Below are 144,179 nucleotides of genomic sequence, written 5' to 3' on the forward strand. Positions count from 1 at the left end.
GAGGGCATGATGTGATTACTCAACAGGGGACAGGAACGATGCAGTGATCACACACGGATCAAGCTGTCAAGATGCAGGGCTGCTGGGATTCACACAAAGTTGATATCAAGCACATAACACAGGTATTAGAACTATCGACACGCTGCGAAAGGCTGTTCAGTGTTTCCAAAGACATTTTAAACGTCAGGGGGACCAACTCTTCATTTTCAAACGATGGCAGAGCTCAGGCCCTTGCTTCCTAATATGGTCTGTATGTGTGTCCCCAAAGTGATATTAGGAGGTGGTGAGGAAATCTTAAGTGGCAGAGTCTATTGAGAGGTGAGTCGGTCACCAGGGACCTGCCCTGGGAAGTGATTGTGACCCCAGTTAGTTCCCTTGAGATGTTGTTATAAAAGAGCACTAGTCGCTCCCTGCTTCTTGGCTTCCTGTCTCACCCTGTGATCGCTCCCTCCACACACTCCCACCACGCTGCCAGCTACCATGAGGCCCTCACCAGAGACAGCCACCCACTTGGACCTTCAGCTTCCAAAACTCAAACCAGTAAACCTCTTCTTTATAAAGTATCCAGGCCTCAAGTATTTCCTTATAGAAACAGAAGACACTTATAAGGGCTTAGACTAAAATGGAGTCTCATTTCTATTTTTCAAGAGTCCCAAGTCCTGCTCTTCCTGAAGCCCAGCTTCCCTGATGTGTCCACAGAATCTTTCCCCCAGGCTAGTAGCAAGTTATTTGTGCAAGGTGTGAGGAGTTTTATCTGACCGCAAACCCAGAAAGAACTCTCTGTGAGGAATAGTTAGGAAGAAAATAAACACACGCGCAGACAACATGAACAATAATAATTATGATAATGGCTAGTAGAGGCGAAGGGCATGAGTTTAAGATGACTGTACAATTATTCTACTTATTTACATAGGACTCAGCTGGAACTAGACCCAGTCTGGAAGGAAGCTGTGAGGAAAGCCATCTCTAAATGACAAGAAGACGTGCACAGGGGCTGGGGATGTGGCTCAAGCGGTATCGCGCTCGCCTGGCAGGTGTGCGGCCCGGGTTCGATCCTCAGCACCACATACCAACAAAGATGTTGTGTCCGCCGAGAACTAAAAAATAAAAAAAAAAAAAATACTGAAATTCTCTCTCTCTCTCTCTCTCCCAAAAAAAAAAAAAAAAAAAAAAAAAAAGAAGAAGACGTGCACACTGATGGACGATGTGTCACCCAGGAGGAGACATTGCAGGCACCTAGGCTGTTTAGGATTTTAAAAAAACGATAGAACAGCAGTTAATTAGACTTTGGATCAGAGTGGAGGGAAACACTCAGGGGCCCAAGAAAAATATATTAATAAGATTATCTTGAATATGAAGATTCCTACAAATATATTCCTTATTAACATATTATTTATTCATAAGAAGATTATAGCCGGGAACTTTCTTTATGAATGTATTTTTCTTGAATATATTCTGAATGAATTAATTATATCCAATGAACAGATCGGCTTGGGGCCTCATCCCAGGGATACGTTCTTATGCATCCAGGCGTGTTTGCCACTCGCCCCTTCTCTTCCCCTGCGATTCTCCCTCTCCGCCTCGGCTTTGGCAACGAGGAGCCCGGGGAAAAGCCAGTTGAATATTCCTTATTTGTCCTATGCAGACAAAGGAAATCCAGTAAATGTAAACCACAGTTTTGTTTCATTTTGCCTTATTAGCAAGTGTACTGAGATGATGGCGGAGCATTCAGCAAATTTCTTTTCCTGTGAATTCTGGTGGCGAGGCTGTGGACAAGGCACAAAGACAAAGGCATGAGAGCTTTCGGTTGGCCTAGTCTAGTGCACTGTGAGAAGGAATAGGAAAGCTGATTCATATTCAGGCAACATTAGTAGCAATAATGATGAGTGACCTTGACCATGGTTCACAAAGTCAGCTGGCCCACGCAAGGCCAGTCAGAACACTTCCCTAACACTTTTCAAACTGATACTGGGAAAGAGAGTGAGGCTTCATCAAGATGGAAGCCTTGGGGCTGGAGATATAGCTCAGTTGGTAAAGTGCTTGCCTCGCATGCACAAGGCCCTGGGTCCAATCCCCAGGACAAAAAAAAAAAAAAAAAAAGATGGAAGCTTGGGAAGCGAGGCAGGAAAACAGAGGGCAGACTTGTTTCCCACCTGGTGGAGCAAGGTTCCACTGCAGGGACAGAATGGAGCTCACTGGCAAAAGACATGGAGCAGAGGAGAGGCTCAACAGTGTTGAGGCACCTGGATCCTGCTCTTCCTGCAGCCATGATGTGCCCACAGAAAGGGGTGGTGCAGCCCAACCTGAAGGCATGGGTCAGGTCATGTTTGGAGTGAATCTGACCAAATGGAAATGCAAAAGAAAGGGAATGCAGCCTAGGTCAGAAGGGCCAGTGGGCAGGAGCCTGAGCAGAGTTGGCAGTAAGGAGAGTCAGGTGAATGGGGACAATGGCGGGGGAGGAGGGCCCAGGTCTGGCAGGAACCTGTAACTGGGCTAGGGAGTTTGAGTTTCATTCTGTAAGAACCGGGACCCATTGGTGAGTCTCAAATAGTGTTGCTGAGGACAAATCGAAGCATGGAAAGGTCGGAGCTGGGCACACAGATGGAAGGTGTGCAAAGGTCCATGGAGAGGGCAGGAGGCTCAAATGGTCAGGAAAAGTGACAGGAGGGTGCTGTCAAGTCCCTGTACTACCCACTCCCAACCCTTCCCACCTCTGCATGGGCCAAACTTCTAGGTGGGGGGGGGGGTGGCAAAGCTAGACCCCTACCAGACATGGTGGTCTTAGGCACAGCAGACTCGTTCATATATTCCAAGACCTCGGCAGAGCCGACAGGAACACCTCGGCAGAGCCAACAGGAACACCTCAGGCCTGTGGCTCCCAGGTCAGGACTCTCCATTCTGGACAGGCACAAAACCTATTGGTCCCTGTCTGGACACATTCTTCATCTATAGCATAAGCCATCCCGAATTCCTGTCCCCAGGGAGTCCCCCCAAAGTGGAGGTGCTCACACCATATAGGGACCTGCCCCTAATTAGGGTTTGCTTTCTTGGTTTATCTCTATTTCGGAGCCATGGCGGGGAAACGAGGATCTGTTGCCAGGACAATGAAGAATGGCAGCCTTGAGCCGACCTGTTAACTCTGCACTTGGCCTGACTAACACCATGTTCGCGGCCACCAGCAGAATGCAAACCATTGCCTCTGTCTAGCAATGTGGGTCAGCTTTTCATCGATGTGACCAAAATACCTCACAAGAACAAGGAAAGATGAGGATTGTGGCTCCCAGTTTCAGAGGTCTGGGTCCTGATTGACGACTCCATCGCTGTGTGAGGTGGGGCAGAGCCTCAGGTGCAAGGGCACAGTGGAGGCAAGCTGTCTGCTCATGGCAGGAAGGAGGCAGAAGTAGAGCAAGGAGCCAAGGACTTATTCCCCCAGGAAACGCCCCCCACCTCCAGCCTTGCCCACCTGCCTACGATGACCACCCAGTGTCCATTCAGATTACTAATCCACCAAATGGATTAACCCACCGATTCGGTGACAGCTCTCGTAGTCCAATCATTTCACCTCTGTACATTCCTGTATCGCCTAACATGAGGTTTTCAGGGGACACCTCATATCCAAACCACAGCACCAGGCAGGTCCCCATGTGGTGTGCCTGAGACCACCATGTCTGGCTTCTTCCCCTTCATCTCATCCCCTCTCTCTGCTCCTCAAGGTCTCCCAGGTCAATATTTTTCTCCTGAATTTGCTCATTTAGCTTCTGGATCTCTAGCAAAATCCAGTGCACTCCTCCTCTTCCTCCTAAGCCTAAGACCAACATGCCCTGGACCTAAACCCTTCTGCCCAGATCTCCTACACGTCTGATGAGAGGCATTCTATGCTCTATGCCTGTCTAGAAAAGGAGTCAGATGTGATTATTATATGAAATATAATATTATATTAAAATATAATAGCTCTGCTAATGTGATTTTCTTTCTTTCTTACATTCTTTCTAATATTTTTTAGTTGTCAATGGCCCTTTATTTTATTTATTTATTTGGTATTTTATTTATTTTTATGTGGTGCTGAGAACTGAACTCAGTGCCTCATACATGCGAGGCAAGCGCTCTGCCACTGAGCCACGACCCCAGCCCCTGATCTTCTTTAAGATGCTATATAATCAACTCTGAGCCTCTTCTGAAGGGCAACCTCTCCTCTCCTCCAATTGCTTTAGTGCAGAAACTTCTTTCTTTTCCACCACTGCAGGGAGAGGGCTTTCACTGGCTTCTTTGTCCCTTTGATCCATGTAGCTCATAACATCTGCCATTTGCCATAATGGTTTTTAAAGTGCTGTGTTGTCCATTGTAACTGTCGGCTGCTTTCCAGATGAAAAAGCAAGTTCCTTTTTTCCCTTGCATTTTTGGAGCCTTCTGGGATGTGAAGAGTGCAGTGCTTGAAAGCTCCTGTTCTGAGGGACAGGAACAGATACAGCCGCTTCAGAACACTCTGTGACTGGTGGCACCCTGGACAAAACTCTCCATAGAGAAGCTCCTCCCTCACCCCTCCCTTAGTGACCTACCCTATGGTCACCCTGGGATGGGGCACATGTTCTCCAACATGTGACAAACAGGCCTCTGGACTAAGGGGTTTCCACACAGCATCTTGGGACAAGCCTGTTGGGCCTTTCCACAAGTGTCTTAGTTCTTCCCAGGGCCATTGCTTTAAGTCCCAGCTGAGAAGCGAGATGGGCTTTCATTTCCCTGCAGGGAAATGGGAAATGACCTTACTTCCTTTACTACTCTGTGCAGAACTGAGTGGGATCCAGCCCCACGCCTGCTTCTGGCCCAGCTCTGCTATAGCATCTCAGATGATTGGCGGGACCTCTGTGACCTGGTGACATTTTGCAATTGACACCAGCACTGCTCACCAATGAACTCACATGAGCCCCAGACACATTATTCAACGACCCTCCTCCTTTTACATGTTGTCCGCCCACAATGCAACATCCTGTTGAAAACAACCCACTGCCCCTGGAGTATGGTCCAGTAGTCTCCTAGGTAAACGAGCAGAACTCAGGGGTCACACCTTTCCAAGGACTTCCTTGCCTGTGGTGACTCTTGGCTCAGTTTGCTGAGGTTGACTTCAGAGTGTGCAGGGATAGCTGTGACTCACCCTTCCAGTGTCCCCTATCTGCAAAGAGACATCCAAATCTCTCCCTAGGGAAACACCAAAGGCCCTTGGTACAGAGCCCAGGGGACTTGGCAAAAGATAAAAATGAAAGGGAAGAGCTTAGGAGATTATCAGCTCCTGAAGTTTTGCTTAAAACTCCTCTAATTTCCCACTTTGGCTCCATATTTTAATGTTTTCTCTTCTTTAAATCTGTTTTTTGCTTTTACCAATCATTCCTTCCCATCCCTGTTTTGAGATCTAGTTTCCCCAAGGAACATGGAAATACCCATCCTACCTTAGTGTTCTTGGCCCATAATTCCTTAAATTCACCAAAATTTGGGGATAGCCCCCCCAAAAGGGAATCAAGGTAATATCCAAAGTCGTCTAAGAAATGTGCCATGGCCGAGACTGTCCTGTGCTGCCCAAACTCCATCTCCTTTTTTCTCCTGCACACAAACTGGACCATATTTCCCAGGCTTTTGTGCAGTTTGGTGAGACGTGTGAACAGGAATATGAGTGGAATAGTTGACCATGGCTTCCAAGTCTGCCCCTAAAATGCCTCTTTATGATCTTTCTTTTGCTATCTGCTGGCAGGGTGCAGATTACAAGAACACAAAAGTTGAAAGGCCTACTTCTTGGAGGAAGCCTGGATCCCTGAGTAACAGTATAGAGTCTGCTAAGCCCTGACCTCTACCTCCCAATGACCATTACTGACCCACATTGGCCTATGGCATGATCAATAAATAAAATTCCACCATACTAAGCCATGGCCACTTGGGAAATTTGTTACATCAATTAGTCGACCCCAAATGCCAGCCAAAATAATATTGAGTCCTCCACCCAGAAACTGTGCACAGAACAACCTCCATAGCTCGTATCTTCCACCTTATTGACTATGTCACATTCCTCAAGAATCAGCCCACAAAAGGCAAAGATACAATTCGATTTTGACATGTCAGTTTCAATTCCATAGTCACCTTACATTTAGATATTTCCCACTACCGTTGTAAATAATTACTATATTTTTATGCCACACTAAAAAATTAAATAAAAATTTAACATCACAATCACAGGAATTTTGGGTGCAAATATCTAAAAATTTGGCTGAATGAACATGTGCCAGGTTCACACCCGTGATGCACCATGGCTCAGAGGCCTCCTTGTGAGAGGCTCTTGGTGAAGACATTTCTGCACGCTGACTCAGTGCTTGTCTAAGCCCAGCCCTCCCCCATCTTCTCTGGCCCATAGAGACAGGGCTCCTCAGCACAGTTAGGTCCCCCATCACCGTGTGCACCACCCTCGCCCAGTGCCAATCTGTGGGCAACTGGTACCTTTCTCCCAGGGACTTCTTGCTTACACAGGCACAGTAAGAAAATGCACGTTTGGATATGACTTTCAGTTTGGTCTTGTCCTAAGTGACCACCTCAGCTGATGGCAGGTCCATGGTTGGCTCTTCACTGCTGGAGATTTCTCAGCGACTCCCACTCAAGAAATCCCTGAAACAAATGCATCCAGTTCAGATGCGTCTTGGGTCTAATACCCAGTTCTGACATTTTCCCGTCTCCCCTGGTTTTTGTTTCCTTTCCTCCTCCACTTCTTTATCTCCTCAAGTTCAAGCTGGAATGCTGCATTTCTTCTAATTTTGTCAATCAAGGAAACTGTCAACTAATGTTTGATGTCTTACCTACTGTCCTACTCATGGATACCCTGCTCGTCGACAGTTATCCTCATTCATGTTGAGAAAATAGGTTGTGTCAGAGAGGGACAGAAGAGGGACATCACCAGAGACCCAGCTAGAGGTAGTGCAGCCTTGTGCCCTCCCACACCTGGGCCTCCCTGGGCTTTGGCAAGATAGGTCAGGGAGACTGTTCTGACCAGCTTGCTCCCATAGTCATCTCAAGAACACAGTGGGAGCAGCTCTGGAAAGGCCGGGATCCATGCCAGAGCTGCTGGGACTTGCCCAACCTCCTTGGCCCTGCATTTTTTCTGATGCCCCCTAAAACTAGGAAGCCCCTCTCCAAGTTATCATAGAAGGATCCTTGAGCCAAAGAGAACTGGAAGTGGTTGTCACATCACCTGCCCTTCTCTGGGTCTAACTTTCTTCACAAGATGCTTCAAAAACTGCTGGTGCAGTGATAGCCTCACAGCAAATGCTCTGTGACATTAACTATTTTGATGTTGATGTGACAATGGCAATGTTAATTAGGGCCTTTGGACTGATCCATTTCCAAGGTCCATTCCTATCTTGTAGCTGAACATGTTTTTAGCAAGCCAGGCACTGTGGTCACATCATTTATTTCTCATTAAAATAATCTTATTAAAGTAGATAATATGAACGCTTATTTGGTATATTACACAATTGGGGCCGAGAGAGATAAAGGAATGTGCCAAGTTAATACACGGCAGAGCCCGAATTGGAACCAAATCTTTTCATTATGCCACAGAGGCCTCCTACATAAAAGGAGAGAAGCCCTGAAGCCCTGTCCCCAAGGTTAGCACATGACTCACACTGTAGCCAAATCAGAACATTCCATGGCCTGACCAACCAGCCTGCTTTGCTCACAGTACGGGGTTTCTGAAGTCAAGGGACTTTCAGCAACAAGACTGCATGGCCCTGGGCAGGCAGGAATGGTTGGCCACATCCCTCCTGAGAGGGCCACTTTCTTCACCGATTTTGGATACTTTCTGATTCCCCTGTGATTTCTTCTCTAACTGATGCATTATTGAAAACTGTTGCTTCATTTTCAAACATTTTCGGAGATCCTCTGGGTCTCTTATTTCAAGTGTAATTCCATTTGGATTAGGGGATGTACTTCATATGATTTTAACCTTTCAAAAGTGATTAAGCTTTGTTTTGTGGCCCAGCATTTGGTGTGTCTTGGCAAATATCCCATTTGCATGGAAAAAATGATAGTATGCTCTGTTGCCCCTAGCACAGGGCTCCCTGATGTCCGTGGGGTCAAGCTGGTTGCTAGCATGTGCACATCTTCCCACCACTTTTGTCTACCAAAGATCCTTCGCTCTATCAACTGCTAAGAGAAATTTCCTATGAGAGTACATTCATCTCTACAATGTTGTCGTTTTTTTGTTTGTTTCTTATTTCTCGGAGCTCTGTTATTAGGTGCATGCACAGTTACAAATAATATGTCTCTTGATGGATTGGCTTTTTAAAAAAAAATCATTATCAAGGGCCCCTCTATCTCTGCCAATATTCATTATTTTGAAGTCTAGGTTAAATAATTCATAGGCTTCCTTATGACTCCAAAGAGATAAAGAAAAGGAAGCTTGTTTGTCCTGACTCATTTGTTGTCAGTGTTCCCTTTCGGCAGGATTGATCAGGATGTTTAGAGCAACCTTTTGTGCAAAAACAAAGGGTCCATTGCTGAGGGCCATTGCCAAGTAGGAATGACGCATCGAAATTTCCTTGCCAGCGAAATTTCCTTGCCAGCGTACCCCATGTTAAATGGACTTGCCTTGGAAATTCGCTGTGACATTGCATGTGTGTTTGAGAAAGGTGACCCTGCTCAAGGACGAGGGTGGATCCAGGTTTAGGGTGTATCCTGCAGGTTTTAGGAAGTATCCCGGTTTAAGACAATTTGGGTTTAGGGCGTTCCCGGTTTAGGACAATCTGGGTTTAAGGCAGTTCCAGGTTTAAGGTTATTGCTGCTGGGCGTATCCTGCTGCCTGAGTTCCCGTTGAGTTCTCGTGGAATTGAGAAAGTATTTTGGGGCGTGAATTGTGCGGCAGAACTGGGATTTCCCCAGAACGTGTGTAGAGGCCGGTGTGAGTTCGGGAATAAAGAATTGCTGTTTGAATCTACAAGGTGTGTGGTGTCTCGTGATTCTGTGCCCAGCCAAGACTGCGGCAGTCCATGTGGTTACAACCGTCCAGATGTGACTCCAGCTCTGCTGCGGGAGAAGCAGCTGCCATTTCTGTCCCCAGGGCTGATGAGGCACTTTGTCTTGGGAGGAAGCAACAGCTTCTCAGACCTCTGAAGCCCAGATCCCAGGGCTCCTGGATGACCGCACTGGTAAGGCAGATGCTCATGCTGCCCCTTTGGAAGCCACAAGTGACCCTCTCGGGCAAAGCCCTCCTTCCTCTGGGCTTGTATCAATCACCTACTCACCGAGGATGCTCACTATGATGCTAGGAGTTCAGATGGGCCTCGGGATGTGAGTTGACAAAATAGAGATGGAACTCAGGGCCTCAGGCACACCAGGCAAATGCTCTACCACTGAGCCACACGACCAGCCCTGGTGTGAGCGATTTATTTCACTATGGTATACTTCATGAACCGTGCAATGGTAATAAGCACCTAGTAGATGCTTAATACATATTTTTGGGTGGTGCAATAAATGATGGAATGTAATTGCAGTCAGAGTGTGCTCTCAGAGAAAGGAAGAGGGGGAATAAATCAGAAGTCAAGGACTCCTCTCATTTAGGGATTATCCCAGTCATCGTGGGGTAAAGTCGGCCACAATGCACTGCCCACTGCAGGCCAAAGTGACGTGGTAAGTGACCGTGGGCTGACACCTCTAGGACAGTGAGCCACCATAAGCCTTATCTCAGGTATTTTTTCACAGCGATGGGGAACTAACAATCAAGGAGACTCAGGGAGACAGGTGCAGACACAGCCTCACAGAATTGGGAGAAACAACCATCCGGCTGTCCACATGAGTCCTCCAAAGCAGAGCCTTCATGGAGGGACACTTGACAAGTCCAGGGGAAGCATAAGCTGGTCCCTTATCCAAAATACTTGGGACCAGGAGGGTTTGGGAGTTGAACTTTTTCAGATTTGTGGATTTTTGTATATGTCTATATAAAAAGATATTGGTTTTTTGTTTGTTTGTTTTGTTTTGTTTTTTGGTGGTGCTGGACATTGAACCCCAGGGCCTTGTGCATGCAAGGCAAGCATTCTACCAACTGAGCTATATTCCCAGCAAGAGATATTGTGAGGATGGGACCCAAGTCTAAACACAAAATCCACATGTTGCATATACACCTTATGCACATAGCTTGAAAGTTATTTTACACAATATTTTAAATAATTTTGTGCATGAAACTGGATGCAGTAGTGCACGCCTGTAATCCCAGTGGCTCAGAAGGCTGAGGCAGGAGGTTAGAAAGTTCAAAGCCAACCTCAGCAACTTAGCAAGGCCCTAAGCAACTTAGTGAGGCTCTGCCTCAAAATGAAAAGGGCTGGGGATGTGGCCCAGTGGTTAAGCATCCCTAGGTTCAATCCTCAGTAGTAGTAGTAGTAATATTAATGATAATAATAATATTTTGTGAATGAAACAAAGTTTGTTGCAACTGAAAGGGGTCTGGAGGGATTTTCCCCTTGGGGATGCTGAATAAACCATGCTATAGTCTCTATTTTGACTGCAATCTATTGCAGGAGTACAGGTGTGGGATTTTTCACATTAGTGCTCAAAAACTTTCAGATTTGGAAGCATTTCAAATATTTGGCTTAAGGATGCTCCACCTGCATGTGTGTGTATATCCCCAGCCTGTATATCAACATAGATTTCAAAAAACAAGATTGAGGGTCTGGGCTAGTGGCTCAGTGATAGAGTGCTTACCTAGCATGCATGAGGCACTGGGTTTGATCCTCAGCACCACATATAAATAAATTAAATAAACATATATTTAAAAATGGGTGAAAAAAGCAAGATAATAGATGATACATATAGAATGATACCATTTGTGTCTTTTTTTCCCCCTGCAGTGCTGGGGATTGAACCAGTGCCTTGTGCATGTGAGGCATGCACTCTACCAACTGAGCTATATGCCCAGGCCCCTCCCTACTTGTGTCATTTTTAAAGCATGCACACAGACGTGAACCCTCCTCATGGACACCTTGCGTGTGTGTGCACGTGCGTGCGGGAGGCATGCTCAGTGCAGACGGGATGTGTCCATGACAACCTCCTGAGGTTAACTGGCTCAGGGGCATTAGGGAACAAATGGAACTGGGCAACACAGCCTAAAAGGACTTTATCCCCATGGATAATAATTTTTGTAAGCTTGTAGAAGAAAATAGGAATAAGATGTTAACAGCTATTAATTTAAGTGGCAACAATGATTATTGGTTAAATCCTTTTTTGCGCTTTTCTATGAAATTTGATTTCTCATGATTTTTTTTTTAAAGAAAAGAGGATGAGTGCTTTTTCTTAAGAAAAGAGGATGAAGTGGTTTTGCACAGTTAATGCAACTCAATGACCATCAGTTTCTTGCCGACACATTTGCATTTGCTGTTCAGTGGGGCCCGGCCCAGCAAACGCTGCTCTCCTGAGGTCTAGCAAATTGACACGGCTTCAGGCAGCTCATTCCGCAGACAGAGATGCAATTTTAAATCATCATGGCTCTGCTCTTGTGGAGGAGAGCAGGTGGCCAGACTTGGCAGTTGGGGCAGGTGGGTGGGCACCACCCTGGTCCCTCAAGCCCAGCTACACCTCCCTAGCAGAAGGGAGGGAGGATCAGTGTCCCCTGAACTTTACCCTCAGCCTGCAGACTCAGAAGGAAGTGAAAATGGATCCCTAAGGAAAGGTAGTTGTGATCTCCCAAGGAAGAGGTTAACCCAAGCAGGAGGTGGACAGTATCCACTAAGGACAGGCCTCAGCTCACTAGGGAATGCCCACCGCACTTTGGTTGCTTGTCCATGTTCATGAACGCTGCTCTCCTGGGCAGAAATGGAGAGAACCTGTTGCCTGGGTTCCCTCACATTCTGGGCTCTGAGTCAGGGTGTTATCCATGAGAAGGTTCCTCACTTTCCTGTCCCCCAACAAGCCTGTGGGTGACCTAGGACTCTTGGTTGCAAGTAAGAGAAACATCCCAGAGAATGTAAGCAAGAGGAGTCTAGCCAAAGGATACCAGGTAGCTCATGGAAGACAAGGTGGCAGGAGAAGTGCGATCAGAGGAGGCAGGAACTGGGCAGACCCCAGGCTCTGAAGAGCAGCCTCTCTAGAGTCTCAGCAGTGGGTGGCTGCCAGAATGAGGAGCCCTGATCATCCTAAGAGTGACTCTGGAATCACTCTGATGGGCCCAGTTTGGTTATGTGCCCACCTTGGCACCTGAGGGCAGGACACCTTGATTTCTACCCCTCAGGTTGTAAACAGTGAAGAAGGTGATTTCCCAAAAGATAATTAAGGAGCTGTTACCAAAAGAGGAGGAAAATATGTTGAACAGCCAATATCTTCCAAACATATAGGAATATAATCACACCCATTTTACAGATAAAGAAAACGAGTCACAGAGAGGTTAAATAATTTTCTTAGAGTCACAGAGTGCACAACTGAGATTCCAGCTCCATTTTGGATTCATCCCATTCACCATCCCCAAGTTTCATCAGCCTAGGGGTAGGGCTAAGGAAAGAAACATCACCGATGGGGTGAAGGCCCGCCTGAGTTTTGCTTCGGTACACGGGCCATCTGAAAGCTGTAGCTGCCCAAATGTCTGTGTTTTTTCAACCCAGATGGAAATCAAGGTGTGACCAAGCTCAGGACTTGCCACTGTGCTATGGGACACTGCTGGAATAATTGTCTTATTAGAGCAGGCCCAGAGACATTATTTCTCAAACTGTCTGAATGGGAAACGTGCCTGGGAAGGACAAATTAAGATGCCTTGGAGAGACTAATCAGATAATAAATGGCAGACACACTCCCAAGAGTCCTGGCTCCTGGGGAAGGAGCACTGGGTACAGTCAAGGACTCTGAGTCCTAGACACTGCCCTCAAGGCCACCCTTCACAGGAGAGAAACCTCAGGCCTGGGGGAGAGTATGGGGGTCAAGGGGGCAGGAAATTGGGTTCTAAATGGGAAGCTTTCAGCATAAATAAAATGAGCTTGTTTGTTTCTTTCCTGAAGAGCCCCATTGATCATACTTGGAATAAAACATTTTAGATACAAACCCCTGGTAATCTTGTCACCATGATAATAACTAATATTTAGGCTGCACTTTTCTCCCAGAAAGACTGGGAACAAGCAGGAAGGGTGGGCAGAGAGGGGGCAGTACTTGTAAAAACATCTCTGATTTGAGAATTACCTTGGGAACAGGAGGAGGCAGTTCAGAACTGGCCAGAATGTGTTTTGGGTGAAGTGGTGGCACCCACTACACATTAAGTGACAATCTCAAACTGAATTGCTCTGGGTTAAGAGTGCAGGGGTACATGTGCACACATTCTGTAAGGTACTGGACAATCTCAAACAGGCAGGAAGCACCCAGCCTGGCAGGGCAGAACTCCCCACCCTCAGCACCATTGACAGTCTGTGCTGATGGCTCTCTGTTGGGGCTATCCTATGCATTGGAGGATGTTTGGTGGCATATTTCTTGTTCCTTTATCCTTCTCAAGCCACAGTCTGCCCATCTCACCAGCAACCCCTGACAGCCTTGGTCCAAAACTGTGGGGCTATGTGCCAAATCAGACCTGTTTCTTCTGGTTTGCTAATATTTTAAATTATTTAATTAGCATCTGGCAGAATAATTCTGATGTCCGTCTCATCCTGATAATTCAGAAACTTGGAAGAAACTGAGCTGACTTCTCCTGTTGGGGCAGGTTGGAGCTTCCCAACACTGGTATCTGGTCACCATAGCAACCTCTCATCCTCCGCCCCACCCCCACACACCCATTCCCCTGACTGATGGGACCACCTCACCTCTTTGTCAATGCTGGACCTGAAACCTCAAGCCCTGAGCCCCTCTGGAAGCCCCCCTCTAGACTAGATGTGATCCTGAGGGTTTCACATGCTCCATAGCATTGTCTCCAACTCCCCTTTCTCCTATGGGGCCACTCTGGGCAGGGCACCTCACAACTTATGAAACTATTTCTTCATCTTTCTCATCTTCATAATGGCCCTAGAAGGTGGCATGATCCTTCCTAGAGTACAGAAGGGGAAATGGAAGACCTCAAAGAAGTCATATCACTTTACCCAAATGACTCAACTTATCAATGAAGGAGCTGGCAAGAGCCAGGGTCCTGGTGCAGGACTTGCTTCTGTTATGGGGTAAATTCACACGTTCAGACTCTAACTTCTAATATGGCCACGTTAGGAATGGAGTCCTCTAAGGAAGTAAAGCAAATGAGGGCCTAAAGGTGGAGCCCTGGTGCAATAGGATTAGTGTCTTTACAAGAAGGTACAACAGAGAGCTGGAAATGTCCCTGTAAAGGGTCCGGCGAAGCGTCGGAGAAGGAGAGACCACACGAGACTAGCTTCATGCAATGGCAAGGGGGATTTATTAGGGATCCGTTCCAGCGTGCTGGGGCTCTGTGCTCACTCAAGAAGGGAGAGCAGCCCAGAGCCCAAAGCAGAGGTCAAGCAGAGCTTAACTACACTTTTTGGAGAGGGCGGTGGGCTTTGCATACATCAGAACAAATCATCATGAGGCGCGGGAAAATTGAACAACAATTCTGAGACATGATTAGTCCATTCATTGGCGGGAACAGTTTGGGCAGGGGTGATTGGTCACTTCTAAGTGGGGTACACATTTAAACTGATTGGTTCTGGGGCCTATATGCTTACGTGCCATGCTACCTGGAACCCTTAGCTATTAAACAACCAGGGAATCAATGGAGATATTTACTGGGCAGTTCCCGCATTGTCCTAACAACTTTACAGAGATTACAGGTTCCCGGGATAGCAGAGGAATTGTAACAATAGACTTTTACAATTGTAACAATTGTCTTTTACTTTTTAGCCCAGGCCTTGTAATCTAGAAGCTTTACAATGCCCTAGTCTTTTACACTTTAACTCAAGCTTTTGCAGCTTAGAAATTTTACCTTTACATCCCTATCAGCACATGCACATGTGCACACCTCGCAGCAGGGATGGCCACATGAACACATAGTCAGAGGCAGTGTCTGCAAGCCTGGAAGAGAGCTTTCACCAGAATCCTCCATCTTGGATTTCCAGCCTCCCAAATTGTGCAAATGTTTATTGTTGAAGCCACCTGGTCTGTTGCAGGAAACTCTACAGGCTAAGCTGTCCCTGAACAACCCTTTATGGAACATGTCTCTGCGCTGCTTTATAGAACAAATGTGCTTGCTTGCTGTCTGCCTTGCCCATTAGAATGTAAGATGAGGGAAGTTGCCCATCTGGTTGATCCCTGCATCCACAACAGTGTCCAACACATAGTGGGTGCTTAAAGCTGACCTACTATGCTGTGTGGCTCATTAACTACAGAAATGTGTTTCTCACAGTCCTGGAGTCTAGGAAGTCCAAGGTCACCTGCAGATTCAGTGTCTGTGACAGCCTGCTTCCTCATCCTTATGTGTCCCCACATGGTGGAGGAGACAAGAGAGCTGTTTGGGGCCTCATGTATAAGGCTTCACCCCCCTGAGCTAATCACTTAATAAAAGCCTCACTTCCTAATGCCATCACTTCAGGGTTAGGCTGGTGTCTTCATGAGACGAGGCAGAGATATCAGAGGTCTCACTCCTCTTGCACAGAGAAAAGGCCACAAGGGCACAGCAGAAAGAGGCTTCTGCAAGCTAGGAGGGAGGGCACTGTGATGCTGGATGTCCAGCCTCCAGAACTGGGAGAAAATAAACATCTGCTGTTTAAGTGCCAGTCTGTGGGATTCTGTTACAGCAGCCTGAGTCGACTAAATCACACTCTATGCATTATTTTATATTATAAACTGGATTTTTACTCACTAATAGTATATGGCAGACATCCATTCCTATATGACTACATTTTCGTGTGTGTGTGTGTGTGTGTGTGTGTGTGTGTGTGTGTTAGTTACTGGGATTGTACCAGGGGCACTTTACCACTGAGCTACAACCCCAGCCCTTTTATATTTTATTTTGAGGCAAAGCCTTGCCAACTTAACTTGCCCAGTGGTCCTTCTGCCTCAGTCTCCCGCATAAGTGGAATGACGGGCGCGCCCAGCTGCACCTGGCTAGGGTGCCCACCTTTAGCCGAATGCTAAATGTTTCTGAAATTGGGGCTCTTTGTGTGTCCAAGTGGACCTGTTCCGCCCTCGAGCACACACTCCCCGAAGCGGGCCCATCCTGACAGCTACATGGGCTGGGAAGTGAAGGCACCGCCGGCTGGGGACAGGTCTGGCAGGCGACCGACCTGCGGTGCAAGCAGGCGCTGGCAGCGCCCTGGCCCCTCTGCGCTGGCGCTGCCGTGGGAGGTCGGCGCCTCCTCGGTGCAATCAGGGATAATGGCGCTGAGTCAGAGGAGGTTTGTTTTTCAGCTGTTTTTCAAATTAGGGTTGAGAAACCATTTCCACCCGCCCCCTCCCCGGGCTGGCTGCTAGCTGCCGCCGCCGCCTCTCAAAAATAGAGAACCCCAGCTCCAATTAGAGGGAGGGAGGCGCGACACCACCAGAGCCGCGGATGCCCGCTGGTGGCGAGACTGGCGTCCAAAGCCCTGCTCCAAGGATCTGAAGAAACCGTGATGCCAGCCACCTGCCACCCTGCTGGGCACCGCCTGCACCCCTGGCAGAGGTCCTCAGTCTTTGTCCTGTAGAATAGACAGAACTTCCCATGGAGACCGGCTCCCTGCCTGGGCTTCCTCCTCCCTGCAGTCTGGGGCCCTCGGACCTCCCCCCTTCCCCAGCACCATCCCTCCCCGCCCAGGGCGAGCGCCCCACCAAGCTCCTCCTCCTCTCCACTCTCAAAGGCAACGACTAAGACTGAACAGCTGTACCCCTCCCAAGCCTTGCAGACGCGTGGTCTCACTGAGGCTCAGCGTGTCTGGTTGCCTCGAGGCACCAGGCTGTGCTCCACAGAGCGGGGCAATGAGAAGCAGAGTCCCAGTAAACCACCCGCCAGGAAGTTGGAGCTGGGTTTGAGCCCAGATGGCCAGATCCTGAGCATGAGGCTAGTGTCTCATGGAGTGGTGCGGCCTGGACCATCCATCCCAGAGGGTGAAGGAGGAGCACCCCACCAGGGTGGGAGTGTGGTGCTCCAACCTCACCCTGTTGGACACTTGATTGGGTCAGTGGTTAGAACAGAGGGAGGTGCCCACACTCATCTGCTCTTGGGAGCCCAGCAGTGACACACATCTGCCATGGGTCTCTGTACATCCACTTTGAGGCCTCATGCCAAGACACTACCTACAGAAAAGCTGGGAGGCTGGGACTACTCCCCCAGCCTATGCCCCCTTAGGGTTCTGGGACCACAGTCTCATCATCACAAGCCTCCCCACCTAGGGAGCTGGGCTCTGTGGTGGGGGTAATGCCCAGTCCATGCCCTACAGCCTAGCAGTTGCCGCATTTCCCAAATTCCCAGCAGAAAGTTCCTGGTCATTTCCACTCTTAGCCCTCTCTCCTGCCTGTTCCTCATGTGGGGAGCAGGGGAGAGGAGGGTGCACAAGTGTCTTCACTAACTGATAGCACCAGGCCCCGTCCAGGAACTTGGGGAGGTGGGAAGGACACCTGGAGACAGTGGCCCAGCCCTAGCTCTCCAGCCCAATCATAAACCAGGCCAGTCTCCTCCTATAAAGCACTCACCTCCTGGGGCTGTTGCCTTCTCTCTGCAAGGACCATGAGTTCCTACCTGCCTGAAGGCAGAGGCCAGGACCAGATGACTTTCTGAATGTCCTGCCTGGGCTGGTTGCCGGGACAGAGGCCCACAGGTGCACAGAGAAGGCTGCAGTCAATCCCGCCTCCCCATTCCTGGACAGGGCCTGGTGCTATCAGTTAGTGAAGACACCTGTGCACCCTCTGCCCCCAGTTGCAGCAGGTCTGTGCCAGCTAAGAAAGCTTCCCCAGGATGGGGGGCAGCCCCGCCCACAGGATGGGTGCTGGTCCTCCCTGTGGTGCTCCTGGCTTCTCAATTGCTGCTTGCAGTGCTGCCGGGTGTTAGCATGGCTCAGGCTCAGTGGCCACTCACGGCTGCAGGCACATCGTCCGTCCCCTTTTGGAAACAGGGAAGCAGGGGAATGGCAGACTCTGGCGTCTGTTCTCTGGCCTCTGAAGCCCTTGATGGTCCAAGTTTAAGAATCACCCTTTTTTTGCCCCTGCCATGGAGGGAGATGGGGCTGGGGACCCCTTAGAGGAAGACAGGGTTGTGGGGATGAAAAGGGAATGAATCCCCTCTCAGTCGGGGCTGCTTCTGGACTGTCAGCCAAGTGATCCCTCCCTGAGGAAGGTGAGCCTTGGGCATCAGAGGTTGCTGAGCCAGGGACCTGGCTCTGCCCCTGAGTTACCACTGCAGGACATAAAGCATCTATCTGGGCTGATTGACTGGGCTGTGCAATCTTGGGCAAGTTGCTTAACTTCACTGAGCCTCCTGTTTCTTGAATGTCAAATGCAACATTTTGATAAAAAAAAAAATCCAGCTTTCAAACACTTCTCATTTCAAATCAATCAATGTAAAAGAGGCAGAGGCAGAGCCTGATGGGTTTGAGAGGTTCTGAGAGAGGTAGGGGCTCACCCAAAGAACTCCCTCTGTGGTCCTATTCCCTCAGCCCCCAAGCTGTGTGAGAGACTCCTCTATGGACTCCTTAAGCAGTACATCATCGAGAATCATTCTGTCAAGTACCAAATTATTCAGATGAACTGAAAAATCTTACATACAAATTTTCATGCAAATATCTTACGTGAAAAGCTAGCATAAAGTCTACGCTGGTGAGAAAGTGGATGAGGGCTCCTCCTGTCTCTGGGCGAGAAGTTCCATCTGACCTGCCCTGGGACCATCTGGCCCCACCGTCTGTGCCAGGTCAGTAGTGTGTCTTCAGTGAGGATTCTGGGCAGCTGTGAAGTGGCTTGGAGACTACCTGGGGTCTGCTGGCCAGAGGTCCTCCTCCTGGTCCCCTGCCCCACCTCCATAGAGTATCATCTCTCCTCCCTAGCTCTTGCTGTCCTCTGCTCTCACAAGCCAGTTGGGACCCTGAGTGCAGGCAGGGAGGAGAGCGCTGCATGGCAAGGCCCACCCCAAAAGGATCCCAAGAGCCTCACCAGGTTCTCAGGCCTCCCCTCCATGACCTCCTAGCCCTTGAGCCCTCTTAGCAGGACACCGCCCAGGCCAATGGTCCATGCCTGGTCCTTGTATAATTGAGAATCACTGCTTCTGGCATGCAAGGCCCCTGAGGATGAGCCCTGCCCTCCTGTCCGGCCCACTGGCCTGGAGTCAGTGGCCTGGGATGCCCAGTCACACCTAAGTGCCCACCTGAATCTGCTGTACTTCTTATCACAGTTTGGCTTCATGCTGAGGGACCAATAGAACCTTTAAAGTGACAACTCTCCTCAACCCACTTACCAGACTCACAGATTGCAAAATATAAGGGCAAAACCAGAGATCCTACCAAGCTGAGCCTCCCTCCTCTGGATAACAAATCAGGCCAGTCCTGGTTGCCAGAGTAACCATTCAAAAATCCATCCATCTGAGGAAATCAAGAATCTTCTTTATGCCCATTAATCTAAGCCCTCAACTGTAGAGGGCACTGGGTGGGGGGCCCCATTGCAAAGCACACAGCCCTTCATCAGCTAGCTGGACCCACCACCCTGACTGAGCCAAAAGGCAACAGGATCCCAGGGCTGAGCAGCATCCAGATATGGATGCTACCTGAGCTCTGCGCAGCTCACTGAGGGAGAAGAGGCAGCCCTGACCAGGACTGCCTTGGGATCCCTGTCAGAGCTGCTGACATGCTCAGGCAGAGGGACAGCATGGATTCTGGCAGGGACCTGCATGTCCTGCCCTCTGGATCCCTGTCCATAAGAGCACTCAGCTTCTCGTGGCTGCTGCCAAGGGACAGGGACCATTCTGTGTCCATATCAGCCAAGTCCTCCACCACGTGCTCAGAGCACAGTGTCAGATCTGAATCAAAAGGTCATCCAAATTAGGGTTCTAATTTTAGTCCAAGATCAGAAAACATGAAAGATAACTTAGGAATTAGCCTTCAACTACATGATATGGAAATTGGAATCTGAGATCTGATCCAGCCTACATGTCCCTTGCATGACAGGTGACTGGGACATGAGGCTGAATGTGTGTGTCTGGGTCCTGCTGTAGATCTGCACAATCAGAATCTCGGGAGAGGGATCAACAGGGCAGGAGAAACTGTTTTACTGACAAGCCCCCTTAGTGCCAGTCCTGCACTCTGGGACCCCTTTTCTTGCCAGAGAGGAAATGGGGTGGCCAGGTGGCTAAGACCCAGGCAGGTAATGCCAAGACCTGGGGCCCAGCTCTAGCAGATGCTGTTGGGCTGGTGGGTCCAGCCCTTGATTTGTTTAAGAGGTGACACAAGGCCCTGGATTTTAGCGACAGATAATCTGTTGTCCCTCAGGGGATCTGGGCTTCTGGCAGGAAGCTCTTTTAACTAGTGATGCAGTTGCCAGGCAGCAGAGCATCAGCAGGGTGGGGTCCTCAGGGAGAAACTTGGTCACTGTCTGGGGACTGGTTTCAGGTCCTGATTTGGATCTAGCCAACTCAACTCTGCTGCTGTGTGGGCCTGAGCACGTCCCTGAGCTCAGCTCCTTCTGTGAGGGCAGAGTAATCAGTGGTCTACTTCCCGAGGGATGGGCTGAGATGTGCAGGTTGCTGTTTGCCTCCCTCGTTCTCCCCAACTCTCTGGAGCTACATTCAAGGTCCCCACCCTCACCAGTCCCTTTCTGAGCAGATAAGGGAGAGGGGGGTGGAACTCGTCCTGCTCCACTCTCAGACCTGAGCATCGCACCCCATCCCGGGGACACAGCCCTCCCATCCCCTAGTTCACCAGCCTGACTCCTTGCTCTGGAAGTAGCAAGGTCAGGGGCTAACTTGTTCTCTGCTTTATTTGGCACATCTTTAACTGCCCACCGGGGCTACTTCAACCAGCATGAGACTCCCTGGGTTGCCACTTCCAGTGACCAGCACTTCAGCTCCAGTCAGAGGAAGCCACTGATTGGTAGCCTTTCCGGGTAAATATCTGTTCCTGTGAAGTGTCTTGAAGTGCTGGGGGCTGGGGTTCAGCCTTCTTCCCACTCTGACACTCTCTAGGTCTGTAATGGCCCAGGACCATGAGCACACAGCCTAGGAGGGTCAGACCCAAGTGGGATGCAGCTCTATCCCCTGGTAGTTGGGGTTACTGGCTTTCTCTGAATCACTCACCCAAATGTAAACCGGGATTGCAAATGTTAGCGGCTCCCAGTGAGACCATCTTGGCAATCAGATGCCAGGCGTCTGCAGGACGGTAGCGCACAGCCTGACAACGGATGCGCTCAATAATTGAAAGCTATTGCTTCCACCCAAGGGCATCCTTTCAGGGATGCAGCTTGGATACAGGCCTAGGTATGGATTTAATAAGATGTGGGTGCTTTGAATTACCATGGAGATCACTTAATACACGGAGGATGCTCAGTGGCTGTTGATTGAGTTTAAAGAAAACAAGAATCTAATTTTTGCCTCCAAAAGAGCAAGTTAAAAGACAACTTGAATAACGGGCTTTGGCTAGACAACATGTTAATAATTGCTGCTGTTTTTTCAATACTTACTGAGAACTGCTTTCCAGAAAACAGTCATTTCAACTCACTCTGCTTGTAGCTACCATCATTTTCCCCAGTGCTAGTCTAGCTGGGCTCCTAGTAGGATGTGTCCTCAGGGTGCTGTTGTAGTGGCAGAGCTTGGACACCTGTGCTCCTAAATAGCACCTGCACTGAATGCTAGGAACATGATCCAAGAGCCTCTGGCTCCCACCCGTCAGCTCACTGATGAAGGGGAACAGACCCTTTCAGCTCTATCCTCTGATAGTTGGCCTCTTTCTTTCAACACAGCCCCCCCCCTCCCCCGCAGGAGGTAGACTCCCATGGTGCCACCTGGGCCCAGATGTATGCAGGTGACAGCCCTGGGGAGCTGGGGGGAGGGACTGGAAATACATGTTGGGCCCCCAGTGCCACGGGTACCAGAAGCCTTGTTAGGACCCAACAGCAGAACCTTGTAGAAAATGGAGCCGAGGAGCAAAGCACCTAGTTCCATTGCTCTTCAGGGCAACAGTGTGAAAAGGGCCCAGCACAGAGCAAGGGCTGCCTTGATGGGGCCCCATGTGCAGAATCAATCTAGGCCTGCAGCTCAGTGTCTGCAGGACACTGAGGCTGCTGTGGCTCCCACCCGTCAAGGGCTCATTCCAGCATTCCATGCGTCTGGTGGCAAACAGGCCACCTCTGTCATCACTAGCCTGCTGTGGGGGCAAGTGAGGCCTGATGCCCACCTACTTCCTCCCGGGACTGGCCTGGCTCCTGCCCTCCCAGGACACTCAGGCCAGGCTTGGGAGCACCTGCTGCTGCCTGGAGATGGCAAATGCATTTTTCACCCCATGGGGCTCCAGGGCAAAGGCAATTTACAAATGGTCAGCGGAGGAGAGAGACAGCTGGAAGTGTTTGGCGGCTCATTAAACATCGAAGAGCAGGGCTTGAGACACCTGCCAAAACTGAGCAGAAGCATCCGCTCCCTCAGAGCCTGCTGGGAGGCTCAGCTTGGACTGGGTAAGGGCCCTAGTGATGCCACGGCAGGGGCTGGTGACAGGGCTCTTGGATTTCTCTGCCAGTGGCTGATTAAGGCTCACTCTCAGGGACAGTATTGCTGGGTTCTCCACCCTGGGAATCCTGGACTGGGGACTGTTACTGTCTCCATCAGAACCATGTTAGGGTTTAATTTCTCAGTGTGGCGGTGTTGGAAGACGGGCCCTTGAAAAGGTGATTAAGCCACATCATTACAGGGGATTGATGCCCCTCTCATTCTCTCATGGAAATGAATTAGTCCTTGTGAGTGGGTTGCTGTAGAGAGGCTATCCCCACTTGATTGGTCCCTTCTACTTCTCTGCCATGAGCCAGTGGGTGCTAACACCAGAAGCCAAGCAGATGCTTGGGCCCTGGTCTTGAACTTCCCTTTCTCTGTACCTATGGATTAACTAAACCTCTTTTCTTGATAACTTATGCATTCCCTGGTATTTTGTTGTAGCAACACAGAATGGACAAAACCAGAAATCAACCTAGATAGTCTCTTCTTTCTTTCCAGAAAGGAGTGCAGAGGAAGGAATAAACTGTCACTGTCTTAAATATATTCATCTGTTAATATCTAGTTTCAAAAATGCCCCAAAGTGGCTAACAAAAACCCCACTTACAGGAAAAGGGTTACATGGAAAGCAAGAGCCCCCAAGAGATTCTTGGGGAGGGTGGCGAGTTCTTAAGGCAAGTGGCCTGAAAGCAACAAACACTGACCCTCACCCCTTAAGGTGAAGAAGGAAAGGTTGTGGTTGGTGGAACAATGCAGAGCTAAAGCCTTTGGGAGGGCAGGCGTTAGGCAGAACCAGACCACAGCAGCAAGAGCCCCAGCAGCCTTGTGGAGTCTCTGCTCTTGGGAAGGTAGCTCCCACCTTCTGCAGACTGTGAGCTGCCTAGACACTTCCAGCTCCAGCAGAGGGCCTCATTGGCTTGGGTTACTCTCCACTGGTGGTGTGAAGCAGGATGCCTTCACCAGCAGTCTCCCTAAGACCATGTTGAACACAGGGACACTCTCCCAAGCAAAGTGAAGGAGGGCAAGTAAAGGTTAAGCAGATCCAAACACCATGGGCCAGTTCCTTTTATTAAAAGATAAGACTGGAGGTTAAGAGCAGCTCACTGACTTGCTTGGTAAATGAATGGCAGAACTCAAAGTCCCAGTGATCCAGATTCTAGAATTCTCCCTGCCACAGTGTTCAGCCACCCCCAAGTATATAGGACTTTGGCCTGCATCCCTCCCTCTGATCAGCAAACAATGGTGCTTTCTTGTCTCATTGGCAGGACAGTCACTGTAGCTTGGGGATCTCTGGCCCTTCCTCTCCATGTGCCCCAGAAATATGGTCTTGCTCCTCCCACATATTGGGGCACTTGGGCCATCTGTGGGCCTAAGTCTTAGGGCTCACTGTCCACTAAGGTGTGCTGCTGACATGGGGACAGCCACCAGAGCAAAGGGTCCGTCACTGCTGCCCCATGGTGCCAGCAGCTAAGCGGTTGTGAAGCACACTCTGATGAAGTGTGACGAATTGTGACAAGTGTGTACTTCCTGGCACCTGCTCTGTGCTGGGCCATTGTGGCTGCATCCTAAAGCCCGACACCAACCCTTGACAGCGTGAGACTGTTAAGGACCAGCTGCAGCTACAGTTGGGTGATCTCAGACAGGCCCCTTCACATCTGAGAGCTCTGGCTTTCACTGGAACGCAGGGCTGCTGTCAGGTTCACTGTGACAACAGGCAGAATGCTCTGCCAAGTTGCAGGGTATGCTGTGAGCAAACAGTAAGGGTGTAAATGGGACTAGGAGCAGTGGTGGTGGCAATTCTGACACATGAAGGATGAGCCACCAGAAGGCAGTAAGCACGAGTACTCTAGCTTTACAGTGGAGGAAAACTGGCATAGAAAGCTGAAGTGAGCTGCAGAGGGACCCATGCTGGACCAGGTGCCAGCTGGCCCCAAGACAGTTGAGTCTGAGGCTGGCATTTTTGCATTGCAGCGTGCTTCCACCCAGGAGTCCTGGTCAGCTAAACATGGCCAGGGCCTAATCTAACCCGCAGTCTGATCTCTTGAAATGCATTTACATCCAATCTTCCCCAGAGCACCTGTCCCTCATCCCTCCCAAGGACCTGTACTCTGACAGGCTGGGACCCCACAGGGGAAAGCCTTCCTGCTTTTCATGTCATTCCCTGCATTAGCAGACGGCTCCAGCACCTTTAATCTTCTCCTCGCCATTCTTGCAGTTTGGAAGCAATTCTTCACTTTCATGGCCACCAAGGATTAGCTTAATTGAGCATGGTTTTCAGTAGACTCAGGAACTTCATTTGTGAGGAGTGACTGTAACCAGGTCATTGTTGAAAAGTCTGAGCACAGAGTGTCCACTGCCAGAAGACAACATTTTCCACGCCCAGAGAAGACCCCCAGCTGCAGGAAATCAGCTGACAAGGACTTCAAATGACCCTCTTCCAAGCTTCACCTGAATGATTGTGAGGACATTTTGGCTGAAGCTATACTAATTCAGTTCAATTCTCCAGTCCCTAACTGGAAGCCAAAAATGTACTGTGAAAGTTGGCAAGATAACGCTGTAAATAAAACACAGCTGAGTTCCCACGCCAGGCTGAGTTCAACAGCTCAGACCCTTGATTTTAAGATAAACATTTAAATCTTCTCAAAACAAATGGCCCCATTCTCCTTCACAGTTACTAGTTTGGGGGTGTTCATGTATTCCAACTTCCCCAAATGGAAAGGGAACAGTAGTGGGTGTCTGGTTAGTTTCACTGCTCCTTGAGGGATGCTGGGCAAGAGTGGCCCTCTTCTTCAACTGGCCTGACAAATGTAGCAATTAGGTGAAGGCCCAGGAGGAAGAAGCAACACGAGGACCAAGACAGAAGCTGGCCAGGCGGAAAGCTGCAAGAAACATGTTTCCAATGACGCCAATAATCTGGAGTTGCCCAATCTTGGGACTTCCTCCTTATATTTTAAGTCAGCAGTCTCTGCAGTGAACAAGATGACCCACAAGAAGAAGAGTTACCTGTTTGAGTAAAGAAGCTTTACCAACACTGAATACCCTCTCAGTTCCCGTGCAGAGCAGCCAGGGGACACACACAGGTGAGGGATCCTCACAAGACTGGGAGAGCTCTGCGGGACACTGTTCTTTTGCAGAATGCTGCTATCCCTGTGTCCACTGGACTTACAGATGTCATCATCTTACCTAAGAGCATGTGGCAGTTCATGAGACAAGGATGTTTAAACCCCTGAAGAGGCAGGCTGCTTTGCTCACAGCAACATTCTTAAAAATACTGTCAACCTAAAGATGTTCTGTACAGGTTTTTATAGATTAAAAAACAAATAGGCTTTATCTGACCCTTCAAGATAAAGATAACAACTAAAAATAAGAAAAAAAATCTTGTTCCAAAACAAATTTGCCTTAGGAGCCCTGTGAAAGGTTGGTTAGATGTGTATTCAGCTTTATAAAAATATTTCGCCCCAAACTATCCCCCCAAAAAAGTACACTCTCTAACCTGGAAAATGAAATCTAAAAAACACTTCAGTAGGTTTTCAACCCATTGATACCAATAGTAAAAATGCAACTCTGCTAATTATTCACCAAGAACAGTTACTGACACTGGGTAAGATGAAACTCGAAAGATTTCTACATCTTTGTAAAACTGGCAGATGGAATAGAATAATTCTATTTAGAATTTAGAATACAAATATCAATGAAGTGGCCTTTTAAGTTACAATAGCCACTAAAATCAAGCAATAAAGTAAACCTACCTTAGGACCAACAAGAACTTGAGGTGTTCTCATACAGTGTTTAAACTAGGAATTTCAAAAACAGAGAATACTTTATAATCATGTGGCTTTAACAAAAGAAAAAACCTTTAAAAAGAAAATGCAGGTTTAAAAACAAAAATGCCACCAACAGTATTGTAAAACATTTTAAACTCATTTAAAAAATGTTCTATTTCTTCTGCGAATTAGTTAGAGCATATATTCCAATTTAAACATGAATTTTAAACACACGTGGCCAGTATACACACACACACACACACACACACACACACACACACACACACACGCACGCACGCACGTTGGGGCGAGTGCTCCATGGATTTCAAAGGCAGGTGACTGTTCACAGGGTTGGGTCTCAGGCCATTGTTTGAGTTCTTAGAACAAACTTCTCTAAGCCCAACAAAGAACTGTATTGTTTTCTATTTTTTATAATCCTTTAAAACTTAATTTTCTCCAGCAGTACCAGCACCTTTCATTGAATAATCCATCATGGTCAGAAAAATTTTTAAAAGATACCTTTAATGTACTCTAAATACTTCAAAGTAATTGAGTTCATTTCTATTTTTAAAACTGTTTTCCATTAACTTGCTGTTTATACCAGTGTAGCCATTTTAATTGCACCTATAAAGAATGGGATGTTTGGTTCAGCAAGTTCCTTCTATTTTTTTCTTCTTCCAAGGAAGAGTTTCCTATTTTCATGTTTATACTTCTATGTAAATTTTTAAATTACATTAAAAAATAGTCTTTTAGTCTTTGGTTTTGTACTGAATTTATATAGTAACTCAAGGGGAACTGACATGCTAATAGGGTCAAAAGGTTATTATCAAGTTCTCATGAGCTTCTGGGCTCCTCTCTGAACTCATTCCCTCTATCGCCCCTTCCCCTAAGGAAATCACGATTCTGAATGATGTTAGTCATTTTCTTAGTAAATTTACTATTTGTGAATGAGTCCCTTAGTGATATTCTGTTTTCTGATTTTGAACATTTGTATAAAGATGCCATGCTGGTTCTCCTTGGGCTTGCTTCCCTCACAGCTGTCTGATGCCCATCCTGCTCCACTGCACAAAGACCTCTTTACCCACTGTACGGCAGGTGGGCACTGGCTTCTTCCTTCCCTTCCTTCTTTTGTGGTGCTGGGGATGGGGCACAGGGCCCTGTGCATACCAGGCAAGCGCTTTACCACATATCTCTGGCCCCTGTGTAGCTCAGTTAACACTGATAGAGTTGCTCTTGCACATCTCCGGCACACATGTGCATGAGTTCTGAAGTGCAGAGGGGCTATCAGATGAACTGCAATTTCACCAGGCCACACTGTTCCTAAGTGGTGCTTCCAACTGTCACACCAATAGTAACAGAAGGTAGTCACTATTGCCAAAAATGTCTCTGAATGTTGGTATTTTCTGACGTTTTATAGTTTCTGCTAATTGGATGGCTGGAAAAATTTATGGTTTTAATGTGTTTCCTGAAGACTAAATAAGGCCAAACAGCTTTTCATGTTTATAAGCCACTTCTGCTTCTCCCTTGAAATTCCTGCCTGTTTGGTTCCATTTCTCCTGGGTGTTCTCAGTATGAATTTGCATCTAGGTGTTCTTTACCAGGGATGTATGTAAGTTTTTCACTCTATGGCCTGTTTGGAAAACTATTCACTATCAATGAAGCCAATTTTTTTCTATTGACTGAGGCTTGTACTATCTTGTGCAGGAGGATCCTTCCCCAACCCCAAGTCATTGTTTCAATCACTGCATTTTACACTAAGTTTTACATTCTTATAGTGCTAGTTTATATTCCCCTCACACATCATTCTTTCTTAGAAACGTCTTGAGCATCCTTGGCCCTTTGGTCTTTCATTAAAATTTAAAATCGGTTTGTCAAGTTTCACAATGAAGACCACTGGGATTTTTTATTGAACTCCACAGAATCTATTAGCCAATTTGGAGAAAGAATTGGGATCTTGGTTAAGGTTAAATCAAGTCTTCTCATCCACCACTTTTTATCCATTTATGTAGATCCATAAAATTTTGCATTTGTTTAAATTGTCCCCTCATTAACACCACATACTTAAGATTTATGCTTAGGTACGTAATATATTTGTTCCTCCTATGAATTGTACATAATTATGTCTTAAAAATTTTAAAACCATCCCTGTTTGTACCTGGTACCCGAAAATGAAACTGACACTTGCCTATTGATTTTGTCCCAGAAACCCTGATAAGCTTCAACAGGGGGGATCTACTTGCTTAGAAGCATTCACGTTTTCAATAAGAAAAGTTGTATTTACTTAGCACTCAGACTGTATTTTTTATAAAAAATTATATCTACTTAGAAGCAGTCAAGATTTTTAATTAAAAATAACTATAATCCTGATAAACTATTAACTGTTCTATTTGCCTTATAGATTTCTTTTCTTTTGGTTTTCTCTGGTTACTGGGGAAAGAACAGGAGCACTTTACCATTAAGCTATATTCCCCAGTCCTTTTTCTTTCTAATTTTGAGACAGAGTCTTGCTAAATTGCTGAGGCTACCCTTGAATCACAATCCCTCTACCTCAGACTTCCTGATTTGCTGGGATTACAGGTTTGCAACACCATGCCTGGCCGCCTTGTGCATTCTTTAGATTTTCATAAACAATCTGATCTCATAACTACTACAGAACTCAGGGGTGCTTTACCACTAAGCTACACCTCCAACCCTTTTTGAGACAAGATCTAAATTGCTGAGGCTGGACTTGAACCTTGTGATCCTCCTGTCTCAGTTCTTGAGTTGCTAGGACTACAGGCATGTGCCGTCCATGCCTGGCTTGATCATACTAGTAAATATCAACCACATTGATTTTCTAATATTAATCAAACTTGCATCCCTGAGATAAACCCAATTTGGTGACCAATTGCTGTACAGTTAGATGTGGTTTACAAACAGTGCTTCCAATTAAAGGGTGCAATGTGTTTTACACAAACCCCCCCCCCCCATAGGTCAAGTTTATTAGCTGTGCTATTTGGTTTTCTGTGTCCTTACGTAATCTTAGTCCCTGGGTCTTCTGCACCATCTGTTAGCTGCTGAGGGCAACGTACTGACACACCCACTGTGTTGGTAGCTTTGTCCACTTCCTATAGTTGCGTTCATTTTGAGGTATTTTATTAAAACATTTCAGTAACTAAGAAGTTTTAAATTGCTATACTCTCTAGGCTATCACTAGCAATTTGGGGAAGTGAAGACTTAATATAATATGGGGAAATGAAGATTCAAAATAATAACCCACCAGGAACACACAGAAGGGAGTGTTTAAATAGTTCCCTACTGGCTGCAAGGAAATCAAAGGTAGCTGTCAGGCAATTCCAATACAAAGAAAGAAAAAGTCAATGAAACCTGCTGTACCTGGTAACCAAAACGTAAGATACTATCACAACAGGGCTTACATTAAAAAAAAAAAGGAGTGGTGGTGGTGGTTTGGTGATGGTGAGAACTGGCATTCTTAGAACACTGCAGGAAAGGATACTTCTAAAGAAACAGCAAGAAAAACTACAATTGTGAAGTAAGGTTAAAAAACCTGCTACTAGAGGATTACTACTGATTTCACAGCACAAAAACATAAATCATTATACAGAAATCATGGTAGAACCCATGCAAAAATTCCCAAGCCAGAGAGCTCTAAGGTCTACAAAAGAAACTTTTTTTAAAAAAACATGCTAGATATATACCTCTACATGTGCTCCATATGTCTACAGAATCTCCCCACTCCCCCCCCCCAACATATTCACACAGAGTTTCCATCACTGGTGCAGGGAGAGTCAGGACTGACACCCTGCAGGCTGAGTAACTGTGGCAACAATGCGTGCAAAGTATGTGTCAGTCCTGATCTCTATACCAGAATTATTTTTTTGTAAGCAAAGATCAAATATCTATATTATAATAAAGTTCTAGTGACCCAGGTATCAAGGCTGGGGACCTCTGTACAAGATTTATAACATAACATAACAAGGCCAGGGACATCTATGCAAGATTTATTTCATTAACTACAATAGTATAGTATATACCCTAATACAGAAGGAGTGATTCAAAATCCACCAAGGGTTAAAGGTCAAAACCAAAGTCAATGACTTTGTATCAAGGTCAGTTAAGTATTTCACCCACTGTTTGGTTTTTCTTGGACTAATGAATGAGTTCATATGCACAGCACCTGCTCTGGCCTTGCCATGCCTTCTGACAACTAGCACCACCAGGGACAAGCCTTCATTGCCACATCCTTGTCCTGGCTGTCCTGGTAGGTGGCAAAGACCTTTTGCCTGCATTTCATCTCTAAATTACATAGACACATTTCTGTTTCTAGCCACAGCTCCCCCACAACTTCACCTGAATTGCATGGTTGTAATACTGACAAATAGGGCTCTTAAGTGAGTAAACTGCTGTCTTCTAAGTGACTATCCACAGACTTATTGCACTGGTACCCAGTCACAACACTGAAATGACATGTGAGATTCAATACAAAATATTTATTTTTTTCCAAACCACAGAATTCTCAGCCCTAAAGTCATCCTATAAATTTTCCAGATTTGTAATCCATTAACATTTTTCTGAACAATGCAGTCCAATCTGAAAGGAAGATAATTTCCAGCTAGCAGGGGTGCAATGTATACTGGAGTCCCATGAGAATAAATCTATGATTAGCATTTTCTTGACTTCTCCCCCAGCTGCCCCAGCAACACGAGCAGAAACAGCACCTATACTTGTGCCACTTGACTCTGGAGAGATGTTCAAAATAGGGTCTTGGAGAGTGGAGGAGGGAGGTGCCAGGGACTAGTTAATCAATACAGGGGAAGAAGAGGAATCATTTCCCTTGAGAAGAACAGAGCTCCTTTCATATATTCTGGTGGCCAGAAACTCAGGCAAATTTTGACAGAGTAATGAAAGTAATAGGAAAGCTATTTCTCCACCAACTCCTATGACTTCCATTTTAACTTCTGATAAAAATAAACTTCATCTTATACAAACTTATTGAAAACAGTAATCACACCCAAAAAGGTCCTCTAAATTTCATAAGTTTCAAAGGATTCACATTCTGACCTTGAATTTCAAAGTCCCCTTAAGAGGTCTAGAACTGGATTAAAGTAAACATAATATCCCAAGCTAAAAGTTCAATGACACACACACAAAAATCAACTCAAAACATCCAAACAATGGCTGGATAGCTAAAGAAAGCTTTTTTGTTTTATTTTTTTAAATTTTTTTTCTTTTTTTAAATTGGGCTTTTTTGTTTTACTTTTTAATTGTAAATTTTTTGTTATCTCAGATTAGTGTATATCCATAAAACAATGCTCAGTTAGTTTAATAATAGCTGCTTATTGAACAATTGAATTTTAGCTCAAGGGTGCCTCTTTCTTAATAACCACAGAAATAATTAACTGCTATAAGACGGGGTGGGGTGGGGGGGAGAAAACACAGGCTGCCTCAATAAGAAGACAAAATATGGAAGGGCTATTTACTGTATACAGGGAGATTCAAGAGGATTATTTAAATACTATGGTACAAATGCTCCTGCTTACTTTATAACTGCAGAAACCAACTGGGTTTGCCAGATCACCATTACCTTTGCCAATAGGTGTATAGACCACTCTGAAGTTACCCTTTTGTGCTGAAAACCTTCAAATTCCTTGTTTGGTCAGTACAGAATATTGCGAGGTGATGCACATGCAAACTCTTCCTGAGGAATTATTTATGTGTGCAAATTTGCAACCCAACAGAATGCCTGGGATACATACAGCAAGGGGAGTGGGGCTGCTGGGCAAGTCTGAGCATTGGAGACGTGTGCACTGTTCTTGGTCATGGGCATCCATTCCTTTGTAATCCCACCACCCACAAATTAGATTCCATTCTAATGAAAGGGAGGAAAACTGCTATAATTTTTTAACAGGAACAGGAAAAAATGTGACTTTGCCATGAAAGTTATAAAGCAGGAGTCATACAACAGTTTGGTGCTTCTTTTCACTGATTCTGCCTAGGAACTATTGGGCTAAGAGTCACGACATCAGGTTTTGCTTTCTACTCCCAAAGAAAATGAAGCAGTAATTCTTGTCGGGTTAGGGTGCAGCAGTGACAACAGAAGTCAAGAGATAGGACACTGTTACTGAGGCTTAAGGCTAACCTTTAAAATATGTACCATCTCTCTAATTATCATCCATTTACTTTTACATGTTATTAACTCAAGATGACTGACCCAGCTTTCTTGTTAAGGATCTAGTTTCAGGTTGTACACACATACTAGTCAGTTTTGCCAAATCAACTGCATGTGTTGTCTAACCAATCAACCAGCATGTACAATATTCTATCTTCAATGATTTGGGTTTTCAATGATTTGATACAAAAGCCAGTATTTAGCTGGCATGGAAAAACTATACACTGTGCTGGCAAGAAGAATACAAGGAAACACGAGAAGAACATACTTCCTGGCAAACCGTACACAGTCAATACAAAATGGAAGGGACCAAGTTGTATTTCTTCATGCTGCAAACTAAAAAAAAAAAAAAATGTCAAGAATTTCAATTAATAAGCAAGGTCACTTTCAACTTAAAGTAATTTTTTTTTTTTGGTTTTTTTTTTACACTGCAACATACTTCAAGGGGCTAAAGATGTGTTCACCACCAAGACACATGCCTTGGGGAATGTGCACAGCCTTCCTGTATGCCTTCCAATAATGGTTTTGTGGTACCAAACCTTAACCCACAGCTGGCTGCAGCCATTGTGCAAAAATTAGAAAAACTAAATTCTGCAGAAGTTCCTTCACCTACTTTTTTGTTAACACATACACAACAATAAAAGGAATTAAAGTATTTTCCATTAACTTACAATGCAAAAACATCGTGCATAAGATATTAATGCCAATTCCCATCAGTGCTGTCATAGGGAAAGTTCTGTTCTTGGCCAAAAATGAATGCTCTCTCCCAGAAAAAAGCACTTGGTTATATTATCAGGATACTGAAGAATTCACCCATGTATAAAGAAATGCTTCAATTTTATTCCTTTGAGAAATATCATTAAAGCCACTCAGGAGAGACTTCAGTTCCAGGTATAAATTTATAAGCCTACGGAAAGCACTCCATTGAGAAAAGTAAAATTTGGGCTTCATGATAAAATGGAATTCTTTCTTGACACTAGAATGTTACTGGTGTAGCAAATCAAGCTATACAGGTCATAGTGAAGGCCTGTATGTGTTCTTACAGTAATTCAGTGTTCATTACACAATCTAAGATGCAAACAGAGTGAAATGAGTCCAATTAAAGCCCTCCACAAAATCCACCCATTCTGGATGATAAGTACTTAAAAATATATCTGAGAACCTTCGCTTAATTTTACCCCTCTGCAGAATAATTTTTTACAAATCAAGGACTTTCTATTAGATAACATACCATGTGCCCAGTATCGCACTTCTAGCTCTTCCACCCATGACACTCCCCAAAAAAGGACATGCTGAACTGGCAGAGGCAGCTCTATGAAAAACTTGCAGATCAGGTGTGTCTTCTTTCCCTGCCAAGTTTTCTGGACAGATCAGGACCAGTGTGACTAGTCTGATAAGGCCCAGGAAAGTGAAGGCTATGTTTAATCTACATTTAAGAAAAACTGAGTAGAAAAATATTCTCCCCTTGCCACACTTTCTATTTTTATTTGACTTTCAAAGCCAAACAGAATTAGCTTCAGAGACTTTTATGAAGAACTAAACAGCCCTGCAGGTATTGTGAAACAGAAAACATGGCTTTGCTACAACTGGAAGGGGACCTTAAAAAAGAGCAGAACTTCTTCCCTACTGAGCTCAAATGTCAAATATAATATTTAAAAGATGCAGAGCACAGATTCTACCTTTTTAAAGTACTTATCACCCATTAAAATGAAATGGATCAGGAACTCCACACCATGGATTATATTTGGTTTTAATAACTATCACTTCCCAGAATGTCGTAGGAAGCAGCTCTTGCTGTTGGACAATCTCCATAATATTAAAAGGGGGCAGGGGCATTAGTACTGCAGGGCTGCCCACCCCTGAATTACGGCTGCCCATGCTAGAGCGGCTGGTGAATCAGGTAAGGTGATGGCAGGAATGCAAATGCTCTACAAGAGTTGGTCCCCACATGAACATGAACACGCCTGGTGCAGCAGGGGAAATCTGACCAATGTGCAACACGTTTCCATTCTCCCACTTAATTAGCATCCTATAAGTCACCCACCATCTTAGTGGGTTGGTTTGGAATACCATCATCTTCTCCAGGAAGTACTTGTGAGTTTGACAACACTGCCACACAGCTGCAAAGTGCACAAAGCTCAAGGCACAGAGTAGAAAGTTGAGAACTGATGAGGGAAAAGTTCTAATGAAAGTAGTTAGCATTCTCCTTGAACAAGACTTCCTAATACTAAACAAAGATCAACTCTTATTTTTAAAGGAGCTGTTTGGGTTATGGGTGAAAACACTGTATTGTAACCATTTGCTTGGTTTTAAAGCAAAAGATATCTTGACATGTGAAACCAATATGCTGTTAAGTCCCAAGTCCACAGATGAACAAAACAAGTGCTTAAAAAAAAAAAAAAAAAAAAAGATTCTTCTGCCCTTATATTTTTGGAGGAAGCTGCTGATTTTGGCTGTCAGATTTCACTCAGCAATAGTCAATTTCCCCGAAGCTTGTTCCTCATAGAATCTGTAGATAAACATTAAAATGATTGTCCCATTTCAAAATCACCCCCAAGTCTAGCAGCAACTGTTTTCATGTTTTGTTTCTTGTTAGTTTTTTGTTTTTTTAAAATTACAAACCAAAGTAAGAAGTCCAGCATTCTCTCCCAAGAACAGCCTTGTGACAGAGCTCCTGAGTGTCGAAGGCCCGCTGTGCTCAGAACACAGTCTCTGCAGCTCCAGTGTGTCCTCTCCTCGGGAGGAAAGTACATTCAACACATTCACTATCTGTATCCCCTGGAACTTGCACATGCAGATGAGCTGTCTGAAAAAAGGTCAGAACAGGATAATGCATGAGGAGCAGATAGCATATGAGGATGGCAGGAGTCTGTTTATCCAATTTGTATGTCTTAATCCTCTCCCCCAAGAGGACTTAAGAAAAAATCCCCACAAAATCATAGCGTTCTGAGGGCTGGGGATGTGGCTCAAGCGGTAGTGCGCTCGCCTGGCATGCGTGCGGCCCGGGTTCGATCCTCAGCACCACATACCAACAAAGATGTTGCGTCCGCCGAGAACTAAAAAATAAATATTGGGAATTCTCTCTCTCTCTCTCTCTCTCTCTCTCCTCTCTCTCTTTAAAAAAAAAAAAAAATCATAGCGTTCTGAGTAAAGTCAAAAGGGGGCCAAGAGCATCAGAAACTGACCCTGGGTCATTGCCCCATCCTTGCAGATATTAAGGAATCCAGTGGCCTCCTGACAGCTGCCTCAATAGCCTGACCCTGGTCACACATGGCACCTTAGCACCATTAAGAACACAAGGGACATGACACACTGTGTGGGTATCCTACTGGCTGCCCTAGCAAAAGACCACCCAAAAAGGGAAGGAACTTTGCCACTTACTGTAAGCCAACTCATCCCCAGCTCTCTTCCGGGACTGGTCACCTCTGGGGAAAGGAAAAAGAAGGCAGTTAGCAGACCTGACGGATTTCTTGACACACCACAAGAGAATAAACAAATCAGCACAATTCATAGTGAAGTACAGCAAATATTTCAATTCTAACCCAACTACCTGTTATAAATAGACATTAGGGGCTGAAGGCCATAGCTCAGTGGCAGAGAGCTTGCAAAGCACATGTGGAGCACTGGGTTCCATCCCCAGCAGCACCACATAATTAATACATAAATGTATTCTGTCCATCTACAACAAAAAATTATTTAAAAACAAAAACTAAAATAAAATAGACATTAAACATAAGCTGATTTGTACCCTGAATGTTCTTAACTAAGGGTATAGTCTTTTAAATATGAAGAATCATCTATAAGATGGTTTACACTGAGTTCTAAAAATAAGTTCATATTAAAATATATCTTTGAAGGCAAATCTGGGTTCTGCTATCAACCTCCCTAGTGACGTGCATATGCTAGGGCAAATTTCAAATATGAAATTTAAAATTTTAGCTATTCCCCATAGCACCTGTCAGAATTTATGAACCAGAGTTTAATCTTTATAGCAAGGCATAATAAAGTGTTAATTAATTTATTTTTTGGTACCAGGGATTGAATCCAGGGCTGCTTCACCACTGAGCTAAGTCCCCAGCCCTTTTTATCTTTTTATTATTTATTTTCAGACAGAGTCTCAGTTCTCAGGGCCTCACTAATTTACTGAGGCTGAACTTGTGATTCTCCTGCTTCAGTCTCCTGAATTACGGGGATCAGGGCCACCATACCCGCCTATAAAGTGTTAATTTAACTATAAATGGTCCAATTAAGTTTGTAAAATAAAACATTTTAATTTTATCACCTTTTGGAATATTGCCTAATGTTTAAATCTCAACCAGAAGGTGTACCAAAGAATTCCACTAAGAGTAATAAAAATTCTAATTTAACATCAAAATCCATGGCATTTCCCTGAACATGACCTGCTCGCATTGGCTGATTGGTGTCAAGTTCAAGTACTAAGGAGTCAGTTGCCCATCTCATTACAAGCAAATGTGATCTAAGAGCTACTACACACCAAGCATTCCTAACTCTATTCTCTTGTTCCAGATTCAAAATTACAATTGGGAAATGCTTCTGGATATGTTTAAACAGTTCTACATCATGTTCTGGAAGGTGAACTCAAGGTGCTCAGAATTCCAAAACAGCTATATTCCTTTACTGCTTCACAAATATCAGTTTTCAGGAGATTGATCTTTTGGAAGATATTAATAAACTCATCTCTAAATCTAAAAATACTCAAAATATTTATAAATAGATCTTATCTTGGACTAAGCACCAATTTATTTCCTTCAGAAAGAGCTCCTAGAAATCAAGAAGAAAAAAATAAGACTAACAAATAGAAAAATAAGCTAAGGACATAAACTGAAAAATGCAAACAAATATGCTTAGCTTTACTTATGAGAGAAAAACAAACTAAACCAATTCTGAGTAATTCTTTTTCATCTGCTAGACTGGCAAAAATTCAAAAGTCTAACAACAATACTGTACAATCTAGGTCTTGGAGAATAAGCACTTTCAAACTTTGATGGTGGTAGATAAGGGATAAGGCAACTGGCAATATTAACCAAATTTATAACTGCATTTACCCTTAACCCAGCTTTCCCACTTCCAAGAATTCACTCTCTAGATATATATATGTAACAGGTACAAAATTATACATGTACTAGGTTCTTCACTGTAGCATTGTCCCAAACTTCAAAAGACCAGAAATAATTCAAAGGCCAACTCCTAGGGACTGGTTAAATAAGCTATAGTATATTTAATACATCCACACAATGGAATGTATAAAGAAATTAATAAAAATAAAGACATATTTTATTTTTTCTTATATCTGTATATTAAAAAAAAAAAAAACTGGAAGGAATTACAAGAAACCACAGAGTAAGAGTTACTAAACTAGGTGAGGTTAGACATGGGGACAAATGGGAGCCAAACTTCCCATTGTATACTTTCTGTATCATTTTTATTTTTAAACCACATGAGTAAAATTAATATGTCATTTGACAGTCATGTTGTATATAAACAAATAAAACCACCCTATTTCTGCCAGAAATACAATTAGTCAAATAATTCCAGATCCTTCAACATCAAAGAGAAACATTACAGCAGTTCTCTCTGGTTCTTCCTTCCCCTAACTACAAGAAAGTCAGGTTTACCTGGCCAAGTCACACAGCTTCTCTGAGCCTCTATAGTGCAAGTGCCAGGGAAGAAGGTAGAGAACCAGTGGGTGACTCAGTGTCCCCATTACCACACAAATACACATGCCATCAGGATAAAAAAGGGGAATGTCAATTCATGGAATAACAAAGAGTAACAAAAAAATTACCTGCTTTCTTTCCTAACCTGGGTTGAAACAGATACTGTAATAACAGTGATCCTGGTCAAGGCCAGTTTCTCTGAAATTTAGTTTGACCTTAGAACCTATGAAAGAGAAATGTCCCTCTCCAGCCCTCAACAGACAAATGAGTCAACTCTCAATCTAATATCTGTGGACACAACTATGACTAAGGCATCCACAAGTTTCTTCTTTAGTGCCAGGAATTCAAATATAGGAAGATACAGGAAAGTGCTAAGACTAAGAATTATGAAAATACAAGGTATCACTATGCCCTTAAACAATTTAGTGATATAACTCGGTGTTTTTCCACAGGGAAACCACAAAAATTTTACATTTATGTTAGTTGAAAATGTACTTTCCAAGATTTTCTGAGGTATGGCCACGATAAAGACTTGCAAAAATTTAAGAAAAACAAGCACAGTGTAAATGCCAAAAGCAAGAGAGGTAACTCTTCTGGACATGTATAAGGAGATACTGTACTTTTTAATAATAAACAATCTTACTTTAGAGAAAAAAACAAAAATCTGAATTGTAGGATTTAAAGCTTCTTCTCTAGTTAGTCATAAAAGCATATTATAACCAATCAAATTTCTATAATGTCTTTCCGTATGTCAAAAGCTAATGAATAAATTGGGAAGAGAGCTTGGAAGCTGTCCATCCTAATTGGCTACCTAGTGAGAAATCCCTTCTTCAAAAATGCATGTAGTGAAGAGTAGTTTCCACAAGCTCAACATCTAACCTCAATAACTGTGCCAACAAGGAGCTAACTACTTCATCAGACAACAGTGCCTTGGCTCCTAGAAAGTAACTTTACCTTCTAAGTCCTTGGCATCCCTCCCCCACCACACCAGAGCAGTCTAAGGATATGGACATATTTTGTCACCAAATTAAAAAAACAACTTGCCTTGTGAAACCATTCTGTATAAGCTCTCTTTGAAGTTTCTGATCTTGAGCAGCATATTCAGAAAGTTCAGATTCCACTGCCGGAGGGAGAATGTTTGGAATAAATTTAGAAAATAGAGTTGGAGCCATCTGAACCCACTCTGTGAGGGAAGGAAAAGATTCATTAAGGAAATCACATAGATAAATGGAAAAGTGAAAATTTTCTTTCATTTAAAGAACAAAATATATATTAAACCAAATATGAAACATGGCAGGGTGGGGGGAACAATTCAATCCTGTTCTGGTAAAGAACATACACAGTGGTTAAATCTTTTTCCTAAAAAGAATGCACAGGGATGGGGTAGTAGTAGAGGATAGGAAAGGTAGCAGAATACAACAGTCACTAATATGGCAGTATGTAAAAATGTGGATGTGTAACCGATGTGATTCTGCAATCTGTATTTGGGGTAAAAGTGGGAGTTCATAACCCACTTGATTCTAATGTATGAAATATGATATGTCAAGAGCTTTGTAATGTTGTGAACAACCAATTTAAAAAAAAAAAAGAATGCACAGCACTGGGGTTGGGGCTCAGTGGTAGAGCACTTGCTTAGCATGTGTAGGCTCTGGGCTTGATTCTCAGCACCACATAAAAAAAGAATAATTAAATAAATAAGTTATTTTAAAAATAAAGAAAAGAGAATTTACAGTATGAAGAAAGCAGGCATTTTTACATTTTACTGATTTATCAGAATTTAATGAAAATCTCTAGGAAGTTTTTTTATGATCTTGTCAAAATTTCTAAATATGGAGAAAACACAAATGAGAATTCCAAACAATTCTGATTCAAAGGGGACTTGGAGACAAAGGACTGGGAAGATATACCAGCCCTGTTAGCCAAATAACTAATATTAAAATGATATACTGGCTGGAGAATAAAACACTAGAGAGAAAAATAGACATAAAAAAGGGGTGGAGAGAATGAAAATTTGATCAGTGGGCTAGAGATAACTGGTCACTACTTAGGAAAAAAATCGTTTTTGACTCAACATTAAATTGTAACAAACTTACAAACAATTATTGTGTGTATGTAAATATAAACAATAAAAGAAGTGGGTATCAAGTTATTAAGAAAAGGTCATGAGAATAATCTATAGGGGGGAAAAAAGGCAAATAGAAGCCACAGGAAAATATTTGCACTGGACATAACAAAAATGATTTTAGTATCTTTTATAAATATAAAGTATTTGTACAAATTAATAAGACCAGATAAAGGAATGAAAGATAGGAATGGTAATTCTTGGAGGTGGGGGCAGGGAGAACAGAATTAAAAAGTTAAAAAGAACCACTCTGTTCCCCATGTTCAGCCAACATTAAATAGAAATAATGCCCACCTGTCCCAAGGGCACCATGAAACCACTACTCTCTTCCCTGGTGGTGGTGCTCAGTGACAACTCTGTTAGCCCTTTCCAACTGTTTTAATCTAGCCCTTTCAAAATTTCCCCGTTGTAAAGCACTGTGGCTGTCTGCATCAAAAAACATTAAAATGTCAATGTTCATTAAACCAGCAAGCTCACTTTAAAAGTGCAACCTATGTAAATAATTCTAAATCTGAAAAAGCCACATCTGATGCTATGTGATGCTGGATCAACATAGTTTAAAAAAAAAAAAAGTGAAAGCAAACAACATCAACATAGTTAAAAAAAAAAAAAGTGAAAGTAAACAACAGTTAAGCTACAGATGGGAACTAAGCAAGCATTGTAAATGATACAAAGGCCAATCCATCAGCCCTTGCACAAACTTATGGCAAAATGTTCTCAATAGAGTCCCTACTGCCAGCCCAGCTCAAATCTGGCTTTAAAAAGAGCCTCACTGTCATGCTCTGAGGAAGTACTAACCAGTCAGAGAGGATGCAAGTCAAATCTCTGTGCCACTTATGGAACTTCAGGTAGTGATTTTTAAAAATAAAGATGAAGAAACAAACAAAGGTATTAAATGGAAAAAGGCAAGGTGAGACTGCCCAACTATTCCCAGACTGAGTTTCTGAAACGATGGAAACACAGCAACAAGGGTTAAGTCCTCACAACCTTCTACAATAGGTCTGTGGATCTAGTTAGAAACCTTCAGAGGTTATTCAGACACAGCAGCATAAAAGACCAGCATCTGAGAGACCTTACAACTGAAGAAACTTTTACCTTTAAAATTCAACTTTTAAAATATTCTAACCTTAATCTGTCAGTTGAATAAAATTGCTTTAATAAACTAGGAATATAACCAGGAACCAAGACCTGTAAATGTCAAAATATGCTTAAAAGGGACTCTGAAAATGCATAGGGCAGCAAAAGGTTGGTCTGTGATAAAATTCACCTTTTGAAAAGGACAATTCTCAAATGCAGAATCCTCCTCACAAGTAGTATAAATCCTATTACAAGAGCTCGAACCTGGATAAAATAGCATTTAGATAAACATGTATCTACAATATTTTCTACCCATAGTAATTAGCTTTATTATTGTGCAATTTTGTTACTTCTGACAAAAGCCAGAACTGATAGAGCTGCCTACTTGGGAGGCAGAATTTGTCATACTGCACTTGGAAGCCTTCCAAACATAAAAGAAAAAAATAAATTCATAAACTAGCACACAAAAACATTTCATGAGCCATTTTCACTGAGGTAAAATGAAATTCAAACGTCTGAAAAACTAGAAAATGAAAAATATCAGTTTACTGGATACATGCAATGGAATCTTTCTGCAGCTTTACACCAGTACTTCCTGTTAGAAGTTATAAATAGAGCTCAAGACCTGACCCAAATTTAAATCACAATAAATTTGAATATTCCAGATATCATTCAAGGTTTAAAGTAGCCTGAGAAAGAAGCTATTTTGGAATCAGTCTATTTCTGTGATTCCACGGTTTTCACCTGGTTTCCATTTCATCAAGCTAAATTCTGACATGTTTTAAAAATTAATTAACCAATCAAGTCATCAATTAAATAAAATGACAAGCTCAAATGAATAGTAGCAAAAGCAGTTTTTGCACGCCTATTATGTTATCAGGTACTGTGTCAAGCTCTTTACGTCATGCTTTATTTCATTTAATCCTCAAACAAAATAATTTCACAAAAAGGTAATTACTGTTAAAAAGGCACCCTTTATGCTTACAAATTAGGGAACAATATTCTACCCTGAGAAGTTCTGCAATCTCTCTCCCTTCAGTATTTTTAAATTGGCTAAAAAACTTTATGACAAATTTGACATTCTGATTTACAAACAAGAAGATGCATACAAAGGCTCCTTGGGATTTCTTCAAATCTATTGTTTTTATTCTAAAACACATTAGGATAATTTACAAATCAAGCTCTGAATGCCATGTACTTTGATTGTATATCTTCTCAAAACGTCCTTATGAATTGACTGTAACTGCACCAACTCTGGATTCCCTGCCAATTAGAACCCAGGCTTAAGAAGATGAGTTGTGAGTGTGTGTGGCAGGGCACATGTGCATCATGGGGTGGGAAGTAAAGGAGGAACTCTTTAAAATTAAGGCCAAACATGAGATTCAATTTTATTCAAAATGTATCCCACAATTATTTCTGTTTTTCCCCCTTACAGATACTACAAAAACCAAACTAGTTGGTTCTCACCACAAGAGAGTTCTAAGTGAGCTCTGAGTTTTATACTGCACATTGACAAACAGCTACTCAATTTTTTTGCTATAGGAAATCCAAATATCATTAGGCATCACAAAGTACATAAAGAACTACTGCCCTCTTGGATAAGGCTGTAATAAAACAAATAAACAGGTCCAATCCCAATGAAAATGACAGGTGTTTACCTGGTCTGAGAGTATACAGGCCTTTCACAATATTTGCCATAGTTGAAGGTGTGACCTGAAATGGTGTTGACTGGGCTTCTAAAAGTAAAGCTGAAATAAGAGAACAGGTTAAAAAACACATAATGCTGATTATCAAGGTTTCTATTTTATTTCTCTCAAAGCTGAAGTGTAAACAAGTACAAGAAAACAATAGCACAAGAGAACAAAATCAAGAGTTTATATACTAAGAAATTTTTTTAAAAAAATCCCTGTAGTAGCTCAATTGCACAGGTAATATGTGAAGGTCTGCTAGAGCACCAAAAGAAATGAACCAACTCAGACAAATTATGAAAAGAGGTAAGCCTTCTAAAAGCAACAGCATCATGGCCCTTGGTAAGTGAGCTGAAAGTACTCCCATTACATCTGGGGAGTAAAATGTAAGTTAAACTTCTTCAATCATTTCTTCTTCCCTTCAAAATACCATATTTAAAGCTCTTTACATGTAAAGGTTAAGCACCCCTTAACAGAAACACTTAGCAATCAGTGTTTCAGGTTTCAGAGTTGTTGTTTTTTTTTTTTTTTTGATTTTGGAATACTTGTATAGATTTTATTGGTTAAGCATCTCTGTAAAAATCTGAAATGCTCTAAAACTTATCATGCTTTAAAAAGTTTCAGATTTCAGAGAATTTTAGATTTTCCAATTGAGGATCCTCACCCTATAGTAATTTTAATAACTTGATTATAGGCAGAAACTTACTTTCCCCATGCCTAGCTCCATCTACTTTCTTCTTAGAAAAGCTAAGGTCAAGAGATGATGGATGATTCATTCATCTTTCTCATGTTTATGACTTTGGTTAACAACACAACCCTGACACTAAACATCACAACACAGTCAGTTTTCCCAGGGTCATTTACACTGTTCTATGACAGTTTATTAACATTTTTTTAAATAAATAGAAATAATTCCTCTAGATAAAACATCACTAACAGATTCAAACAAATTGCATTATTGAGTGGACAGAACAGATATTACTGACCTAAAGTTAAGTTATTTTTCTAATTTATCTCTCAAATACCTGTAATTTACTAACAACAAATAAACAATAATTTTAAAATCTGCATATTTTACTCTAAGCCAGGTTTGTAATCAACCATTTTTCCCTCTACATCTTTCTAAAAGTGGAAACAACATCTTACTTAGGTAACCTTATGAGAACTAAATAAATTAATATCTGTAAAGTATGTGGAGTAGGTCTTAACACACATAAGCAGTATGTGTGTATGAAATCTTTTTGATGATCACTCACAAAACACCGTTAAACATTTACAGAGTCCCTTGTTCTGGAGTCCAAACCAGTGTGACTAGTGTTCCCATTTTGTATATACCTCACTAAGTATAATCCCTAGTAATTTCTCGATAAATATGATAAATTATGTTTTATTCAATTTACAAAGGCTTAAGGGCCCTTTCAGTTTACTTGCGAAAAAAAAAAAAAAGGCATGTCTATCATTAAAGTGTGATTTTTATTGAAAACCAGAGTATACAAGAAACAAAAGAAGTAATCTGTTTATGTTTTCTCTCTCACCAAATCTGGTATATTTTCTTTTTTAAAAGTATTTTTTATATACCCCATTTGAAACAAATGTATGATATATGATATGTCACAATCAATGTAATGTTTTGAGCAACTAATAAATTTCTGATGTTTAAAAAATATTTTTTTATGTGTGTTTATTAGATGGATACAATACCTATATTTATTTATTTATCTTTATGTGGTGCTGAGGATTAAACCCAGGGCCTCACATGTGCTAGGCAAGCACTCTACTAACCAAGCTATATCCCTAGCCCTGTATTTTCTTTGGATTATCGTTTTCTTATATGTTCAATAAAATTGATTTCCAAAGTGCTAGTAAGTAGAAAAACATTTATAAAGGAAAGAGGACTTTCTACCAGATGGTAGCATTTCTCCATAGAATTTTAACAGAAAAAAAAATATTGTGCTAAATTTTGGAACAAAAGAAAACGTCAACATAGCTGAAAATATGTAAATGGCTATAATTAATAGCTGGAATTATCTCATGAGGTAATGTTCAAAGATGTTTGTAAACATCTATCCAGGCTTTTGTTTTGTTTTTAAAGCAAGTCATATGCTCAAGATTCTGGGCCTCCATTCTGGAATCTCTTGGGAATATAATAATAAAACATGTCTTATCATCATCTACACTATTATTTGAAAACCCTGTCTCTAAAATAAACTGGCCCTAAGTTTAGCAATTTCTCAATTAAAAAAAAAAAAATGAAAAACCGTTTGTGGTCAAATTTGGAAAAATTCTGGTAAAAGTTCAATTTGGTAGCAACTAATTATGACTAATGTGAAAGCAAAAAATATATACTGCAAATCCAAATATGTGTCAAATTCTTTAAAAATGACTTTATGTGTACTGCATAAAATATGAGCTTTTAAAGGATGCTGAGACATGAAGTGACAGGGGCTTCCTAACTCACTTGGAGAGGGATATTCTTTTAGGGAAGGCAGGATGAGATGCCACCTACTGTGAGCGGGCAGGCAACCTGGGAATGAGAAAAAGGCAAAACTCATTTGTTTATTTAATCAAGTGCATAGCCAAGTTAAATATTTTACAAGTCTTAATTCACAAACAGAAAATGCAGACCACAAGAGGCTAAGAAGCTTGCCTATCACATAGTCACAAAGTGACAGCCAGACTGAAGAAGGGTTTCTGCACCAAAGAGTAAAAACTAGAAAGGATTCTGTACTACCATTTCAAAGACACAACACAGCACTCCTTTTAGAGTCACTGGTAGGAAAGTCAGGGATGAAACTCCTAAAATCTCTCCCTTGTCACAAGAGAATTTAAAAAGGCACCAAGTATCAGGCAAAACACAAGACATGTTCAATGACCTGGCTAAGCTGTTCCCAGTTCAATGGCCAACCCAGAAATAACATCTGCACTCCTCAGCTTCTATCCCTATAGAACAGAGCAGGCTTCAACACTTCCTACTATCTGGTTCAGAAGATGTAAAGACTGAGTTTTTATAGGAAGGGAGGAAGGGAAAGAAAACATCATTGTTAGTAGTCCCTCACCCTCATAATAAATTTAATTACTTACGCATCAGGCTGTAAATGTGCTTTTCTGCAACATGTTCCGTAAACAGCTTTATAAGGTCATCTTTTAAGTCTCTATTAAGCTTGGTTTCGATGTAAAACTTATTCTGAAAAAGAAATTATTTTTCGTGTATCAACTGGGGGATATAATTAGTCTTGTGAACTGAAGCACTAAATAGTATTTTAGGAGACATGCATAAAGTCATCAATTAAAAAAAAATCAAATAAGAGCCCACCACTATGAGTTCCATGTCTTTCTGGCATGAGATTGAAAAGTAAGAAGATCAAGAACTATGTTTCCAAAGACCACTGGAAGATCTCAAACATCAACTCAACCGAAATGTAGAGACTTTACGGAATCACCGTGTGATATCCCCTTTAAAATCCTACATCATCATCTAAAGACAACATTGGGAAGCACTCATTAAAGGCACCTCATTTACTAATGAGATAGGCTAAGAGCAGGCACAGGTGACTCCCTAGCACACATTCCACTTCATCACTAGCCAGTCAGCTTCTGGATTCCATGGAGATCATCTTTGCTTAAGAGGTAGACACACCCAGAGTAGCCTAATCAGACTGTGAAAAAGTAGGCTTGAGTTGAGGGCAAGAGTCGTAGTCAGGACCACAAGAAGAACAAGATAAAACAGATGTGGTGGTCAGCAAAGAGACAAAAAAGAACTATGGATTCAAAACGCCTGGAGACTGCCTCCTTTCTACAGTTCTATTACAAGACACAAAGCTTTTCCTTATGTATTTAAAATTCACAGACCGAGGTTGAATCAAGTTTTCTGTTTCTTGCAGCTGAATGACTATAGTGACTGGCAAGTCAAAAAAGATCAAATTTGTTCATGCTTTAATATAAATGACCAAGAGTGGAAAAATTTTAAGAACTTGCTCACTGATTCTAAATTCTTAATGGTTTCTCTTCTTAAAAAAATTATAGGGCTGGGATTGTGGCTCAGCAGTAGAGCGCTCGCTTAGCACGGGTGGGACCCGGGTTCGATTCTCAGTACCAAATAAAAAATAAAGGCATTGTGTTGTGTCCATCTACAAAAAAAAAAAAAAAAAAAAAAAAGATTCGTATTCTCTCTCTCTTTAAAAAAATATAAAAATAAGATATATATGCTTAAAAAACAAAAGCATGCAAAAAGGTATGCAATAAAAATAAGTCTCCTATTGAAAACCTTCTGTCCTACTCACAAAGGTCCCTCTCTGTATTGGGGAAATTATTGTCCATGCTTTCTAAAATGTTCCTCATAAGTAGATATGTTCTCTTTTTCACCTAAATAGAAAACACTTGCTAACAAGGAAACATTACACACTGCTTTGTACCTTGCTTCTTCACACCAATGTTGTGTACTGCAAAATTTTTCCGGAAAAGAACATACAGACAACATTATCTTTACACATTTCCTACTTTCTTATTAAATAGTCCTCACTGATGATAATCAGGTTCCCCCCCCCCAATACTGCATAATTCTTACATATGTACAGTATTTTGCATATATTTATGAGTTTATTTATGATAAATTCCTAGAGATATAATTTCTGAGTTCCTCCAAAGAGATTTTTACAAATTTATATTTCTAACAAAAGTGTGAGCTTGTTTTCCTAAATATTCACCAGATGCACACTCTAAATATTTAAGATCTTAATGCACAGCATCTTAATGTTCTCTTCCTACTCCTTTTTTTTTTAATATTTATTTTTTAGTTATAAGTGAACACAATATTTTCATTTTTATGTGGTACTGAGGATCGAACCCAGTGCTTCACGCATTGTAGGCAAGCACTCTACCTCTGAGCCACAACCCCAGCCCTCTCCCCATTCTTTAGTAAGTAACCAGACTCATTCAACAGAAGTAGTATGAAAACTTCAGAAGTACTAAGAAACTCTTAAGTTATTTTACCTCTTTATTTAAATAACAAGCTATTTGACTTTTTTGTACAATACTGTTAAGTTTCAATATCCTAAACAAAAATACATAATATCTTTATTTGATTCTATGTCTTTCAACAAGAATCTTCACTATTAATAGTGACTTAGACACAACCCATTTTCTAATGACTTCATTTCTTAAAATAGTCATATAGAATTCTAAGATAATAGTGTTGACAAGTAACACTGTTATGATTATGTTTCTAACAGGTTAACATTTCAAACTATTATTTAAATAATATACTCTTTTCAACAAAGGAGTACCAAAGTTTAAAATTTTTAAAAACAAATTAAACAAATTTTCACAAATAACCAGAAAGCAAATTCAAATTCTTAAGCTAAATGAAAAGGTATAGTTAAGCTTTTTAATTTTACAATATCGTATTCTGTATTAGAATTTTGCTAGGTAGAAGAGTGTGAAGTTCATTTATTCTTTCTTGATACAATCTTCTTATATGCCAGGATCCTACCATAAAGTTTTAAGAAAGCAATAATGGCAGCATAGACAGACAAGTATACTACTTTCTTGCCTTTAAAAAAAAAAAAAAAAAAACAAATTAGCTATCAGTTTTGATTCGAAATCCAAGTTATGCTCATTTAGTTCTATTTTTATTTCTAACCCACCTAGCCAATATGCTTACTGGGAAATGCCGTGTAAATGGCAGACGTGGAGGTAAATAAACCTACTCATCTACCCTTATCTCCTCCCCTTTTCCACAACTAGGCCTGAGGCTCTATCCTTCATGCTCTGATTTCACTCATCATTTCTACTGAAAATTTTAGAACAGCAGAAATAAGGAATTTACTAGAATGGGAATGAAATATCTACTATACCTAACAAATATTCCTGATGAATAACCCTAGAGAATTTCACCAAAATGATATGTGGCTGTCTCCCAGGCTTTCTGACCCATCCCAAGAATTAACCCAGCCAACCCAGGTGACTAATACTATTAACTGTGTGTGTCTGTGTTTGTGGAGGAGGTACTAGGGATTGAACCCAGGGTATGATACATGCTAAGCAAGCACTCCCCACTGGGCTACATCGCCAGTTCTTTTCTGAAGTCTTACTTTGAGACAGGGTCTCACTAAAGTGTTGCCAAGCTGGCCTCAAACTTGTAGTCCTCTTGCCTTAGCCCTTTAAATAGCTGGAATTACAGGTATGTAACACTTCAGCCAGCTAATATTTTTGACTAGTATCATGATTCATAAAGAAAGTTCTGGCACTGAAACCAAAAGCAAAGCCTCTTTCTCACTTTCTCCTAAGATAAAGTCTTTGTAAAACAACAGGCAAATATAAGCTTCTTTTGCATTAACTATAAACCCTTATTAACTTTTACAATTGTTATCAGTACCAAAAGAATAATTTAATTCAAATGAAAATCTTGAAGTACAAGATCTTTTGGAAAATACCTTCTAAATCAGAAATAACTAGAGGTAGCTTTGTTTTCATTTTAAATAAAGTACATTTTATGAAGAATAAGTCACTTTTAAGACTAATATTCCATACACAGCAATATATATGCTACAGAATGCAGAAACAACCAAATATCCCATTCTCTAATCTAACAAAGAAGAGTTGGAATAATGATTTCTAGGGCTCTCCCCATTTAGGAACACTAACATTAAATGATTCTATATTTAAAAGAAGGAAGAAATTAATCAACAAGTTACAGTCTACAAATTATACTTCTGGCATAACTCTCCAAGCAAAAGAGAACATCAGATTGGAAGCATTTTATTTTTCCACTTTTTATGGATGACTTAACTTGGCATTTTTCATACATCATATTTTTAGATACATGTCTTAACTGCTTTCTAAGGACAAGAAATCTTATGTATCTTTTATTTTCCCAGGACCAAGCACAGTCCATTCCACATGACCAGAAATACAATGAATCATTGGATGACTGCTAATTACTAATGCCTAGGTGACTATTCAAGCAATTGTTACTTAGGGATTTCAAAACAGACAAAGGGAAAAATATATAATTCTTCTATGTTAACAACTATTAAACATTACTGAATTAATTTTCATTTTACAATATGAAAATTCCACAAAATAGTTTTTTTTTAAAAAGCTGGAACATGTTTAACTTTGCTTCTCCTTCTTTTGGAAAGGAGAAAACAACTCAAACTTACCATATATATGAAAAGAGGCACAATACTCTGCAATGCTCCCATATATTGTCCAAGAGCTATATTAAATCTTTCAATATAGAGATCTGGAGGGCTGGCCTGTGAGAAAGAACACAAACGTGATCATTCTAGCAAACCATTTTTAAGATCGATATTCCACACATAGTTATACAAATGCTACTGAATGCAGAAACAACCATAATCTGAAAAGCAAACAGGCTTCAAAGGAATCCAAAATTCATACTGAGATTCACAAGAAAGAAAAGGAGAGACACTTACTTACACTCTGAAATTTGGTTAAGACTTTGTTTCAAAGTCTGCTATGTAAAACTGAGCTTTGGCTTAGTTTATCTTTAAAAATCATATAACCCTAACACGTTAATTAAAAGGCCTGCTCTCATAAAAAGGTTCAATCAAAATGAAGCATGATTTGAAAAATTAACACTGAATTATTTAGACATTTTTCATATGAACCACTGGATGGGTGGACAAGATTCAAGAAAGTAGTAGAGGCTCAATACATTATTAGAAATAAATAGAGTAACATTTAAAGTTCTATGCCAGCTGGGTTCTAAACAGCTTCTGAAGCTAACCAGTTATAAAATTATTAGAGAAAGCAGGAACTAAATATTCCACATATATCTGCAGCTCTGGAAAGTAGTAAAATTATAATGCATGTCTCCTATCTAACCTCCTTGTTACAAAATATCAAGTCACAAAGCCATCAAGAGAGTACTTCCAACTTAATATATTGTGTTCAGGACTGAATGTGTTTCTCCTTCCAAAATTACATATTGAAGCCCTAGTCCCCCAGTGCAGCTGAATTTGGAATGAGGATATAATTAACGTTACATGAGGTCATAAGGTGGGGCCCTATTCCTATAGAATTAGTGTCCTTACAAGAAGAAACACCAAAGAGTTTGCTATTCCTTACCTTTGTTCCTTCAACATGGCTCAGAGGACTGGCTATGTGGGAGCTTGAGGGGACAGCCATCTCTCAGCCAAGAGGGGAATCCTCACAAGGCACTGAATCAACTAGCACTTTACAGTGGATGTCCCAGCCTCCAGAACAGTAAGAAAGAAACTTGGAGCTGGGTATGGTGGCACATGCCTGTGATCCCACTGGCTTGGAAGACTGAGGCAGGAGGATCATGAGTTCAAAGCCAGCCTCAGCAACTTAGTGAGGCCCTAACCAACTCAGTGAGACACTATCTCTAGATAAAATATAAAAAACGGCTGGGGATAGGACTCAGTGGTTAAGCGCCCCTGGGGTTCAATCCTCAGTACCAAAAGAAACAAACTTGGACTTGGTGAAATCATCCATCTGTGGCTTTTAAATATAAATCCCTGTTTCACTGTTTAACAAAGCTATCTGGCATTGCCAAATCATTTAGCCTCCTGAATTTCAATTTTCATTTTAAATAGAAAAAACACCAACTGTGCTACTTCCAAGATGTGCTTAGAATCAAAGAAAATAATGTGGAAGTGCTTAGAAAAATGTCAAGTACTTACTTGTACATGTATATATAACTAGGAAGAGTAAATAAAACTCATTTCCAATTAACTTCACACAGGCCCAATTCTTTAGAAAGATCCATTAACATTTTAAAAAGCATTAAAATGGTTCCATATTATAGGCAAACTTGAAACTACCATTAATAAAACAATCACAATATCATCTTTTAAACTGCTTAAAAGAACTCTGGAAATGATATTTTAGCATTCAAAGAAATAAATTTAGAAGTATTATGTGAGAAAAGAAAATCTTAAAAGCTATTACATTAAAATAATTTTCCCTTTTCATAAAAAGGACATTTTATCCAAAAGTTATAAGAGCACTGATCGAAAGGCACATTTAACAGCAGGCAGCACAAATAAAATTGAGTTCCTCAGTTATTTTTTTCAAGAATTCCCAAAGCCTCAAAGGTTCTGAGTATTAAAAAGTACTTTTTGTATTGAATCAATGTTAGAATACTTACTTTCTTTCCACATTTCATGCAGCACTTATTCAAAACCTTTTAAATGACAAGACTAAAAATTTTAAGTCTTCTAAAGTAAACGCAAACTTTTCCAGAAACCTAGAAATGAATGCCATTTTAAAAAGTCTATCCAAGTTGTTTTTCCTTCAAACTTAAGTTCAGCATACCTCAGGCCCCATTAACTGTTACCTAGTTGATTAACATTATTTCAACATAACAATATTTGGCTTGGACATTAAATTATTTTCTCAAATAAAACAAGAAAAAGCAAGCTGCCAGAAAAACTAATAATCATTATTCCAAAGTTGCCCCAACTTTTCATAATTTGCCTAGATTCTCTGAAATGAACAACATAGCTGAGTGGGAATGCTTTTTTCTTTCACGTGTGTTCATGCCTGAGGGCAGGGGTTATACATTCACTTGGTTCAACTGGGTTTAGAGTTTTACTTTTTTTTTTTAACATTCATAATTGGTTTTATTTTCTTTTCACATGACAGTATATTTTGAAATATGTATTTACATACATAGAGTAAGTATAACTTGTTCCAATTAGGAAACCATTAATTTCTGATAAGTAGAGTTTTACTTTTAACTCCTTTCTCCCTGAAGCAACTACCACTTAATTCTTTTGTAACCTTCCAGGAGAATCTCATGCCACATAAGAAAATCAGTGCTTCATTTATAGCTCCTGTGGCACAAATACAAGGTGTAACCACACTTATCCACACTTTTCCTAACAATGTATCTTGAAGTCAATGTTATTCTAGAATTCACAAACATTTTGTTCTTTGAAATCTTTTGCACTTTTAAAGATAACTCAAGGTCCAAAAAGCTTTTCTTGACATGTGAGTTCTATGGATGACTATGAGAAATTTAGCCAGGTATAGTGGTATGCACCTGTAGTCTGAGGTACTGGGGATGCTGAAGAAGGAAGATCATTTGAACCCAGCAGTGTGAGATCCCACCTCAAAAATAGATAAGACCTTAAAAATATGTATTGATTCTTTCTAACCTTTCAATAATAATGAGATTATTATTATATCTTAACATGTGTTACATCAGATCTTAAAATTTTAAAAATTTTTTTTAGTTGAACATGGACACTTTATCTTTGTTTTACTAATTTATTTATTTTATGTGGTGCTGAGGATCAAGCCCAGTGCCTCACGTGTTCAAGGCAAGCGCTCTACCCCTGAGCCACAACCCCAGCCCCACATCTTAACATTTTTATTAAAAATTACTTACACAAAACAAAAAGGAAATTCAATTAAAGTATCATTACTCTGACATTTTTGCAAGTCTTGTTAGAGCTAGTTTAAGAAGACTCCTGGATTTTCATATCTGCTTCAGTATTACATCAACTCCATGTGTCATCTTGAAGTAAATGAAGAAAATTTAGCCTCATACAGATATGTAGAGGGGAAGAAAAGGCTTATTTTAATAAATAGTCTTTCCAGATAATTATATTTTTCTCTGAAAGCTGGTTAGTGGTAGTTTCTTAAAGGTTAGTTGCCATATGAAATCTAAAACTGTTAAGAATTTTTTTATACTTTAATATTTTTTTTAACTTCCCATATTTTTATTAGTATAACTTGCACATAATGGTAGGATTCATTATATATTCATACATGCACACAATATAACAATGTCATTTAGCCAATACCATACCCCAATTTTTACCCTTTCCCCTCTCCCCGATCCCTTTCCTCTACTGTACTGATTGATCCCCCTTCAGTTTTTCTGAGACCCTACTCCAACCCAACACTTCTTTTCCTGTTTACTTTCTTGCTTCCATGTAACAGAAAAACAACCCTTGACTTTGAGTTTGGCTTATTTTACTTAATATAATGTTCTCAAGTTCCATCCATTTTCTTGCAAATGACATTAATTTCATTATTCTTTGTGGGTGAGTAAAACTTCTCTGTGTATATATACCACATTTTCTTTATCCCTTCATGCATCAATGGACACCGAGGCTGGTTCCATAGTTTGGCTATTGTGAATTGGGCTGCTATAAATACGGGTATGCCTGTATCATGATGACTTTAATTATTTAGGATAAATACAGAGGAATGATATAGCTGGGTCATATGGTAGATCCAACCCAAGTCTTTTGAGAAACCTCTGTATTGATTTTCATGGTGGCTGTACTAATTTACAATCCCACCAACAATGTAAAAGTATTCCTTTTTTTCCACATCCTTCCCATATATATTATTGTTCATATTCTTGATGGCTACCATTCTAACTAGAGTTGAAATTTCAGTATAGTTTTGATTTGCATTTCCCTAATTGTTGAAACCTTTTTTTTTTTCATGTATTTGTTGGCCATTTGTATTTCTTCTTTTGAAAAATATCTTTTTTAGTTCATTTGCCCATTTATTAACTGGGATTTCTGGTTTGTGAGTTTTTGTTTTGTTTTTTGCTGGGGGGGGTGTTTGGTGTTGAGTTTGAATTCTTTATATATTCTAGATGTTAACCCTCCGTCAGAAGAATAGCTGACAAAGAATTTCTCCCATTCTGCAAGATCTCTCTTCACATTCCTAATTGTTTCCTTTGAGGTGCAGAAGCTTTTTAACTTGATGCCAACTCATTTATTAACTCTTGGTGTTATTTACTGAGCTTCAGGGGTCCTATTGAGAAAACTGTTGCTCCAGTTTCTAATTCCTAGGTCTTTGATCCATTTTGAGTTGACTTTTGAGCAGGGTAAGAGAGAAGGATCTAATTTCATTCTTCTACATATGGATAGCCAGTTTTCCCAGCACTTGGTTAAAAAGGCTCTCTCTTCTCCAATGTATGTTTTTGTCACCTCTGTCCAGAATGAGATGATTGTCTCTGTGGGTCTGTTTGTCTTCTATTCTGTACCACTGATCTACTGTTCTCTGCTCTTATACTAGTACCATGCAGTTTTTGTTACTACAGCTCTGTAGTATAATTTGAATTCATATATTGTCATGCCTCCAGCACTGCTTTTTTGGCTTAGAATTGCTTTGGCTTCTCTGGGTCTTTTATTCTTCCAAATGAATTTTAGGACATCCCCAATTCTGTGAAAAATGTCACTGATATTTTGATAGGGATCACACTGTATATTGCTTTTGGCAAAATGGCTATTTTAACAATATTAATTCTGCTTATCTATGAACATGGGAGGTCTTTCCATCTTCCTTATTCTTCAATTTCTTTCTTCAATGTTCTATAGTTTTCATTGTAAAGGTCTTTCACCTCCTTGGTTAGATTTATTCCAAGGTATTTTATTTGGGATAGCGGTTATTGTGAATGGGATTATTTTCCTAATTTCTTTCTCAACAGGTTCATTTTTAGTGTTATGCTTAATTGCATTAAAACTGTGCTTTATTTTCTACTTTGAACAGTTTTTAACACACCTATTTTCTACCATTATGCAATGGTCATTTGAAGAAGACTTATTCACTGAGTTGTACAAATCTCGTAACTGAAGGCACATTTCATTATACAATATCAAAAAGAAGATACATTTTTAATATTACCACCATCTCATCAGCTAAGTCTTTTTTAAATACTCAGAAGTTATTAAGCTCACAGCAGTAGATAAACTAAAATTCTAATATTGGCCATAAATATTGTCCATTATTTTCCTTGAACAGACTTATTCCACCCATTTTTGAGAAAATGTTGGTCAAATACCTAAGTCTAAATAACCACAGTTTGTCAGTCATTCAAGTAAAAATGGTATTTCATGGGGCAGAGCAAGACGGGTGCTAGTTTACTCAAAACTCATATAACTATACAAGGGCTTCTTCTCAAAACCACCACTAGACATTGGTGGGTTTCCATTTCTTCACACTGATATACTTTAAAAAAATACTCTTAAGTCATAATTTTCACTGCTTCATCTAGGCACTCATATAAGTAAAACTGGCTTTTCCACACACATACACCCTTTCTGGCTAATACAAACACATGGAAGTAAAGATTTGTACTAAGGCCCCACAGTTTTATTCTCACTACTTCTGCACCATCAGTTTAAATGTCAACATAATAGAAAGCACAAATAATGTCCAAATAAAAGTAGAAAAAGAATTGATTCTTCTGATCCTCTGAAAGGGTTTCAGTATCTCAGAGGATCCCGAAGAACATATATTGTCTAATCATATGCATCATTATATAAAAAGATAATTTTAGTGTTTATTTTTAAGTAAGTCAATCTATTAAATACAATGAAAAATGTACACCTTCACAGTGTATCGGTAAGCATGAAAAATGCCTTAAAGCAAGAAAGGAAAGGTCTGACTTGATGCACACACCATACTGTCATAGGAAGGAAGGGAAAAGAAAGCTTATCACCTTTATTATCTAAAGCTAAATAAGGAAATTTGGGTGGCTAGTCCCTCTCACTGGATGTATATTAATCTTAAAAGAGGATAACTTAGTTAAGTAACATTACTAGCCAAGAACCTTAAATACACCAAGATCTAGGTCAGTACTACCCAATGAAACTCTATCTCTACTGTTCAATATGGTAACCACCACTACCATCTATGCCTATTAAGCATTTAAAATATGCTTAATGAAACCAATAAACCAAGTTTTTACTTCATTTTAATAAATTTTAACTTTTAACAGTGGCTAATTGAACACTATAGATATAAAATATAAAGAGGTTCCACAAGTTCATATTAATTTCCTTCTCCTATGCATATCCCTTCAGTTACGCTCCTAACCCACACCAAAATGAATCATTAAAAAAATATATATTTAAAGCTTTTTTTATCTGAACAAAAGCATTCTGGTTATCTTCAAATAAATAAAAGACATCTGTCTGTTCAAGTGAAGTAAAGGGGACCTAATAAACATAACAAGGTCACTAACATAAACCTTTGAAAAAGTAACATAGTTCACTGAAATTTTAAAAAGTTAAAAAAAAAAATAACTATAGCCAGATGCAGTGGTGCATGCCTGTAATCCCAGCAAGCTTGGGAGGCAGAGGCAGGAGGATCATGAGTTCAAAGCCAGCCTTAGCAAAATCGAGGTTTAAGCAACTCAGTGAGACCCTGTCTCTAAATAAAATAGAAAATAGGCTGGGGATGTGGCTCAGTGGTCTAGTAACCCTGAGTTCAATCCCTGGTACCTCCCGCCCAAATTTAACTACAGGAAAATAATCACTACCAACACTAGAGATAACTACCATTAACATTTGTGCATTTTCTGTTTTGTTGGGTGCCCATCTTTCAACAAATATGAATTATTCTGAAGCCTGCTTTAATTGCTTATCTAAGTCTCACCAACATCTCTCCCATATCTAAGTTCTTTCTGCAACAAAACTTTACCAACTGTCTGGACACATCATTGTCTTCTTCAGTCCCTCACCACTGGCTGCTGAGGCTGCTCCTTGCTGTTTATGGTATCCAGGTTTGTGCAGATTCTTCTAAACACAGACCAATACTGCAATGGTGCAAAGGTGTTGAGGGGCTTCAGCAACACCATCTTAGCAACACCAAACATTAAGATACTTTGCAATCCCTGCCTCAGAAAAAAAGAGACAAGGTTCAGGAACAAGATATATTTACAACAGAAAAGTGGACCTCAAAGACTGTCACTCTGCAAATCATCTGAAGTGTTTGGGCCATACTCTATAAAGTCTTGACTCTGAAACTTTCCAGAGGTTCCTGTTTTTAATGAGAGCATAAGGGATGGTGTAAACAGCTGGCCAAGCAGCTGTTTAGAAGCCTCTACCTAAGGCCTCTTAAGCCCTGTGGGAAGGAAGTCTGGAGATCCCAGGCAGGTGGGCAGGCCCTACCCATGCAGCAAGGTATCCAATGCACAATGAGAGGTCATCAAACGCAGACCACACAGTGACTAGAAAGACAGGGTCCAATAATGACATCCTAACACTCGTCATTACACTAAGGTGAATTTTCTTTTAAATTTAACAGCTTCTTAACCAATATCAAATTCAGGGATTATAAAGTTAGTAAAATGTACCATGAGGTTCTACCTCAGCTTAGAATGCAGAAATCTAAGAGAATATCATTGCCACCATTTTTTTAATTATTAAAAAAAGCTGATTCACCTAAATAATTATTTTTTTCCAGCTAATTAGACACCTAAGATGAAGATATTTATTTACTAAAATCTACCAATCCCTGTTCAGGACTCTCAACTGAGGAGAAAAAGTCATCTGCAACTATGATGGGGAGAAGGAAGGTGGGAGCACTTACACAGCACCCCCACCTAAGCCAAGCTCAGGGACACAGGTACTACCTACGACTGAGGCAGGAGCAAGAGAGTGAAAATTTCCACATAGACAGAACTTGCCCTGCCAGCCTAGCTCTTGCACCAAACAATAACTACCACCCATTGCAGAGGGAGGGACAATGATGCAACAAAAAACATCCCCAGCCCCCCCTCTCCCTGAAACAGGGCCTGCTAAGACTTGAGGGAAGAGCAGAGCACTGAAAAGAATCCTTCTGGATCACTTTGGAACAAGCTAGCCACAGCCCACCACTAAAGGAATCAGAAGATGTAGCAACAACTGAACTCAAACCCAACTCAACTACTGACAGTGAGATTTAACTCCCCACACTAGCAGCCTGCTAGAAGACAGGCATACCTATTTCTAGGCATACGTATCATGCAAGCAGGTCTATACTGGTTTTCCAAACACAATATCTAACATTCAATCAAATCCTAAGAAACACCAACAAACAAAATAAACCCTACAATCTGTTGTCAAGAATTAAACATTCAACAGTCCAGAAGCAAAGAGGCCCATGTAATGAAATTATCAGAGCCTTTTAAAATAACTGTGATTTATATACACAGTGACCCAGTGTTACAGTGTGAATCTGGAATGTCCCCAAAGCCTTATATGTAAAAGGCCTGGTCCTAGCTGGTGGAGCTCTTGGGAGACAGGGAACTTTAGGAGGCAGGGCCTAGTTAGAGGACATAAGTCAGTGAAGGGCAGCCTTGAAGGGTATATTGGGACCTGAATCCCATCCTCTCCCTCTTCTCCTCTCTTTGTGCCTTCTGGCCGCCATGCTGCTTTGCTCTACCATAATGTTCTGCTTCACAACAGACCCAGACTTACTGGAGCCAAGTGACCGTGAACTGAAACCTTTGAAACCATAAACCAAAATAAATCTTTTCTTCCTCTAAGTTGATATTCTCAGGTCCTGTTTTATCATCGTGACAGAAAGCTAACACACCTAATAAACAACACTCACAAAAAGATGACAGTTTTCAGCAGAGAAATCAAAACTATTTTGAAAAAATAAATAAAACAAAAAACTGAAATAGAAATGCTAAACATTCTCAAATCATTTCTTCACAATCTTTTAATATTGATATCTATATTACCAAGGACAACTTCAGCATTTTGTATACTGTACAAGTGGACCCAGATGCCATCTCACAGATTCTTCATATTTTCTGAATCAAACTAGGTATTCCTTTTTAAAAAAAAAAAATCTGCCCCTATATGACTAACTTTGGCAAAAACAACTTGTGTATAATATGGTTTTAGTCTAACTAGCTTATCCCATCACTTTGAGAATAAGATACTGCCATGGGCAGACCTGTCAGGGCTCTAAAAGTAACACCCAGTGTAATGAAGCTTACAGATATGCTATATAAAAATGGAATTTCTTCCTAAACAGACAAATACATCTGACATTACGTTCTCATTGCATTCCCGTTCTTGTTGGACAGGTATTATTTCTGTATAACAATGTCCAAAAAATATATAAGTTATACAGAAGGTAAACGAACCTTAGGAATATCAAATACTTACGACATTAGATACTCTTAAGGGAAGCTATATGGTTTTCAATAAAAGCCTACATAGAGAAAGCCAATTGTGTCTAGCAAAAGAGAGCAGAAGACTTTGCTATTTTCACTTAGTCTCAATGCTCTGACTTAAGTTCCAGTGTTGTTACTACCACTATATGGAAAACTGTTCTGATTTCTAATATAATACTTACTCATTTCCAAATACTATTTGGGTTTGAATAATAAAATGAGTTAAAGCCTGGCTTCTATGATCCTGGATTCTTGTAGCTTATCCGAATAGGCATGAAGTAATCTAGCTTTTAACTAGCTGGGTGACATGGGACAGTTACAAAGACTGAAGGATTAATTAATAGAGAAAACATCCACAGAAGCCAGAGAGACTATCAGATGTGTCACTTTTCTATACATTTGAACTGATAACACTTGAGAACTTCCTACTTTATGCTTATGTACTTAGTCTTCCTTATCTTTTGAAATTTAAGTACACAGCACTTTCCCCAAATATTTTTAAAAATACAATTCATAATTTTACTGTGTACACTCTGATAACAAATGCAAACAACTTCCCATTATTGAAGTGACTTTACTCTCTTGTTAATGACAAATTCCATTTAATTTTTTTATTGGGGGGGGGGTCCAAACTCAGGATACTATTTCAACTAGAATAAGGAGACGCCTCTAAGCCACTTCCACTGTAAAGCAACAGGCTTTCTACAGACTTACTTTACTGAATCTCTACTTGAGGGCTGGTCTTTGTCAAACCCTATGAAGGCACATGTGAAAGACAACACAGTCCCTGGCTTCAAAGGCTGACAGTAAATATTAAAATTGTGGTCTGAATGAGATCTGATGGAATGACTGAGGGTCAGGATGTCTCTCAATAGCAGATTCTCTGAGATAAGAATAATAGTAACAACAGTTGAGGTTCTAGTTTGGATTTAAAAATAGGTCTCCAAAAAAATCATCAAGAAAAACTCAAGACACAAGTGAAGACTTAATTCACCCGCTGGGGAATGATATTTTTTTTCTTGCAACTATGAAAAAAGGGTACCAGGCAATTTCTTATTATTTAAATTTTTTCTCTCTCTCATCAGGAGTAATAGTAAATAGTATATTTGAGGGAAGAAAGTGTTTTTTTTTCTTCTTTTTTAAAACACTTTCTGGTTCAAAAGATATAGAAATTAAAGCCTTAAAAATACACCCACCAAAAAATTTCAAAGACCATAAAACAAGACAACTAGGTTGAGTTACACTGCCACCCACTGGATAGAAAATAGATAGCAAAGCAATACTAATTTTAAATACTGAGACATTCAGTTTACCAGCCCTTTGGCAGAGCTTTTGTATGCAATCTGCTGTCTGTAAAGACTGAATCATAGATAGTAATATTGACTAATTCTGGCTTAGTTTCCATTAACTTCCATTACTAATTGGTTGAGAGCCAAATTATATATTTAACTTGAAGCTAAGATATATTCTGCTTAAAATACATCAAATTAATTTTATTAAAAGGATTTAAATGTAATTAGCTAACTTCCTCTAAATTAAACAGTTGACAAATACTTATTTAGGTTATCGTAAATTCAGCCACATTTGAAGCTAAAAACCTCTAGCATTTTCCTCCTCCTCCATTTTTGTGGTCTCTCCTCATTATAATACCCTGACTCAGGTATTATCAGTGCTTTTCCTCACACTTGAATGTTATTATCTTGGCCTGAAAACCAAGTCTCTGTTGAAACACTGTTGACTTAGGGTAATGAAGTGTTAAGTTCCAAAACACTGAAAAAAACACTTGTTAATGGATATTGACTATAAAACTATTATATCAAAATCAAAATATTTATTTGGTGAAAGTGAAAATATACTCTAAATTCAATAAAATGCATTAAGATGTACAATAAATTTATTTATGTTACTTGGGGAAGATGCCTCCCAATTGTTTCAGTGGATTCTCAATTCAGACACACATTTTTAAAAAAGGAAAATCAACAGTGGGAATGTCATTAAGACAGCTTTAAGAGTAAAAAATTTTGGACCCATTAAATTCAACTGCCCACATTATAGTGGGGCAAAACAGTATATTCTAAATGTTGTCATTTAAAATACTTATTGTATCACTCAAAGAAACAAACCACATCAAAATCCCAGTGATTTCTAAAGCTTAGAAAAATGTGACATAGACATACAATGGAGTATTATTCAGCCATTAAAAAAGGGAATGAAGTGATAATCATGCTACAATATGAGTGGGCGTTGTAAAATTATGCTAAGTGAGACATAAAAGGCCATACATCACATGATTCCACTTGCATGAAATGTCCAACATAGGCAAATCCACAAAACAGAAAGCAGATCAGTGGTTGAGAGGGTCTGAGGAAAGGAAAGAATAGGGAGTGACTGCTAATGGGTACAAGTTTCCTTTTAGGTGATTAAAATGTTCTGAAATTAGTGGTAACGGCTCTACAACTTTGTTGACTATACTAAAAAACCACCAAGCAATAATATATCAAAAAGGTTTAGGGTATATGAAATGAAAAATGCATTCCAAAAATAGATTAATAAAAATATAGCATGAGTTCTCTCTCACTCTTGTGATATGCCTCTCTTGAGGGTCTGTTCTGTTATTCTCGGGGGGAGGCGAGCCTCTGCCATCTGGAACACGGTGGCAGAGCAGATCCTAAAGGCTCTTTGGATACATACTCTTCTTTTTTTTTTAATATTTATTTTTTAGATGTAGTTGGACACAATGTCTTTATTTGTGTTAATGTGGTGCCGAGGATCGAACCTAGGGCCTAGCGCTTGCTAGGCGAGCGCACTACCTCTGAGCCACAACACCAGCCCTGGATACATACTCTTCTTTCACTCATAATTCATGTGTCAAAGCAAATTACCTGGCCAAGTCCAAACTTCAATGGGTTGGAGAAGTACAATCCCACCAAGTATCAGAAGGAAGGGAACTGGAAACATCTGTCAAGAGCACTATGACCAGCACATTTATCTACCTAGTACTTAAACTTTTAATTCAAACCTATGACAGGCCAAAAGAAGCCAACATTAGTAAGTCAGCATCCTTGTCCGCAAGGAGCTCACAGTGTTGCAAAGATGATATCCTGACTGGTAATTAAATATGCACCAAGGTGCTATAACTAAGCACTACAGTAACAACAGAAAGTGCTACAGAAGCAAAGAAGAAAAATTAATTAAACCTGCCTGGAATAGGTAAATTAAAAGCTGGGCAAACCCTAACAAATAGAATGCCTCCCTTCCAGAAGGAGAGGAGGAAAAAAGTGGTGGCCAAAGAAACTGAGAAAAGACATAAGATGGAAAAACAGTCACCTTAATTTCAAAAGAAAAAATGCTGTTGCTGCATTATTTTGCTGAGTACAGAGTGTAAAGAGCCCTGAAAGTTATTAAGGAGCACAGTGTTTGCTCTTTAGGTAAATGGACAGTCAAAAGGTCAAGAAAACGGGTGACAAATTGTGAGCACATTCAACAAAATGGATTGGGGAAGGTGCAGAGCCTAGAAATAAGGTAGCAATCTTCTCCTCTGTCCAGACAATTACCCCTGAGGATTTAAACTGGGAAGGCAGCAGAAATAAATATGAGACATTCCACAAGAGGAAAATTTAGCAAGACTTACAACTCATTTCATATTCCTATCCTATCACCCATCCCATCCAATCTATTAAAACTATCATTATACCTTTCCCCCCTAAAAGGTGCTAAAAAATAAAGCTGTATGCCACTTTTTCTGTGCCCTTAGCATATAGCATCCTGGCAGCACATGGCACATTGCTTGTTAAATTAAACATTTTCAAACTACTATCATTATCCTTTCCTGGTCAAGTCCCCTCTAGTAAACTCCTAACATTTCTATTGAAACCAAAGTGATCTTTATATCCTGTAACCCTACCTCTCTTTCTAACCATGAAGTTACTGTCTGACACTGTCTCATCATCTCCGCAATGCATCCCCAAACTTCCTTTTCCCTGTTCATTACCTTCAGGTCCACAGTTCCTGATCCAAGACTCCTGCAGTCATATGTGTGACCCTTAATTCTGAACTTTTAAAATTTAGAAGGTATTATGGTACATGCACCCTATATTATGCTCCAGTCCCACTAGGCATGGAAACAACACACTGATATTTCTGGGATAAAGTATAGGAACATTCCCATCAAGTTCCTTGAGTGTTTAGATCATGTTTTACTACCACATGAGTTTGGGAACCAAATTTATGAAGAAACATTCCTTTTTCAGACTTTTTTTTTTTTTTGGAACTGCAGATGAGGGACTATGTAGCTGCTGTAACTCACCTAGTCTACCACAATTGCCATCTCCCTACATCTCCTCTTCTTCTACTCTAATACATCTTATATTCTTTTGCCACACTAATCTTCTAAGATGCAATTCCTGACATTTCAGGGATTTTACATTTTGGCTCCAATCTGCCTTTTCTCCTCCCAGTCTCCCTGGAATACACTATCAGAGAGTCTGTCCAGGTTTTTTTCTGGACAGCCTCTGTGCACCACGTTCCTCCATCCACTCCCTCAGGCCCTGCCATTGCTGATACTGCCTCCCCTTCAACCCAGTACCTGACTGAGCTCATCCACCTTCGCTTAACAAGACAATTTCCTCACTGTGCTCTGAAAAGCTCTTATCCTTCTTGTGGTCTACTAGAAGGGATTGTGATTTAATTCCCTCTTTGAATTTCTACTATTATTCTTTTTCTAATTTCCTGAGATAAATGTAAAAGTTATTGATTTTCTAACATGAATTTTAGAGTTTTGACTTTTTCCAAAAAGACTTTGGCTTAATCCCACAAGGCCTGACAGAAAGTAGTAACATTATCATTCAGTTGGAAATAGGCACAACAGGTGCTTACTGACACTACAATTTTCTCTATCACACAGTGGTTTCTGGAAGTAGAGTTTTACACGTTCAATCATATCAAGCTTTCTTTTTTTTTTTTTTTTAAGTTTCCACTATTAGTTTCCAACTGAATACTGTTGTTAAGCCAAAGAACATACTCTGCATGATTTAAATTCTTTAAAATGTGTGAGGACTTACATTATGAGCAGCATATGTAATCATCTTTATAAGTGACCTAGGTTTACTTGAATAGAATGTGTATTCTACAATCAACATATACTGACTTCTAAATAAGCCAAGTTTATTACTCATATAGTTCAAATCTTCTATTCTCCTACTGTCTTTTGTTTATTTTGTCTGCTGAGAGAGAGAGAGATTAATTTCTCACCACAGCGTTACATTTTCTCCTTTGGAGTCTATTAATCTTTGTGGCTATTATTGGGTGCATACAAATGTAGAATTGTTATCCTCCTAGTAACTAAATTTTCTGTCACAATAGAAAGTTCTCTTTATAGCCAATAATACCTATTGTTCTAAATCTATTTTTTCTGATATCAGTATAACTGTGTCATCTTCCTTTCGGCTAATGTTTCTGTATTCCTACAGACAGGCTAGCAACCTTCAGAGGGTTGCAGAATCGTCTAGTCTGATTACTGATTTACTTTTTTTAATGCAATGTTTTTAACATTTCATATAAAATGTGATATGCTGATTTATTACCCTATTTGTCTTCTACTTGTCCCATCTGTTCTCTGCATCTTTTTCTGTTCTTTCTTGACTGTTATTTTTAGATGATCCAATTTTCACCCTCTATTATCTTATTAGTTACATTTCCTTGTGCTGTTCCTTTAGAAGTTACCCTAAGACTATAGACTACACTCTTGCCTTATCATAGACTAAAATAAATTAGGACTATGATACTTTCTGAATAAACCAATGGCTTTAGAACATTTTAAGTCAATTTTCTCCAACTTACACACTACTGTTATGAGTTCTGATAATATATATTTTTATACCCCACAAGAAATTAACTATATTGATCTATACTCACATATTTACCTTTTCTAATTTCCAACTTTTCATCAAGAAACTTTTTATAAGGAATATCTCTTCCTTTTAAGTGAGGAGACTATTGGTGATGAATTATCTCAATTCATGTCTCCTAGCTTTACAATCCCCTAAATCCCCTACTATGGCTAGTTATTTGTGATTGAGTGCCAGACATTGTTTATGAAAAATTACTGAACAACTATAGCCTATGATAATGTTATCTTTCTCCAGAGAGAATTCACTTTTTCTTCTAAGTGACTAGAGGATCCAGCTAATCCAAACCATCTTAACCTCATCAGGAATGAAGTTTCAGTTACTAAGAAAAATAGTATATGTAGTGGGATAGAATCCTTTGGGTGATAGGTCTTGATTTCCAATTTTATTACCACATTTACACAGGTATACCAAAGTTCTACTAAAGCTCACAGCCTGTTAGACTCCTCAAAAGAAGTAACCCTGCAATGAAATGACTCAAATGTTAGGCTCTCCTCTTGAATTTCCTTCTTCCAGACCTTGGCCCTATAATTTTGTTGTTGTTGTCATAATTTCCTTGTTATTTCTAGTTTTTTTTTTCCATTATTCTCAGCAGGAGGGGTGATCCAAATTACCAAGTCTTATCCATTACATACCCACTCCTCTTCCTAAGAAAGAACCTTGTATATTTGAATAGAAAAGTGCTAGCTGATACAGGCTTCCCACCAGGAATCCTTGCAACCAACCAACAAGTTTTTTGTTTTTGTTTTTGAAGACCAAGAAATCAATTGCGATTAACTGAGAGAGGCAACAGGGAGTCTTTAGGAAACTAGAAAGTATGCCTAAAAAATTAGGATTTTCAGAAGACTATTTCAGCCAAAAAAGACGAGGCAAGTCAAGAGAATGACAGAAATGGGAATGAAAAGAGGTCAGAAGCAAAATACAATACAATATTACACCAACTATGACTAACACCTGACAAGAAAAGAATGAGAGATGGATATGAAATCTCAAACCTGAGGAAGAAACTAAATTGGGTGAAGAAGAATTTAGACTTAATCATAAATATCTTCTAGTAATAAACCAAGTTTAACAGGTAACTGAAGGTCCTGATTTGAGTCCTCACCAACAGTATGGTGATTTCTAAGTTTCAACAGAACTTTCTAACTAATCAGAATACTATTTACTAAATTGCTAAAATGATCTTCTCTCTATAATTACCTATTTACATTCATTTGTATATTGAAAAAATCAGAATTAGAAATCCAGAAACTTTGAAAAGGAAAAAGAAAATAAAATACAGAATTTCATTATCACAATGACAGAGAAAAAAGTTAAGGTTAAAGGGAAAGGGAGAATGTTAAAAAAAAAAAAAAAAAAGCTGGGCTGAAGGTACAGCTCAGTGCATGGATGCTTACCCAGCACGCTTAAGACCCTGGGTTTGACCCCTGGCACCACCCACTCACCCACACACACAGTCAAAATAGCTGGGATTGTGGCTCAGTGGTAGAGTGTTCACCTAGCATGTGTGAGGCACTGGGTTTGATCCTCAGTGCCACATAAAAATAAATAAATAAAATAAAGGTATTGTGTCCATCTAGAACTAATACACATATATTCACACACACATATATTTAAAAACAAAAAAAGTCAAAATATACTATATCACAGTTCAAGAAATCCAGCAATAAAGAAAAAGGTACAGATATACATTCAGTGAAATACAATAGTGAGGAAAATACTAAGTGGGTTTAGCGATTTGCCAAGGGTTTTATTAATTCTACAAAAATAACAAAAAATACTTTTTAAAGTTACTGAGGTAGTGGAAAAGTCACTCTTTCCAAGATGAAAGAAATGTTTTTTTAAAAAGAGGCACAAATTAGATTATACAGTCATTTAAAAATATTTTGGTTCGATAAACATAATCTATTAAAATCTCTGCAAACATAATATCTAGATTTTAGATCAACACCAAAAATAATTAGGGAATATGGAACATTATTTCATATAATACTGTTCAGTATTTCCAACAGGATACATCTTTAGATATGACAAATAAGTCAACTGACAAACTATACAATCCAGCAGCTATTTTAAGATCCAACTCATTGATTTATAAACTCAACAACTAAAGCTCTGATTACCTGCCAAATGTAGCTCTATCCCATGCCTATGTTTTGGCTCTAAAAATTCATTTAAAAATCAGAGCTGCAAACAAAATGGCTCTACCCAAATATAACGTTTCATTTCTGACTCATGAGATCTGGCAAGTACTCCTGTTCTGTCCCCCATGAAAACTACCTTTAGCTTTCTATAAAACAGAGATGACACAGAGTAATAAAATGCTCAAGCATCTGAAGAACATAAAGATTAGCAATCACAGGACACTAATTATGCTGCTCTTTCCACTGGAACAGGTCAGACTTAGCTGCTGAGCATAAACATTTGCTGACTTATAGTTGTGCCAGACACTTAAGGATAAAAAGAGAAACGAGATGGAGTCCCCACCTTCAAGGGGGGCCTGTGAAGCAGTATAAACTAAAAATTATAACATAACCATTTCCCTAATAGAGTTGTTATTTCCAAGATGCTACAGGATTATAAACAAAGAAACACCAACTATTTGTTCTGGTCTGCTCGAGGAGAGTGCAAGGGTTCCAGGAAGGCTTCACATAGATAGACAGAAATGAGTTTAATATTGAGAAAAGAATGAAAAGATTTTGCCATATAGGAATCAGAAGAAAAAAAAAAAGCCTTACAACTTAGTGTAAAGGGACCACATATTTTAGTAAAGCTATTTGATTTTAAAATTGAGAAAATTTACAAAACAGTGTTTGCATGTGTAATCAAGAGGTATATAAGTGCTAAGTGGCAGAGTTGAGCTCTAGGTCTTCAGGTTTTGAACCATTCTTTCTTGCTGTTTAATAATGATTACAGACTTCATAATCTTACAAAAAGAGATCATTTTGAAGCTAGTTTTTTTTTTTTTAAACAGGACTATACTGTTGAGCTCGAAGTGGGACATATAGTGAATTAAAAAATAACTAAACTCCCCAAATCATGTTAACTTTACATTTATTAATACACTTGTTTTTTAAAAACATTAAAAGAGACATAACCCTTATCTAGTTTTAATCTTTAAAGAACCATTTCTCTGCTAATATAAAAGTAAAAATGATTTGGTTTCATAACATGCAAGGAAAACACACTCTGATACATAGATGACTAGAGTGTAACTTAGTAACACTTTAATGACCCTCTAGGTGGATGTGGTAAATGATGTTACTTACAAGACTAATAATTCACTGCAGCATTGTTAGTAATAAAACAACTAAATATTCATTATTTAGAGTGGTTAAATGAATTAAGGTACACAATAAACTATGGAAGAGCAATCAGCTGAGATGAGCATTGTAGTAAAACACTGGAGAGATAATGTGACCAAAACCAGGAGACTGGCAAATGCCCAGAATAGACAGAGTCCAGAGAGAGGTAAATGTAAATGGATTTTGGCAATAACTTGGATTCAGGTGAGAATCCAGGGCCTGGGTGGTGTCAAGAATTAGCCAATCATTCAAAGTTTTAATGCACAGGTCTTGGGTTTTATCTATAATTTATATGCAATGCCTAGGCACTAAATATTTCTGTTAAATGAAGATTTTATATTTTCTAGCAAACAATTTTACACTAGTAAGAAGAAAAGTATACATTTGACTATAATAAAATTTAGCTCTGGTGATAATTTTTAAAAACCTATTTAATACAACAACCTCAGACCACAAGGCAAGTGAGGAACATTATCCATGTGAGAGTCTACCCCAGCACTTACCTGAAAATGTGCTTTATTTCACAATTGTTGGAGTAGTTCCTAGTTGTACAGCAATTCCTGATACTCTACTGCTAAAGAACTTTCTAGATATCATGTTATTTCTACTCCAGAACTAAAGTAGTATCTGACCCTGACTGACCTTCAAGCACTGGAAGCTATGCTGAGGCAGGCCAGTGAAGAGGAAAGATGAGGACCAGAAGGCCAAGTGCCTCTTAAACTGAGCATTTCCTACAGCCCTCTCACCCTAGAATGAAAGAACCAGCATGCTGTTTATCTGCTACAGGGAGTTTATCAAGTCGACTTCAGTTTTCACATTGGCAAGTAAAAGAAATTAGGCAAACTACTCGTGAAATAATAAAAGTTCCAGAAAAAAAAATACAAACTATTGTGTATATTTATGCTATAAAAGTCACTAAATATTAAAGAGAAAAATAAGGTTTTTATCTGAAAAAATGTTGACATAGTAATAACTGGGATCACTTAAGGTCTAAAATATACTCCATCTAAAAATATCTATAATTTATGTCATATTTTCAAAGAATCTAAAGATTTGATCAATAATCATCTAGGGAATATTTATAAATTTATATCATAAGAAAATGAACAAGATCCCAAATATTAAACAGTCTAATTTCAACCAGCCTGAAAAACCCAAAGAAACAAAAATCAACACAATCAGTTCTTTACCTGCAGCTCCTCTGAAACTCTCTCTAAGTGATTAGTTATCTTTTTAATCAGGTCACTATACATCTGTTCCGAGTGTTGCTGGCATACACACTTATACACACAACTGTAAAACCGAACAAAAAACCAAGTTAATGAAGATGCACTTAACTCAATCTAAGGTGAAAGCACATTTTTAATATATTACCACTAATCAAATAATGCAGATTTAAAACCAGTAACTGACCACAACTTTTAATAAAAATTTGCCCTCCCCATTCAATGTCTGGATGGAAAAAATATTACCACTAACTGCAAATAATCTTGAGTAGAGTGCATTCCAGCACTAGCTATTCCAATACTGGTGATGATCCAAGGGTCTGAATATGATAACCCCTTAAAGTCAGGTTCTCTCTTGCTTTTTTTTTTTTTTTTTAAATAAATCAATCTCAAAATAAGGAAGAAAGCAATAATCAGTAGAAAGAAAGTGTCTAACTGACAAAAATGTCTGCAATACAATCTCTTTGTACATTAGTTGTGTGAAACAACATAGTTGTTATTTCTTCTTCCTGTCACTGTGCTGATTTTCTACACCAGACACTTCAGTCATTCTTGTCTCCTTAGTGACCTCCAGTTTCTTCATTATCTATGGTGGATGTGGCAGGCTGAGGTAGCAGAAGTCTTGATTTGAAAACCACTTTTGAATCAAAAAGTATAAATCAAACATCCAATCCACAAGTGTGGAATACATAAATACTTAAGAGTCTCACTTTGTGTATTTTATATATCACATGCATGCATGCTGTCATAACTCAAAGTTGCCCTGAACCTCAATAAACCCTTTCAAACCCAAGCAAATTAAATCTTGACTTACCTGTATATCTGTTCATAGGATATGGGGATATAGTCACCAGGACTCTGGGTTAAAAGTTGATCTATGGCACCATCCAATTTTGGCCAGTATGTGCTCTTATAATCTTCAATAGTTATAACATTCATTACTACAAGTAAAAAGTAAAATAAGTGTTACTATGTGCCACATAAAATGAACACAAATCATAGCAATTTTGTACTCACAAATCCATTCTTTTATTAACTACCCATCACATTTCAATTAAAAGGGAAAAATACCTGGTCAGAGAAGTTAAGCAGCTACGAATCTGCCCATCTTTTAAAACAACAAAACAAGTATTACTGGTTTCTTTCCCAGTTTTCTGTAAGCTTCTGCCATCAATGAAGTATTTTCAAACATGCTGACCCTTAAAAGACATTGTCAATTATAAGTGGCCTATCAGTGAATCACAAGAAGGTTCTAGGAAACAATAAACACCATCAATATTTATAGATATTCTTGGGAAAATCTACCTAATGATAGGACTACAGGTATTAAGGTCTAAATGCTAACAGTCATCAAAGAGGCTGCCAGAAAATGTGTTTAGCTTTATGGTGCTGCAAGTACCTTTTAGTTATCACCAGAACTCTAACTTGGGCTCTTACCATGTGCAACTTGACAAGCCCACCTGAAAACCTGTGCGTGTTCTGGAGCCTGACATCAAAGTCTTACCTTATTCCTTCAAACAGACTCATTCATTATAAAGCATTTGTAATAGCTGGTCTTAACAATTTTGAGATCCAGGGGTGACAACTGCTTCACAACAATGGAATGCTAATATTAAAAAAGAGCTACTTGAAGAATATGAGATACCCTGTGACATGGGAGCTTACAAGTACTGAATCAGTATTTTGCTGTTTATTTCATCAGAAACTGGAGAGCAGAAAGGTTAGGTGGCTTCCCCCAAGAACACATGGTTAAGTACTGGCAGAAGTACCAAGTAAAGGAAAGTCTATCACATTAGTGACTTCCAACCTTGGTCATTCAGGTTCAAGATTTTTTTTTTTTTAAGTTTTCGGTGGACACAACATCTTTGTTTGTATGTGGTGCTGAGGATCGAACCCGGGCTGCACACATGCCAGGCGAGCGCGCTACCACTTGAGCCACTTCCCCAGCAAGATTTCTTTTAATCTATCATTTTTATTCATCTTTATTTAATATTTTCTTTAAACCAATTCAATTTCATCTTCACTTAACTTATTTTAAGGGACACTTGAGAAATGATCTACTGAATCATAAAACAATAAAGTATAACCTTAAAAATATTTTGTTGGGGCTGGGAATGTAGCTCAGCAGTACAGCACCTGCTTAGCATAAGTGAAGCCCTGGACTTATTCCCCAACAAAGAAAAAAAAAAAAATTTTTCTTAAGAAGCCAGACCCAAAAGGATCCATATTTTGAGTCCCACTTATATGACACTAATAAAGGCAAAACTCTAGGAAGAAAAACATATTACTGATTCCCAAGGGCTGGGTGGTAGAGTAAAGGATTATCTATAAAAAGGTATCATGGGGAAATTTTTAGGGCAATGAATTATTTTGTATGGAACTGTGGTATTAGATACCACATCCATGCATTTGTCAAAACCAACAACACCGTATGCCATAAAGTGAATTCACTGTCAAAAAAAAAAGAAGAAGAAGAAATCAACAAGGCTATACTAGTAAAGATGAAATCCCAACTGTGACCAAATAATTTACAAATCAGAACTCACAATGAAGAGAATGGAGAGGAAAGGAGTATTGGATTAAATGTAAAACTAAAGACAAAAAAAACTGTGAAAAAACTGTGTGCACATATGCACACACACACAACTAAGAGGCTGCCATACCACGCAGGGCCTTCTGGATCACTGTAAAAACTGAGTAAGATGGGAGCCTCTGGAGGGTTTTAAGCAGGAGTGCCGTGATCTGACTTATGTTTTGTATGGGACCATTCCAGCTGCTGTGTTGAGAATAAACTAATTTAGGAAGCTGTGATTTGGGGGAGAGGGTAGGGTTGGGGCCAAGTGGTGGCCTTGAAGATTATAGGGAGAGGTCAGATTCTGAATATATTTTAAAGGCAAAGCCAGTAAGAATTGCTAATAGACTGGATGAGAGATCTAAAAGAACGTTCAAGGATAACTCCCAAGTTTTTGGCCAGAGCACAAAAAGTCAGGGCTGCTGTTTACTAAGAGGAGGAGCAGAAAAAGCTTAGCTTATCTGCAGGTGTAGCAGATGCTGCTGGTGCCTCACCCACTTACTATTATGGTTTGATCTTAAATGTTCTCCCAAACCTCATGAGTTGAAGAGTTGGACCCCAACATAGCAGTCTTCAGGGCTTTTGGGAGGTGACTGGATCATGAGGGCTCCAACCTCAGGAATGAATTTATGGATTCATAGCTTAATGGAGGGGGACTTTGTTATAAAAACCTTTCCAGCTGCCATGTGATAAGCCGCTTTGTTCTATCACAAGCTCCTCACCATGATGTTCTGTCTTGCCAGAGGTCCATAGCAATAGGGTCATGCAATCATGGACTGAAACCTCTGAACCTATAAGCCAAAATAAATCTTTCTCCCCTTTAGGTTGTTTTGCTCTGATATTTTGTCACAGCAACGGAAATCAACATACCCTTGTCCACAAAGGCCAACTGTCAACACCTACAATTACTTGCCTCAGTGTTCTGCCTAGCTGCCATAACTTGCTCTAGAGAGGAGAGAGGCAGGTTGGGAGCGGTAGAGAAGTAGCCATACTCTCCAGCTACTTTCAATCAATGGCTAATGAGGATTCAGCCTCATTACCTCAGTAGATCCCTCTGCTGTCAGGTGAGATAACTGAGACACGGGTGCTATACTAACACCCAGAGTTCCCTACAGGGATTGGGCTCAGAGTGGTGACCGACTCTGCCAGCTTCCTTACCTTCTCTATCTCACTTCCTCAACTCCCTTACAAGTGCTTCCTGGTCTCATTACCTTGTACTTAAAACTATTTGTGCTTTTTAAAAAAGAAAAAGGGAAGGAAGGTCTCTTAAAAACAGAAAATCCACATTGCTTGCCATTAAACAGATGGCAATATACAAATAATACAATGTTGTCAAATTCTAGTGAGGTCCTGCTGCCTGCCAAGTGTTCTGAGCCTGAAGTTGGCTTTCCCTGTTAAAGAGATTGGCAGATGTTGAAAAGTGTTACACACTACATTTCTGCTCATGTAATCTAAAGGATTCAAAGAAAACTGAAAAGGAAATTATATTCTATGTGATACTGTTAGTGAATCCCTTATCAGTATACCACCAAAAGCACACTCTACACCAAAAGCTGAAACCTGAAGAACAGGAGTGTAATACTCAAAGAGAAGGCTGCCAGTTCCACAAAGCCAAGACCCCACACACTAGTCCTTGGGCTCCTGGGCTGCTGAGCTCAACAAACCACACCACGTGGCCACAGGTGGGGAGCGTGCCTACTTCTCAAGCACAGGAGTCAGACCTCAGCAAGTCACCGAGTCAAAGACATGAAGGAGGAAGAGAAAGGAACTAAAATATAAAGTCCTCTAGCTATTACGTGTGTGTGTCCTCTAGCTATTAGGACAGAATGGAGACCAACTTTGGAAGCAGAAACCACTGATGCCACTCAGGTATCTTTCTTATTTTTTAAAGAAATTTGTATTTGATTTTTACTTATTTTTTTCCTTTTTTTTTTTTTTTTTTGGTGCTGGGGACTGAACCCAGGGCCTTGTGCATGGGAGGCAAGCACTCTACCAACTGAGCTATATTCCTAGCCCTGTTTGGTTTTTTTTAATGCTCTGCTTTTAAAGATCTTTGAAAAGGGGCATTTAAAAAAAAATGACGACAACTCAAGGAACAGTAAAGAAGCCTCTTTCCACATACAGAAAAAAAGAGTTACATCTACTTCCACACACATATATAATATGCACCTATTTTCAAATACATTTTATTTAAAAATCAGATGAAGAAGTCAATTCAGCTGGCCTCACATGCTAACAAATGTAACTTTTTTCTCAGGCCAGCCAATCCTCACCAGTGGCAAGAGAAGCAGAACTTGGGCGAGTATGGGCAGAGCCAGAGGAGGCCTGAAGAGTGAGTATAAGCTGGTCTAAGGAGGGCTCCTCACACAATCCTCAGTCCACATTTATGATGACAATGCAGGGAACTTTAAGATACTGGTTATTTCTTTGCTAATACCAACCCATTCCTGATTAAAAAAACAAAAACCATCAGCAGTTTATCAGCAGTTTAAACACATAGCCTCATGTGTATAGGTATGCAGCCTTGAACTTTAAAAATTAGATCTGCTGATTAAAGAAATGAAATCCCTTTAAACTTTCACCATTGAAAAATGTGAACTGACCAGAAGAAACCACAGTCAAAATTCATGCAATAAATAAAACAACTAGTTTACCAATTTAAAAAGGCAACATGCAGTGCTATAGGTCAGAGTGCAGACCACATGGAGAAATCTCAGAAGACTAACAAAGCCAAATAATTTAGACAATATTTTTAAATTTTATGTCTTGATTTTAGTAGTTCAGCATTAAGTATATATTAGAAAACAAAAGCAAAAAAGAAAAGTCACTCATAATTCCCCACCAATACACGGTGCATACCAGTCTTTTTTTTTCAACATACATGTCTATGGTTAAAAGATTTCTAGTGAACTAAGAAATTCTTGAATTCTACCTTTTAAATTCCTTTTCTGGATATGATATGCAACATCAACAACTGTGAATCCAAATGAAAACACAGAATCTTGGGGCTGGAGTTGTAGCTCAGTGGTAGAGCACTTGCCTAGCATGTGTGAGGCACTGGATTCAATCCTCAGCACTAGATAAAAGTAGGTAAATAAATAAAGGTATTGTGTTCATTTAAAAAACACACACACATAATCCAGATAAAATTGAAATCACCATTAAATTACTAAATTTTATCTAAGATTTTCCACTTGAAAATAATGGATTACTTTTTAAGTCAATTTTTAAACGCACTACAAGACCAAGCATAGTGTTGCATGACTGCAGTCCTAGTTACTTGGCAGGCTGAAGTAGGAGGATCACTTGAGCCCAGGAGTCCCAAAACAGGCTGGACAACCTGGCAGGACTCCAAATCCTAAAAAAATAAAAAAGGCGGGGGGGGGGGGGGGGCTAGTCCTACAAAATCAGATGCCTACAAAGCTAGGCCAGTAAACACAAGTTAATAAATCAAGTTTGGTAAAAGAATTTTACAAAAGAATGAACTGTATATGTCTTCTAGAAACATTCACATTTAAAAAAAAAAAATTTAAGATCCATGGTGTAAGCCTCAAAGATCATGTTATACAAGGCTTAAACCTAGAAACAGATAACAAGTTCATATGATCTAAATCCTACTGAGAAGACAGTTTAACCAAACTTTAGTAAAGTAAAATGAAACAAAGTCTAAAACACATGGAATAGCTAGAACCTAAGGTTTAAGAAATACCAGGCTGCTAATAAACAGGAAACTATTCAAGATGTATAACTCATACCAGGCAGTAATAACCATTCATCCTTTTTTGACCAAATAACTTATCAAAACTCAACTTATTTACTTATTATTGTTGATCCATTTCACACTAAACATAAGCCCCATGGAGAAGAAATTCACCAACAGAGTACCAACTCCAAACAAATGGTAGGTATTCAATATTAAGTCTGAAGTGGACTAATTTAGTATTAAAATGAATGCCCACTAGAAAAAGTCCAAGGCATACTATTACTTAGTATTTGTTTTAGAATTAAGGCTTAAATCACATTTGATTTCATACAGGCTAAAGTAAATCAGGTTAATCCTACTAAATAATTCTTTGGATGATTTCTGGTGTTATTTCCTTGAATTTATTCAAGAGGGGAATAAATTCAGAAATTATAATAAGCTTGGTCTACTGCAAAGGCTGATCACTACCTGCTTTCAGTGGTTCTCAAAAGTGACCTCCAGAGCAGTATCAGCAACAGCATCACCTGAAAACTGCTGCAAAAGCAAACTGCCAGGCCAGAGTCTAGGTGGGACCCTAGATCTAACAAGCCTTGCTCCAGCTTGTCAAGACAGCTCAAGCTTGAGAATCACTAACTAATGCCACTGCGTCGGTAGCTTAGGACAGCCAGGGGGGTCACATAAAAGTTTCTCTTCTGTGTACTGAAAATAAGGGGTTTGTCAGCTGTCAACAATTTGAATTAGTCAAATAACAATATATATTAAAGACCATGTTAAAAGAGTAGCCAGAACTGTTTCACATCAGACTCTATAAGTGCTACTCTATATCCCTATTCCATACTCCCCCAAAAGTTACTTTCAGTTAAAATTGACTCTTTAAAAAGACTACAATAATGGCAATTCTTAAATAAACAATTAAGTCAAATTTAATAAGCTAAATTATGTTTGAAATAAACTTTTTAGATGAACTAAAATTATAAATTTGGTAATTAGAATGGAGTAGGAGGGCTGAGGTTGTGGCTCAGTGGTAGAGTGCCTGCCTAGCACGTGAGAGGCCCTGGGTTTGATCCTCAGCACTACATAAAAAAATAAATAAAGGTATTGTGACCAACTACAACTAAAAAATAAATATTAAAAAAAAGAAGAATGGAGTAGCCAAAAAGAACTCTAGTTTATCTAACTCTAGCCTTTGTAGAAGAAAATTTGTGATTTCTTGTGATCATGTGTACCCAGCAGTCAATAACCACTTAGTATATCTGTGTTGTCCAAGACATTACCACTGGGCACAATATTCTGCTCCCTGCAGCACACAAGTATGACTGAACTCTTACAAGAATGAAGCTAACGGTCAAGAACAAAACTTTCAGGGGCTGGGGATGTGGCTCAAGCGGTAGCACACTCGCCTGGTATGCGTGCGGCCCGGGTTCGATCCTCAGCACCACATACAAAGATGTTGTGTCCGCCGAGAACTAAAAAATAAATATTAAAAAATTCTCTCTCCCCCCACCCCCACTCTCTCTTTAAAAAAAAAGAACAAAACTTTCAGAAAGGGAGAAGGCCTTGGCAATCAAGAAAGGGCATGGTCAGAGTGGAAGAGGAGAACCCGAAGCTGAACCAGGCAGTGTATCTAATAAGTGGGGTGAGGTAAGTTTTACTTAAGACAGAAAAATCCTAGCTAATATTTTCTCAAAAGGAAAATAACTCTGATACAAATAAAACAGTGATACTTAGTTGATCCTCAGAGAAACTGATCAGCTTAAAAAAAATAGTAAAAGGAGTTACTGAAATCTTTAAATATCCTTTTCCTTATTAGAATAAAACAAAACTTGCACCGCCTACTTGGGTATACTTTGATTTGCCAATAGAAGGTAGCTAATGTTAATTCCTAGTGAAGCACTTGTTTTTTTAAGTGGGGTAAATCCTTTCAAAAACTTGTGAGTTTTAGGTGTTTGGGAAGTTTCTAGGTGTTAAGGTCTGTGGTCTGCACAATTCAACTGAAACACTGGACAATTTAAAATATCTGTGATCATTATGAATAATATATCAAATATATCTAATGTGTCATTTTATATAGGTCCTCATTAATACATTCTTTAAGGGTTCTATGCTACCAACCCCTCACCCTACATAAAAACAAAAGCAAAACCATGATAAACAAAAAACATTTTGGTCCAGGTAAGGTTATAACTGTACCAATATCTGACACTATCTAACCTGTCTGGCCTTTGTATCAAATGAAGTACCACTTCACCCATTGTAAACTTTAAAACTTATATGGGAAACTTCCTTTACTACTACTATCTCAAAACAAAAACAAAAACAAAAACACTACCTAGCTGTAGGGCGACCAGGAAGAACTGAGATCTCCATTCTTTTAGAATGGTAACTGCACAACACTGTACTACAATTTCATTTTCTTGAACCTATGACATAGTTCCTAACATGAACATGTTATAACAATATGAAATGGCCAAGGATTACCAAGCCATCCATTATGGTACCAAGTTCACCTAATCCAAAATTTTAAAAAATTCGAAGTTATTCAAACTTCAAAGTATTATCAACTGAGATTATATAGGTATAAACTGTTGGTTACAGGTCTGCCATGGTTTTAAAATTCTCTGATGTCTTCCAAGATTTAAACAGGTCAATCTCTCCTTGGCATGAAGACCAAGAACATGTGAACTTTGAAGGAATCACAAAAGGCAAGTGCTGACATGTATCCCAACAGAAAGGGTGCCACTCTTGCTCTGCCAGACCTGCAAGGTTCAGGATTTGAGGACAGGATACAATGAGGAAGAGATGGAAAGGGGTGAGAGGTGGAATGGAGATTGACTGCAAAAGTCTGTAGGCTAAAAAATAGAAAGAAGCTAGAAAAGTGTTATTCTGTGAAGAAACTGGAAGACAAAGTATTAAGACTTGGGAGGCACAGATACATGCAAAGCAGGGATGGGAGGTGTGAAGCACAGGGCTAGTGAAGCAAGAGTCAAACATCAGCACAAGAAACACTCCTGCATCTACCTTGCTCCTTTTCTTCCTGTTCCATCTCCCAACCCCTACCTTTTTTTAGAAGATCCTTTTCTACAAAACTCAATGGTTGAGAGAAAAGACGTTTGTTCACATATGAATACTTGGAAGTTCCTCAACAAAATGCAGCTCTGCCTTTAATCAGCCAATAAATGCAGCTCTTCGGGCTGGGGATGTGGCTCAAGCGGTAGTGCCCTCGCCTGGCATGCGTGTGGCCCGGGTTCGATATTCAGCACCACATACAAAGAAAGATGTCGTGTCCACCGAGAACTAAAAAATAAATATTAAAAAAATTCTCTCTCTCTTTTAAAAATAAATAAATAAATAAAAACTAAATGCAGCTCTGCATTTAATCAGCAAAAGGTGAAGACCAACTAAGCTTGACAAGGCCCTCTATACCCACAGAACTGCTTATTAGCCTTTTTCGGTTTTAAATATGAATAGATGGCTAAGGATTTCCAAAGATTTACACAAAGTCTTAGAGATGGAAGACCAAAAACAAAAAGTTGACAAGCTAAAACAAAGATAAGTAGAATAAACTTTTTCTTAAAACAAACAAACAAACAAAAAAACACTATAATTCTTACCCTAAGATAAAAGTCAAGATCACTATCAAGAAAAAGTAGTAATCTGCCAATGTTTAAAATCCAGGGGATGAAGAAAAAAGAAAACATCCAGGAACTCTCTCAGAGCATTAAGAGAAACAGTATATAGCAAAAGTTAAAAGACTTAGAAGATCAAAACAGGAAATTCAACATTTCACTACCATGTTCTACCAACTACCATGTTTACCACCAACAATTTGAGAGAAAGGGATAATAGAGAAAATGTACAGAAAAATATTGACGTGCTCCTATAAGAAAATATCACACAAATTTTCTCAAAGGGGAAAAAAATGTCACATCCAGAACAAGAATTAAAATGTTACCTGACTCCTTCATTCATTGTAGCATGCTAGTTTAATGTAAATGAAGCAACACTTAACAAAATTCTAAGGGAAATTTCACTTAAGAATCTTATACCTGAATTGTTAATAAAGTATAAAAACAATATTAAGATACTTTCTTTCTGTACAGCTGGGCATGGTAGGGCTCAGGAGGCTGAGGCAGGAGGATTTTAAATTGGAAGCCAGCCTCAGTGACTTATTGAGGCCCTATGCAAATGAGATCCTGTCTCAAAAAAAAAAAAAAAAAGACTGGGGATGTGGCTCAGTGGTTAAGTGCCCTGGGTTTAATCACTGGTACCAAAAAAAGATATGTTCTACACACACACACACACACATTCACCAACAAAAAGGAAAATATAAAGAAGCAATCATTCCCATCTACATGGGAAGCTGCCAACTATGCATGGCCCCAAGGAATAAGCAGGAACAAGAGGACAGCTTCACAAGCAGACAGTAAAACAAACTGATTTGTTTGAGCATTTCAAAAACACCAGTCATCATATGGTCAATCTATGAAGCTGCTAAAACTTTAAAGACTATATCTAATAAGAATTATGTAAATGCAAATAAGGCAACAAATAGCATAGTTCTAGGTGAAAGAAAATGTGAGGATCTGAGTATACTTTTGGCCCTTCAGGGATCATTTATATAGCTATAATATAAATGTGTTTTTTATTAAACCAAAAATTGTGGTATTAAAAGAACTGGAGAGGTGAGGTGTGTAGAAATATAAAAGAACTAAATTCTCATCTTAAATCACAGGAAATCAATAATATATAAGCATGATAAAGTAAGCAATAACAATACATTAACACACTGAGATGATGCCAGAAGAAACATCTAAATCAATTATAGTCAAATGATTGACTTTAGATAACAGTTTATTGTATGTCTTTTCCTATAAATTGAACTTTTAAATTAAAACCCCGCACTATTCTAATAAGCACAAAGCTTTGTTCCTTTTTTGTTTGTTTGTTTGATGTTGGGGATCCAACCCAGGGCCTTGTGCATGCAAGGCAAGCACTCTACCAACTGAACTATATCCCCAGCCTCAGCTTTATTCCTTTTTAAGACCAAAGTTTGGTGAATCTCAAATTCTTAAAAATGGGGGAAAAAAATCTATCATAATTAAATTTTTGTTTCAGGATTTCCAATATTCTAAGGCATAGGAGAAAAGAAAGCCCAGGATTTACCAACTGCCCCTGGACCGCTCTACCTGAATGTTCTTAAAAGAAACATTTACACTCAAAACCTTTATTCTTTCCATACCTGTGTCAAAGTCGGGGCCAGTTTCAGTCATCCAACATCAATCCTGAGTCTTTATTCTCCCTCTCTGGCACATTTTTGTAGATTCTAGTCACTAAATATCTATAAAATCTGAAACCTCCTTGCTTCTAAAGCTTTATTTATTCAGACCTCCAATTGTGGAGACTTAATTATAACCCACCACTAGTCTCCAGGCTTCACTCTCTCTACTCTCACACCAAGACATAGCAAGTAGACTTCCTTCCTTAACATCCTTCAGGGCCCCATGCCTAGAAGAAATCCTCCTTCTAACGTAGCAAGTCCTTCACAATCCAGTTCCTTCTACCTACCCAGTTTTAATTTGTGCCACTGCATTTCCCACACCCTATGTTCCAGAAGTCATTTTAACTACCGGCCTCTCAAAGTTCAATTCCCTCCACCCACCTCCTCCTGGCAACATGTCTTCATATTCACAGGTATTCTTTCTTCTAGGCTACCAAGTATGTACATAACTTTACTATAGCATTTAATCATAATATACCATTAATCTTTTGTCTATCACCTCCCATATTAAAAATATCAACTTGGCATACAACAAATAAATACTTCTTAAGTAAAAAAAAAGACATTCAGATGTCTAATCAGCACACCTACAACTACATATTACAGATCTACAGAGGTTAACAGCCAAATGTCCACAAAAGTAGAAAGTAAAAGAGGCCAATTTGCCCTGCCAAGTCACACTACAAAGGGATAGCTATAGTAAATTTTTACGTAGCACAGAACAGTTTGCAATGTGGTTATATATGGTGCACAGTTTATAGAGAAAGTAGATAGCATTGATTTTCTTTAAGGATTTGACCTGGGCTTACATAAACACTAAAATGGCTTTCTCTTACAGTTTCATCGATGACATTTTACGTGATAAGTGTTTAAATAAAAAAAAGCAAGACCAGATCCCCGTAAGATCTTGATGGCTCAGTGTCTTCATCTGGGAGAGAGAACCATTAGTGACTGGGTTGAGATAATAAGTCTCCTCTGATCATGGAACATCATTATCAATCAGTGCAAGATCCTTCACTGGGTGTTTATGTATCCAGGTAGCCCCAGGCCTACATGCCCTCCTTCCCCACACATACAGAAAGCCATTCTATTCTGTTAAATACATATGGAGCATAAGCACATGTGGCATTCTGATGTGATACATCAGATGTGCTAATCTGCGCTTAAAAGCTTTAAAAACCACATATGTTTCTATTTCTTCTCTACCTCTTCCAAGAATGGCAAGGTCCAGAAAAGAGTTGCCTGCTCTTTACAATGAGATGGCATATGGAGAGCCACAGCCAGCTCTCAGCCACTAATGTAACATAAGCAAGAAATAAACCTTTGTTATATAAATTCCTGAGATTTGGTGGTTATGTTCATAGTATGCTGACTAATGTGGAATGGAAAGTTACACTAAAAATTATACTTTCCGGTTGGGCATGGAGCGCACACTTACAATCCCAGTGACTTGGAAAGCTGATGCAGGAGGACTGCAAGTTCGAGGCCAACGTCAGCAACTTAGCAAGACCCTGTTCTCCAAATAAAAACTAAAAAGGGCTAAGAATGTAGCTCACTGGTAAAGCGCCCCTGGGTTCAATCTCCAGCACCACTCCCTAAAAAACAATTAGGTTCCACCAAGAGAACACATTTAAGTGATATTTGGAAGACCAAATCAAAACAAAAAAACATTATTACTGTTGCCAATTTTCCTGCAAAGTAGAGACATGATTTGGAGCATTCAAACTCCAAATCTCTGTGGCTTCTTGCTTTAGGTATCTAGAATGGTTTCTTGCAGTGAACTGTGACTGACAAAGTATTTGCTATTAGAACAGTCACAGGAAACAGACTCCTAAAGGCTAAAAAGTTATCTTTGGTTTTCTGATCTAGATGGATTGAAAGGCAGTGATGACACAGTGTTCCAGTAATGCATGGCACTACTGCAGCAGCCAAGTGTTACTTAACTATCAATGATAAACAACTGGAATAAAGTTCTTGAAAAAAACAATTTGGCTATGATAATTATGAGGGAAATAGGAAATTCAAAGACAATGGGGTGGGCTATTTGACCTGATGACAGTGCAAAACTTAATGAAAATGATTAGATCAATGAACAGAAAAGTATCTATGGTTGCCATCAACACAGATGCATATGATGCACATATCTTAAAAAAAGACAGAAATAAGAATACCTATTACAAAGATAGAAACAAAGATAAGATTATTCCAACATTTATTATAAGAAATAATGCAGGTCAAAAAACAATGGAGGGGCTGGGGTTGTGTCTCAGTGGTATAGCACTCACCTAGCACCCATGAAGCACTGGTTTGCTCCTCGGCACCACATAAAAATAAATATATTGTGTCCATCTACAACTAAAAAATATATATTTTAAAAAAAGAAAATGGAAAGATATCTATAAAGTATTGACAGAAAAAACAAAGCAGAATAAAAAAGGCTGTGTATGTAGAATGCTATATCCAGCAAAAATCATCTTAGAAGATGAAAGTAAAATAAAGATAGACAAAAGCTGAATAAATTCAAAGCCAACAGAACTATACTCTAAGAAATATTAAAGGAAGTTCTTGAGGTAAAAGAAAAACAGATAAGGAAAAAAGTGATAAAAATGCTAACTATTTAGGTAAAAGATTTCTTTTCCAGCTTCTGACTATTTAAAAAATAAATTTCACATCTTATGATTCCATTCATATGAAAAATCCAAAATAGGTAAACCCACAGAGAAGGTACGCAGATGGGGGAATACCAGGAGCTGGGGGAGGGAAGAACACATACCAATTGCTCAATGGGTATAAAATATTATTACAGTGTGATAGAAATGTTTAATAAAAATCTTTAAACTTGATAGAGGAATAGTTATACAATCCTGTGAATGTACTAAATGCCACTGGATTGTTCACTCTAAAATGGTTAATTTTGCTGGGTCTAAAACCCTGTCTCAAAATTTTAGAAAATATATAAAAAGGGCTGGGGTTGTAGCTCAGGTGTAGAACAACCCTGGGTTTAATGCCCAGGACTGCAAATAAATAAATAAATAAATAAAACAGCTAGCTTGATGTTGTGAATTTCAATTTCTAAAAAACATAAATGACTTTAAAAAAATTTTTTTTAGTTGTAGATGGACATTATCTTTATTTACTTACTTATTTTTATGTGGTGCTGAGGATCGAACCCAGTGCCTCAAATGTGCAAGGCAAGCGCTCTACCACTGAGCTACAGCCCAGCCCCAATAAATGATTTTTTAAAGCAAAATTAATAACGTGTATTTGAGGGGTTATGACATATACAGAAGTAAAGCAATATATAATATCATAAAAAGACAGGATGGAAGAAATGGAAGTATTCTGACATTAAGTTTTTATATTTTATATATAAAGCAGTCCAAATTATTTGAAGGTAAACTGTTATAAATTAAATTTTCATATTGTAAATCCTAGAATAACCAAAAGGGCAAAAGAGAATGTTAATAAGCCAAACTGGAGACAAAACTAAGTCATTAAAAGATGTGGGAAAAAAAAAAAAAAAGAATAACAGATAAACTAAGTGAAATCAAAATGGCAAAACAATAGATTCAAACCCTACTATACAGGTAATTACATTAAATATGAAGGGTCTAAACAAGGCCATTAGAAGGTAGAAGTTGCTAGACTGGATTTTTAAAAAAGCAAGATCCAATCAAATGTTGTCTATAAGAAATATACTTTACAGAGACAAGTTAAAACAAAAGAACTGGGGAAGTCGTATCATGTAAAAATAATCCTGATAAACCTAGAATGCCTATCAGAAAAAGTACTCTTCGGAGTAAGACAGACAGCAATATAGACAGACATTCTATAATGATAAAATACCAAGAAGAAATAAGAATCCTAAACATGATGTACCAAATAAAAGATTATTGGATAGAATTGAAGATATATACACACACAAACACACACACACACACACACAGATAGATGATAGGTATAGATAGATATACACACACAGACATACATATATATGGTCAGGTTTTTTGTTTTTGTATTGTTTGAGATTTTGAGCAAACAAGAAACACAGGGGACTCCTGTCCCAAAGGCTGTGATTTGTTTGGTTTTTAATAAAGTTGCCAAAATCAGTATGGAAAGAATGGGCTTTTCAACAAATAATGCTGATATAACTACACATCCATATGAAAGAAAGGAAGTTCTGTCTTTATCTCACACTACACACATACATCAACTCATAATTCAGATCACAGATCTAAACTTAAAAGCTAAAACCATATAACTTCTAGAAGAAAATGCAAAAAAAATTTTCCTGACTTTGGGATATGCAAATACTTCTTAGGATACAAAAAGCACAAGCCATAGAAAAAAGCTGATAAGTTGGTTAACCAACATCACTGTTAACCACAACTAAATAGCACTTCCTTACCCACTAGAAAATCAACTTAGAAGACTGACATTCAAGAAAATGAAGCCGGGCCTGTACAATTATCAATAATATTTGAAGCAACTGGCACTGTCATATATTGCTGGTGGGAATGCACAATAGTGCAACCACTTTGAAAAACAATTCGGCAGTTTCTCACAAAGTTAAAAAATAGCCAACATTATAACCAAGAAATTCCACTTGTAGATTCTTATTTGACAATCTATCTTCATACAAAGCTAGCAGCTTTATGCAAAATAGCCAAAACTGAAGACAACTCAAATGATGAATAGATGAATGAACAATGTATGATAGATATAGCTATAAAAGGGAATAAATAATTGATACATGCAAGAACATGGAATATCTCAAAAACAGAATGAGAGAAAGAAGTCAAACACAAAATAATACAAATTTTATGATTACACTTTCAAAATCCTCTAGTTACAGAGAGCAGATCAGTAGGTGGCTGGGGTGAAGGCAGGGTTACTAACTGCAAAGAAGCATAAGGTGTATTTTAGAGTGGTGAAATAAGTCATCTCTTGATTAATGCAGTGGTTACAGTGGAAGGAAAGTCCTCCTTGGGCCTCATGCATTCCCCTGCAGGGCTCAGTGTGCCAAGACTACAAGACCCTGAGCAACCCTTCCTAAACCTTTGCTATTCTGCATTTGGTAACCTTGAAAGATGAGGCAGTCTCCCGGCTAAACAAGCAGCTGATTTGCTTTGTGCTTTCTATAAAAGCAGTGGATTCCCCCAAATTCAGTGTTCTTCAGCTGTGAAACACACACTGAAAAAAGCATCCATAGTACTAATGTATCATCCTTGTGGAATTTGGAAGGAAGGGGAACTTAAAAAAAAAAAAAAAAAGAATCACCATATTTTCTTAAGAGAGGTGGAGAGAGAGAGAGAATTTTTAATATTTATTTTTTAGTTCTCGGTGGATACAACATCTTTGTTTGTATGTGGTGCTGAGGATCGAACCCAGGCCGCACGCATGCCAGGTGAGCGCCGCTACCGCTTGAGCCACATCCCCAGTCCCATGGTGATTCTTATGTTGTTTGCTGTGCTGTAATACATTCCTTATCTCCAACCCAGGAAATCTCCCACTTCAGTCAGCATCTAGTAATAACAGTAACAGGCTAACTTTTAACTTGCAAGTAGAGAAAAATCAAATCTCAGACCAGAAACATGGGTTAAAATTCAAAGTACTCACCTAAAATGGGTACACTTTACTAAGGAGGAGGGAGAAGAAACGGACAAGGAAGAAAATGAAGGAGAAGAAAAGAGAGGTAGGGAAGAGGAGATTAGAACACCAGAAATTCCTTAGTATGTGAGAGAAGGAATCCAGACTTATGAATGACCAGAATTATAAACTGTATTTATCCTATCTGACCCCCTCACCCCACCCCAACAAACTATGTTCTGAGAAGGACTTCACTAAGGAATTGAGAAGAATATTGGTGAGGGAGGCACTACTGTGGGGATAGGGGGGTAGTTGTTCTCTGTAGTTCTGGGTAAAGATGAGCAAAACTGCCACTACAGAGGGCTCTCTGATTCAATGGGATAGTTCAATTTCCATAATGACAAAAGATAAGTAGAAATAACTCCCAGATATAAAGTGAGCATGATTATTTTAATGAGTAGCAGGGTCAGAGTGATTATCAGAATGGCTTGGCTCTCTAGTGGCAGCTAATTATGGTGTCTTAAGAAAAATAAGCAGGCAGTATATTCAGATGTTACTTGATCTGAATAATGAGAGCAGGATACTCTTTAAGTATAACAAAGGTCTCGCTTGAGTGACCACAATGGAGAGCCATGAGAAATCTCACCTAATACCCAGATTGAACCTGTTCAGACATAGAACCCCTGGAACAAAGGAGAGAATGAATTCCAAAACTGCTTAAAGAACATACCTAAGCCTTCCTTCTAGCCTGTTCCAGTGGAACACATGGCTATCTGTTAGAGAGACAGTGCAGTTGGGAATGGAAATCACTGATTTTTCAAGGATTACAGAACACTGGCTCTCAGCCCATACTAACCCTCAGGGACCAGCATGTCACTATAGTAAACCAGTAAGATCAGGGACTTATGGACATCACAAGATAAATGGCATTTTGGCTTCAATCCATCTCATGAGGGGCCCAATGGATCCAAGGTTCCACCCTATAATTTCCTCAGTTCCTGAACACACAGGTTAACTGCTCCCTGGAGGTAGGGCTATAGTCGAGGAAGGGCCAATGACCCAATGTGTGCCCCCCATCCTGTGAAAACTAACAAACCCCACAGTGACAAACAGTACATCTGTGTGGGAACAATAGAGAATACTACCAACTTCAAAGACTTGATAGTGATTGTTACAACATTCCAATTTCACCAGTCTATCTGGCCTGAGCAGGAGATAAGTCTTGGAGAATGACTATTTTAATGTAAACCACACCTAGTAGTGACTTCAATTGCAGTTGCTCTTCCAGATATGGCCTGATCACTGAGAGAAACCAACCATCCCAGCACTCAGTGTATATTCATCAAGTTTCCTATTTCAAAAAACACAAACAATTGTTTTCTCTATCACCGTCTTGGTTCAGGACCATTGGGCTATTTTTCACTATCTGGTCCACAGAGACTTTGAACATCTCATAAGTACACAAGTCCACTAAAACTGTCAGTCTACCCACAGGTATGAGTTTTCATGTATCCCCATGTCCCCACCTACACTAGCACTACCCAGCTTTTTAATATTTGTCAATCTAATAGGTATAAAAAGACATTCCATTACTGTTTTAATTTGCATGTCTCAGATCAGTAATACCTTCATCCCTTCTTATTCTTAAGATGTTCTGTTTTGTAAACTACTTATTGATATCCTTTGCCTACTTTTTAAAGATGTAGCTGCCCTCTTACTATAGATGTACAGTTCTTTAATCAAATCCCTTACCAATTTTAGGTTCTTTAAATATCTTCTCATTCTTTCATCTGTCTTTTAATAAATGAAAATTCTTAAGTTTTATACAACCAAAGCAACTGATTTTTCATCTGTGTAAGCTTTTGAATCTTTAAGAAGTCCTCCCCTGGGGGCTGGGGATGTGGCTCAAGCGGTAGCGCGCCCGCCTGGAATGCATGCGGCCCGGGTAGATCCTCCAGCACCACATACAAACAAAGATGTTGTGTCCGCCAATAACTAATAAATAAATAAATATTTAAAAAAAAAAAAAAAGAAGTCCTCCCCTGTCCCTAGGGAAAGAGCTTCTTCAACAGTTCCTCGTTAACTTTGTAGTTCTTTCCACATTTGGGTCTTTAATTCATTCAGAGTCCATCCTATTTATGTTGTCATTTGTTTTTTTATCCATTCAAACAACCTAATACTCTTTTAACTAGTGATTTATAATGCCACCTTTATCTTAAGTTCCCAAATATAAATAGGTAATTCTCTGCTCTCTAATTTGTTCCCTGGGTCTATATTTCTGTTCTTACACTTAACACCAGTTGTTATTACTATAGCTCTGAAATATTATCTTAACTTCTGATAACACAAGCCACCCAACAAAACAAATCTTTAAGACTGATTTAGTTATTCACAATCTTTATTCCATCTACCATGTAAATTTGAGGTTTTAGGTAACCGAGTTTGTCAATCCAAATATTTTGAAAGCACATAAACTGAATCTCTAAATTAAATTGGAGAGAACTGACATTCTTATAATAACCAATTTGACCCAAGAACATGGAAACTTATACAATTTATTTAGACCCTCCTCTAATTCCTAATTAAAGTTTTTCCTTAAAGATCTCATGTACTGAGTTACTTCCTAGAGACTTTAGAAGGATTGTTGATCATCATCACCCTACAAAAATAGCATTTACACAAACTAGTAAAGGTAGTCAGAAGTAGATATATACAAGAATAGTAATAAAACTATAAACTCCTACTAGTTCCGTTTCTCTAATTTAATGGTTTTTCATGGTAACTGATTAAATTATCTGTAAGTTATTGGTTTTATCACTTCCCTTCCAGACTTTTTCTCTTAAGTATTAGCCAGGACTTTCCTACCATGTTGAAATTAAGTGTGCCAGGAAACATCCTTAATTTGTCTTAAAGTAAACATATCTAAATTTTTTCCATTAACTATTATATATGTACCCTATGTTTTTGGTAATGACTTTTATCTAGTTACCTTGTATTTCCAGCTTGCTAAGAGTTTTTAATCATAAATAGGTGCTGGATTTTATCAAATGGTTTTTATGGCATCAAGTGGTTTTATGGAAAAAAAAATCACGGTTTTTCTTCTTTGTCTACTAATGAGATAAACTACATTAATAGATTAACATTACAGATGTTAATCTTTCACTAAAGCAGTGTCTTGAAGGCAAATAACTAAGATTTTGTGCTCTTCTCATAAGAATTTTTTTGTTTAAGGTTGTGACTACATATGCGCATCAAAGCAAATATTTTCTCTGCACAGCTAAGTGGACAATTAATGGTACTGCTTGATAAAATTAGTAACTAGAAATGAAATCTCCAGTTGCTTTACCAGATGCCATTAAAACTTGCAGTCATTAACAGGAGAGAAAACCTGGCTGTGATGCTCACATTCGTTTTCACCACCACCTGCACGGGCAGCACCACCACCACCACCACGGAGGCGGGGGGAGGGGACACTCAAACCAAAGCACTTTCTTTCCCTACCTATGAAGCATACATCCTGGTTGGGGTCAGTTCTGGATTACAAAACAGACTTTGGTCTTAAATCTTTCTAACTGCAACTGAGTGTTAAGGCTGATCACTAACATAACAAAGTTCAACATGCAACAAACTTTTGCGTTTGGACACATGCTGAATTGCTTAGTTTTATGAGCAACGGCTCTGGAAAGTGATTTTATACACTAGCTTCAAAACGGATGTCGCCCCTCCCACTGCATTAGGAAGCAACTCACAACATTTCCCTAGCAGGAGGCAAAGTGTACAGAGAAGTGGAAGAATGCGGTGTAGATATAGGTCAACTTTCGATCCCTAACTTGTTCAACGTACGCAGTTGGGCTAAAAGCACAGCAACAGATTTCTTTTCTCTCTCTGGCTGCAGAAAGGACTGAAAGCCTCTTCCAACGAAACTCAGGCAGGCTTATTTTCCCCTCACCTCGAAGGGCGAAACTTTAAGAGGGTACAAGATGAGAAAAGAGCTTGCTAATGCTGAGAGACGCCAGTGGCGATAAGGATCGCGTTCGTGGCAGAACTTGGGGTGGCGTACCTACCAGGCTGCTTCCCTAGGCCAGGTAACACAAGAAGCCAGGCCCGCTCAGGCGCTGGCCGCGGGCACAGCCGAGGGGGAGGGGGCGGGAGGGGAGGAGAGGAGACCCAGGCCTGGAACAAAGGAAGCGGGGCTGCTCCAGGAGGGGGGTGGATTTGGCGTCCGGGTGGGGAGGAGAGAAGCCGAGCTGCTGGGGAAAGGCTGGACTCACAGAACTTGGAGGTGGAGGTGTTGATGTTGATGGTGGAGCCCGGGGTGGGGGCGGGGGCCGCCTTGGCCACGGCGGCCGCGTCGCAGCTCTTCAGCATCATGATCACCCCATTGGCCTCCGGCCCCAGCGGGAGCCCCTCCTTGGGGCCTTTCCTGTCCACGGAGACGGCGGGCACGGCCAGCAGCTGGCCCCCCGGAGGCTCTCGAGCGGGGACTGGCATCGACGAGGGGGGCGGCGGGGGCGGCGGGGGCTGCCGGAAGCCGTCCACGGCGGCCTCCCAGTTGTTATGGTTCTGGTCGTCCATCATCGCCTCGTAGATTAGTACCTCTTCCTCCTCCATGCTCTCCTCCATCCTGCTGTCCCCCAGCACCCGTCCGCCTCACAGGCACCTGCCGCCCGCCTCAACCCCCGGGCCAGGGGGCACCGCAGGCTCCTCGAGCTCACATCGCCGGGGACCGGAACGGGGAAACCACAGCTGGAAGAGCAGTGCCACACCGGGTCTCCCGCTCTGCTCCGGGCCGACGCTCCTGGAGACACAGCTGACGGCGGTGGGCGCTCCGGGGCTCTACTTCAGGGAGAGGCAGCCGTAAAGCGGCAGCGCCACTCACGCCATTTTACGGCAGCTTCCAACAGGCGGTTGGAAAGAGCGCTGGGGGAGCGGCCAGAAGGGCACGTGGTGTAAGTGAAGAGCCTTGGAGAAAGCAGAGCGCCAAGGGGCGGGAGCTGAGTCTACCCCACGCAATAGGTGAAGGTTCGCCCCGCCTCGGCGGGGCTCTGAGAGGGGTGGGGCGACGGGTGCCGGTGAGCCTCGCCGACCCCGCCCCCGGGCCGGCCTCACGTGATAAGGGAGTTTGGCCCGCGCACGCGCGGTCGCAGTCTGGTTACCGGGACGACCAGGATCGGAAAGGCACTTGAAGACTAGAGCCAAGCCGACGTCTTTGCTGTAGCCCGAGTGCTTGGCGGTTTTCCCACGCCCACTTGCGTCTCCCAGACCTTAGTACCTTGGAGTGCCTCGCAGCCGCGGCCTTAGTGTGGGGACAGCGGTGTGAGGCCACCAGACGCTTCAGGGTGCAGGTTATGAACGTGTCGGACGGCTTGTGCGGACTGCTCACGGATCATTCCTCAGCCTTGGAGACCCAAAAGCGAGAATAAAAACCGAATCACTGCAGGGAGGCGAGAAAATTAATGCGTTCGAGATATTGATGCGTTTTGGTGTTGCTGCCAGGGATTGAACTCGGCTGAGCCGCTCACTCGCCCCGTGGGCGTGTCGTCCGGTTCTTAACTCTTCTGCGCTGCGGACGCATTTTTTTTTTAACGCCAAACTTCCTACACTGCTCCACAAAACTATCACCTGGAGGTGTGTCTTGAGGCCCACGGACGAAAATTACGTGATTCTAATTTCTTTCCTTGCTCACAGTAAAATTGCATTCTCAAAATTATAACAATAGTGGTAGTAATTGAGAATATGTTTTATACTTTTTTTCCTTGTGGAGCTTAGTCTAGCGACTGATGGAATAAGGACATTGTCTAGGAAAACCCTATATTAGTAGATAATGAATCTACTTCCACAAGATAAGTTATTAGTGTCAACTGCTTCAGCAAGTTGTTACTTATGATGTATTTAAGTATCTACTTTCAGTTTCCCCATGAATATTTCCCCACTTTGTTCTGAACTATGTTTAATGGAACTTTTTTAATATTTGTTTTTTAATTGTACACAGTACCTTTATTTATTTTTATGTGGTGCTGAGGATCCAACCCAGGTCCTCGCGGGTGCTAGGCGAGCGAGCGCTCTACCGCTGAGCCACAACCCCAGCCAGCCCCTAATGGAATTTTTTTTACCAATCATTTTGGAATGGTTTAATTTAAGATAATGATTTTTTTTTTTTTTTTTTTTTTTGGTACCGGGGTTTGAACTCAGGGGCACTCAACCGCTGAGCCACATCTTCAGCCCTATTTTGTATTTTATTTAGAGACAGGGTCTCACTGAGTCACTTAGCGCCTCAGTTTTGCTGAAGCTGGCTTTGAACTTGCCACCCTCCAGCCTCTGCCTTGTGAGCCCCTGGGATTACAGGCGTGTGCCAGCACGCGCCCGGTGACTTTTTTCTTTTTTCAGCTGCATATGTTTTAATTCTCTGACCTTGGATCATTTGGGAATTTTTTTAAAAAATTAAGTAGAAGAGAGTTAAATGAAATAATGAGAAGAAAACAAACTTAGAATCACAGACCCAATGTTTTAAAAATGGAAAAAGAAGCTAAATCATATATTTTTAAGATAAACAACTCATAGTTTTGTCATCAATAGACTCTGGATAGATGATGGGTGGAGTGTCCAAAGATAGAGTTCCAATACACAGATAAGATATAAAAAATGCAACGCACAGGGAAGATATGAACATTATATCTCTCATATCACAGCAACAAAATATAGAAAGCAAAAATTTGACAGAAGTACAAGAAAAAAGAAAACCCTACTATCAGAGTAGGTGATTTTATACATATATCTAAGATTGCAGCAGGTTGAATATAGCCCCACAAAAGATGGTTTCATGTCTTGATCCCTGGAACTTGTGAATGTGAGCATATTGGGGAAAAGGGTTTTTGCAAATGTAATTAAGTCCTTGATGCGTGGAAATCATCCTGGATTATCCCAGTGGGCCATAAAACCAATGAAAATGGTCCTTAAAAGAAAAAGGCAGAGGGAGATTTGTTAGGTATACAAAACATGGGAAAGAGGAAATGGGACGCAAAAGCAGGGATTGGAGTAATGTAGCCACAAGTCAAGAAATGTCAACAGCCACTCAAAGCTTAAACAGGCAAAGAATGAATTCTCTAGACCCTCCTGAGGGAGTGCAAACCTGCCAACACCTTAATTTCAATTTTAAAGTGTATTATACTTCAATAGTTTTTTACTTAAAATCTAGACTTAAAATTGACTTAAAATCTAGCTTCTAGAATTGCAAGAGAATACATTTCTTCTGTTTTAAGCCATCTGTTTGTAGTAACTTCTTACAAAAACCACAGGAAACTAATACATAGGTCAAAAGGGCCAAAAAAAATTTTTAAAGGACTAGGAAAATTAATAACATGAATTACCAAGCTGAATGTAGTGGTTATGTATAGAATGTTGCCTATATAACCATAGAATACACATTCCTTCCAAGAATATATGACATATTTTCAAAAGTCAAACATACTGGGTCCTAAAGCAAGTCTCCATCTAAGAATTGCTATAGCAACTGTAATCTCTGACCAGTCTGCAGTTAAGTTAGATGCCAATAACCAAAAGACAACTAGTAAGTCCCCACATTTCTGTTCTTCCTGTGAACTCACGGGTCAGAAAAAAAAATGAGAATTTGAAAACATTCAAAACTGAAGGGATTGGTATAATAATATAACTTTCATCCTAATAAAGCTCTGTTCCAGGAATTTTCATGAACGCTGATGAATACTGAAGCCATTATGTGTGTACTTTCAAGATAATCAATATAAGACATCTATTTTAAAGTGTATTATACATCAATAGTTTTTTACTTAAAATCTTTGATGATTTATACCTGGGTGTGGAGTTAGGATATATCATTATTAGCAACACTGACAGTGGACACAGTTAAAATGACAACCTTCCACATTCCCAGATATTCATCTATTGATTTTTTGTTTGTTTCTATTTCCTACTAGGTTGTGAGTTTCTTTAAAACTATACATGTAAATTATACTTGTAAAGCTTGATACAAAAAGAAGACTAGTTTAAAACATCGGTAATAGTTTTCAAGAGATAATGGAATTTGCATGGTTTTAATTTTCTTTGTATCGTTCAATGTTTTCTTTGTTCTCTACAATGAGCTTGATTATTTTTATTATCAAACATCCCAAACCTTAAAGTTTAAAAATATAAATAACATTAAGGAAATATAAATTGGGATATCATAGGTTAAAATGCTTTGGCTTTCAGAAACAGAACTCCCAAGTAAAAATTGCTCAAAACTCAAAATATTCATGGTTAACAGACCCATGGGGTCTAGGCAAGAAGAGGTGAGGTACGGTTCAGCCAGGCCTCCAGTTCTGCCCTCTGCCATGTTTTTCATACCCCTTCTCAGGCTTCATCTCAGAGTGTCAGGAAAACAGCCGCCTCAATCAGGCCTCATTAAATGTGGACAACAAAGTCAAGATGAAGAACACCCATGAATTCTGGTTGCTCTCTATCAGCAATTTTTTTTTTTCCCAGAAGCCCTCAGCAAACTTCCTCTCAGCATCTCATTGTCTCATTCCTGAGCCAATTACCTGACACTTGGGCCGGGATTCCAGGACCTTGTACTAGAAAGAGCATGGAGTTACTCTGGAAAATAGGCCTACCCTTGGAACTCAGAGCAGGATCAGTTTCTCCTTTAGTACATTGGCAGAGAGGGAAGGGACAGATAACAGGAACAAATTTTGGGGTCAATTTGGGAGGTTTCAATGGGTGTCAGGCAGCCAACAATGCCCATAACCATCCATGACCTAGCCTTGTCCCAGCCTTTCCACTTACCTCCCCCTTAATGCCCCCTAATCAATAGAGTTGTGCAGTACTGATTAGAACCAAAAAGACAGAGGCTGGGGTTGTGACTCAGCGGTAGAGCGCTCGCCTAGCACATGCGAGGCCCTGGGTTTCATCCTCAGAACCACATAAAAATAAATAAAGATATTGTGTCCAACTAAAAAATAAATATTTAATAAAAAGAAAAAGACATGCTTATTTAATTACCAAATTCATATGTGACTATTTAAAATATTTAAGACTTAGAAGTATGGAGACTTTATCACTAAGAATTAGTATTTGTATGACTTTAGATATGTTAATGTCACTTTTCCACAGAGTATTTCATCACAATTATACAGTATTTCTCAATGAATAAATACATGATCAGCCTAAATCTACTTGTAATCTTATTTTATATCAAGTGGTTTTTTTTTTTTTGGTAGTCAACTCTTAAAACATAGCCGTTATTGAGATAAGTTTTTTTCCCAAGAAAAAGTAAAGTTTTATAATTGCAGTTTTTACATCCTTTTATCTATCCTATTCACCTAATTCTTGCATTATTAATAAATGATGAAATTGCTCAGAGATAAGCACGAAGAGCAGAAAAAATATACATGAAAAAAATCCACAAACCATAGTTGCCTCTTTTGAGTAGTGAAGTAGACCATGAGCAAACATAGATTATTTCTTTTAATTGCCATTTCATTTTTAAATTACTATTAATTATGTAAAGGAATTAGCATGGAAAACTTAAAAACACAACTTTTGTAAAGATAAACTATATTAGGATAAAGAAAAATGAATTCTTATTTAATCTCTAGGTGATTATAAGTTACCAATACAGCACTGACAAAGAAATGATTTCTGAATGTATGATGCAGTTGGGAATCTAAGTGCAAAGCTACTGGAATGTTCTTGATTAGAAGGTAAGAGGATTAGAGACGTGTAAATAACTCAAGTCTCAATAGTTGCACACTGAGATTATTGCTTACAATGAAGATGTGTAGCCACTCGAGGGAGTATTCTCTATTCCTGTTTCTTTCCATGTTGGATTTTTGTTTCTTTCATTTATAAAAATCTTAGCATCTGAATATGAAAGTCCATCCTAGCAGGGGAACTGAGATACTGATGCACATTCTATTGTAAACCTGATGAGTTTAGGAGCTGAAAGAAATTACTTTAAGCTATTGGAGGCTGGGGGTGGGGCTTTCCCCAGCACCTGTTTAGGCCTGTCCCTTTCACTCATTCACAGGTATTTCTGTGGTGCTGATGGCTGGAATAGCATGTGTTTCCCTTTGTGGAGTTTCCATCGAGGTGTCAGGCATCAAGCAGTTAACCACAGCACGAAAAGCACCATGAAGGAAAATACTAGGCATCACAGAACAGTACTGAGGACATCACAGAGAAAATTATTTTATTTTAGGAGAACAAGGGAAACCTCTCTGAAAAAGAATATTTCTGCTAAAATGAAAAGGTAGATAGGAGTTAATCAGACAACAAGTTAGGCAGAGAACATTCCAGGCCAAAGAAACATGACAGAAGGTATTTGGCACTGTCCAGGCACTGAAGAAAGAAATGAGAACCACGTGGAATGAAGGGGAGAGCAGGGGGCTCAGCACACAGCAGATAAGTGGGCTATGGGTGGGTTATGTATGTCCCTGTGAGTCCTTTTGAGGATCCTGTGTTTCCATTTGAATGCTAAAGAGGCAGAGAACTGGCATATGATGTGCCCTAACATTTTATAAGGGCACCTGTCTGTCCTGAGGCAAGTGGCATATAGGAAAAGAAAGAGTGAAGACAGAATCCAAGCAGGGGGCTGTGACAATACTTCAGGCAGCAGAAAATGGTGGCTTGGACTAGGGAGACGGCTGTGGACACAGGAAGAAGGGGTAGACTGCACATTTGTTTTGAATTTAGGATCAACGGGACTCGATGAGTCAACATTGAGGATGAAGAAAGAAAGTTCCGCTGGTATCGACCTACCAACTTACCGTGGATAATAGTGGAGATTTGTTTTGGTTTTTGTTTTGCTTCCAAGTATCTGATTTCTTTCCTATTTGGACACTCATATTTTGCATTCTTTAGTGAGAAGCAAGTCCCCACCTACCACTGTGCAGGAAGCCTAAGGGTGCCAGACATCTCTTTCCCCACATGCTATCATCCACAGCAAGGTCGCACAACCTAGGCGCAGCCAACCTTCTTGACAAGGGACTCAAGTGTGGAGACAATGACTCGAAGCCAAAGGAATCACTGGAAATAATGAATGACATCTGCAGAGCCTGAGTCTCACAGCAAGGGCGGCACTTGAGGCAATACGTTAAGCACCAGCTCCCTCTGGCATGACCTCGGCGGTGTTCTCAGAGACCCAGCTACACCTGGCTTCTGCCTGTGTTCCAGGCCCGGTTCCCCAACCTTCTTGTAGATTCCATAAGTTGCTCAACGTCCTTCCAGTAAAGTCCTCTTCTACTTTAGAGTTGTTTTCTGTTTAACCAAAAATACAGAGAGATACAATGGGACTGTGGAAGGGGTTCACCAACATGGAAAAGAAGCAAAAGCCCCTAGAAGTGAGACCTCACCTCCAAAGAAGCCACTGCCCTGGGCCCCACAGTTCAGAGAGCTCTGTATAACACACACACACACACACACACACACACACACACACACACACACACATCAAGTTTATCAAAGGCCATGTGGGCACCTCTGCCACTTGGGCTTTCATGCTCAGTGTATATGGCTTGGCCACCACCAAAACATTAAGACAACCAGCTCCTCTCGGCTTCCTACAAGTGCCTCCTAGGCTCTGTGTCCTCAAAACAAAAAGCAAGCACAACCGGCTGCCACGAAGGTTCTGGGTGGTGTCCACCACAGACACACAAAGACAGCTTCAGAATGCAGGAAGGAGCTGAGCAGCACAAGCACTTAACAGAGAGGGAAAACAAATTAATTAACTTCTCAAATCCTTTCCACTTGGCATTAATGTGATAGATTCTTGCATAACGAAATATCATTTCCCAGTTGTGCCAAGTGTCCAATTTTGTGTTCTAATTCATGGTCCTGGAGCTACTCACTGTGTTAAAGCAATTTGATTTAATTTAGACAAGACAGATGAGATGCCTTGGAAGAGTTAAGTGAAAACAATAGAAGATTCTCAAATGTGAGTGAATTGTGGTCCTTAGTGGAAAATGAAATTACTTTAGTATTTACACTATCCACATTATATGGAGTGAATTTTATGAAAGAAAAGCAGAGTTTTAAGTTTGTTTCACCTTTTAAAAGATTATTTTTTAACTGTTAAAGAAAAATTTAAAGGAAAAAACGCATTTGCATGACTATAACGAAGATTTAGATATAATCTTCCCCAAATTGTCTTGAATTACTATAGAGACTATATTTTGACCATTAACATTAAGAGGCATTTTGGAGGAGAAAGATTTTAACAAATTGAATAACATGCTGCTGTTGATGATGATGATTTTCTTTTTTCTTCTTTCTTTCTTTCTTTCTTTTTTTTTTTTTTTTTTGGTACGGGGGATTGAATTCAGGGGCCCTTAACCACTGAGCCATGTCCCCACACCTTTTCATATTTTATTTTGAGACAGGGTCTTGCTAAGTTGCTTAGGGCCTCGTTTAGTTGCCTATACTGGCTTTGAACTTGCGATTCTCCTGCCTCAACCTCCTGAGCTGAGCCACCACCATGCCCAACTGTTGATTTTCTTCTTAGTTTCTAGCACTGGAGATTTGAAAGGAAAATACTTGAAAATACTTTATGGATCTTGATATTGCTTTAAGAAACAGTAAAATTCATTATATTAGTGACATCAACTTATATAATGACATTAAAATATTTTGTTCTATTTTCTGTGACAATAACTGGTCACATACACCCTCACCCTATTAAACTGTCTGTGCATTGCTATGGTTTGAATATGATTTCAGTGTGTCCACCAAGAGCTCCTGTGCTGGAAACTCAATCCTCAGTGCAGGATTGTAAGAGGAATTTTTAAAAAGTGGGGCCACTAGTGGAAGGTGATTGGGACATTGGGGCATTGGCCCAGCACAAAGAAGGGATTAATGTAGTTCTACAAGACCCCAGTTAGGCCTCTCAAAAGTAAGTTGTTTTAGAAAAGATTGGCCCCTCCCTGGTCTCAGGCTTCCTGTCTCACCATTGTAATTTCTCTCTTGCACACACTTCCACCGTGATGTCACCCACTGTGTTGTGATGTAGTCTGGGGGGATCCTCACTGAGCTGGGCAGAAGTCAGAGCCAGATCCTTGGAGCTCCAAGAGCTATGAGCCAAAATAAACCTCTTTTCTTTAACAAAGTACTCAGTCTCAGATATTTCATTATAGCAATGGAGAATGGACTTATACAAGCAGGATATATCAAATCCATGGTTCATTTATGATCTAAATATTGCACTAATAATGAAGTTAACAATTTCAGTTACTCTTATCTCAGCAAAACATAGTTCCTCCATTTCAAAATTAATGATAAACACCCTAAGAACCACAATGTCCCCAGAAAAGTTGTCTAATCTGTCATTACTCTCAATAGAACACAAATTATGTGAAAGTCTTGATTATAACAACATAATTAGTAATTTACTTAGGAGAAGGCAAGAAAATTAACTTTCATGAAATAAATATAATTTATGAATTATGCATGACTTTATGACTTATCCAACTCATCAAAAGAGCATCCAAACATAATAATAGTTATAGCCAGTCATCTTCAATATTTTACCATGAATAGCACATATTCTCATACATATTTTTTTATTTTGTCACAATTTAAAAGAGGAGAACAGAACATATGTCTAACCATTTATTAATTGGTATGTAACATTTGACTATTTGGACATACAGATGAGCCTCCGTTGGGATTCTTACTACAGTTATTAGAACCCAGCCTGGTGAGGAGGCCAGAGAAGAGGCCACAGGTTGGAAGGGTCACTCATACGGATGTGAGGTTCCCTCAGGAGAATGCTGGTAGGAGTCGGAGGGGAGATCAAGGTATTCCAGAAATGAAGGTGAAGGGGTAACAGTGACCAGGGGACAGAAGAGAGGCACTCTGAGGAGGTGGTGGGCGCCTCTGTGGAGCTCACCAGGGCAAGAGAAAGAATGGGATGGAAGCAGTTGTGGGAAAAGGAAGACACCATCACCTCCTCCCCATGGGGGGGATACTGGGTGTGAGAACTAGGCGTCCCCTCAGAGGACACAGGACGCCGTGCTCAGAGGGAGCTGAACTCAGGTGAATGCAGGGAGTATTTGAAGGAAAAGGTACATAAAAGAATAACCTGATCATGGAGCAAGAGTTCTAGAAGGCAGGGAGGGATGGGATTGTGCAGGGTCCGAGGATTACAGAGAAGTTTAGAGGCAAGAATTTGGAATCCAGTGCCTTCAACCCCAGTAGAGTCTGAGAGGAACAGGGAACCTGGGCCTCATATAGTTCAGCTGTGGCCTGCAAGGGACACCCTGCCTGGAGTCGAAAGGCAGCACTGGCCCTCTGCCACCACCCAGCACTGGCAGGTGCCATGGCATATCTGGGGTTGGCAGCAGTGAGCACAAGACACCTGGTTTTTCATGGCCAGTCAATCTGAACAATTCTCATTGGCATTCCAGGTGCCTGGACCAAGATGCTTCATGAGCTTGGCACCAACAACCTCTCTCCATGGATTAACCCTGGGTAGAGGCCCAGGTGCCTTTTAAGGCCACGCTGATTATCCAGGAACCGAACCAGTGATTTTTTTAAAATTGTTGATGAACCTTTTATTTTATTTATTTGTATGTGGTGCTGAGAACTGAACTCAGTGCCTCACACATGCTAGGCAAGCACTCTAACACTGAACCCCAGCTCCAGCACCCAGTGATCTTTTAAAAAGCTATAAAGGTAATCCAGTGTAGACATGTAGAAACCACTAGGAGTGAGGCAAGCAGGATTGTAACCTCTATCTGTCATTCGCTGGACTTCAGTCAGTGGTCACTCATGTCTTCAGCTGTAAAGAACAAAATTAAGTTCAAAGGCAACAAATTACTGCCAAGGACTGTGTAAAAGGGCTATTGTAATTGAGGATTATATAATTGCTTTAGCTTTCTGAGAATATCCAGCCTCTTACAACCATGCAGAGCCGTTATTCAACTTCCATACATTCACATGTCCCAACATGTTGAGGGACCCGTGCTGTAAGGAGCAGAGGCCTGCCTGCTGTGCCGTCCCTGGAGCTCCAGAACAGAAGCCTCTTTCCCGGAGCGCCATGTCTGCAGCTTAAGCATCATCCTTGAGGATTTACAGGAAACAAAATGTGGAGGTCATTGACATGGTTCTAAGTTAGGAAAGGTGATTAATAGTTACTGTGTACCTACTGTGAGTCAGACACATACCAAGGTTTTTGCCATCTACCATGGGCTGCCCTTCTTCTAGCCCCAGATCTACCCTGTAAATCAATGCCAAGAAGGAGTCTGAGGGTCATGAGACCCAGAGAATTTTCCAGCTTCTCCAAGTGCCCAGAATACCATGGATGATAACATTAAGCAGTACTGAGGTTATCACAGCGATGATAATAACAACGTCCACTGTACGCAAACTCCATGCCAGACATCGTACTAATCAGGTTCTATGGATTATTCTTTTTAATCCCCACAGGAAGCCTTGGGTAGAGTTTTTACAGTTAAGGAAGCTGAGGCTAAGAGAGTGTAAGGAAATTCCCAAGATCAATGGTAAGAGGCGCAGGAATGTAAGCACAGGGAGCTGGACCCCAGGCCTATCCACTTGTTCACCTGCTCCACTCCACAGAAGAGGGCCACACAGAGCAGCAGCGGGAAGCAGGGCTGGCCCTGGGGAAGTTGCAGGTGGCTGGCCGACAAGAAGATGGTTGCTGCTGAAGGCAGCCTTGTGCAGTGGAATAATAGTCTGGGTCAGACACTCCCTACCTCGAGGACTGCCGGGAGGATTACCTGAGGTGCTAGGGGCCAGTCTCCCTCTCTCTGATACCCTCTTTCCAAGAGGCAGATCTCAATATTCCCCGCAGTCCAGGTCCTCTTCTTCCAATGGACTCATTTCTTTTATCGTCTTCTAGAAGGTTCTCTCTTCCCTCCTTTTTTCCATCCTTTTCAAACCCTACCTAAGTGTACTGCCAGCAGCACCCCATGCCAACACAGGGATGCAGCCTTCTGATGGGGAGTCAGACAGCAAACATCTCCACCTGGATTCATTTGCAGCCTGGGACTGCGTCAGACAGGCTCGCCTAGGCAGCCACAGTCACATTGGTTCCAGGTAGGGACTGTTGATAGCCAAGCCAACAACTACTCCCTGTCCCTACAGCCTGAGATTCATTTGCTGACAGGAAACCATGGTCTCCAAGAAGGACCCGTCTTGAATCTTGGTTTGCCCAAGCTAATCTTGGTGACCCCTTGGGAACAGCAATTGGCTTGAAACTAGTCTGAGCTGCAAACCTGGTCAAAGAGCAATGGGAGTTCTCCTGGAGGCCGAGGGATGTGAGAAAGGAATGCTCTCTCCTGGGGGGACGGGGAAGCTAGGGCCTGCAGCAACCATCACACAGCCAGTAGGGACTAGCCTGAGGATAGAATCCAACACGAGAAGTTGGCAGAACAGGGAGAAGAAGTCTGGGTCCTTAAGGATGTGTTGAAAGCAAACCTTGGAAATGTCTTACCTCTGTTCTTCTCATCATGAGACTCTAAACCCTCTTGGGGTTGAAGCCACTTTTCAGTTGGTTCCTCCATTACATACAGCAAAGCCCCCAATGCAACAACCCAGCAGCATCTGGTGGTCTTTGCCCCCATGGGGTAAGTACCAGGTCCAAATCTGTGCCAGACTGAGTGTGCCCTAGGAACTTTAGTCCAGTTCCTACCACCCCCGACCTGTAGGCAAAATGAAAGGGAGTAAGTAGGAAGTTACACATATAATGAACTTTCCTGGAGGCGGGGGAGAAGTGTCAAAGTACTTTACAATCAAGCCTAATTGAAAACAACAGCTCTTTAATCTAAATTTACAACATAATCAGCCTTCTGGTTACCTAATTATAATTAAATTAGATTGGCAGTGTATTTCATATATGCTAATTAAAAGCACCAAAAGGAAAAGCTGCATTTGGTAACTGCCGGTCTGTTGGCTCCCTGCTGGATCCAGGTGTGGAACAGCTCCCTGGGCTGCAAATCTGAAGACCCAGGTTCTAGACCCGCCTCTGCTCACAGTGGCTGCATGACCTAATGAGTCACTTATTCCCTATGAGTCTGTCACATTTCAATCAAAAGATTCTTTTGGGCAAGGTACTTGGCATTATTCCAAGTGTCCACATTGATTTGTTCTGCCTGTTCTTGAACATCATATTACTAAACCTTACAATACGTACTTTCTGTATCTAGTAAGAAGGCTACTACGCTTTCAAGGACGTTTTATGGCCAAAGAATTGATGAGCCCAAAGCAGGAATAGTTTTGACCGTTCAAGCATTAAACAACCCTTGGACTCCCAACTTCACACAGGCAGGAAGTCACCTTATACAAGCCGTGCACCCTCAAAGTGGGGCAAACTCTCCACCTCTCCCTTTAGTTCTGGCTCAGGAGATATTCATCAACAAGAAATCTCCCCAAGGGTGGTGTCAGGGCATAAAGACCAATGGACCCAGGAGCTCCTCCCAGAAATCAGCCTGGGTCTCATGGAGAGAGGCCAACCTGTGGGCACACCTGCTCTGTGCCTGCCCAGCAGATCTCGGGATTGCAATGGCCCCACCAGACCCTCGGAGCCCTGGGGAGGGGGCAGGCCCGCGGAGCCCCGGGGAGGGGAGTGCGCTGCACAGCATCAGCTTTGAGCTGGGCGTGCTGACTTGAAAGAGAAGTGAATGGCATCCTAGGGGCTGTGAAGGGGGCTTAGAAATGTGCTCACAGATATATTGAGCCAGTCACCAAAGATATATTTCCCTTCTAAACTGTGGGGTTGTCACTAGGAAGCAAGCAGCAGCTGTCCAGCCAGGGACGACATTTCCCAGTTCCTCTTGCATTTTTTAAAAGATTGAGGGGAAATTCACATAACACAAAATTAACCATCTTAAAATGTACCCTTTGGTGGCATCTGGTACATTCCCAGTGTTATGCAGTCACCCTTACGTCAAGTTCCAAACCCCTTTCGTTCCACTAAAGGAAAACCCTGTACCTATTAAGCTAATCAATTGCTCCCCATTCCTCCCTCCCCTCAGCCTCTGGCAACCACCAATCTGCTTTCTCTGTCTATGGATTTATTTTGGACATTTTTTAAGAGAAGGAATCATTCAACACGTGGCCTTTTGTGTCTGGATTTTTTTTTTTTTTACTTAGCCTAATGTCTTCCAGATTCATCCATATTGTAGCATGAAGCAGTATTTCTTTCCTGTTTATAACTGAGTAATATTCCATTGGATGGATATACCACAATTTGTTTATTCATTCAACCATTGATAGATGTTTGTACTGTTTCCACCTTTGGACTACCAGGAATAATGCTGCTACAAACATTTGTGTCCAAGTACTTGTTTGAATACCTGTTTTCAATTCTTTAGGGTACATATTTAGGAGCAGAACCACTGGGTCAGATAGTAATAAAGGAACAGCCATATTGTTTCCCACAGCATGGGCCCCCCTTGTATTTTGGTGAGATTGTGTGACTCATTCTTACCATTGGAAATGACACCAGGGAGCTTTGTGACATTTGGGCAGGTGTGCTTCTCCACAGGTGCAACCTATTCATGGTCTAATGCTAAGGATGCCACAGACACACAGGAGGGAGAAGCCACAAGATAGAAGGATTCTGATCTTGGATGAAGGCTGCCTGAGGAACAAGGTTTAAACAAGAGATAAACTCATACATATCATGTTAAGGCCCTAAGGTTTTATCTGTCACAGCATCTGGCATTAACTAATACATTCTATCTCTTCATTCTGAGTTTCCTAGTAGAGTTCAACATGTATTCAACATATAATATGTGCACATCTCAAGTTCCCCATACAAGAAACCAAACTCATCATCTCTACTCTGGACAGGGATTTGATGGTTACAGAGATCGGAAACACTCAACCTAACTGAAACACAAGAGGCTGAAGTCACACAAAATGCCTGAGAGCTCATGAATTTTGGAGTCAGAAAACACAGTGCCTCTGAGCCTTCTGCAAACTCAGAGGAACAGTGAAGGGGACAGGGGGAGGAGACATGCCCCTGAGTGCCAGTCGAGGGGGCACCGCAAAGATAGAAGTAGAGAATCTCTACTATTTGGGTTTTGCACTGAGTTGCTATGTTTAGATATGCTGAACTTGAAGCCTCTCGTTTGCTATGCATTTGGTATTCATTTCCAGGAAAATTCTGGTCCCCAGGCTCCCTTTCCCTCTCTGCCCTGGGATAAGGATTCTGATGTCCTGCCACTATATGCAAAAGCAAGTGCTGTCTCCCCATCCAGGCCCAGGCAGCCTCTGGTCTCTGCTTTTCTCTGGGCAACAGTTGCAGGCTCTGCTGCTGACTGTCCTTCTCTCTGAGCCTCTGCTCTGCTGGCCTGGACTCTCTGCTGCAGATGGCCCAGCCGACCCACCAGAACACGCCGGCCTCTGTCACCCATCTCTCCTCTGAAATCTGAAGTTGGGCCTGGTCCACGCCCCCTCGTCACCTGGAATTTATTGCCTTCCGTGGCCAGTTCCCTTTTTAGCATTTGCCTTTCTCATCTCGGGGCAGAGGGAGGGACCGCAGTTTCAGCCGACTCCACCACGTGGCACCTTGTGAGCTCGAACAATGATTTAATCTCGCTGCCTCGAAATCACCACAGCTAAGAATGGGTAGGTGGATAATACCCACCTTGGAGTCCTTACGAGAACCACATTTTTAAAAAGATAATACAGGCAAAGTGCTTGGAGGGAATGGAGACTTGGCCCTCAATACCTGTGGTTCTGACCCTGGCCTCCATCCAGCAGGTACCGGGGAGGAGCAGGTATGAGCACTGGGCTCTCCCATCAGTGGTTCTCAGACAGAAGGTATTTTAGGAAATGTTCCTGGCCCCAAACCCCATGCCACTAGATGACCATCCCAGGGTTGGGTTTGTGAATCTGAGACTCTAATGACCAGCCGGTCTTGACACCCCCAGGGTGACCCCACCAGGCTGGCTAGGCCCCCTCCAGTGGAGGGTCGAGGAATCACCAATGTCCTGACACCTCTTTCCCACGCAGGACAGGACTCCTTCCCAGACACCAGGCCTTGTTGGGTGGCCCCTCGTCTGAGCGGTGGTCTCCTCAACGCTCCGCTCCTCAGCCGGCGCACGTTCCTTTCACATCATCTGCCCTCTCGCTCCTTGACGTGGGCAGACACACCTGCTGGTGCCCTGTACAGAGGAACAGTGAGCCCACGTGGTCACTGGCTGACCAGGCCTCCCGCTGCCTTCTCCATTGCTTCCCAAGCCCCCGGGCATTCCTGAGCTGAACCCTCTGGGCAGGTGCAGGTATGTGTCTGCCTGGACCCAAGAGCCTCCCCTTGCCTGGCTTCCTGATGTGAGCTACCTGGTTCCACTCCTCCGGCCTGAGCTGCCCACCCTGGTGGTTACCCCACAGCCACAGGGTGCTAGGGCCTTGCACCTGGAGGCAGCCACCTCCCATCATCATCCTGGATGCCTAGGGGACTTGCATGTGTGATGTCCAGGACCAGGTATGGTGAATAGTGGCCTGCCCCCGGCGGCTCTCTGCCCTGCCCTCCTTTTTCAGCTCAATGGGGCCTTTCCTGAGATGAGCACACCCAGAACCTGGGCTCCACCTGACTGGAATGGAGTGTACCCGTTGCCTCCGGCAGGCAACTCCCAATCTTTCTGAGGAATTCTTTCCCCTTCATTGGCTTTGGTGGCACAATGAGGGGAGCAGCCACTCCCACTATGAACCCCAGGAAGGAAATGAAATTGTCTCTCCCATACAAGGTCCAAAGCAGAGTGAGTCCCTGTCCCTATGCTAAGTCCAGGGGCAAGTCCCACTTTACAGCCTGTCCAACAACAAAGCACCTCTGATCTTCTGATCAAAGCTTCCAGCTTGGAGACTCTGCCAAGTGCAACGAGCCCACAGACTTTGTGACAGCCAGGCTCTTGTTGCAATGATAGGAACAAATTATTGCATCCTTCCTTCCTTCTTCAAGTCCTCTAGTAGCTGAAGGAATATGAAGTGAATTATTGCATATGACTTCCAGGAAGTCACCCTGAACTAAAGAGGTGGGAACTTCCTCCTTTTTGATGACAAGAAGTTCAGCATGATGACTGGAGCTGCAGCAGCTATCTTGGGCTATACTGTAGTCTCTGTAGATAAGGATGTCAGAGCAACCGAGGAAGATTCCTAGGTTCCTGACAATCATGCAGCCCCAGGCCTCCTACCTCAGGTTCATTTACACGAGATGAACATGCCTTATCTAATTACACCACTCTTTCCCAGCTTTCTGCCTCTTTCAACCAACCCTCTTGTTGACAGTCTGCCTCTGTACCTAAAGCCTGTTTTTTCTTGGAAAAGTATTTTTTCTTAAGATAATCAGGACCGAAAGATATGTAAGGGGTTGGGAGGGGGAGCATAGGAGGATTAAACGAACTCTAGATAGGGCAAAGGGGTGGGAGGGGAAGGGAGGGAGCAGGGGGGTAAAAAAGATGGTGGAATGAGATGGACATCATTACCCTAAGTACAGGTATGAAGACATGAATGGTGTGAATCTACTTTGTGTACAACCAGAGATAGGAAAAACTATGCTCTATATGTGTAATATGAATTGTACCGCATTCTGTCATATAATAAATTAGAATAAGAAATAAATTAAAAAGAAAGATATACAGAATAGAAATGTTTGCACTCTGATTCAATATTCTCTAAACATATGTGAGCGCCACTTACATGGCCACTCTTACCATGGAGTGGTCGCCAGTCAAACCCCAGTTAGAATTTTGTTGCTAAGATTGATTAGCCAAGCAACCTTAAGGAAGATACCCAATGTTTCTGAACTTTCGTTTCCTGCTTTAAAACATAATGATGATAATGTCTGTTTTCAAGAATCCATGATTTATATGAATATAACATATATATCATGAACTATTCCAGCCACCTAACATATTTTTATTGTACACGTGCTGTCTGCATGACATTGTGCTGAGGACATCAGAGAGAAAATGACAGGCACGACATCAACCTTCATGGGGTGTGGGGGAGAGATGGTCAAAACGCAAATAAAGAAGCCAACAGAACCATCACAGTGAACGGCACACTGATGGAGAGCAGCCAGGGCCCGCTAGGAACGGGACATCATCCTCCTTGAGTCCTGAGAGGATACTCTGGGCACTGGCCAGTTACCACGGAGTCCTCCCCTCAAGCAGCCAGTCTGCTCCCCTTTGACAAAGCCCAGCGGCCCCACAGGCAGCTCATGTGCAGACCCCACCCAGCTAATCCAATCTGTGCTTCTTCTGTCCATCTGAGCGCAGATGGAGGCCAGGCTGGATGGATAGAAGGCCTCACGAAGACCGCTACCAGAAAAGCGATTGGCCACAGAGGCCCTGCCTGGCACAGACCCTCCGCTGAGCTGGCCTTGTTCCCTCCCATAATGGGCACCACCTGGGTCCCAGGGAATGCGACTGGAATCAATTAGTTCTCATTGAGCCCAAACTGGAGCAGTAACCTGGCTCCCCTCCCAGGTACTGTTTCCGGACGCAGCCAGCTCCTGGCTGGGCATCTTTTACTCCTAACAACCTGCGTTGGTGACCTCCTCTCAGCCAATCAGAGCCCACTAGGCCCACAGCTGCCACCATCATGCGAAACCTGGTTCCCAGGACTAAGAAACCAGACCCAACCACCCACCGCTGTGCACGGAGGGGCTGATGACTGAGGCCAACTCAGCAACAAGATGGCAAAGTCTGCATCTGCTTCCCTTCCTAGGATCTCCTTCCATAGGGAATGACGATCAGCCTAGAGCGGAAGGCTGTGTGGAGCCCGCGCAGCTGCTGCAAGGGCAGGCAGTGAGCCCATCCCTGCTCCCATGTCCCTAGTGGTCTGATCTTGGGCAATGCCTGAGCTTCCCTTAGCCCTGGTTGTCCCATCTTAACACGGGTATGATACTCATGGTACCTACCTCTTATCTGGGGCAAACGATTAAGGAAAATGATCCATGTACACACAGATGGATCAAAGCTGGAAGGGCCACTGGAACACATCTCGTCTGAGGACTGTCTGTTGTTCAGGATGCAGTGTGTTTGACACAGAGAGCAGATCTCAGGCTGTACCCACACCAGACATTACTTAACTTTTGCTGTGTAACCACCCACCCAAACTCAGTGGCTTCGAGCAATAACTCACAACTCTGCAAGTGACCTGGGCAGTTCTTGTGGTCTGGGTCAGGCTGGCCAGTGCCGGGGGTTCTAGGATGGCCTTGGGCACCCGTCCTGGGCCTGGGCCTCAGCAGAGATGTGTGCAGCCACACTTGCCTTGATCGCTCAACCCCCAAGAGGCTGTGGTGGTTTGTTCAGCAGGTACCAGAAGGCCCACAGTAAGGAGGTAACTCCAACTCCCAGCCCCCTTCCATGCCTCTGCCTGTGTGCAGGGGCCTCTGCTGCCTCCACGGCCCAAAGCCCGTCACAAACCGAGGTGAGAGTTCTCTGGCGGGCAGCCACCAAGGGCATGGAACCTGGGAAGCATGCACAAAGTGGAGGGGTACGGGTTTGTAGCTCAGTGATAGAGCACCTGCCTAGTACGTGTGAGACACTAGGCTAGATTCCCAGCATGGCGTATAAATAAATTTAAAAAAAAAATAAAGGTCCATTGACAACTAAAAAAATACTAAAGAAAAAAAAAACCAAATTGGGTGGGGGAGGTTTAGCAGTCACAGTCACCCGCACTGTACCCTTCCTAAATGTTTTGGGTCACACAGCCCTGTATTATGGATCTTGGGCTGCCATAGCAAGATAATAGGCTAAGTGGCTTAAACATTAGAAATTCACTTTCTTACAGCCCTGGAGCCTGGAAGTCCAAGCTCAAGATAACAGCACGGTTAGGGTCTGGTGAGGGCTCTCTTCCTGGCTTACAAAGGGCCACTTTCTCACTGCGCTGTCACATGGCCTTTCCTCCGCAGATGTATGTGGAGAGAGATCTCTCTTCCTCTCGTTATGAGGCCATCAAGCCAATCATATTAGGACCCCACCTTTATGAACTTATTTAACTTTCATTAAGTCCCAAAAGCCCTATCTCCAAATATAGCTACATTAGGAATTAAGGCTTCAATACACGAATGTGGGGGTATCACAATTCAGTGCATAGAAACCCCGAATTTTTAAAATTCTGCATCTCCAGTATATACATACTTATGTAGGTATTGTCTACATATTCTATGACAATGTTTAAGTAGACAGAGTTGAAGATTGAAAGTAGTACATTAAGTATTAACTTTTGTCTTTTTACTGTTAGTAACTAATATTCCAAGGATAGTAAACATTGAGAGTGAGCTCTCACATGGATGTAAGTCCATCTTTCAAGTCCACCTTCATGGAAGTCCATTTCTAGATCATTTTACTCTGAAGGGCAGGGGAGCTGTCTTCCTGTTGGATCTCTCATTTTTAGCCCATCATGTATAGACATGGAGCGCATACTGAGCACATCAGCTCTGGTAATTTCTTATTTTCTAAAAATAAGAAAATATGTTAAAATATGTTAAAACTGTTTTTCTGCTTTATAAGGTGCTGAGGGCCATTACCAAGTAGAAATGACGCATCAAAATTTCCTTGCTAGCGTACCCCATGTTAATGATTTTGCTGTTGACATTGCATGTAAGGTGACCTTGCTCAACGACCAAGGCGGATCCGGGTTTAGAGCTGATCCAGGTTTGAGGAAGTATCCCGGTCCTTGGGTTTAGGGCGTTCCCGGTTTAAGATAAGGGTTTTAGGGAAGTTCGATGTTGAGGATTATTGCTGCTGGAATTAGGGCGTTCCTGCTGCCTGAGCTCCCATTGAGCTCTCGTGAGATTCAGAGAGCATTTTGGGAAAAAAGCTTCGTGGAGTAGGTGAATTGGGTGGCAGCAGAACTGGGATTGCCGCAGAACGTGTGTGGAGGCCGGTGTGAGTTCGGGAATAAAGAATTGCTGTTTGAATCTACAAAGCTGTGTGGTGGCTCGTGATTCTGTGCCCAGCCAAGACTGCGGCAATAAGGAGGAGTCTACTAATGTAGATGGTGTGTTTGTAAACCCACTTGTCCAGGGGCACGTAGACCTCAATGCCCAAATCCCCTGGGCATTGAGGCAGGGGGTGGTGAGGTTACCCCCTGGTGACCCCACATTGTAGAGCTTCCAGGGTGAACCTGTGCTGTGGTGACGGGGAACCCTCTCACCTACACACTGAAGGAAGCCACTAGTGTCAACCTGAATCTTTGTGGGTTGGGAAAGCACAAGTACTGTCTTAAATGATATTTTCCCTACAATGTAGTGAATTTGCTGAACACCGCTCTTAGAGACCCCTGATTTGTTTTGTCAAAGAAAAATACCCAGATGCAGTTTTGCACATATTAAAATGTGAAATAATCTCTTATGCCATCATTAGTAATAATTGAATATTCTATATAAAAGTGGTATGTAGAGCTTTTTTGTTTCTTTTTGTTGTTGTTTGCTTGCTTTTGGGTTTGGGGTTTTTTGTTTATTTTGTTTGTTTGTTACCAGGGATTGAACCCAGGGTCACCTAACCACTGAGCCACATCCCCAGGCCTTTTTACTTTTAATTTTACTTAGGGTCTCGCTAGGTTGCCTAGGCTGGCCTTGAACTTGCCCTCCTCCGCCTCAGGTTCCCGCTTGGCTGGGATTACAGGTGTACACCACTGGGCCTGGAAAGGGCTTGCTCTTAATGTAAAATTGGAGGCCTATGGGATTGTGGGTTATTTTCTCATAAGAATCCAAAAGGGGCTTCACATCTGTATCAGTTTGTGGCCCCTCTGGAGGACCTTCTCAGCGTCTCCTCCACTCCCAGTCCCCACTCCTGGGCTGGGCTTTAGGGCTCTGGTCCTATGTCTTATAGGCTCCGATAGCTGTCATATATGACCACAAACTGGGTTGCTTGAAATGGCAGAAATCTGTCCTCGGACAGTTCTGGGGGTTGTCGCCAGCTCTGCACTCCCTCGGGAGGACCGTTCCTTGCTCCTTCCAGCCCCTAGTACTGCCAGCAACCCTCAGCTTGTGATGCTCTGCTACGTCTTCGTGCTGCCCTCCCCTCCATGAGTCTGTCATCTCCTCTGTCTGTCCCACCCAGATGACCCAGGATGCTCTCACCTCAAAATCCCCAGTTATATCTATAAAGATCCCATTTCCATCTGAGGTCACTCTCAACCCACTGCCCATGTCCTTCCATAACTTTCATGCATGGAGTGGGGCCCAGAAGGAGAGTCATAGTCCCTACTGTGCAGGGAAACACTCTCTTCCTGTGCTTCTCAGTAGCAATGGCTCCACATGCTTGAGACTTGGAAAAAGCACGGTAAGGGCCATTACAGCTCCTTCTCCTTGTCTTCCGACCACTGTTTCCATGCATCTCTCTCCTCCAGGGATTCTTCAAGGCACCCCCCCCCCCAAGGTGGTAGGGAAGGGGGCAGCTGTTCGGGATCTTGTCATGTCAACACAAGGGCAGCAAAGCCTGGCAGCCCAGCGGTAGAGCCAGCTGGGGAGATTTTCTCCTGGCTTCAGAGTCTGACCACTTCCACGTTCAGCAGGGTGTTTGTCCATGATTAGAGTTGCTGAATTAGCAAATAAGAATACAGGGGTCCTGCTGAATTTGCTTGTGGTGGTTTTGTATGTCTTATTTAATATTTTAAAACCTATGACGTAATATTCAGCATCTTCTCCACCCCCAGGCCCCCTCCTGGACTGGGCTTTAGGACTCTGGTCCTATGTCCTATAGCTTCCTATAGCTGTCATAAATGACTACAAACCGTATCCTCAGGAATTCAAGTTTAACTAGGTGTCCTGCATAAGGACTCTCCTTCCTTTGCACCCTCTTCTTCTTTCCTTCCTTTGTCCTTCCTCCCTCTCTCCCTCACTTCCTTCCTTCTCCCTTCAAAAACATCATTGTTATGAGACTACAATCTGCCGAGTCCTATTGTAGGCCCAAATAAAGCATCACGTTTTCCTTCAAGGTATTCAGAGCATAGGGAAGCGGGTAAGCTGGGGCCAAATGCCTTCAGCACAAAGTGACCTCCCACCACAACCATGAAGGACCATACAGTTTCCAGGCTTGCAGAGAAAGGACCGATGAATTATTCAGAGTAGAGAAGGATGCAGTAGAGGAAAGAGCTTGGGAGGAGGTGCAGGGGAGAGAGCCCTTGAGCCCACCCTTGAGGGACAGGTGAAAAGAATAGAGAGCTGTTCCAGCTGAGGGTGGGCTGCGGTGAAGACAGGCGGGAGAAAGACGTGCTCTGCTCTGGGACCATGAAGCTCTGTGGTGGCTGCGTTGGCGAGGCAGAGCGGGCTGTGTCTTGGATGGTGGTGGTGCAGATGTCAGGAGGTGGGGCCAGAAGTTTGGGTGTCAAGGATAAAGAGCTCTTTACACCATGCTAAGGAGCCAGAGATGGATTTTGAGAGACTGAATATAAAAACAGACAAGGGTCAGACCCGAGGTGACAGCAGATCTCTGCCCCACAACCTGTGCTGCTATCTGCCCAAAGCCACACCACAGCAATTAATCGGCCAGAGATGGGCCTTACCAGCAACTGACTTTTGCTCCCACTTCCAACTCAGGATCCATCACATAAAATGCTCCATTTCTAGCTAGCTCACCTCCAGATTCTCCAGGCCAACCACCTCCAGCCAGAGCACATCTAAAGCTTCCTGTTTCTTCACACAAAGCATCCCCACCTGTCTGCCTGCCTGCCTATCTTTGAGTTTCTGCTCTAAATAAATAGCTAGCATGTTCTTATGTGAGTGGTTTTCATTTATTTTCTCATTTGTATGGACTGGACACATTGCTTTTTAAGAAGGAGAGAGGGGGCAAATAGCCTATCTATAGCATTAATATAACAACAGATAGTGATGGCATTTAGAGTTAGACAACTCTGCTTTTGGGACCCTCTGCATTCTACACACAAATTTGTGCACAAATGTGGGTATTTGAATACCCAAATACCCATGTGCACCTAAATATACCCAAATTATTTTAGATACTGAAGAAAGGGCTGGTCATTTAAAGTACTGTTTTTAAAAAATCATTAAAGTTACCCTTTTCTTTTTGATTCAATATTTTGTTTCCTCTTGTGGTAAATTGTATATTGACCCCAAATCTTCCCCCGTGCATATCATCCATGCCCTTAGCCATTCAACTCCACAGTGTGTCCCACTACATGGGAAGAGTATGGTTTGCTGTCCCTTGATGCTGAGGGTCCCAGGAGACCTGGTTTGGACAATGGGCTATTGACGGACATGCTGTAAGCACAGGCTGGAAGCAAGCTCACACACTGGGATTGGGCCTTAATTTCTCTCCTATAACCATGAGAAGAACATGCCCAAGCTGGTCCCACTGGCCACAGGAGGGGGATGAGAATCAGGTGAAGCCGAGCCATCTCTGGCCAATCATTTTTTCCATTAGGCAGTGACAAGTTGACCCAAAACTAATGAACTGAATCTATGGCTCTTTGTCTATGCTTTTGAAATCTTTGTGTCTGTTTGTTATGCAGCACTCCTGTGCCAATAACTATTACACCTTTGATTTCAGGATTTTAAGAAATATTTCATTATCATTTGTAAGTGATTAGTAATAACAGATCTTACTGGTTGCTACCCAAATCCAGTCTTTCCTACTAGCAAAGCCTTGACTTTTTCACCCTCTGCCCCAGCCTGGAAAAACGTTCTCTTCAATCCCAGAGGACAAATCTTCATGAGCGCAAACCAATTTAGTTTTTTGGCAATGGGTGGAGGACAGAGCATATATCAGTTACACCCATTTGAGATGTGAGCAGTCTGCTGAGGGGATTTCTGTGAAGGTCCCCTTCCTCTTAAAATACAGCCTGTGAGGCATTTGACTTTTGGAACTCTCTTGGGACCACAATTAGCAAGCCTCAGATTTGCCCCAACTCAGGGCCACTTGGTCCACATCCCTGCTGCTCTGTGCCTTATGGTTCAATTCTTCTAAGCTAATACAGATAACTTCTCAGAAGAGGAAAACCCAAGTTGGAGGGAGGGATGTATTGGTTTTCTTTTCTTTCTCATGTTTTTATCCAAGTGACTCATCAAGGGGACAGAAATTTTAACAAAAGTTTTAAAATGAACATAAAACCCAGTGGATGACTGACATTTAATTTTCAGAGCTCCATTGTGGCTTTCAAGTGAAATGGCTCTGGCATCTCTAAATGGCTCTGGACGTCTTTCCCAGTGATGGGGGAACCCCTTGAGGACAACTTCAGCACTCTGGATGAATCCACAAATGCAGGAAGAATTTCAACAATCATAGGCCCCTTGGCAATGATCCATCCTTCTAAAGAAAGACTCCCAGAACCTGTCACTTCGGAGGTGCTTTTGGTGGCCTAGGGGAAGTGGGCCCTTCTTATAAGGTGGCAGCTGAAGTCCGAAAAGCAAATTCAGTCCACAAGAAGGATCTGTCTCTGGCACACGGAGCCAACTCTCCCCTATGACGCATTTGAATTCTGTAGACAGTACCTCCAGGATACACATTAAAATGTCATTAGATTTCATCTAAACCTGCAGATCATTTAGATAACTTAATTATCCCCTCCTCCCATCCTGTGCTGAACAGGGATAAGCTAGGGCCAGGTTAGCTTTTGCTTTGCTAGAGATGCCTTCCACCACATAAAAAAAAAAAAAAAAAATGAGATCTGGGAATGTTCAGACAACTGAACCTCAGGCTACTCTCTCCACCCACCAACTTTCTGCTGCCACTTCCCTGAGTCTTTTTGGCCCTGGGACATCTCTCTCCCAATGCTGCCTGGCAAACTCCTTATTGTCCAGCAACTGCAAAGCTCATGTGCTGAAGAGAGGGGTGGTTGAAGTCAGGTCAACCTGATTGTGCCTCTGTTCTGTCCCCAGGGTGACCTCGGCAAGGAGCTCAGCTTTTCTGAGCCAAGTCTTGGTTTCTCACCTGTAAAATATGAATCCAAAATATGAATCATGATTTCCCCGCCTCGGGCCTGTGCTGAGGAGAAAATATGCTAACGTAAGAGGCCCTGGCATGGACCGAAGGCCTTGATCTCTGTCGGCTGTTGTTCCAGAACTGCTCACCACAGAATCATAAAGCTTTATAGCTAGAGGGATGCAGAGTAGCTCTCCGGCGGCCAGGTGCAAATGAACCACCTGGGGACACTGTCAGAATGCAGGTTCTGAATCAGAAGTTCTGGGGTACACCTCAGCTTGGGTGTTTTGTTTTTGGTTGTTTTGGATTTCTTACAAGTACCAGGGAGTGCAGCTGCTGCTGGCCCTGTGACCACACTTGGAACAGCAAGGCTTTAGGAGACTTCCTAACTGTTTGGTGGAACAGGAGGAAGCCCCAAGAGGGGCTGCTCCTAGCCCAGGGAGGTCCAGAAAGCTGCTGAGACAAGCAACCCAGAACAGTCTGCCTGGCGGAGTGGAAAGAATCAAAGCCCCCGCCAATCAGAAACAACCAAGGGAGGGTTATCTGTAAGTGGTGAATGCGCTTCCTCTACCCTAAAGGCCAACGCGCCCATGGCTGAACAAGGGAAGCTGTGTTCCAGACTCTCAGATGGGAAGAAAAGGGAGTGAACTGGACAATTTCACGAACAAAGGCATTCAGCTCCAGGGAGTGGGGGTGTCACCGAGGGAGCACAGAAGCACATGGCCTCCGGGCCTGTGGCACAAAGCATAGCTGAGAAGGCACAGCCGTAGGACACTACGTCTCTCAGAATATCCTAAAAAAAAAAAAAAAAAAAAAAAAAAAGAGAATCAAGATTTCCGGGAGACTCGGGGAGGGCTCAGGAATAGTCAGTTCTTTCCTGATAGAAGATATTACTAGATTTCCCATGTGAGGAAGCACACGGGTCGTTCCTCTCTGGTGAGGCACTGGGCTGCGTGGCTCCGCTGGGTGGCCCTGCAGTTTCCCTAGGTAGCATTCCTTAATTAAGAGGACAGTCCATTCCGTGGCACCACCTGTGGCACTGTCCCCCTGCCCCCCTCATCTCATGGCTCACCATCATGGCTCTACTTCCCCACACCCGGCTCTGTCTCCCATTTAGCTCATGCTGAGCTCAGCTCATGCTCCTAGGCACAGCGAGAAAGGGACCAACTAAAGAAACACACTGGGGACTGGGGTTGTGGCTCAGAGGTAGAGCGCTTGCCGACCATGTTTGAGACACTGGGTTCGATCCTCAGCACCACATAAAAATAAAATAAAGATATTGTGTCCACCTATAACTAAAATAATAAATATTTTTTTTAAAAAAAGAAAGAAAAACACACTGTTCATGGAAAGAGCTGGAACCTGCCATCCCATGATGCTGTTGTTTTGAGGAGGCTCAGCTGGATCCTGAGATGCCTGCATAATAAGATCCATGAGCAGCCACCCCATCAAAGGTCAACACAGCTTTTCCCGTCAAGTTCTGGAAGTGGGAGCAAGACAGTCACCGGGTGTCACTTATACCCAAAGGGCCTCAGGAGCCCAGAGATGTAAATACATCAATTCTTCATATTACAACAGTGATTCCAGCAATTCTTATCATTTTTTATATTTGTTTTTTAATTGTACACAATACCTTTATTTTCTTTATTTATTTTTATGTGTTGCTGAGGATCGAACACCGAGCCACAACCCCAGCCCCAATTCTTGTCATTTTTTTTCTATCAAAGCAAAACCAGCAGACATGTGAAGACGAAAGTAGAGACAAAGAGACAGCAGCAACTCCTGTCCTCAGAGCTGACAACAGTCTAGCAGAAGGAAGAGGAAGCAGTCCAGAGAGCCAGGGAACAAATGCGGAAGGACTTCTGGAGGAGGAAAAGCGAGCCCTGTTCTTGCCCTGTGGGCAATTTTTCATAGTTAACTTCGTGTCCTCCGTTCTCAACTTCCCTGTGAATGTATCAAGCCCAATACAAATCTTCTAATATGAACAGGAAGTACTGGATCGCATGCAGAAACCAATCCACAAAACTACAACTATCTTATATTTGATAAAGGGGCTAAAAGCATGCAATGGAGGAAGGATAGCATCTTCAACAAATGGTGTTGGGAAAACTGGAAATCCATATGCAACAAAATGATACTGAATCCCCTCCTCTCGCCATGCACAAAAGTTAACTCAAAATGGATCAAGGAGCTTGATATCAAATCAGAGACACGGCATCTGATAGAAGAAAAAGTTGGCTCCAATCTACATGCTGTGGGGTCGGGCTCCAAATTCCTCAATAGGACACCCATAGCACAAGAGTTAATAACAAGAATCAACAAATGGGACTTACTCAAACTAAGAAGTTTTTTCTCAGCAAAAGAAACAATAAGAGAGGTAAATAGGGAGCCTACGTCCTGGGAACAAATCTTTACTCCTCACACTTCAGATAGAGCCCTAATATCCAGAGTATACAAAGAACTCAAAAAATTAAATGATAAGAAAATGAATAACCCAATCAACAAATGGGCCAAGGACCTGAACAGACACTTCTCAGAGGAGGACATACAATCAATCAACAAATACATGAAAAAATGCTCACCATCTCTAGCAGTCAGAGAAATGCAAATCAAAACCACCCTAAGATACCATCTCACTCCATATTGGCAGCCATTATGAAGTCAAACAACAACAAGTGCTGGCGAGGATGTGGGGAAAAGGGTACACTGTACATTGCTGGTGGGACTGAAAATTGGTGCGGCCAATTTGGAAAGCGGTATGGAGATTTCTTGGAAAGCTGGGAATGGAACCACCATTTGACCCAGCTATTCCCCTTCTCGGTCTATTCCCTAAAGACCTAAAAAGAGCATGCTACAGGAACACTGCTACATGGATGTTCATAGCAGCACAATTCACAATAGCTAGACTGTGGAACCAACCTAGATGCCCTTCAATAGACTATTGGATTAAAAAATGTGGCATTTATACACAATGGAGTACTACTCTGCATTAAAAAATGACAAAATCACAGAATTTGCAGGGAAATGGATGGCATTAGAACAGATTATGCTAAGTGAAGCCAGCCAATCCCTAAAAAACAAATGCCAAATGTTTTGTTTGATATAAGGAGAGTAACTAAGAACAGAGTTGGGAGGAAGAGCATGAGAAGAAGATTAACATTAAACAGGGGTGAGGGATGGGAGGGTAAAGGAAAGAGAAGGGAAATTGCATGGAAATGGAAGGAGGCCCTCATGGTTATACAAAATTACATACAAGAGGAAGTGAGGGGAAAGGGGAAAAAAAACAAGGGGGAGAAATGAATTACAGTAGATGGGGTAGAGAGAGAAGATGGGAGGGGAGGGGATGGGGGATAGTAGAGGATAGGAAAGGCAGCAGAATACAACAGACACTAGTATGGCAATATGTAAAACAGTGGAGGTGTAACTGATGTGATTCTGCAATCTGTATACGGGGTAAAAATGGGAGTTCATAACCCACTTGAATCAAAGTGTGAAATATGATATATCAAGAACTATGTAATGTTTTGAACAACCAACAATAAAAACTAAAGGAAAAAAATAAAAATAAAAATAAATAAATATGAAAACATGTATCATAGTAACTGTATGGAAGTAAACAACTTACACATGATAAGTGGTTGCTCTATCCGAGGCAGCGCTGTCTTATTGAGTGGGTTGTGTACTGTACAAGGACATCCTGCCAAGGTTGGGGGACAAGGTGGGGACTGACATCCAGCTGGTACAGGATTGTATTTATCTAGGAAAAAAGGTGTCCCTTTTCCCAATTTGTACAAGACACCATTCAGCCATTAGTTAGTGGTCCTGAAACTGAGAGGTCAAAAGTATTTGTACAATCAAGTATTTACAGGGTAGCCTTTTCTTTCCTGTTGTCCTTTCCCTTTATCAACTAAGTCTTCCACTTAGCCCAAGGAGCATCCAACTGAGGGCAAAGATCCTCAACTGAGCTCCATCTCAGAAACAAGTGCATTAGGCACAGAAAAAGTAAGCCCCTCATCCCTAACATTAGCACTTTCTCTTTTTTTTTCTTCTACTTTCCACCAGTTTTTGTTTTTGTTTTGTTTATTTGTTTTTTGTTGTTTTTTTGTTTTTGTTTTTGTAAAGTAACTTGGGCAAAATTCAATAGAATTTTCCAACAGTGGTGCATGCATGTACTGTTTAGCAAAAGGAGCCACTGACGGCAGCAAGCTGTGGCTGCAGGTGGCACCATTTAGGGGCCGCTTAGATTCTCTTTTCCAGCGCCTGGTGTGTGACAGCACTGGTCACCACAGGAAGGCAGACTGGGGGTGTCTGCGCACAAAATGTCTACATGTCTCCAGCTGAGGACAGCGCTGCACTTGCACCAACGTTCCACAGTGCATGGTCTGGGTAAGTGTCCTCTGCCAAAAGCCCCAGTGTTAAAGTTTGCTCCCAGACGAGGGTGCTGTTGGGAGGTGCTGGAGCCTTAGGGAGTTGGGCCAGCGGGAGCTTTAGGCCAGGAGGGATATACCTCGGAGGGAGTGGAATCCTGGCCCCTTCCCCTCTCTTCCTTCCACTGCCCAGCCATGAGGTGTGCGGCTGTGCCCAGCATGTGCCCCTTGTGCTGCCCTGCCACAGGCCCAGAAGCAATGGGCTAATTAACCATGGGCTGGAACCTCCAAAACTGTGTGCCCAAGTAAACCTCTCCTGTTTATCAGCTGATTATCTCAGGTTACAGTGATGGGAAGCAGATTCTCACAAGTGGGTGGATTTCTGCTGGGTGCTAAGATTTCTTGTACCTCCCTGGGCTAACTAATGCGCTTTCCCTTCCCACTGGTCAGAGGCCTGGGCTCCCATCCCCTCTGTTGCTCACCATTTCTCTCTTGGTCTCTTTGGCCTTGCTGGGAGCAGCCAGGACCCAGCTCTCAGCTCTAACTCTGCAGACCCACTTGCCTCCTACTGGCTCCACCTTCAAGGACTAGGGTCTCCCAGGTCACTTGTGGGCCTGTTCTGCCCCAGAGGCCGACACTCCTTGCTGGTGCTACCTGGTAGAGAGACGCATTGTCACCACAGCTGCCCACTAACCTCTTCCTCCCCCTCGCTCTCGTCATTCAGCCCTTCACTCGCAGGTGCACGCAGCAGTCCAAAACGTGGGCTCAGGACTTCTTGCACCAGGCTCTGTGCTGGGCGCCTGCAAGGCACCAATGCCTCAGTACTGGGGAAGGCAGTCAGTGGGCAGAACACACAAACACATGATGGCAAACTGGGGCTGTGAAGGGACCCATAGAGTGTCCTTCAGAACAGCAGGCAGAGGGCCTGCAGCTGGGCAGAGTGAGGGAGAGGGGCTGGGGAGAGGCAGAGCACAGGGAAGGTCACGGGCCTAACCACCCACCTGGAAGAACCACAAAGTCACAACGTGGTGGGGGGGTGCAGGTGCTGGAGAGGCCACACAGGCAGCCGCAGCTTGTCTCCTGGGGTCCTTTATCCCTGTGGGGCTTGCAGGGAATTCCATGCTCACCTAGCCCCAATCCCGGCCTGCCCGCCTTCCTCCCATGGTCCATCCTGCCATGCTCGGCTGCAGGCAGCCCACTCCACCAAGGTGGTCCAACTGCTCCAGATGAAGACCTCTTCCTCTCTCCAGCTCAGATGCTATGAGGTACGGCCACTTAGACATCCCAGCAGATCACCCTGAAAGGAGCTCCCCAAGTCAGGCAATTTCTGAGCATCTTGGTGCCAGGCATCAAGCTTGTCGGAAGCGTCAACTTTCGCCTGGTGGCTGGGCAGCCCCAAGGCCTGACCAGAGATGGAGCTGAGGCAAGATGGGAGGAGGCAGAGGGGGGCCTGGAAAACAGCTCCCAACAGCTCAGGACAAGGGCCAAGCATGTTGTGGGTGCCCAGTGGATGTTTTACATGCAGGTAACCTTTGACCCTGCACTTGCCTAGCTAGACACCCCCTCTGGATGCACTCATAAAGGAACATCAAGATATTCCCAAGTAATTGTAACCCAAGATGTGCAGCAACCTGAATGATTCCACTGTTGGCCACATTATATAGGTTCCTCCACGTAATAGACGACTCCTCTGCAAAGCGTCAGAACATGGCAGCCAGGTTCTGGGGCCCGAGAGCAGAAGGCCTTGAGGACATATCATTAAATGTGGAAAAAAGCCAAAGACTGGGTGTGTGTGCTCTGCTCCCCTTATGTCATTGTTTAAAATTATATGCCATTACTTATGTGCAGATATACACACTTTTTTTTTTTTTTTTTTTTTTTTTTTTTTGCTGGTGGGCTATGTAGGAAAATTTGGAGAAACTGATTAGGGATCAGGGAAGGGGAGGAGGCTTCTAGTCTTTTATATTTTCCTCCTAGATCTTTTGATATTATTCTAATTTTTAAAATCATGTGCAGGTATTACTTTTAAAGAGTGGGAGAAAGGAAAGAGAAGAGGGAAGGAGGGAGACAGTGTGGCCTCGGAGCCCTCCTTGCTGCCAGCTCACTGCTGGGGAAGGGGGAAGTTTCTAAGGGGCAGCAGGTCTTTGGCCAGCATTGGACCTCCAGGGCATTAGGACACCAGCTGCCTGGGGACCGGACCTCATGAAGGCAGACTCTTCATACAGACTCTCAGCTCCGTCCATCCAGCAATCCATCTATTGAGGACCCACTATGTGCCAAGACCACACCAAGGCAGGGGAAAGAATGGACACAGATGCGGTTTAGCCCCTGCCCAAGGGGAACCTCACAAGGCAGATGAGGGAGAGGTGCTCGAGGGGAGGGGTGAAGTGGCTCAGGAGGAAGAGAGTTTCCCTGTGGCCAGAGAGGCAAGGAAGGCTTCCACCAGGCCACCAAGGTCCACCAGGGACAGCCCCAGGCAGGGACAGCTTGATCAGCTTGAACAAAGACCAGGAAGTGAAAGAGAAAAGGGCTTGTGGGGGGGAGGAGGAGGAGAAATAGGAACCCAGAAGGCTGGTGGGGGAGGGGAAGGCAGGAGCGCAGGCCTTCCCACTCCTGAGCTGCTGAGCTCCAGCACCTGAGCCCGTGAACATCTGAGTCGGGACTCAAGGGTCAGGGCTGAGTTTGAAGCTGATTGTTGATGACTGGTTTGTCAAAGTCAATGCCGTCCCCGCAAAACACAGAAGTGCCACTGCAGCCAGTGCTGGCACGCAGGGCGGACAGGAGCTCCGTGAACAGCACTGCCTTGCCCCGTCGGACAGACAGGCCGGGCAGCAAGCTGGGCTGGGACCCTCTGTGGGCCTGACCCGGCTCTGTCCTAAGCCTCAGCTGATGCTCACCAGGAGCCTGGGTGAGAGCCCCCACCTCCCTAGATACAGTTCTAGATACTCAGCTGCCCCCAGCCCAGGACCAGCCATCCCCATCATTGTCCTGGGAAGGGCCGTCCACGACCTCAGGCAGAGAGGACACCAGGCCCACAAATGAGCTCCAACTTTTAAAAACAAAAAATTAACTTTTAAGTAAACAGATTTCCTATTTGCCTCTCTGAAGCGGAACTTTCCTGTAACTTCTCCAATCTCTGCACCCCACCCCTGGCTCTTCTCTTTGGAAACCCACAGTCTCATCCCACATCTGAAAGTGTCCCTTTCTGCAGTTGGAAACACCCAAGTCCAACTTTTGAATAGCTGTTTCCAGCCAACAGGCTCCTCTCCTCTTTCCAGCCCCAAGGGCACAGGACAATAGAGGCAAATTAGAAGGTGCCATTGCCCAGAAGACCACCATATTCTGAGTCTCTCAAGAGTAGGGTCCTCTAACCCAGTTTCTTATTCTAGGCAGCCCTCTGGGGGACAGGGGGACAGGCCAGAGAGACTGCTGGGTTCCTCTTTCAGTTCCACTATTTGCAGGTTGTATGTCCTTGGGCAAGTTAATGAACCTCTCTGAGCCTTAGGAATATACTATTATCTACTTTACAAGGTATCTATTACAAGTAGATAATATACAAAGTATATTATCTACTTTACTGAGTTCATTAGAAATTTCTGAAAATGTATGTCTACCCAAAAATTGTTCATAAATGTTCTTAACAGCCAGAAAGTAGAAATAAATAACTCAAATGCCCAACAACCGATGAATGCATTCATGAAATATGATATATCCATACAAGAGAATATTATTTGGCAACAAAAAAGGAATGAAGTAATGATATATGTTGAGAATGAGCCTTGAAAACATCATACTGAGTGAAAGAAGCCAATCACAAAAAACCTCCTTCCCAGGGCATGATTCCACTTACTGGAAATGTCCAGAACAGGGAAATCTGAAGGCAGAAAGTAGACTAGTGGTGGGTGGGGCTGGAGGAAGCAGGTAGGACCACTAATGGATACAGCATCTCCTTTTTGGGCAATAAGAATGTTGTAAAATTTACTGTGTTGGTAGCACAACTCTGTAAATATACTAAAAGCTACTGAATTGTGTACTTTAAATTGATGAACTGGGTGCTATGTGAATTATACCTCAATAAAACTGTTTTTTAAAATTTCTACAAGGCCTGGCACTCATTAAGCACTAAATAACAGTTAGCTACTTCTATTTGGTGCTAGGGAAACAGAAGTATAAAAGATAGACAGATGCTGTGGTCTGCATGTCTGAATGCCCCCCACCCCATTCATATGTTGAAATCCTAACCCCCAAGGTGGTGGCACTGAGGAGCAAGGACTTGGACAAAGCTCTCACAAATAGGATGAGTGCCCTTATAAGAGAGGTCTGAGAGAAACCCCTGGTCCCTCCTACCCTGTGAGGATACAGCAAAAAGACAGCCATCCATGAACCAAGAAGTGACCCTCTCCAGAAAAGATCTGCCAGCATCTTGGTCTTAGACTTCCCAGTTTGCAGAACTGTGAGAAATAAACTCCCACTGTTTACAAGGCACCAGGTTATGGACTTTGTTGTGTTAGGCTGAACAGACTGCGAAAGCTGACGCCCGCCTGGGCTCACAGGATTCCCTTCCTCAGTACCACTGTCCACTAGACTTTATGTCCACTAGAACTTTACCCAGTCCAGGGTATCCTATGTGGACAGGTGACTGGTCACCACTGGCCAAGGTTCTCTACATGGCTCTTCTCGTCCCTCAACAGGGAAGGTAGGTTTCAAGATGATGGAATAGAAACAGTCATTTCTTTGACTGCTCTGGGGCATGACCAAGAAAGCAGATAGGCAGCTTCTCAGCTATGTGGGTGAAGGAAAAAAGGGGGGTGGGACATTCCTGGGAATTAATACTGGATATTCAAAGCAGATCAGGACTCAGGAGGTTGGGTATAATAAAATAAGGAAGAAATCCCCAGTGCCACCCGCCCCCTGGCAGCACCAGCCAGAGTTGTCCCTGCATAAGCAATGTGGAGGGATAAGGGAATTAAAAAAAACCCGCGTTTTTAGGAGGCATGTAGTGTTTCTAGGTATGGAGAAATCAGAGATCAAAGACATTTGCAAATTTAGTGATTTTACTGTGGATAATAACTGATCACATCATTTCTGTTTATTGTAATAATTAACATTGTGGATGACATAGCAGGAATTATTTGGTTTAATGCTGTGTATTGCTCGCATTGGTTGTTGTTATTATTTGACTCCCCCTAAATTGTGAGGTACTGGAAACCTTCATGGGCACTATAAGTCACAGCATAGAAACTCTACTGCCTCAGATCCATACTTATAGATGGGTAGACACACAAACAACATGAAAAAAATCAAAAGAACAAATCACCCAAAACAAACCAGATACTCCAATAACAGAATCCATCAACACCATAGTGGAATGAATATCAGAGAAGGAATTTAGAATGTACATAGTTAAACTGATCTGTGAGGTAAAGGACAATGTAAGAAGTGAAATCAAAGAGAAAATACAGGAAGTGAAAGATCATTTCCATAGAGATAGAGATTCTGAAAAAAATATCAAGCAGAAATCCTCAAAATGAAGGAATCAATAAACCAAATTAAAAGTTCAATGGAAAGCTTCACCAACAGATTAGATCACTTGGAAGACAGGCTTTCAGGTAACAAACACAAAATATTAATCTTGAAAGTAGAGTTGACCAGGGAGAAAAAAAAATGTTAAGAGACATGAACAGGACTTCCAAGAAATGAGGGATAACATGAAAAGATCAAACATAAGACTTATTGGGGGAGATGAAGGCTTGGAGATATAAACCAAAAGAATACACAATATTTTCAGTGAAATAATATCAGAAAAAATTCTCAAACCTTAAGAATGAAATGAAAAATCAAATATAAGAGGCTTACAGAACCCCAAATATACAAAATTACAACAGACTCACAACAAGGCACTTTATTATGAAAATGCCTAACATATAAAACAAGGATAGAATTTTAAAGGCTTCTAGGAAAAAAAATGACAGGTCACATTTAGAGGAAAACCAATCCAGCTAATTTCTCAACCCAGACCCTCGATGCTAGGAGGTCTTGGAATAAGTTTTGAAAAAAAAAATGGATGCCAATCAAAAATACTATACCCAGAAAATTAAGCTTCAGAACTCACAATGAAATAAGAACCTTCCATGATAAACAAAAGTTAAAAGAATTCACAACTAGAAACACACTCAATAAAATATTTCATGAAGAAAAAATTTTTAAAAAGTGAAAACCAGCAAAAGAAGGAACTATAATAGGAGAATAGTCAATCAAAGGAGAAACTAATTCAAATTAAAAACCAGAAATAAATCAAAATGACAGGAAATAAAAATCATTTCTCAATAATAACACTGAATGTAAATGGCCTAAACTCATCAATAAAAAGACAGAGACTGGGCTGGGGCTATGGCTCAGTGGTAGCATACTTGCCTGGCAAGTGGTGAGGCACTAGGTTCAATTCTCAGCACCACATATAAACAAATAAAATAAAGGTCTATCAACAACTAAAAACAATATTTTAAAAAAATCATAGACTGGCAGATTGGATTATAAAACAAGACCCAACAATATACTGTCCCCAAGAGACTCACCTTATAGGTAAAGACATCCACGGATGGAAGGCAAAATGATGGGAGAAAATATATTACTCACATGGATCTTGTAAACAAACAGGGGGTTCATCCTCATATCAGATAAAGTGGACTTCAAGCCAAAGTTAACCCAAAGGGACAAAGAAGGTCATTTCATACTGCTTAAGGGAATTATACATCAACAAGATAGAACAGTTGTAAATATTTATGCCCAAAATAATGGAGCATCTACGTACATCAAACAATACCTTCTCAATTTCAAGAATCAGACAGACCACAACACAATAATAATGGGTGACTCTAACATGCCTCTCTCATCGCTAGAGGGATTTTCCAAACAAAAAAAATAAAGAAAGAGGCTATAGAACCAAAAATACAATTAATAATTTAGATTTAATAGACATATATAGACTATTAAATCCATCACTGACTTAATGCACTTTCTTCTCAGCAGTATAGGGACGTTTTCTGAAATACACCATATCTTAGGCCATAAGCAACAGTTGGCTAATACAAGAAAAAAAAAATTAGAGCTAATACCTTGCATTCTATCAGATCATAATGGAATGAAATTAGAAATCAATGAGAAAATAAAAACAGAAGCTACCATAACACTTGGAGATTATATGCTATTAAATGAACAATAAATAGCAAAAGAAATCAGGTGTCAGATGAAAAAAATACTTAGAGGTAAATGAATATAGCAACACAAACATATCAAAATCCCTGGAACACATGAAGGCAGTTGTAAGAGGAAAGTTCATTGCACTGAACTCACTCATTGAAGAAATAGAAAGTCACCAATAAATAAATAAATGAATAACCTAACATTACATCTCAAAGCTGTAGAAAAAGAACAACAAATAAAACACCAAAAGCAATAGAAGACAGGAAATAATAAAAATAAGAGCCAAAATCCATGAAATTGAAACAACAACAAAATAATTTCAAAAAATCAACAAAACAGAACATGGCGGCGGGCGAGGAGAGATCAAGTCTCTGACCTCTTCAGCTGTTCGGGCATAGGGAGTCGTAAACTGTCTAAATGATATTTGCTCAGGATCACTAGGAAATGCTGAGCTGACGTGGATCTGGGGCGAATAGTCTGGGCCTCTCAGAACACACACCGAGCCCGGATCGGCTGCATTCAAGCTCCCGTTCGCCTGCTTCTCGCAGCCAAACTGCTGTGACTCAGCACTAACGATCCCGCTTAAACAACTGGTCAGCCCTTCTGAACTTATGGAGGTAAATGCCAACCGAGCCTTCATAGGCAGTGGCCACAGGATTGAAATGGGGCTTGGGAGAGACAGTCAGGACCCACCCGTTGCATTGGTCACCCGGCAAAGGGAACAAACTGTCACCATTTGCATGGGATACCACCATGGCAGAGAACTGACGTCACCAGAATGCAGCGGAGGAGATAACTTCATTGAAACCAGCGGCGACAGGTGTGTAATCCCCTAGCCATCCCTCTCCACACAGCGGGGAAACCTTAAGGGCCCCTCCCAGCTCTCCCGTGAGCGCGATAGCCAGACCGAGGGAATCAGGAGTGGCGCGGGACTTGGGTGCAGAACTCCCAGCTACCACTCCCACCAGTGCTGACAACTGAGGTCTCTTACACCAGCCACCGGGGGCGTGGCTACCGGAGGGCAAGCAAATTCGCTGGGGGTTCTTAGCCCCAAGCTCTACAAACTTAGGGTCTGAGGGAATGGCAAACAGTGAGAATGTGCCCAGGCGTTCATGAAAACAGGGCTCCCAGGAGCAGCAGACCTGGCATGTAGCCAGTATTGTGGTGAGCATCACCGGTGAGCGGGGCCTGGCTTGAGGGAAAGTGGGGAAGTGACTAGACACAAGAGAAGGCCCTAGACACTCAGGATTGGAGACCCCCCCAGCCTGGGAGGAAGAGCTGCTGCACAGTGATTGGTTCCCGCCTATTGAGAGGAGAAGCTTCGCCCAGTGGGCACAGCTCCACCTACTGGAAGAGAAGTTAATCAAACTCTAAGACTGCATTTATTAAATTTTTTTTTAATTTTTTTTTTTCATTTTCATTTTTTTGTCATTGTTGTTTTATAATTTTTTAAATTTTTTTTAATTTTTTAATTTTATTATTTTTTTTAATTTTAATTTTAATTTTTTTATTATTTTTTTTAAAAAAATTTTGCTTTTTTTATTTTCTATTTTTTTCTTTTGTCTTTTCATTTCTTTTCAATTTTCTTATTCCCCCTTACTTGAATTATACCTGCTTACTCTCATTCTCTTTAGTGACTTCTTCCCTCCCCTTCTAATACCTTTCCTCCCAAGCATCAAATAAATTTATAGGAGTAAACAGTAACTCAGCAGTCAAACAGAACAAGAAGTAACATGAGCAGCATGAAAAAGCAAGGAAGAAAAGGAGTACAAACAATGCAGGACAGCCTAAATATTCAGGAGGACCTAGAGTCATCAAAAAAATGGTCATATAAAGAACTCAAGGAATAGCTTAGACAGATGAAATGGAACCTTAAAGAGGATACGAGACAGCAAATTCAAACAGTGAAAGAACACATTGAAAATGAATTACATGAACAGATAAAAGAAGAAGTTAAGCATCTTTATCAGGAGATAGAGATTATAAAACAATAATTCTAGAAATGAAGGAAACTATAAACCAAATTAAAAACTCAAATGAGAGTATCACTAACAGAGTGGAGCAAGTAGAAGCCAGACGTCAGATAATGAAGACAAAATATATCATCTTGAAAAGAGTCTAGCCAACTCAGAAAGGCTGGTAAAAAATCACGAGAAAAACATCCAAGAGATATAGGATAACATAAAAAAACCAAGCTTAAGAGTCATCAGGATAGAGGAAGCTATAGAGATTCAAACCAAGGGAATGAGTAATCTGCTGAATGAAATAATTACAGAAAACTTTCCAGAAATAAAAAAGGAAACAGATATACAAATTGTAGATGCATACAGGACACCGAGCACACAAAATCACAGTAGACCAACACCAAGACTCATTGTTATAAAGATATCCAATATACAGAACAAAGAGAAAATATTAAAAGCTACAAGAGAAAGGAGACAGATTACATTCAGGGGTAAACCAATAAGGTTAACAACGGATTTTTCATCACAGACGCTGAAAGTGAGAAGATCCTGGAACAACGTATTTCAAACACTGAAAGACAATGGATGTCAACCAAGAATTCTGTATCCAGCAAAATTAAGCTTCAGATACAACAACGAAATAAAAATCTTTCATGGTAAACAAAAGCTAAAAGAATTTGCAGCCAGAAAACCAGCATTGCAAAGCATCTTGAGCAAAACACTACACGAGGAAGAAATGAAAAACAATAACCAAAACCATCAGTGGGAAGTGCCTCGGTAAAGACAGAGGGCGCGGGGAAAGCTAATCATGGAGAAACAAACTAAATTTAAAAAAAAAGATAAATAATCAAACATGGCTGGAAGTACAAACCATATATCAATAGTAACTCTAAACGTTAATGGCTTAAACTCTCCAATAAAGCGATATAGGCTGGTAACATGAATTAAAAAAATAAATCCAACAATATTCTGCCTCCAGGAGACACATCTGATTGGAAAAGACATACACAGGCTGAAGGTGAAAGGATGGGAAAAAATATACCACGCACACGGTCCTCGTAAGCAAGCAGGGGTGGCCATCCTCATATCGAATAAAATCAACTTCAAGACTAAGTTAATCAAAAGGGATAAGGAAGGACATTATATACTGTTAAAAGGAACCATTCACCAACAAGACATACCAATTATCAATATTTATGCACCAAATAATGGTGCTGCTATGTTCATAAAACAAATTCTCCTCAAGTTCAAGAATCAAATAGACCCCAACACAATAATTATGGGTGACTTCAACACACCTCTCTCACCATTGGGCAGATCCTCCAAACAAAAGTTGAATAAAGAAACTATAAAACTCAATATCACAATCAATAACCTAGACTTAACTGACATATATAGAATATATCAACCGTCATCAAGTGGATATACTTTTTTCTCAGCAGCACATGGATCCTTCTCAAAAATAGACCATATATTATGCCATAGGGCAACCCTCAGTAAATATAAAGGGGTGGAGATAATACCATGCATTTTATCTGCTCATAATGGAATGAAACTGGAAATCAATGATAAAAGAAGGAAGGAAAAATCCTACATCACATGGAAAATGAACAATATGTTACTGAATGATCAATGGGTTACAGAAGACATAAAGGAGGAAATCAAAAAATTCTTAGAGATAAATGAAAATACAGACACAAAATATCAGAATCTATGGGACACAATGAAAGCAGTTTTAAGAGGGAAATTCATCGCCTGGAGGTCATTCCTCAAAAAAAAAAGGAAAAACCAACAAATAAATGAGCTCACACTTCATCTCAAAGCCCTAGAAAAGGAAGAGCAAAACAACAGCAAATGTAGCAGAAGGCAAGAAATAATTAAAATCAGAGCAGAAATCAACGAAATTGAAACAAAAGAAACTACTGAAAAAATTAACAAAACTAAAAGTTGGTTCTTCGAAAAAATAAATAAGATTGACAGACCCTTAGCCATGCTAATGAAGAGAAGAAGAGAGAGAACTCAAATTACTAACATATGGGATGAAAAAGGCAATATCACAACAGATGCTACAGAAATACAGAAGACAATTAGAAATTATTTTGAAAACCTATATTCCAATAAAATAGAAGATAGTGAAGACATCGATAAATTTCTTAAGTCATATGATTTGCCCAGACTGAGTCAGGAGGATACACACAATTTGAACAGACCAATATCAATGGATGAAATAGAAGAAGCCATCAAAAGACTACCAACTAAGAAAAGCCCAGGACCGGATGGGTATACAGCGGAGTTTTACAAAACCTTTAAAGAAGAATTAATACCAATACTTTTCAAGTTATTTCAGGAAATAGAAAAAGAGGGAGCTCTTCCGAATTCATTCTATGAGGCCAACATCACCCTGATTCCGAAACCAGACAAAGACACCTCAAAGAAAGAAAACTACAGACCAATATCTCTGATGAACCTAGATGCAAAAATCCTCAATAAAATTCTGGCGAATCGGATACAAAGGCACATCAAAAAAAATGTGCACCATGATCAAGTAGGATTCATCCCTGGGATGCAAGGATGGTTCAATATACGGAAATCAATAAATGTTATTCACCACATCAACAGACTTAAAGATAAGAACCATATGATCATCTCGATAGATGCAGAAAAAGCATTCGACAAAGTACAGCATCCCTTTATGTTCAAAACATTAGAGAAACAAGGGATAACAGGAACTTACCTCGACATTGTAAAAGCTATCTATGCTAAGCCTCAGGTTAGCATCATTCTGAATGGAGAAAAATTGAAGGCATTCCCTCTAAAATCTGGAACAAGACAGGGATGCCCTCTCTCACCACTTCTGTTCAACATAGTTCTTGAAACACTGGCCAGAGCAATTAGACGAAAGAAATTAAAGGCATAAAAATAGGAAAAGAAGAACTTAAATTATCACTATTTGCGGATGACATGATTCTATACCTAGCAGACCCAAAAGGGTCTACAAAAAAACTACTAGAACTAATAAATGAATTCAGCAAAGTGGCAGGATATAAAATCAACACACATAAATCAAAGGCATTCCTGTATATCAGGACAAATCCTCTGAAATGGAAATGAGGACAACCACTCCATTCACAATATCCTCAAAAAATAAAATAAAATACTTGGGAATCAACCTAACAAAAGAGGTGAAAGATTTATACAGTGAAAACTACAGAACCCTAAAGAGAGAAGTAGAAGAAGATCTTAGAAGATGGAAAAATATACCCTGTTCATGGATAGGCAGAACTAACATCATCAAAATGGCGATATTACCAAAAGTTCTCTATAGGTTTAATGCAATGCTAATCAAAATCCCAATGGCATTTCTTATAGAAATAGATAAAGCAATCATGAAATTCATATGGAAAAATAAAAGACCCAGAATAGCAAAAGCAATTCTAAGCAGGAAGTGTGAATCAGGCGGTATAGTGATACCAGATTTCAAACTATATTATAGAGCAATAGTAACAAAAACAGCATGGTACTGGTACCAAAACAGGCGGGTGGACCAATGGTATAGAATAGAGGACACAGAAACCAATCCACAAAACTACAACTATCTTATATTTGATAAAGGGGCTAAAAGCATGCAATGGAGGAAGGATAGCATCTTCAACAAATGGTGCTGGGAAAACTGGAAATCCATATGCAACAAAATGAAACTGAATCCCTTTCTCTCGCCATGCACAAAAGTTAACTCAAAATGGATCAAGGAGCTTGATATCAAATCAGAGACAGGCGTCTGATAGAAGAAAAAGTTGGCTATGATCTACATACTGTGGGGTCGGGCTCCAAATTCCTCAATAGGACACCCATAGCACAAGAGTTAATAACAAGAATCAACAAATGGGACTTACTCAAACTAAGAAGTTTTTTCTCAGCAAAAGAAACAATAAGAGAGGTAAATAGGGAGCCTACGTCCTGGGAACAAATCTTTACTCCTCACACTTCAGATAGAGCCCTAATATCTAGAGTATACAAAGAACTCAAAAAATTAAATGATAAGAAAATGAATAACCCAATCAACAAATGGGCCAAGGACCTGAACAGACACTTCTCAGAGGAGGACATACAATCAATCAACAAATACATGAAAAAATGCTCACCATCTCTAGCAGTCAGAGAAATGCAAATCAAAACCACCCTAAGATACCATCTCACTCCATATTGGCAGCCATTATGAAGTCAAACAACAACAAGTGCTGGCGAGGATGTGGGGAAAAGGGTACACTTGTACATTGCTGGTGGGACTGAAAATTGGTGCGGCCAATTTGGAAAGCAGTATGGAGATTCCTGGGAAAGCTGGGAATGGAACCACCATTTGACCCAGCTATTGCCCTTCTCGGTCTATTCCCTGAAGACCTTAAAAGAGCGTACTACAGGGATACTGCCACATCGATGTTCATAGCAGCACAATTCACAATAGCTAGACTGTGGAACCAACCCAGATGCCCTTCAATAGATGAATGGATAAAAAAATGTGGCATTTATACACCATGGAGTATTACACACCACTAAAAAATGACAAATCATGGAATTTGCAGGGAAATGGATGGCATTAGAGCAGATTATGCTTAGTGAAGCTAGCCAATCCCTAAAAAGCAAATACCAAATGTCTTTTTAATATAATGAGAGCAACTAAGAACAGAGCAGGGAGGAAGAGCAGGAAGAAAAGATTAACATTAAACAGAGACATGAGATGGGAGGGAAAGGGAGAGAAAAGGGAAATTGCATGGAAATGAAGGGAGACCCTCATTGTTATACAAAATTACATATAAGAGGTTGTGAGGGGAATGGGAAAATAAACAAGGAGAGAAATGAATTACAGTAGATGGGGTAGAGAGAGAAGATGGGAGGGGAGGGGAGGGGGGATAGTAGGGGATAGGAAAGGTAGCAGAACAACAGTTACTAATAGGGCATTATGTAAAATTGTGGATGTGTAACCAATGTGATTCTGCAATCTGCATTTGGGGTAAAATTGGGGGTTCATAACCCACTTCAATCTAATGTATGAAATATGATATGTCAAGAGCTTTGTAATGTTGTGAACAACCAATAAAAAATCAACAAAACAAAAAGTTGGTTCTTTAAAAAAATAAATAAAATTGATAAGCCCTTAGCTAACTGAGAAAAATAGGGAAAAAACTCAAATTACTAAAATCCTGGGTGAAAAAGAAATTTTGAAGATGCCCTCAAAAGCCTACCAACAAAGAAAAGCCAGACAATTCTCAGTTGAGTTGTACCAGATCTTCAAAGAAGAATGAACACTAATCCTCAAATTATTCCATGAAATAGAAAAGGAGGGAAACCTTCCAAACTCATTCTATGAAGCTAGTATCACCCTGATACCAAAACCAGACAAAGACATACCAAGGAAAGAAAACTTCAGACCAATATCCCAGTTGAGCATAGATACAAAAATTCTTTTTTTTAAGATAGAGATAGAGAAGAGAATTTTTTAATATTTATTTTTCAGTGGACACACATCTTTTATTTTATTTTTATTTGGTGCTGAGGATCAGTCCCAGCGTCCCGCGCATGCCAGGCGAGCGCGTTACCACTTGCGCCACATCCCCAGCCCCGATACAAAAATTCTTAATAAAATACTGGAAAATTGCATCCAAAAACGCATTCCAAAGATAGTGCACCATGATCAAGTGAGTTTCATCCCAGGGATGCAAGGTTGGTTCAACATACAGAAATCAATAAATGTAATTCGCCAAATCATGATTACCTCAATAGATGCTGAAAACACATTTGACAAAATTCAGCATCCATTCATGTTCAAAACACGAGAAAAACTAGGGGTCATAGGAACATAACTCAACATTGTAAAAGCTATATATGTTAAACCCAAGGTCAACATCATTCTAAAAGGAAAAAAATTGAAAGATTTCCCTCTAAAAACTGTATCAAGTCAGAGATGCACTCTTTCACCACTTCTATTCAACATAGTCCTTGAAATGCTACCCAGAACAAGTAGGCAAAAGAAAGAAATTAAAGGGATACAGACAGGAAAAGAAGAGCTCAAAGTATCCCTATTTGTTAACGACATGATCCTACATTTAGCAGACCCAAAGACTCCGCCAGAAAACTTTTGGAACTCATAAATAAATTCAGCAAAGTAGCAAAGATATAAAATTAACAGCCATAAATCAATTGCATTTCTATGCATCAGTGATAAATCCACTGAAAGAGAAATTAGGAAAACTATCCCATTTACAATAGCCTCAGAAAAAAGAAAACACTTGGGAATCAATTTAACAGAAAAGATGAAAACCCTCCACTATGAAACACTAAAGAAAGAAATTGAATCAGACCTTAGAAGATGGAAGGATCTCCCATGTTCTTTGATAGGCAGAATTAATATTGTCAAAATGGCTATACTACCAAAAGCACTATTAAAATTCCAATGATTTTCTTCTTCAAAATAGAAAAAGCAGTTGTGAAATTCTTTTGGAAAAACAAGGAGTCCAGAATATCCAAAGAAATTCTTAGTGAGAAAAGTGAAGCAGGAGGCCTCACAATCCCTGACCTTAAATTTATTGGCACCAAAACAGACACAAAGACCAATGAAACATAATAGACGACACAGAGACAAACCACATAAATATAGTTATCTCACACTAGACAAAGGCACCATAAACATATGCTGGAGAAAAAAAGACAGCCTCTTCAACAAACGGTGCTGGGAAAACTGGGAATCCATATGTAGCAGAATGATTTTTAACCCCTGTCTCTCACCCTTCACAAAACTCAAGTCAAAGTGGATCAAGGACCTAGGCATTAGACCAGAGACGTGCAGGTACCAGAAGACAATGTAGGCCCAACTCTCCATCATGTCAGCTTAGGAACCAACTTTCTCAACAAGAGTCCTAAAGTGCAAGAAATAAAATGAAGGATCAATAAATGAGATGTTATCAAACTCAAAACCTTCTTCACAGCAGAGGAAACAATGAGGAGCGTAAGGAGAATATTACTCAGCCTTAAAAAACAATGACTTTTTGACTTTTGCTGGTAAATGGATGCCTGCTAAGTGAAATAAGCCAATTCCAAAAAAAAAAAAAAAAAAAAAAAACAAAGGCTGAATGTTCTCTTTGATATGCGGATGCTAACACACAACAAGTGGGGAGAGAGCAGAAGTTCATTGGATCAGACAGAGGGGAAGGGAGGAGGATGGGAATAGAAAAGACAGTAGAATAATTTTTTTATTAGAATGAATTGTACATAACTTTCCTATGTTCATACATGAATTCACAACCAGTGAAACTCGACATCATGTACAAACACAAGAAATGGATCCCAATTAGAACAAGTTACACTCTGTGTACGTATGTCAAAATACACTCTACTGTCATGTCTGTCTAAAAATAATCTGTAAAATAAAGAAAGCCAGGAGCGCACCATCAAGTGGAGCTTCCCAGCAGCCCCTGGGTTCTTGTTTGCACTAGTTTTGTTCATGGATTTTCTCAGTTCCGAACCTTCTCACTTGGTCACACCTTCTCTGAAGTCCTTCACTCTTACACTTGACAATGCCTCTCAGGTTTGGACCTTCTGTGCCCATGGAAAGGCTTCTCCCCGTCACCCCTGCTTCACTTGGAGATGGGTTGATGTTAGTGACATGGGCCACCCCATCCTCAGGGCTCACAGTCACCAGTTCTTAGAACATGGACTTCCCATGGAGACTCCCAGTCGGGGGACAGGTGAAGAATAGACCTTGTCCCCAGGAGCCACACCTGGGCTCCCTACCAGCTGCCTTCCTGGACAGGCTCAGGGAGCAGGGGAGGCAGCCCCGTCCTCCCAGAAGGCCAGGCACCCCGCTCGCCCACTCCCTGGAGCCCCTCGTCCCAGGCTCTCTTCCCAGAGCTCGGTGGCAGGGGAGCTCTCCCACCACAGGTCCCAGGGGATCAGTGACTCTCCACTGCAGCCCCCTGCTCCTCCTGCTGGTCTTTCTCCAAACCCAGTGACAGGTAGGGCGGAACCAGTAATGACAGCAACTGGCCAATGGCAGAGGCCTGAGTCGAGCAGCTAGTGCTCCCGGTGCTGCAAGACTGGGCCTCACTTGCGTCCACAAAGAGGCTGAGATCACAGAGCAGAGGAGCCAGGAGACAGCCCACGGTGCCCCTGCCCAGGCAGTGGGAGGCCCTGCTGGAGCCAGGCCAGAAGGCCCAGGTGACAGCTGAATGCACAGGAGGCCCAGGGAATCTGTCCTCCAGGGACTGGACCTGCCTTCAGCCTATCTGCAACTGCCACGCTTGCCCTTGTCAACTCCCGTCTGAGCCTCTGTGTCACACACCTGCCTGGGTGACAGTGATCATCCATCTTCCAGTGCCCGTGGCCAATGGTCATTAGGTGGAGCGAAGTTGGCGGAAGGCAGGCAGGTGGCCTCAGCTGCAGGCTGGGGCCAGCACGCCAGCACAGGGGACTCAGCACCATGGATTTGGGAATGATGACCTGGCACAGGAGCCCACAGTGAGAACCATCGCTGTGTGGACCTCCCAGGTCCCCCGTGGCTTTCCCTGGCCAGCCTCCCCATCCGGAAGGGATGGGTCACAGGTGAGACCTCACGACAGGCCAGGACTGTCAGGAGCAGGCGCCCACGAGGCAAGCTGAACCTCCAGCACCAGGAGCAGAGCGGCGGGCAGCTGTGACCCCTCTGCACCTCCAGGGCCTGACCTCTGCCTCAGGGCCAGCGTCAGGGAAGAGGTGCCTTCCTGGCTGCGGGGGGCCATGTGGGCTTTGTCTCTTCCTCCTCTGTCTCTGCAGAGGCCCAGCAGGGCCTGGGTAGCACTGTGGGCCCTAGATGGACATCCCTTACCAGGACTCCCAACATGGTGGGGACAATGCCAGCTGCCATATCCCAGGCAGGGTACCAAAGACATCACCAGTCAGTGGACTTCACTGTGGCCAGGTGAGGGAGGGTGAAGAATGGGAAAGAGGAGTGGAGTAGGGAGAGGACAGACCCCAGGGGCTGAGAGGCCCAGAGAGGGGTCAGCCAGGGCTGGGGCTTCAGAGCAAGACGCACCTGCTCTAATAGCTCCTAATGTGCTCCTGGTGGGCTGTGTGGGCGGCCTACGTTCACTGGGGCTAGACCAGGCCACACCTGAGGTCATTCGTGAAGTCGCAGGATGTCCTCTGGCAAAGTGTGGGAGACCAACCTCACATGTGATTGAGTTAACTCCCTGCTGGGCAGCGTGGCGTCAGGCACCCATGCTGCCAGACTGCCCCGCTCTTCTAGGGTTCAAGTGACTGTGTCTTCCTACAGCCCCATGGGTGGAGCTACGCTCACCTGTTCCTTTGTAACATCACCCCTTGCCCTGTTTGGGATAGAATCTTCCATGGAAGTGCCTTGTGTGTGTCCCCTTCTCTTACTGTGCCCTTGGGTGTGGCCTACCCAGGTGTCAGTCAACCTGCTGACAGTGGACATCATGAAGATAGACTCAGCCCCCTGAAAACTGACCCCTTGCCTCATTTGAATAGCTTCTCCTCAATCAAATGGGTCAGCAGGGGCTCTCTCTCTCTCTTTCTTCGGACCCTTAAGGTCAGAGGAGCCGTCACAGCAACCCCAAAGAAAAAGGTATTTGTGTCTCTTGTGTGGTTATTTTGCATAACCCAGTTAGCCCAGTTTATCTGGAGTGACCCTTGAGTGTTTTAGTCATGAACGAAACCCGGCAGCAAAGGACTATTTTCAACCCCCAGGAATCCTGGGGACAACTAGAGAAACCACCACCCTGGGAGTCTCATCAGATGTCAGGGTTAGAGGCGGGCGCCTCTGCTACTTGCTCTGTGAGTCTGAGCAAATTACTTCATTTCTCTGATTTTTCACCTGTAAAAATGGAGTGTGGAACCCCCAACATGCTATAGTAGCTGACAGAATACACATAAAATGCTCCATCCAGAGCCTGGCACATCGCAGGGGCTCAGTAATGACTGATGGCTCAATGACACCATTGAAAAATTCCAAGACAGGAACTGAAGCCATGACCCCTGACATTCAGGTGTGGAGGGAAACAGGTAGGCTCCAGGTAGGTCACGGGTGTGTAGGGCATCCTCCATCTCAGGTAACACAACTACTCCCTGACCCCACACTAAGGAGGGGTCCTCTTAAGGTTCTCAAACCCTTTTTTAAAATGACAGTTATCGACACTTTAGCATAAAGTCCTGCAGCAGGTTATCTGGTTCTTCCCTCCCAAGCCCTAGATGACACCTGAGATGTCCTTGGAGAACAGATCTGGAGGAGGGACCTCTATGAAGCCACGACCCTGGGGTGGGTGGGTTCTCTTCACCTCTTCTCACCTGAATTTCCTTCCCTGCTCCCCCGGCTAGAATCCCTGCACCCAGCTCCAGTCCAGCACTACACACCTGAGACCATCATGCTGGGCAGCAAGAGCCCCACACTCTAGTGCCACCCCCTGGGGCTGTGATAACGATTCTTCCTGCCCACGGGCCTAAGGCTGCATGTGCACCCCCGGGTTGGTCCAGCAAGAAGGACAGCTTCCTGCCTCAGTTTCCCTGCCCAGCACGCCCTCCATCACTCCCCAGTGAGCCCCGCTCAACTTCCCCTGTGGGCTTAGTGGAGATCTGACGGCCTCCCGAGCTTCTCTAGCCCCCCCTGACTTCCCAGACTTCTCAGGGCCTGCTTCACCTGCTGGGCCCTGACAGTGGGCCCTTCAGGTGGCCCAGCCAGGACCGCCCCGTCCCTTTCCTTCTCCCTTCCCACCAGTCCATCAGCTGGTCTCATTAGGGTTCCTAGAGGCCTTGCACTTGAACTTGTCTCTTTCCTCCCTTCTCTTCCACATCCATTGGGTGGACTACGTCTCGGTGGCTAGACAATGCGGTCATTTCCTTATTGAAGGCAGAGATGAGAAGAGCCCCAGTGTCCCTCAGTGAGACAGGTGTCGCCGTCGGGGGCCCTGGAGCAGAGCAAGGAGGGGGCACGAAGGAGAGCTCAGAGGAGGCCCTGCACAAATGCAAACACAAGTCTTTCAAAATGATTGCCTGTTTGTTAAATGTCCATGTTCTGGACTCCAACTGCCCAGATTCAAATAATCCTGGGTGATCTTAGGTCAATTTCTCCATTCCTCTGAGAGTCATCTGAATTTCCTCATCTGAAGAATAGTGATAATGAGACCTGGAGGGGTTGCAGTAAGAACCAAGAGACAGGGCTGGGGGTGTGGCTTAGGGGTAGAGCACTTGCCTAGCATGTGTGAGGACCTGGGTTGGATCTGCAGTATTGGAAAAAAAAAAGAATTAAGTAAGACAGCATATAGACTGCCTGGCATACAGTAGACACTGTAGAAATAAACACTGTTTTATTGGACACTAAAGACATCCTGCTCTGGGTATAGGGACACTGCCTCCAGGAAGCCCTCAAGGCTTTCTTTCAAATTTCTATGCATGGAGATGGGGAGAGAAGAGGTTGCGCTGGGCACACAGATAAGGAACAGGAATACGCGTGCATTTGGCACCTACCTGGGGCCAGGCCCTCTCCTAGACCCTTGATGTACTCCCTCATTCTAACAACCCTGCAGCCCAAGAAACCTCATCTAGGGGCAAGGGTTCAGGGGACTGGCATGGAGAGGAAGCCCTCTTTTCCCAGGCTGCAGGGTTGTGAGCATCAGAGCTTTGCACCCTCAGCAGGGTGAGGGCAAAGCTATTCCCAGGTAGACAGAAAGCAAGAGCACATGCCTATCGAAGTTGAGGCATCTCCACTTGATGCAAGTGACAGACTTGGTTCTGTCACTGTGCTGGGTCACACTGCAGGATAAGTGGGGTGTGGCTCTGGTTCTGGAATGATCCACGTGGCTCTCCATGGAAGGCTGTTTGCCATGGCAACAGGCACTGCAGAGATCCTGAGGCTGCTCCCGGGGAAATCTGCTCTTCAGGGACATTTCAAAGCTCTTCCCCTGGTTTTGTGGGAGCAAGCTCTTATCAGGATGTACCCCGGGCAGAGAGGGGCCTGTGCTTCCCACGTCCTTCTTAGAGCCAGCCCCTCTGCCCCACTTTCCAGGATCCACAGGACAACAGGTTTGGAGGGGGGGAAAACACAGCATAGAATCTGGGCGGCCAGCCTCAGCATCGCCGGCCATCCAGGCCCGGCAGCAGAGGTCAGCAAGCCCCAGGTCCCCGGATGTGGCCCATCTCCTCACCCCTTGCCGAGTCAAGCAGCTCTTCAGCCCTGCACCCAATCCACAAGCTGTCACTGCAGAGATTAAAGCGGAGACTGTTCCCCAGGTGGAGCCATCCTGTAGGAGCTCAACTGGGAAGAGGCCAGGTGTCCACAGGGAAGGGGATCCCCCATCTCACCACTGCTGAGTCCATTTTCCACTTATCCAGGCCACACCATAGATCTGGGCCCTTCCTGCCCTCACACCCACATCCAGCCCACCAGTCTGTCCTCTGACTCTACCTTCAAACTCTAGGGACATGCTGCCTCTTCCTGCACCCCATTGCCTCAGCCTCTGAGCTGGCCTCGGCCTCCCTCCACCTGTCACCCCTTGCCTGTGACTTCCCATCTCACTTGGAGGACAAGCCACTTCCCTGACTTCTAAGGCCCTGCAGGACCTGGTGGCTGCCACTCCTCAGACTTCTTTCTCAGCTCCGTCACCTCCCCAGTCTGCTCTCGTCACAGGGACCTTGTGGCCCCAGGCCCTACAGTGGAGGCTGCAATGATCCACCAAGGTGAGCCTTCAGGAATTGACAAACAAACACAGTCCCCATCAGGATAAAGGACAGCTCTCTGCAGCCAGCCCCTCCTGGAATGGCCTCAGCTAAAGGAGATGCCCTCATCAGAAATCATGCCTCCTCCCCTGATGGCTCGGGTCCGGGTACCGAGGCTGACCCTCTCAACCGAAACTCAAACAGCTCCGTCTTAGTGATTTGGGCTGCTATAGCATAAATCATGGATGGCTTGTAAACAGCAGAAATTTATTCCTTACAGTTGTGGAAGCAAGACAGTTCAGGGGTAAGACACTAGTTGATCCGGTGTCTGGTGAGGGCAGCTTCATGGAGGACATCTTCTCCTGTGTCTTTGCATGGCAGAAGGGGAGGGGTCTCTCCAGCTTCTTTCACAGGGCAGTCATCCTGTGCCCCAACAACCAAACCACCTCCCAGTGCTCCACATCCTGACACCATGCCCTCAGGGGTGACGATTTCAACACAGGGAGGGCGGGCA

At 41.8% G+C, this 144,179-nt stretch overlaps 1 protein-coding gene across 2 annotated transcripts; it reads right to left on the reverse strand.

Annotated features, from left to right (window-relative positions):
- Nucleotides 1–29,794: 29,794 nt before the first annotated feature.
- CACUL1 (CDK2 associated cullin domain 1) lies at nt 29,795–93,139 on the reverse strand. 2 transcript variants are annotated; one of them, XM_081266967.1, is made up of 9 exons: nt 91,840–93,139; nt 71,241–71,367; nt 70,391–70,493; nt 50,238–50,333; nt 46,159–46,261; nt 43,048–43,137; nt 39,235–39,310; nt 35,894–35,937; nt 29,795–35,318 (listed from the first exon to the last, which is right to left on the reverse strand). In XM_081266967.1, the coding sequence occupies exons 1-9, from the start codon at nt 92,189–92,191 to the stop codon at nt 35,278–35,280; spliced, it is 1,032 nt and encodes a 343-aa protein (XP_081123093.1). In that variant the 5' UTR covers nt 92,192–93,139; the 3' UTR covers nt 29,795–35,277. The 2 variants fall into 2 exon arrangements, with proteins under 2 accessions (XP_081123093.1, XP_081123092.1); XM_081266966.1 differs by having other exon boundaries at nt 39,235–39,373.
- Nucleotides 93,140–144,179: the final 51,040 nt, after the last annotated feature.

Source organism: Spermophilus citellus, assembly GCF_964194105.1.
Source record: "Spermophilus citellus genome assembly, chromosome: 15".
In the NCBI taxonomy this organism is placed as follows: domain Eukaryota; kingdom Metazoa; phylum Chordata; class Mammalia; order Rodentia; family Sciuridae; genus Spermophilus; species Spermophilus citellus.

What these genes read in the sequence shown, in the direction of transcription:
- CACUL1 (XM_081266966.1), bottom strand. Translation starts at nt 92,191, where the DNA reads ATGGAGGAGAGCATGGAGGAGGAAGAGGTACTAATCTACGAGGCGATG. An exon ending in CACCTCCACCTCCAAGTTCT is followed by an intron (nt 71,368 to 91,839) that starts GTGAGTCCAGCC and finishes TTTTACTTGTAG; the next exon opens with TAATGAATGTTATAACTATT. An exon ending in TCCTATGAACAGATATACAG is followed by an intron (nt 70,494 to 71,240) that starts GTAAGTCAAGAT and finishes TCGGTTTTACAG; the next exon opens with TTGTGTGTATAAGTGTGTAT.